At 42.9% G+C, this 144,179-nt stretch overlaps 2 protein-coding genes across 3 annotated transcripts in view; both read right to left on the bottom strand.

Moving 5' to 3' along the window:
• Positions 1-42,971: 42,971 nt before the first annotated feature.
• LOC138981931 (prominin-1-like) lies at positions 42,972-135,158 on the bottom strand. Of its 2 annotated transcripts, none has more exons than XM_070355105.1 (24): positions 134,743-135,158; positions 125,451-125,485; positions 122,018-122,217; positions 121,192-121,312; positions 120,544-120,607; positions 98,090-98,185; positions 97,776-97,909; positions 93,906-93,977; positions 92,753-92,816; positions 91,334-91,410; positions 89,410-89,492; positions 85,018-85,191; positions 80,044-80,176; positions 79,280-79,383; positions 69,972-70,062; positions 69,104-69,241; positions 60,912-60,968; positions 59,286-59,351; positions 55,429-55,476; positions 54,608-54,694; positions 48,988-49,056; positions 48,298-48,390; positions 47,074-47,340; positions 42,972-46,383 (listed from the first exon to the last, which is right to left on the bottom strand). In XM_070355105.1, the coding sequence occupies exons 1-24, from the start codon at positions 135,005-135,007 to the stop codon at positions 46,213-46,215; spliced, it is 2,709 nt and encodes a 902-aa protein (XP_070211206.1). In that variant the 5' UTR covers positions 135,008-135,158; the 3' UTR covers positions 42,972-46,212. The 2 variants fall into 2 exon arrangements, with proteins under 2 accessions (XP_070211206.1, XP_070211207.1); XM_070355106.1 differs by having other exon boundaries at positions 46,287-46,383; positions 47,064-47,340.
• Positions 135,159-139,490: 4,332 nt separating this feature from the next.
• The window catches only part of LOC138981306 (boophilin-H2-like), a 5,437-nt gene continuing 748 nt past the window's right edge, over positions 139,491-144,179 (bottom strand). Inside the window, exons 2-4 of the mRNA XM_070354170.1 lie at positions 143,232-143,392; positions 142,259-142,394; positions 139,491-139,741 (exon numbers count right to left, since the gene is read on the bottom strand). Coding sequence (XP_070210271.1) covers positions 139,575-139,741; positions 142,259-142,394; positions 143,232-143,392 — 464 coding nt within the window. The 3' untranslated portion in view covers positions 139,491-139,574. The remainder of the gene's footprint in view (positions 139,742-142,258; positions 142,395-143,231; positions 143,393-144,179) is intronic.

The raw sequence follows: 144,179 nt of genomic DNA, 5'->3' as shown, positions 1-144,179 counted from the left end.
AGTGGACATAATTTCGTGTGTCTGACTTGAACGGTTTTGAAGTTATCTTTGTTTAAAGTCAAAAATAACGCCAAAACCGGCCATCTGAAAACGGACATCGTGATACCTCGTGTTTTGAATATGCCACAGAAAAATAACAAGAAGCACAAATGAATTGCATTTAGTTTGATTGAATGCCTGAAACATCGCTTTACAGACGAGACCAAACGTCAAATCTAAATCTCGAGAGAAATTTTTTTTTTCGATAACCGAATTTTAAGGTGTCGCACGCAAGATGTGTCGTCATCACGGCATACATTTTTCAATCGCAGATATTTACTAAATTTCTTTTTCAAAAACTCTGGAATTGATGTCGACACGTCAAGCGATAACGGTGTATCAAACTGCTGTCTTTCAAGTAATCCAGCAAAGACTGCAGAACCTTTGAACAGCATTTTTGAAAACGATTTGAAAATTTCGTCATATCTTGCGTGCGACAAAATGTTCGGTAATTAACGGTTATTTTCTTTTAAAAACAAAATTTACATGTACAAAGATCTACTTCATCTACGGAACCACGTGACACATTCTGTGTTCAAAATTTGTGAAGAAATCACGAACCACGAATGCGCTATCAAGTGTTGAAATTATGTCGTCAACATCTTTTCAGATCTTGCGTGCGACACCATCTTGCGTTCAACATAAAATGTCACTACCTTATCGAGTTTAATGGGTAAAACTAACTATTTGTTGTCTTAGTTTAATCTTCTTAATTAAAAGCGTAATAAAACCGAACTTCCAAGATGAATTTTAATTGAGATTAGCGAAAGAGCGGGCACGCAAGTCGACCTTAAAGTAAAAGAATGATAACACGAGCGTTTGTCGTGTTGTCTTGCGTGCAACACATTGTCCAAAAAGGAAAATGTATATTTTTCTCAGACGTTTTTTAAGTTGAAACCTTGAAACTTCACACACATTTGGGGTTTAATCGCCCCCATGCATGGTAAAAGTCTTGTTGACCCTTGTCAGATTTCAAGGTCACGGCTGGGTCACATGTGGTTCAGAAAACGGATGAAACATATTTTTTCAGAGATTTTTGAAGCTAGAACCTTCAAACTTCAAACAACGCTTTTGCTTAATGATTGTTCAACATGGAGAATTAAAGGTTGATCCTTGAGAAATGTGAAGGTCATAGCAGGGTCTCGTGTGGGTAAAAAAAAAACCATAACCTTTTTCTCAGAGTTTTTCAAAGCAAGAACCTTGAAAGTTCACATTTTTGGGCTTAATAGCCTCCATACACGGTTAAAGTCTTGTTGACCTTTGTCGAATCTCAAGGTCACATATGGGCAAATCAAAAACACGAAAATGCATCATTATCTCAGTTGTTTTTAAAGGGAGAGCCTTCAAACATCACACAACTCTCAATGATTCTCCGACTTAAAGAAGTTAAGGTAGATCCTTGTCACATGTCAAGGTCAAAGTGGCGTTATGGTTTGGGTAAAAAAAAAAGGAAATTGTATTGAACTTCAATTTATATAAAACCAAAGTCTGGTTGATCTGTTTTAAGATTTAAGGTCAAATCTGTTATTTAAGGTCAAATCAAATAGAAATTTGTTGATGCTTAAATCTTTGAAACTTCCAACAGGTTTGAGGTTTGACAACTTCTGGACTTTGAAATCTGGTATGGTTGATCCTGGTAATATTAATTGGTCAAAACATCAAGATCAACAATTATAAAATAAGCACTTTCACCAATGTCAAGTGAGCAATAGCAGCAAACGTGAGTCTTATAAAGATTATCACTTTTTGTGTGACCTCAACTTGACCCCTCTGAATGCTCTCAATCATGGAAATTGACCACACTTTGATTATAACCAAACAACATCAAAACTTTGGAATGTGTGAAGTTTCAAAGGTGTTGCTTAAAAGGCGTTCGTGAAAATGACAATTGTATGTGTCTGACTTCAATGCGACCCCGCTGCGACCTTGACGTTTGATTTTATCAACCAGACTTTCATCATGTGTGAATGACTTCAAACACTATAAAACTAGTTGAAGAAATTGACAATTTTTCAAAGTTTAAGCCAGATGGCACTGCTGTGACCTTGAAATTTGACAAACATTAACCAGGCGGTCACCTTTTTTAGAAAATATCCTTAAAGGATCTTTAACCTTACTGTGACCTTGGAATTTGATGAGGTTTAATTTAACTTGCGTAGTGTGCCAAGTTTCAAGGCCCTAGCTTCAAAAACATATGAGAAAACCTCATTGAAAAATGTATATGTTTGACCTCAACGCGACCCTGCTGTGACCTTGACTTTTTCAACCAGACTTTAATCGTGTGTGTGAACATTATACACTAGAACTGTGTATTTTCAAAGCTCGTGCTATAAACGCGCTGAATAAATTGAAAATATTCCACATTTGGACCAGATGTGACCCCGCTGTGACCTTGAACTTTGACAAAGATTAACCAGCAGGTCACTTTTAATGAGGTTTTATAAAAATGCTGAAAGTATGTGAAGTATGTAAAGTCTAACTGATCTAGTATTAAAACATGTAAGACGTGACAACGACAATTTTCCAGTTTGCAAAGGAAATTTAACCTCGCTGTGACCTTGAAATTCAATGTTGTTTAATGTGATGTGCACCATACCTGGAGGTCATTATACTTTGGTTGTGTGCCAAGTTTCAAAGCCCTAGCTTTAAAAACGTGCGAGATAACCTTAATGCTATGACTCAGTGCCGTTTTGAATGATATAACGAACAAAATTATCGTTATTTGTAAAAATCATTTGGGTAAATTTATCTTTTCTTTTCGTAATTGGGTTCCAGCATCTGTTGTCTTAACAAAAATCACAATATCAGTCGTGTTTGTCAACTTTTATTTTTTAGCCCCTTTGTCCGCTTTTCGTGCGCACCTTTTGGCACTTAGTCATATGAATCCTAAGGCTAATACTCACCAATTACTCTGGTGAATCAAAAATACAAACATTCCTACAGCGCTGCGATATTAGTCGAAGTCACACGATTCTTGAGCGTGTTCATAAAGTGTCCCCTTAGACCACCAAAAAGAGTCCTTGTTCTACCGACCCCCCTTTGCAGCAGTGCAGAGTGCAGTCGATGGGGCTTGGGTGGGGGGAAGAAATACGGAGGTTGGGAGTGGGGGTAGAAAGAGGTAAGGGTTAACTGTCATCACGTAGTATAGTGTGAGTGTTTCTGGAGTCTGTTGTTTTGCAGACACGTGTCGGGGGATTTCAAGACGAAGAACTCTTCTACATCTTTGAAAATATACACTTAAATTATACTCTACAAGTTCCAGAGAAAGAACACTACCAACGGCCAATAGTTTTGCCACACTGAAATATAAGGGAGGTAACGCAGTGTGCCCGACTGAAGCGATCTAATAGTGTACGTGACAGTACTAAAAGACGATGTTCAGAAATAACTGTCGGGTTTGAGAGTGAATACTCATGCTTTTAATGAGTCAGACTTTCCCACGTGACATAAGAGGTCAGTTACTAGCGAGGGGTGTGTCTGAAACACGTGGACAAGAAGTACGTGTAGAAAGCTTGCCTCACGAAAAACAGGAGTATTTCCCCCCTCCCTCGACAACAATGCCCCCGCCCCTCCTCCACCCCGTGTCCATCTCCCCCCCTGTCAACTGCCAGCCGGACAATCCCCCCCCCCTTTCCCCCAGAAAAATGCGCCCGCCCCCTCCACCCCGTGTCCATATCCCCACTCCCAGGACAATTGCCCCCTCCTCCCCATTATTGTGTATGTTTTCTGAGTTTTTAAATGGTGGATTTTGGTTTAATTCATTGGGGGAGGGGGAGGGAGGGGGGGGGTGTAATGCAGCATATGTTGGAAAGTTAAATATGTAAATGATTGTTTATCTCAATGGTGCCCGCTGAATTTCACACACACAGCTACCAGACACCGAGCCCCCTGCACCCCCACTTCATGCATCAACCGTGTACTACTACTTAGAGGAAGGGGGGAGTTTTCTTGACACTTGGATGGGGTTTACCACTTTACCAGTATATGATTTTGCCACCATGCGTTGTCTTTATCTTGCCCTTGTCTTCGTTGCCTGTCGCTGTGAGGGTGGATAGGTTGAGCCTGTAGGCCAGAATCACTATCACAGCGCCGATCAGCACCAGGAAGACACACAGAAACTGTATTCCCGTCAGACCCAAGCCTAGAGCACCGCTGCAGACGACAGAAGCATGCATCCACGTGTCATTGTTGTGCGAAATGTAGGCATCAAAAGAGGTTGGCAGACGACAGAAGCATGCATCCACGTGTCAATTTTGTGCGAAATGTAGGCATCGAAAAAGGTTGGCAGATGACAGAAGCATACATCCACGTGTCAATTTTGTGCAATATGTAGGCTAGAAACGGGTTGGCAGACGACAGAAGCATGCATCCACGTGTCAATGTTGTGCGAAATGTATAGGCATCGAAAAAGGTTGGCAGACGACAGAAGCATGCATCCATGTGTCAATGTTGTGGAATATGTAGGCCAGAAACAGGTTGGCAGACGACAGAAGGATGCATCCACGTATCAATGTTACACAAAATGTTGCCATCGAAGAAGGTAGGCAGACGACAGAAGCATGAACCCCCTTTCGATTTTGTGCTATACGTTGGCATCGAAAATGGTTGGTCCCGTTTCTTTCGGGGTCCAAGCATGTCATCGCGATATGGCGGAATTATCGCGATGTAATCGAACGCCATATAGCTGAATTCCCATGTACCTTGCAAGGCACAGTTCTTTACGTCAAAACAAGTTCCACCCACTATCGCAGCTCTGTCCAGTCTTTTGCATGAGAAAACCCCTCCACTTGAACACGTACCAAATGTCGACAGTGTGGCTGCTTTCTCCGAAGAGTTGCGGGATCGTTTAAATGAACGAATTTCTGAAAACCACGGGTGCTAATGCAAAATTTATTTATAAAACATCTAATTCTGCACTGAAAGCAGTCTGACTGTTGCTGGTTGGTCTTATCCCACGTACATACCTGGTCGCATCTGAGACAGGGAACTAAACGTTTCCACGGGAAGGATTGTGCCCTAACTCCATGTATGTGTCAGTCCCAGCACCGATTATGTCTGACAAGACAAGGTGTCTGTGACCAAGCGATCTACTGTATGATTTTTATTCAATATATTTCTGTTTCTTCTTCTTCTGCGTTCCCAGCCATGCTAAAACTGGTCGGCAGGGCAAATTCCACAGTCTGCTGCAGCGACGTTGCCTGCCTTCAGAGCTTCTCGTGGGTCTCCACTGGACTGGGCCGTGTCTTGCGTCTCAGGGCGTATTCAATATATTTAACATTTCAACACTTTAAATCTTACATTTCAAATGACACTTACTATGCCTATTGTGATAGAGAAACGTTTACTATATAATTATATAGGTCTTTTTATGTTAGAATATGCTGACCGTGCTCAGTGGTCTTGTTGTCAGCCTCATTACTACTTTCTAAAAGTTATCAAAGAAAATGAAGTATATTATTGTATAATTTACTTGAGAGAGACCACCCATGTCATAAATAAACCACATCTTCACACATGTGCATTACTGTATATAAAATAAACTGAGGTCTTCGGCATTGGTCGATAAAAGATGAAGCGGAAGGCGATATGCTCCCCCTCGGACCGACAAAAAAGCTGGTCTGCCAACTAGCCACCAAACATCTTATAAGGTTCCCAACTTTTTGTGAACTTCCATCCCGAACTGAAGCCTGATTTAGGTAACTAGAGTTGATTCCTTATTATATAACTACGCAAGAACATGAGATTGTTTTCTTTAAATATATCAGTTTCGCTAGAATAATTCCACATTTCTTTATCTCTATTCCTTTACATATATATATACGAGGGCGATTTAACACTGCGGGCGGCGGTGATATGACACTGCTTATTGGTTGGAAATAATCAGAGCATGACGTCGTTTATCCTCAAAGCGGGGGCGAAATGGGAAGGTCCGATTCGGTATCTCCACCAAGCTATTACGTCTGGCATGTGATTCCCGACTGAATTGCCGCCTCCAAAGTCGCCCCCTCCGGAATCGTCGCATGCCAGTTTTGTATTTGTTTGTTTGTTTGCTTAACGCCCAGCCGACCATGAAGGGCCATATCAGGGCGGTGCTGCTTTGACATTTAACGTGCGCCACACACAAGACAGAAGTCGCAGCACAGGCTTCATGTCTCACTGCCAATCTGGTTTTATTGCTGGTGATTCGACTGTTTATCAACTATTGAGTATATATGATGATTTTTGTGTTGCACTTGATAAAAACATTATGTCACAGGCAATATTTTTTGATGTATCCAAAGCTTTTGATAAAGTCTGGCATCGCGGTCTGCTCCACAAGCTTGAGGCGATAGGTATAAGAGGTCCCTTGCTTGGTTGGTTTGAACATTACTTGAGCGATCGCAGACAAGCAGTAGTATTGAAAGGAACCAAATCAAGTTATGCTACCCCTTCTGCTGGTGTCCCTCAGGGTTCTGTCTTAGGACCTCTTTTATTTCTCATTTATATTAACGATATTGGTGTTGGTCTTGAATCAGTGTTGAAACTCTTTGCAGATGATACGAGTATGTATTTAAGTTTAGATAACGATGATGTACGAGCAGAGATTTTGAATTCTGATTTGGATAAAATTCGCACATGGGCTTCTAAATGGAAAGTCACTTTTAATTGTCAAAAGACAGAATTGTTGGACATTTGTAGGCAACAAAATGTTTTACTTCCACCATTGTATTTCGAAGATGCACACTTAGTTGATGTTGAAAATCACAAGCACCTTGGCGTCATTCTACAAGGTAATTGTAAATGGGATTCCCACATAAAAAGTCTAATTGCTAAATGTAGAAAGTCAATTGCGTGTTTTGGTTTATTCAAGCATCGTTTAAACAGAAAATCACTTGAAGTTATATATAAATCCTTTATGTTACCATTGTTTGATTATGCGGACGTTATCTGGGATAACTGTACACAGTGTTTGGCAGACGAGTTGGAGACATTGCATCTCGATGCAATCCGAATCATTGTAGGTGCAGTACGTGGCACAAGCCACCAAAAACTGTATAACGAATCGGGTTTTGTGCCCCTGAAAGAAAGGCGACGTCGTCATAAACTTTTGCTGTATTATAAAATTGTAAATCGTTTAACCCCAGAATATTTATATTCCAAACTGCCGGTCCTGGTTTCCGATGTAAATCCTTACCACAGACGACGCCCTCTTGAACGTAAGTTTCCATTGTGCAGAAGTGAGTTATATAAATCTTCATTTTTTCCTTCAACGACAGCTTTGTGGAATAATCTTCCAGAAAATATACAACAAACGCAGTCAGTTGGTGAATTTAAAAGGTATTTGACCGATGGAGATGTTGTTGTTCCACCGTATTATTATTTAGGCAACCGCCAGGGACATGTACTTCACAGCAGGTTGAGATTAAACATGAGCGATTTGCAACAAGATTTAGTTAACCGACACCTCTCTGATAATTTAGAATGTACGTGTGGAGCATGCCCGGAAGATTCTGAACATTTCTTGTTACACTGTCCAAAATTTAAAGAACATAGAACCATTTTATTCAATAGTCTGCCAACACACGTTCTAGACTGCAAAACACTCTTGTTTGGAAATACTGATTTAACTATATCTTTGAACACGAAAATATTCTCTGTTGTACAAGACTATGTTATGTTAACTAATCGCTTCGGCTGATATTATATTAACTGTGCAATTGATGTAGCCAGGCATTCTCTCTCTCCCTCTCTCTCTCTCTCCCTCTCTCTCTCTCTCTCTCTCTCTCTCTCTCTCTCTCTCTCTCTCTCTCCCTGTCTCTCTCTTTACCCTATTTGTATAAAATATAATTAAAGATTATCAAGATAAGTGTTGAAGCTATCACTTGTTCGCCATGTTTTGCTATCTGAATGTGTGTTGATTATAATTTCAAGAACGTGTCCATAAGCAGTCTGCTTGTTAACGTTCTTAATGTTGTTATTGTTTGAAACGTGTGTATGAGAATTTGAATAAACACGCTTAAACCAATCGTCGCATGCCAGTTTTATATTTGTTTGTTTGTTTGCTTAACGCCCAGCCGACCATGAAGGGCCATATCAGGGCGGTGCTGCTTTGACATTTAACGTGCGCCACACACAAGACAGAAGTCGCAGCACAGGCTTCATGTCTCACCCAGTCACATTATTCTGACACCGGACCAACCAGTCCTAGCACAAACCCCATAATTTCAGACGCCAGGCGGAGCAGCCACTAGATTGCCAATTTTAAAGTCTTAGGTATGACCCGAACGGGGTTCGAACCCACGACCTCCCGATCACGGGGCGGACGCCTTACCACTAGGCCAACCGTGCCGGTTGCATGCCAGTTGCGTCGCCCCCTCCCGAATCGTCGCATGCCAGTTTCCCCCATGTCAAACCAAGGGTGGCATTTCGCCCTTGCGACTAGTAGGACTTGGTGGAACAACTGTTTCAAAGTCTACATTGCTGTTGGAGAAAACAAACAAACAAACAAACAATCAATCGGGAAACCACCATCGCATTCCTTCTCTGAGGTGTTTTTTCAAAGCCTGCGCCTTTTTAAATGATTGTCACGTATTTATATGTAAAGTTAAACTAGTTCTTACTATTGGTACACACGTAGCCGACTGTACACTCACATAGACGGTGAACATGTAACTTCAACTTACGTATATTGTCGTAACGCATCAACATACTTCTCGGATGAATGCAATGTCTTCTTCTTGTCGTCCAATCCAATGCCTTTTAGTGCCTGGAATCACGTTAATTTTTAGAGTAATAAACCACACCATGCAGTGATGAAGCAAAATACGATGATAACACAAGAAGGGAAGGGGTGGGGGGGCAATTGCTAAAGGGCACAGTCCTTCCCGTGATAAACAATTCTACTCACCAAGTTTGATCCGTACAACTACAAGCTTTTATATCAAAACCATCCCACCATTTTGACACATACCAACAATCAACAGCCACGGTGCTCCTTGTAAAGAGTGGTGTTTTTTTATATTTAGTCAAGTTTTGACTAAATATTTTAACATCGAGGGGGAATCGAAACGAGGGTCGTGGTGTATGTGCGTGTGTCTGTGTGTCTGTGTGTCTGTGTGTCTGTGTAGAGCGATTCAGACTAAACTACTGGACCGATCTTTATGAAATTTGACATGAGAGTTCCTGGGTATGAAATCCCCGAACTATTTTTTTCATTTTTTTGATAAATGTCTTTGATGACGTCATATCCGGCTTTTCGTGAAAGTTGAGGCGGCACTGTCACGCCCTCATTTTTCAACCAAATTGGTTGAAATTTTGGTCAAGTAATCTTCGACGAAGCCCGGACTTCGGTATTGCATTTCAGCTTGGTGGCTTAAAAATTAATTAATGACTTTGGTCATTAAAAATCTGAAAATTGTAAAAAAAAAATAAAATTTATAAAACGATCCAAATTTACGTTTATCTTATTCTCCATCATTTGCTGATTCCAAAAACATATAAATATGTTATATTTGGATTAAAAACAAGCTCTGAAAATTAAATATATAAAAATTATTATCAAAATTAAATTGTCCAAATCAATTTAAAAACACTTTCATCTTATTCCTTGTCGGTTCCTGATTCCAAAAACATATAGATATGATATGTTTGGATTAAAAACACGCTCAGAAAGTTAAAACAAAGAGAGGTACAGAAAAGCGTGCTATCCTTCTTAGCGTAACTACTACCCCGCTCTTCTTGTCAATTTCACTGCCTTTGCCATGAGCGGTGGACTGACGATGCTACGAGTATACGGTCTTGCTGAAAAATGGCATTGCGTTCAGTTTCATTCTGTGAGTTCGACAGCTACTTGACTAAATATTGTATTTTCGCCTTACGCGACTTGCCAGTTTTTACATTTAGTTTAGTCAATGTTACATAGACGGGGAATCGAGACGAGGGTGTGGTGTGTGTGTGTGTGTGTGTGTGTGTGTGTGTGTGTGTGTGTGTGTGTGTGTGTGTGTGTGTGTGCAGAGCGATTCAGAGAAAACTATTAGACCGATCCTCATGAAACTACACATGAAAGTTTCTGGGTATGATATCCTCACACATATTTTTTCATTTTTTCGATAAATGTCTTTGATGACGTCATATCCGTTTTTTGTGAAAGTTGAGGCGGCACTGTCACGCCTTCATTTTTAAGCAAATGAATTGACATTTTGGTCAAGCAATCTTCCATAAAGGCCGGACTTTGGTATTGCATTTCAGCGTAGAGGCTTACAAATTAATGAACCCTTACACTGGTGCAATTCTGTAACACATGTTACATAGCCACTGGTGAATTAACAGAGAAAAAAATACAGAAAAACGCGTTCGGTCATGTAGGTTTTCGCATCCATGGGAGGTAATCGGAACCGACCAAACAGACTGAGCCAGTAGCGCGACATATGTCGTGACAACCAGGTTTGTTTGTTTGCTTAACGCCCAGCCGACCACGAAGGGCCATATCAGGGCGGTGCTGCTTTGACATATACGTGCGCCACACACAAGACAGAAGTCGCAGCACAGGCTTCATGTATCACCCAGTCACATTATTCTGACACCGGACCAACCAGTCCTAGCACTAACCCCATAATGCCAGACGCCAGGCGGAGCAGCCACTAGATTGCCAATTTTAAAGTCTTAGGTATGACCCGGCCGGGGTTCGAACCCACGACCTCCCGATCACGGGGCGGACGCCTTACCACTAGGCCAAACGTGCCGGTCGTGACAACCAGGTGACAGTTTACGTAAAGTAGCGCGACATATGTCGCGACAACCAGCCTAAGGGTTAATGAGTTTGGTCATTAAAAATCAGAAAATTGTAATTAAAATTATTTTTGTATAAAACGATCCAACAATAATTTCATCTTATTCTTCATCATTGTTTAATTACAAAAACATATCAATATGTTGTATTCGGATTAAAACCAAGCTCAGAAAAAGAAAAATATGAAAATGATGATTAAAATCAAATTTCCGAAATCGATTTTAAAACAATGTTATCTTATTTCTTTTCGGTTCCTGATTCCAAAAACATATAGATTGTTATGTTTCGATTACAAAAAAGCTCAGAGAGTTAAAAAGAATAGAGATACAGAAAAGCGTGCAATCCTGCTCAGCACAACCACTACCGCGCTGTACTGGCTTGTCAATTTCACTGCCTTTTCCTCGAGCGGGGGACTGACGATGCTATACGGTCTTGGTGAAACAAATGCAGTGCGTTCAGTCTCATTCTGTGAGTTTGACAGCTTGACTAAATGTAGTAATTTCGCCTTACGCGATTTGTTTAATGAATTCATTCTTGGTGAACATTGGCGGCTTTTTGTGTGAAATTATTTCATCAAAATTAACAAGGATCATTGAGGTTTGGGTCAACAAGACTTGGGACATGTCTGGAGGCCAACAAACCTTAACATCCGAGTACACTTCAACGATATACATGTATATATATTTATTTTTGTCCCTCTCTATCTATGGACAGCCTAACGCTCCTTAATACTAAGAATCTTCTGATTACTCTAATTATAAAATAATATTAGCACGTTCAATTCTATTTAATTCTTTGAAATGTCCAAGTAAAAAGCCCCTAGTTTTTATGCTTTTAAACGTTATGCCTTTTGTTTGATAAGTTCCCACGAGCGCAGTGGCGTGGTGACGGGCGCAGTGGCGTGGTGGTAAGACGTCGGCCTCCTAATCGGGAGGTCGTGAGTTCGAATCCCGGTCGCTGCCGCCCGGGTGGGTTAAGAGTGGAGCAGACCTGCTAGTGACTTAACCCCCTTCCCGGTGTGTACACGCAAGCAAACGACCAAGTGCGCACGGAAAAGATCCTGTAATCCATGTCGGAGTTCGGTGGGTTATGGAAACACGAAAATACCCAGCATGCCTACTCAACGAAAGCGGAGTGAGCTGACTATGCTCTCAGAGCATAGTGTGGGGAACCCAAACGGGCAAACGAGCTCACACGTAACCAGAAAAATTCTGGAACGCTGAAGAAGAAGATAAGTCAAACAGGTACGCCTGATCACAATTCTGACACACTCTAAATAGAAGTGTTCCATTTTTGAACACCCTTTCTGTAACCAGTTTTGAACACAGTGGGACAATGTACAGAGTTCTACCAGCAAAAGTAGCGCATATGGTAAACACTATAGTGTTCAAATGAACACATGGTAACCTACTAGTAGCACATAATTATGGTAAACACAAGTGGTCCTTTCAACACTAGTGGTTATCGGTGTAGGCTACGTTCGCTAGTACCATACAATCATGCACTATGTCTCGATGTGCTCAAAACTGGTTACAGAAAGGGTGTTCAAAAGTGGAACATTTCAGTTTAGAGAGCAGAAGATATCTAACACGTCGCTTGACCTCCCGTCGCTAACATACTGACACTGTCTTTCATCTTCTGGATGGCATCCTTGAATCCGTTCAGGCTTTCCTGGGAGGCGTTAAGATTGCCCTTTATATCTGAAACCAAATAAAAAGAAACAATCTGAGTCCTTGTTTTGTGTTTGTTTATTTGTTTGTTGTTGGTGTTATTGGGTTTGGTAAAGATAAACTTACACGAAATTGTACAGAGCGGACAGAGTGGAACCAACGAAACCTTCAACTGCATGTCCCAGAAGTTTTCAGAGAGAGAGAGAGAGAGAGAGAGAGAGAGAGAGAGAGAGAGAGAGAGAGAGAGAGAGAGAGAGAGAGAGAGAGAGAGAGAGAGAGAGAGAGAGAGAGAGAGAGAGAGAGAGAAAGAGAGAGAGAGAGAGAGAGGACAATAAATGACATGACATTATATTATCGAGGGTAAGAATATCTGTGTTTTTTTTAAAAATCCAGCCCTCGCTCTAGATAGGGTCAATGAGAACAAAAAAATGAAGCGTGATGGCAAACTTCCACTATTTTTAATGCATAATATGTAGGTCATAACGCATGTATGCTAAGCACAATGGAGCATACATAAATTCAGCATAACCTCTCGGCGAATACAATGAATGTCACATTGACAATGACAATTGTTTCAACAGACTGGGTCAGACCGGAGAGGTTCGTTTGATCGACTCCATTCTCTCTCTCACCTTTAACTTTGTCTCGTGCAGAAATGTCAATCTTCCCTGGGATGTCATTCAGCTGCATCATTCCCTGCGTAGTTAGAACAAGTCTTGTCATAACCAATTCAAACGCTCGGTTAATTACCTCACTCGATTCCTTAAAAGGTACGGTTTTTCCCCGTGTAAACGATTCGCTTCACCAGAGATAATATCAGAGCACCCCTCCACTTTGACATATACCAAAAATCGATTAATTAAAAAAACCCACCTCAACTGACAGTAATGTCAAATAGTAATGTCTTAACTGACACTAGTGTCAACCTGCACAATTAATTCATAAAAAATCCCATTCTGCTTGTCAGGATGTTGATTTCAGATAGGTGTCTAAGCGGAGGGTGCGTCTTATCCCATGCAAAAGCCTGCCCGTTACATCTGAGATATTGAGAAGAACTCCGCCACCTCTTACCGCCTCAACAAAGGGGGTATTGGGGTAGGGGTAGCCAACAGACGTCGGGTGAAACTGATGTTGATTCATAATAATAATAATAAATAAATAACTTTTCCATAGCGCGAGTCCAATCAATTGGCTCCAGGCGCTTTAAAAATTCATTCGAAAACAAACTAGCACAAATTAAACGAGCATACAAAGCATACAATTAAACTGAGATAAAACAACAAAAACCAAAGCACTAAGCAAACTGGGCGTACATTGTTACACCCCTTCACTACCACACACACACAATCATAACACTGACAGAAAAACCCCACTGTACATACAGGAAAGAGAGTTCCAAAGCAGAAAGAGTTGTGGAGAGTCTTGAGGAGGCTAAGTAAAGGCTTTACGAAACAGATATGTTTTGAGTTGTGTTTTGAGGGAGGAAAGGCTACTGGAATCACGGATAGAATTGGGAAGTGCGTTCCAGACTGTCGGAATCGGATGCCTAAAGGTTCTTTCACCAAAGGTTTTGGTCCTGGTTTTTGGTATGCGAAGGAGTTTTTCAGAGCAGGATCTGAGGGAACGGGTTGGCTCGTAAATACTGAGGGAATTGGACAGATAGGGGGATTTCTCAAAACAGCGGTACCCTAACACAGCTATAGCTTGTACTTGATTCTGTACTTCACTGGAAGCCAGTGAGGGTAGGTAAGAATGGGAGCGACATGGTCTTTCTTTGACTTCTGCAGAATGAGCCTTGCGGCACAATTCTGAAATCTCTGTAAGCGATCAAGTTCTTCGGTGGGGAGGCCAGCAAGCAATGTTACAGTAGTCAAGTCGACTCAGGATCAGAGAGGAAACAAGTTGGAACAGTGGCTTGGAGTGTCAGGAATGATTTAACAGATGAAATCTTGTGCAACTAAAACAAGGCACATTTACAAACAAAACTAATGTGTTTTTGCATTGTCAGAGCAGAGTCCAGATAGACGCCTTTTTGAGTCAATCAGTTTGAGTTTATTGTCTATCATTCAGTCTTTCACTGACTCAATGCAGTGCACAGTGTTTGTAAGTACTTTTGGAAAATCACTGGGACGGGCGCAGTGGCCTAGTGGATGAGACATCGCTCTCCTTATCGGAAGATCGTGAGTACAAATCCCGGCCACTGACGCCTGGTTCGTTAACTAAGGGTGGAGATTTTTCCGATCTCCCAGGTCAACTAATGTGCAGACCTGTAAGTGCCTTATCCCCCTTCGTGTGTACACGCAAGCACAAGACCACGTGCGCACGGAAACGATCCGGTAATCCATGTTCGGTGGGTTATAGAATCACAAAAATACCCAGCATGCTTCCCCCGAAAGCGGCGTATGGCTGCCTCAAAGGCGGAGTAAAACGGTCATACACGTAAAAACCGACTCGTGCAAAAACATGAATGAACGTGGGAGTTTCAGACCATGAACGAAGAAGAAGAAGAAGAAGAAGAAGAAGAAGAAGATGTATGGTGCAAAATAATGATTGTAATGAAGCAAGGAATCTCTCGTACACTATAGCTTTGCAAGAACAGACACAATTTTTTCTCTCGATTTCCTTGTGTGCATTTCTTATCTCCTTGGCTTTTCTCGTAATCTGTCCACTCCGGGCACCCAAAAAAATTACTCATTTAAAACAGTTCACATCTTGTGTGTGTGCCAGTGTGTGTGCCAGTGTCTGTGCCATTGTGTGTGTGCGTGTGTGTGTGTGTGTGTGTGTGTGTGGGGGGGAGTGTGTTGTATATGAGTGTGTGTGTGTTTAAACTCGCCTCATTAACATTATCCAGGAGATCAAGAGTGTCCAATTTGCTGAAATCATCCTGCGCATCTTGCAAGTCAACCTGCAGTCCATTTGTTAATTATAATGAAGATCACTATACCTGTGTTAAAACATGTATAAGTAAATGGGTTACTCTACATAGCTAGTACACCATTTTGTGACATGCATTCTCAGTCCTTTTAATGATTATAATGTATATTAAATGGAAACTAGAATGTATTCTCTTTACTTTTGTCATTAATACTCCAGTTAGATAATGATACAGACATTCAATGAAAACGAAGCATAGGTCTTTAGAAAAAAAAAAGTTATTATTAAAATGTAGGCTATGTCACATCCTCTGGTTTCCCATGTTACGCGGGTGATGTATTTTGAAATGCTTGTAATGTAATGAAGGTAGATAATCAAAATGTGCAGCGAAGGGCACATTGTAAAACAGTACTGCTTTATGAAATCAATTGCAATGGTTAAAATGTCTCAGTAAAAAAAGTATATATATCACTCGCGTAACATGGTTTCCCTCGGTAACAAGCTCATCATCATCATCACCATCCTCCTCCTCAACATCATGATGAACAACAACTTAACTCACCTCGTGCATTTTCTCAAAGACATCATCTGAATGTGTGTGTGTGTGTGTGTGTGTGTGTGTGTGTGTGTGTGTGTGTGTGTGTGTGTGTGTGTGTGTGTACCCCCGTTTCCACAGGTTTGGTTGCCTAAATCACCATAAGGCAACCATCCACACGTGGATGGCAACCTAAACTCTGGATGACAACCTAATTGTGTGGATGGTCGCTTCATTTAACACCGTTAAATTGACTTTTTTGACGGAAAGAATGTCATAACAATGTTCAAAATGACATTCTTTCCGTCCTCTATAGGCGACGAAATAGGTCAAATTTTGTGCATTTTTTAGTGCAAAATTCTTCGATGCCGGAGCGAGTACTGCACCCAGTGCTGTTGTAGTGCAAGTGCACTAGAAAGGCACTACACCCAGTGCCGCCTCTTAGGTAACCATCCACACTTTAGGTATGTGTGTGTGTGTGTGTGTGCCTATGCGTTTACAAGCGCATATGTCCCCTAATATAGACGGGCCTGTGTCCGTTCATGCGTGGATGACGTAAAATCTGCTTAACCGAGTAACTGGATGATCAAGAAGCTGTGATACTTGCATAACAGACGCTTGTTTTACGCGAGCGCACACGCGCACACACACACACTCACACATGTTCGCATAAAATGCTGTTGACATCTTCCAGAAGACACACGCACGCGCGCTCTCTCTCTTTTTTCTTTCCTGATCCGCATTATTAACTTCCAGATACCAACTAACGCACGAACCCTCCCCCCTCCCCCTCCCCTACCCATCTTTAGAACTTTCAGCTGCCAATGAACCAGAGTCAACCACGAGTTGCCTATGCTCCAGGTTTAGCAATACCTACGACAAATATGTACCACCCACCTGTGGTGAAGGTAGAGAGACAGCAGAGCCACCCGGGAAATTTTGGGTGACGTTGTTAAATGCTTTTATCTGGTCTTTCAGTAACTCCAGGTCTGCAGACACCTCCTGCAACGTCTTGCTGCTCTCTGCGGAGACTGCATGAGCAGGAAAACGAACGGGTTAATGCTTTCAACAAACTTAGGTCGCAAAGAGCGTCGACTCAACACTGACTTCATGTGCAATCTGGAACTGGTTTTACAATAAATGGCCTCATTTTTTTTATGACGGATAGTATATATGAAGTGTAGCACATGAATAGTTGAGTCTACGCTCTTTGCGACCTGAATCTATTGAAAACATTGACCCGTTTGTCGACCCGTCATAAAAAAAGTTATATAACTGGAAAGGCCTTTCATTCCCTTACCATGTTCAACAAACAGATTGATTCTCATTAGGAAGTGTATATACAGTGACACCCACAAACATAGCCACCCCCCCCCCCCCCCCCCACCCCCGAAATCTAATTCACAAAAGCAAGGTTCCCGCATTAATAATAACATCGACCCAAAAAATCAGAACAGCTAAAACGAAACAAATTTTGCATGTCAAAGGAAATGACACTCAAATTTGTGTCCAAAACGGTAGGTTTTGTTCACCCATCTGTCTAACAATGACGTTATGGCATGATAAACGGCGTACGAGTCAGTCTCAAAAGCCATAAAAGGCGTGGTTTGATGACGTTTTAGCGGGTAATGGGAGGGGGGGGGGGGGGGGGGGGGAGGGGGTTCGAAGAACAAAAGAAGTAAGATCATGTAAAGCGTACTTTCTGCAAAACGACGAAGAGCGTTTGCGGCGTCCATGAGTTTGGTTTTCTGTATGATTGCATCCACGAGCGGCGCTCCCACCAGCGTGCCAATGTCTGTCATTCAAATACAACTCAACATCGATACGTGGAAATGGTAACTATTTTCAGCGTGCCCATGCCTGTCATTGAAATACAACTCAACATCGATACATGCAAATGGAAACTATTTTCAGCGTGCCCATGCCTGTCATTGAAATACAACCCAACATCGATACATGGACATTGTAACTATTTTCAGCGTGCTTATGTCTGTCATTCAAATACAAACCAACATCCATACATGGAAATTGTAACTATTTTCAGCGTGCCCATATGACTGTCTTTCAAATACAATCCAACATCGATACATGGAAATTGTAACTATTTTCAGCGTGCCCATATGACTGTCTTTCAAATACAACTCAACATCGATACGTGGAAATGGTAACTATTTTCAGCGTGCCCATGCCTGTCATTGAAATACAACTCAACATCAATACGTGGAAATTGTAACTATTTTCAGCGTGCCCATATGACTGTCTTTCAAATACAACTCAACATCGATACGTGGAAATGGTAACTATTTTCAGCGTGCCCATGCCTGTCATTGAAATACAACTCAACATCGATACGTGGAAATGGTAACTATTTTCAGCGTGCCCATGCCTGTCATTGAAATACAACTCAACATCGATACGTGGAAATTGTAACTATTTTCAGCGTGCCCATATGACTGTCTTTCAAATACAACTCAACATCGATACGTGGAAATGGTAACTATTTTCAGCGTGCCCATGCCTGTCATTGAAATACAACCCAACATCGATACATGGAAATTGTAACTATTTTCAGCGTGCTTATGTCTGTCATTCAAATACAACCCAACATCGATACATGGAAATGGTAACTATTTTCAGCGTGCCCATGACTGTCTTTGAAATACAACCCAACATCGATACATGGACATTGTAACTATTTTCAGCGTGCCCATGCCTGTCATTGAAATACAACCCAACATCGATACATGAAAATTGTAACTATTTTCAGCGTGCTTAATGCCCGTCATTGAAATACAACCCAACATCGATACATGGACATTGTAACTATTTTCAGCGTGCCCATGCCTGTCATTGAAATACAACCCAACATCGATACATGAAAATTGTAACTATTTTTAGCGTGCTTAATGTCTGTCATTCAAATACAAACCAACATCGGTACATGGAAATGGTAACTATTTTCAGCGTGCCCATGACTGTCTTACAAATTTTTATACAACTCAATATCGATACATGGACACTGTAAATATTTCGCATTGTTTCCTCTTCAAGCAGTTTTTGCACGGCACACTCCCTCCAGCAAAACCGGTTCTGCTCATTACCTCAGAGCTTCTATTAGAGTGGATGACATACCCAAAAGTCAACATCCCGACTGCTTTCTTAGTGTGCAGAGGGAACTTTGCTGTTGTTGATGAATTTATTTTTTAAATATATAATAGAACAAAATGGATTGCTTGCTTCAGAAATTCGAATTATACTTAGCTTCCGTGTGCTTAAAGCCGAACTTACGTCTTCAGTAGAACCCCCCTTTAAAGACCTCCACAAATCTGAGAAAATCAGGTCTTAAAAGGGAGGGAGTCTTAAGATGGGGGGTAAATTTACAGAGGTTATGAACAGAAAGTCAGAGAAAACAGGGTATTAAAAGGAGGGGGTCTTAAATGGGGGGGGGGGGGGGGGTCAACTGTAGAAGGCGACACGAGCTAAATTATGCGTTGCCAGGACTAGAAACTCCAGCTATATCTGCCGCGCGCCGAGGTTGGCCTTGAAATAAACATACGGCAAACTGAGAGGGGAGCGAAAGATGCAGAGAGACTTACTGTCTAGATCCCGGTATAATACTGTCTTGGTGAAATCCAGCTGATCAAAGATGTAGAACAACTCCTGGAAAAAAAAAAGCAGGTAAAACAACCTACCTATTACTTTGAATCAAACCCAAGTTTAGTTGTGACCTTGAAGATGAAACAAGGTCAATACATCAAAACAGGTTACGCTGAAGATACGTTAACACTTCAACAAGGCTCAAGGCATTGCAAACATTCAAGCAATCATCCTAGGAGGCAAATTCCCAAAAATCTTAATGTAAAAGTTTTTGTTAACAGCTGGACGATTACCCTGGACACGCACACACACACGCAATCTGGGAATTTTATTTTATTTATTTATGATCTCTATTTTTTTTTAAAATATTTTTGTTTTAAATTGGGGGGGGGGGGGGGGGGGTTGGCCGTGAGTACGATACGACTTAAAGCACAAAAATTATAAATGTTAATACACGTATTTTATATTGTAATACATGTTAAATTACACTACCTCAACCGCGTTGTTCAGAAAAGAGACGAGGTCGTCGAGAGCATTCTCGCCTTCTTCAAGGAATTGTGCGCCAGTAGGGGCCATGTGGCGGGTTACCTGCACGGTCCCTCCCAGTCCTGCCCTGGATACACGATAGACAAATACAAACAACAACAACAACAACAACAACAACAACAACAACAACAACAATTGTAAAAGATTGTCGTAGGGTCCATTTTGGCATACCGCACCCAGCCTTCAGCCCTAGAACGTGATCACGGGAAATGTTGATTACATTTTGGCGGAAGATGCAAACTGACAAACCGCATAAAGTTTCGTTTGGCTGGCAACACGTGTGGTATGTGTAGTCATCTGTGAAATAGTTGTGTAAAGGTTTTAACAGGTTATATCGTATTCCGCATCAAAAAAGACAAATTGCCTCAACAATGCTGTGACCTACACTGCATCTTAAATTGACCAGACATTTTCTCACAGCAGCCAGTACCTAAGATCGAGGTTGTTTGGGCCATGTTAATGGCACACAGCAGACACAACTGTGTATAAATTATCATTGGAAACATCAGAGACTTAGCTAACTAATAATCGCATATATATATATATATATATATATATATTGGTACATGAATATGAACGTTTCCCTTGCAATGAATAAATAGCAGTGGGTGATCAGTATCGTCATCAAAAATCATTTTTACTTATCTGAGTGACTTTTTCAGCAACTTAATTGTTTCGAAAAACTGTTCATAAATGTGGCGTTCTTGTATCCTAACTCTCCTGTGGTTTCATACGTGACATACTTCTGGAGGCATCAACCAGTTTTTCAGGAACCTTCTCAGATTGACTGTGCGAATATTCTTCGTTTCTTTTTATACCAGAACTCGTGACATTTGACCTTGACATTTGACAAGGCTGAGAGACAATCACTTTTATCATGTATGTAGGACACAAACACACACACACACACACGCACAAAGACACACAAACACGCACGCACACACACCCACTCTCACTCTCTCTCTCTCTCACAATTATCAGCTGATTTGAAGTTAAAGAATCTAAACTACCTGCCGCTAGTTAAACAGTTACAGTTTAATAAGACTGTAATGATGTATAAAGTATATCATGGCGAAGTGCCCATCTATATTCAGGACCTATTTCACAGAGTCACCGAAAGGTACGGGTCTATCAATTTTCTACCACCAATACCCAGGATTGATTTGTTCAAAACTAGTCAAGCCTTCTCTGGCGCTATGGTGTGGAACTCCATTCCGTCTGTAATAAGATCATTAACCTCACTAAAGAGCTTTAAACAAGCTCTGCATAACCATTTTATGTCTACCTAGATGGCTATACTAGTCTTAACACGTGCAAGTAGCTGTCAACAATTGGCAAAGCTTTATGAATTACACAAATATGTTCTTTATTATATGTATTATGTGGAATTTATGTTGCGATTTTCCATCATCACTTCATCATCATCATCATCATCATCATCATCATCATTTACACCATATAATCATTATTAGCATTAGTGTAAACGTTGGTATCGTGTGAATTTTACCGTCGATCACTTTACATGTGTAACCTCAATTAACATGTTGCATGTTTCGCTTTCGATTTGTATGTTGCTTACTTTGTCATTTTATTGTTTATGTTTATTTGCTTGTTTGCTTACTTGTCGATTGTTTGCTGATTCGTTCGTTTACTTTGTTTATTTGTCATGTTGCTTTACTTGTTTATCATTTATTAGACATTTGGTAAGGACCGGTTGTAAGAAAAGGCGTCGCCTTAAACCTCTATCCTTGAAAAATAAAGTTCCATCATCATCATCTCTCACACACACACACACACATCGACACACACACACTCACTCACACACGACTAACAAACACGCGCTACATTCTAGAACTGCATCTGCCATGCGCCGATGTTAAATCTCTGTAAATAAACCCCCATTTTAAGAAAAAGAAAAAGACTGCCATGCATACAGGGTGAAGACGAAGAGCATCCCCAAACAGCCGCCGCGGATAGCGACCTTGTTGAAGGTCGGGAGCGGTTTCTCACGACGTTTGCAGCAACAGCACAGACTGCACGGCATGAACAAGGCCATGATCACAAAGACCAGCACCAACACAGCGCCCAGGGTAGTGTTGAACGCCATACCGGGTGATAAGCTGAAAGCCACCTGTGGATTGCAATCAATCAGCCAATCAATCAGCCAAGCAATCAACCAGTCAATCAATCAATCAATCAATCAACCAACCAATCAATCAATCAATCAATCAATCAATCAACGAATAGATAGATAGATCCATCCATCCATCCATCCATCCATCAATCAATCAATCAATAAACGAATGCATCCATCCAACCAACAATCAATCAACGAAACGATCGATCAAACCATCCATCCATCCTTCAATCAAAAGGTCACTTAATCAACCAATAAATCAATTAATCAAGTTCGAAACAATTAGAAATCATCTAGCTCATCTTTCCGTCCATCCATCCATCCCCAATAATCAATCAATCGATCGATCGATCGTTCGACAAGTCAATCAGTTAGTGAGTCAGTCAGTCCAATCAATCAGTCAATAAATCAACTCATTAAGTTTGAAAGCATTCAGAGAATCATGCAACACTTCCATCCATCCATCCATACATGCATGCATCCAGAAGCAAATGTCAAACAACAATTTAATTTCAAAACGATGGGCATCACATTCTTGCAATCAAAAATGACAGAAGAAAAAGACAACAATCAAAAATTAATATCTTTTCTGAAATAATGCAATACACACACACACACACACACACACACACACACACACACACACACACACACACACACACACACACACACACACACACACACACACAGCGCATACGTTGTCACACATAGTGAGAAAGAGAAAATTAACAAGAACAAGTCGTGTGACGCAATATTAAAACATTTAGTCAACCTTTCGGCCAGAAACTAAAAGATGATCACTGAAAACCAGTCAACACATTGACTACATGCATGTGGTAAGGCTTGGTTAGCTGAAAGACGAAGACGACATTTATCGAAAAAGGGGCGAAAAAAGTCGAAGGATATTATCTGGAAGAACTAACATGCTTTTATTAATAGTTATAATTACTCAGAACTCAAAACTTTATTACATAAGGATAAAGGTTTTAGGCTTAGCCTAATCTTCCAACCTGTCCTTGGAACATATACAGAGAATAATTGTAAACGAAAGCAAAGACTGCGCACATACACACACACACATCCACACCCACGTATACACACACACATGCACACACATAAACTCACACACACACACACACACACACACACACACACACACACACACACACACACACACACACACACATGCACACACATATGCACACACACACACACACACACACACACATATACACATACACATGCTCGCGCGCGCGAGCGTGCGCTCGCATATCTACACACCAGCACATGCTATCATTTCATACCTAAAATGAACAGTATCTAATCAAAGTATTAAACTAGTAAAACATCAAAATAATGGTCGAGTATAATTATAAAAAAAACAACACTTAAGAGCATTGCATACATTATCCGAGTACACAATGGAAACTAGACATCAGGGGCAGTTTATAGTGTGCTCAAATATGTGTGCAACTGCCTTTTAAAGGCCTTTAATGATGCGGATCGTTTGATTTCTATTGGCAAATAATTCCACAGAGATGATCCTGAAAACGCTAAGCTGGATTTATAAAGATCTATACGAGGAATTGGAGGAAGTAAATTTTGAGACCCATACCTCTTCGTAACATGTGTAAAATAGGATTGCACATAACTGGGCACATCACCATGAACTACTTTATACATAAAGACAGCCTTATTGTATGCAAGGTGGGTTTTTAGGGGAAGGAAATTAAGGATGTTTAACTTCATTTCTGTAGACATGTGCGATTCATACAGGATAAGTTTTGCAGCACGACGGTACAAAGAATTGAGTTTTAATAAGTGAACATCGCTGCAGCCATCCCACAATGTCGAAGCAAAATTAATATGAGGCATTATATGAGCATGAACGAACATTTTTAATGTTTCAGACTTCGCATAATGTTTGAGTTTTGACAACAAATACAAATTCCTTGATAACACTTTGCAGAGGTTGCTTATGTGTGTTTGCCATTTCATTTCTTCATCAACAGTTACACCAAGTATGCGGTGTTCTTTAACTTGCTGTATTTGAGTTGTACCTAAGGTCAGTTGTAATTTAAGAGGACTTAGCTGATGCTTTTGTCTTGTGGTAATAACAATGCTTTTAGTTTTTTCTGGGTGCAGTATCATGGCATTTGATGTGCACCATTTCGCAACTTCGTCCAAAATGTTCTTCAGGGAAGAATTTACTGATTCCAACGAGGTGTTACTGGTATGGATAGACGAATCGTCTGCAAAAAACTCGCATTTGACTTTATCATCCGATACATGTAAAGGCAAATCATTAACGTAAATACAAAAGAGAATAGGTCCTAATATAGACCCTTGAGGGACGCCATGTCTTACTAGTGCAGTAGACGAATTCTGGCATTGTAGAGTGACATACTGTGTCCGGTCAGCAAGATACGATTTAAAGAAGTCACAGACCGAATCGTTTCTCAAATAATAGTGTAATTTTTTCAGCAATATGGAATGATCGACTAAGTCAAATGCTTTCTTAAAGTCCAAAAACAATGCTCCTGTAACTTCAGACTTGTTCATTGCTGACAGCCAAGCTTCGCAGAGAGACGTAAGAGCTGTGTGGCAAGAATGCTTGGACCGAAAACCGGATTGAAACTGATGGAACAAATTTTGTTCTTCCATGTAAGCAAGAAGATGCTTGTGCACATGCCTTTCTAATGGTTTTGACAAAACAGGCAGTAAAGAAATGGGTCTAAAATTACTTGGGTCTGAGAGATCTTTACATTTGGGAAGGGGTATGACTTTGGCGCTTTTCAATTTAGACGGAAAAAAGTTCTGCTCAATACTAAGGTTATATACAAACGTGAGCGAATCCACAATATACGGTAGAGAAAGCTTTAATAACTTCACGGGTATTTTATCAGGACCCATGGACTTTTTATTCTCCAGGTTTTCAATAAATGTTCTGACCTCATGAACTGCAATCGGAGGAATGATAAACGCTTCATTGTTTATTCTGTTCCGCTGACAGAATTCGTCCAATTTTTCAAAACAGTCATCTCTATCCCGAGAATTTGTTTCTGCCACAGAAGCCTTCAATTTATCCGCTAAAGATATAAAATGATTATTAAATTCTTCCGCAGATAGTTTTGTTAGATTAGCAGTTGACCTTTTCCTAGATTTATCAAGGATTTCATTTACTGCCCGCCAAATTGTTGCAGTATCTTTCTTATCGGAAATTAATTTATCAAAGTAACCAGTTTTGGATTGTCTCACACGGTTTAACACCTCATTCCTCTGCTGTTTATATTCGTCTGTCATCTTATTTTCCTTGAAATAATCTCTCAGAGCCATCGCCTCTATAATATCTGATGTTAACCAAGGCGGAAGTCTGGCATGTTTTACTCTATGCTGACGCAGGGGCACGTGTTTATCTATAATTGTGCTTAAAATGCTATACAATTGATCAAAAGCATCATCTGCAAGACTGAAATCAAAAACGCTCTGAAATGGAGCTTCACTAAGATCACGAAAAAATGCAGACTCATCAAAATGTCTAAAACTTCTGTATTCTATGGTCGTGTGGCCTTTTGGTCCTGATTTAGGCAAGCGCATAGAGACCGAACAAAAAATAGGCATATGATCGCTAATACTGGAATTGGACACATACACATTAGAAACAATCTTCTTATTATCAGTATATATGTGATCAATAAGAGTTGCAGTTGTGTCTGTTATTCTTGTTGGGTTCAGAACCAGTTGATGAAGACCTAATAAAGTTGTTGTTGAATTCCATACTGTTTGAGGCTTATTCAGATTAATATTAAAATCTCCAAGCAATACAATATCTTTATTGCGTGATTTGACTTTATCCATCATCTGAATGAAATATTCTGACCAAATCGACGTTTCGGCAGGGTTACGATATATATAACCTATGAGCAGAGGCGAGGATTTACAGTTTTTTACTTCAATCCAAACGCACTCAATATTGTCGTCCTCTAAATCAGTTCTTCGTGTTGCAAATTCAGAAATTGATTCATGAATATAGACTACTAGAGGAATACCCGGCTTCGCCGGGGAGAATCGCGAGACAGAGACAGACAGCGTGGCGGTTCACCACAATCACCTTTGCCGCCTAAAACGGACTCGTTTCTGTCCACAGCCAAAGCTTTTATCACACAAAAATTGCTATATATGACAGCTAAGACCGTATTTCTTACATTTTAGCAGTTTTGACCCTGAGTTTCTACTGCAAACAAAAAATAATAGCAAAATCTCAAAGTATGTGTGAGTCCCCTAATATGGACCACCTTCAACAAATCGAAGAAAATGAAAGCTAAATGTTATTTTCATTAATTCATTAAGAAGCTTGCTGAAAATAGCCTATAACTAGCCCTCGAGATTTCCCAAAAATATAACAAATAGTGTTTTTTTCGTGGAAGTTGATAATTTCACTTATTTTTACTCTGTTTTTGATCAGCTTCTTTAGTTTCCTGGTGTGCTCCAAATAATGCTCTCATCAACCCGAAACAGATAAATCTAAAGCATCTTTTAATTAGTCTGACTTGCACACTAAGTTGTAGCATGTAATTTTTAACTATGGGGGGCTTTTTACAGTGATTCATGAAGGCCGCTTCACTGATCCATATTAGGAGCCTGGGCGCCTAATATGGACCATTTGTGATTTTTTCTGTATTTAATTTTTGCTGAATGTCTATCAAAGCTATTTTACTCTAATTAGGCCCAACGGTTAACCAAAGAGAGAAGGACTACCAAACACAAAATGAAACTTCTTCGCAAGAAAACAAGCCAGTTATCAGCATGAAACAAAAAGTGGTCCATATTAGGAGCCCTTCCCCTACATGTACACCATCACCTTCGTCTTAATTTCCAGTCTATCTAAAAATAGAATAACATATAAAGCAGAAACAAGATTAGCAAATGCTTACACGACTCTCCTTCCTCATTACCCAGCACAATGGAACCCCCTTTTAAGAAGCGCCCCTCATGACCTCCAATATAAGACGTACTCCAACCATCCTACCCAATAGAAGACTCCCTCCCTTTTAAGACTCCCATCCCCCGATTAGTCCTTCCGTCCTTTCAAGGCCCAGTTCTCTCAGATTTTCTATTTATAAACTCTGAAAGTTTACCGCCATTTTAAGACTCCTTTTTCCACACATGATTTTCTCAGATTTGTGTAGGTCTTATAATGGAAGGGCGCTGGTTCTGTGCGATGCTTAGTTCTCGAGATAGGTGTGACCACATGACGTTATTTGTATTTGCGTCATCGAAGAAGATCTTTCGTATTCCTATCAGTGTTATTGCCCAGTTCTGTGTTCTACGGTCGTTTTGACTGACTTGACAAGTTGAGAAAACCAATGACATTTTATTTTTGCGAAGCAACTGCACATGAAAAGAAAAGAAAGCGTGGAGAAGTATGTTTGGGTGCTGCATGACTTTATGACCAACGATTTTTCCCTTGGAAGAAAATGAAGATGTCTGCTTTTCGTCTGCTTTGAAGGTTAGGAGATTTTACAGCGCACACGGCAAAATGCAAGTCGTATTGGACAAGAATGTTGTTATTCTTCTTTCTTCGAAGAACCGTAGATTTGTTCTTGGCCATATTTTGGAGCTGTGCATTGTTATATTATGAGAAAAACACGTTCAAACACAAATTCGCTAAGAAACGATGATCATTTGCTCCGGAACTGCAACGTCAATTTGCCCAAACAAAAAATTCTGGCTCAATATGCGGGAACAGGCTGGTAGTCATCCTGATTGAACTCAGGTCAAAATGAGTTCGGCTCATTCTCTCCCTGACCGGACGCTGCAGTCCTACGCGAATCTATCAAAACAAAAATACAGATTTATCTCCCATATGGTTATCGCGAGCACTGATCTAATTATTGCAGATTGGCCGACTTCGACAGTGATCTTCGTTCTGTTCTTCACAGTTTTGATAAAGACATCGTTCTAAGGTCAAAACAAGTCGAAATTTTGGGACTGCTGCCGGAAGGAGACCGTAATATATGGTTTCATCACTGTCAACTGGTTACAGAAAAAATCGTCTGCTCCAGTGAACGCCGAAACCAAACGGTTGATTATCACGTGACACTTTTGCCATATTTAGCAGGGCCGGACTACCGGGGGGGGGTTATGGGGGTTGCGCAACCCCCCCCCCCCCCCTTAGCCTAAACATGTACCTTACTTATTTTTTTATTTTTTATTATTGCTTATTTTATGCCGTTTCATGCAAGGAGCGACCATTTTCCTATCTCAGAATATGACTTTAATACCCATCAGCTTCAGGGGGTTTCGCCTGACCCCCACAACGAGGGGGGGGGGGGTTCTAGGGTTTCCGGACCCCCCCCCCCCCAGCCAAAAAATAAAATTATTGAATGAGGTATGCATTTCTTTATTTTACATTGAGTTTCAATTTTTGGGGTATTAATCAGTGACAAAATCTGCTGCCTGAAACTGGTAATGATCATCCTCAGAATGCACCAGATTGCACCATTTTGCATCCTTTTTTTCAAAATTTTTCGGGGGGACATCCCCCTGGGCCACCACTGGCAAACACCCCCCTCCTCTTCGCCTAGTCCGGCCATGTTTAGAGTTGTTTGCACAGTAAATACAGCCGCGAAAAATAGCTCGCTTGAAACTGTCTTACATATATATCAATTCCTTGTAATTTAAAAATTACAAAACACCATGAAAAATCATTATCGACGATCACGAATCTGCTTATATCAATAATACATTACAAAAAGCTCTAAATATGTAAAAAAATCGGTTTCCTTGCCAGACAAGGAAACTCAAGGCATCCTGTCAGGGAGAGAATGAGCCGAACTCATTTTGACCTGAGTTCAGGATGGTTGGTAGTGTCATATTTTTTTGATGGGTTTGAAAGAACTGCTCCTAATTTACATAGCACTCCGGCCCTGTTCTTTTTTTCGTCACACCCAAAACCGTTATTTGTTTTGGCCGACGCAGCATTATTATAAGGAAGATTCCATTGTATATCCCCCCCCCCCCCCAAAAAAAAAAAAAACCCCGCTGTTCCAGCTTCACAAAATAATGTTCAAGAGAACATTCACGTCTGACCAATTGACACAAAATTGATCCTAATATCACCTGTATCAATCCATTCAGTTATCGAACCCTGAGAATATCCCACATATAAACTTGCAGCAACCGACCCCCTTCCCACCACCCTCACTAGCCTCATACTCAACACCCTCTTAATTTGAGAAAAAAAAATCTGTTTTTTTACAAGAACCATAACTTTCTTGTCTAAATCAATTTCAGATTGTTTGTGTACTTAGACACTTGCGTTATCTCATTAATTTTCAGACACTATGACATCTGATCATGACTTGACCGACACTAAGCTGTGACCAAATCAAACAATGACATCATAACTTGATGACGTCAAGACTTGCATTATTGATAGCTCAGTGGAAATTTTCCAGCAAACATTTTTATGACGTAAAAAAGCCAAATTTTGGTCATATCTGTGATTATCAACACCAACAATTGTGCGAAATATTGGAAATTTGTGAACTTTGGAGGCTTTTGCACCCAACATAACAGAAAAAAACTCAAATTTTGGGGAGTAACATTTTTGTTGAGGGAGCAATTTGTTCGTTCCTTGGGAAGTTCTTTTTTCGTACGACAGGTGTACTCGGAGTAAAAATATCGTACGAAATTTTTACTCCGTAATGCAGGGCCGCTCACAAGAAATAAAAGTTTTAGGTATGACGAAAAAAATAACAGGGCCTGAGTACGGTGATAAATACAACTTATTTTACAACCATTTGAATCATACATACATCCACCGTGGCTGCCCGCATAACGAAATCGTTTTTCTCGTGTTTTGAACTTGCCAGTGTTACAGCACAGAGCAGAGTCCGTCCCGCACTTTGCTTTGTGTACATCACGTGGCCACCCAAACACCCGCGCAACGCAACATTTTCAAGAGAAAAACACGTTTATTTGTTTGCTTTGTCTGTATTACACATTTCTATCTACATTTACCACTAAAACACCAAGTCGTATACTTTATTTTGCAAGTGAATCGTATTCTTACAAAACAAGGGTTGACCATAACGGGTAAATACGCCGCCATGTGGTGAAACGGGGGTGGGACATGGATACAGTACAACAGTTGACCCGTGTCCGTCCCGGGCCGGATTCCAAACCGGTCACGCAAAACTGTTTCAAACCATATTCACAGAGAGAGAGAGAGAGAGAGAGAGAGAGAGAGAGAGAGAGAGAGAGAGAGAGAGAGAGAGAGAGAGAGAGAGAGAGAGAGAGAGAGAGAGAGAGAAGAGAAAGAGAGAGAAAGAGAGAGAGAGAGAGAGAGAGAGAGAGAGAGAGAGAGAGAGTAGTCACCGACAGAGAGGGGAAGCTAAGAGAACAGAGACAGACAGACAAGGAACAAGATGAAATTGTTTTTATATCGATTTCGGAAATTTAATTTTAATCATAATTTTTATATTTTTAAAATTTAAGAGCTTGTTTTAATTCGAATATAACATATTTATATGTTTTTGGCCCTGAATCTCTACTATCTTCTAAAACGTTCCTAAGGAAGGGAGATAACTCAAATCAAAGTTATTTTTCAGCAAACTGAGTATGTTGATGGGAATACTAATAGGCTTTCACACTGTCTGATTCTTATAGAATATATAGAGTCGAAGTGAGAAACAAAATGCCAGTAATAACATAACAAGAAGAGCAAACGCTCGATCGAGTCACTTTCGCAGTTCTGAATATTATATGAGGCATCAGATGGACAGGAAGAAATTGCTATTCACAACACAATGAGTCACGTTCACATAAAATTTGAGCCCGGTCACTTTTATAGTTTCCGAGAAAAGCCCAACGTTAAGTTGTGTGTTGCCGAACAGAAAAGGCTAGTTATCTCCCTTGTTTTTCTGATAACGTTCGTAAAAGGCTACAGATGTAAATACTTTGATGTAAAGAATAATCCTACAAAGTTTCAATCACATCCGATGAACTTTGTCAAAGATATAAAATGTCTAATTTTTCCTTTGACGCTGACCTGTGACCTTGAAAAAGGTCAAAGGTCAACGAAACCATCGTTAAAGTGTAGAGGTCATTGGAGGTCACGACTAAACAAAATATGAGCCCGATCGCTTTGATAGTTTCCGAGAAAAGTCCAACGTTAAGGTGGTGTCTACGGACGGCCGGCCGGACGGCCGGCCGGACGGCCGGCCGGACAGACTAACACTGACCGATTACATAGAGTCACTTTTTCTCAAGTGACTCAAAAAACGCTCGCGCTGGACCCGAGTACTCTTCAGACTGGCTCGCTCCCCCAGTATGAAAGTTTTTGTCTTGTGCACGTTTAAGACCAAGTGATTGCTCTGTGTGAATTACAGGCATTCCCTTTGCTATATAAATACATTGCATGCGAGCCGAGGATGTGCGTGGTGACTGGCCTTTCTCTTTTATTTGATCACAGTGAGGGGTGGGGATGTAGCTCAGTCGGTAGCGCGCTGGATTTGTATTCAGTTGGCCGCTGTCAGCGTGAGTTCGTCCCCACGTTCGGCGAGAGATTTATTTCTCAGAGTCAACTTTGTGTGCAGACTCTCCTCGGCGTCCGAACACCCCCGTGTGTAAACGCAAGCACAAGACCAAGTGCGCACGAAAAAGATCCTGTAATCCATGTCAGAGTTCGGTGGGTTATAAAAACACGAACATACCCAGCATGCTTCCTCCGAAAGCGGCGTATGGCTGCCTAAATGGCGGGGTAAAAACGGTCATACACGTAAAATTCCACTCGTGCAAAACACGAGTGTACGTGGGAGTTTCAGCCCACGAACGCAGAAGAAGAAGAAGAAGAAGATCAGCACATTGAAAAATATACTGCCGACCCTCTTCATAACTTAACAATATAAATGTTTGGAATGCCTGTGGTGTGAATGTTGGTTTCTGAAATTAAACTTGAGAAAGACAGAAATGAGTTTTTGGGGACGAAATAACAGGCACAAAACAAGACTGAAAAACACAATTGCCCTTTTATACATACCCTACACACGCATGCGCGCAGAAAATAGATTCAATGCGTTTCGTGTCTTTTCTGGTTGAATGCATTCAACAAAGTATCAACCAACGTTTCTGAATCTAAACTCAAATGCCTACAGTGCTAACTTCGCTCGTTCATAGAATTAGGTCGCGCAGCACGCGAACTGGCACACGCAGCGTATGTGTGCTCAGGCCGGCCCAGTGTGACTCTCGGGGTTAGCTGTGCGCAGTGTAATAATAGACTGGCTGGCTGTTGCTCCGTGTGAATTCCTCCCACCGCCAAGTCGTTTTTGGCTCACGTAAGTGTAGCCTATGCGATGCTAACTTTTGTCTGTCTGTGCGTGCGTGCGTGCGTGCGTATGTATGTATGTGTGTATGTCTGTGGTAGAAACTTTAACATTTGAAGACGTCATATTACATTGACGTCACATTATGACGTACGAGGGTTAGACGTCACGCGATGGAATTACTGAAAGTCTCGGTGATTGTTATTTTGAGCGGGCCGAGACTATTTGGCAGTCGTGTCCATGTAAGTGGGCTACATGCAGACAGACAGATCTAGATCTAGTGTCTCGCTTTCTTGCACAGTTTCACCTATGCTCTTTCTGTGTGTGTGTGTGTGTGTGTGTGTGTGTGTGTGTGTGTGTGTGTGTGTGTGTGTGTACTGTGTGTGTGTACTGTGTGTGTGTATGTGTGACGGAGTGATTGAGTTTGTGTTACTGTTTGTCGATTTCTTACGTGAGCCTTGAAGGCTTCGCCTCTTGTTGTGGTTTATTTCGCATTTAGGTCCCAGGTAACATTATGAAGTTTTAATACGATCAATCGGATCTATTATCAAGTTAGTGTATCAACTTTTGAACGAACTGCGCCCAGTAGTTTCCCAGCAATAAGCTGTTAAGTCGAGACAGACACACAGACACACAATTAAAGTCTGTTGAGCCCAAGTACTAGCGTACTCGGGGATAAGACCAAAACATTATTTGGCAAACGAGTCCGTACCACGGAACCACACACACGAAAAAAAACCACTGCCAACAAAGCATCCAAATATCGGAACACGTAAAATGAAATTGAACAAAAGCAATGGCGGCTGCCAAACCAAAACACTGATCTAAAAATATAGATGAGTGAACTAAAAAGGGGAAAGGGAAATAACCTGCGGGAATTCCCGCACACGTCAGTGGGTTTCGTCCCCTGGTTTCGTCCCCTGGCTCGGTTTGTCCGTTAAAAGCTAATATCTTCCGTTTGACTACCGTTAGGAATGTAATTTTTTGCATACAAAAAACAAAGCCTATTCCTAACAATTTCACAAAATGTGAGCTTAATTGACCCAGAGATACAAGTCTTACCCGACAAACACCGACCGACTGACCGCCCGCCTCAACGCCCGCCCGCCTCAAACAAACAGACAGAGCGAATCCAGTAAGCCCGCCATTATTCTAATGGCGGCTTAATAACGTTATCACGAGAAGAACAAAGGGAAGACACTCTATTATGCAAACATGTTCCGAGCTCAACTGTCCCGCTCGAACCGTGTAGATCTATTTTTGCGGGCACCCCCCGAAGAAATGCAGCCTCATCGGCTTCCACCTGCAATATATTCGTTTTCATTAGGAATGTGACGTCCTGTTCTTCGTCAGGTCACACCTATCTCGAAAACTAAGCGTCGCACAGAACCAGCGCCCCTCCATTAACGTGGAATAAATGTTTTGTGTTAAACCTATTTACTCCGGAGTAATTGCTTCGCGGAATAAATGTTTCGTGTTACACCTATTTACTCCGGAGTAATTGCTTCGTGGAATAAATGTTTCGTGTTCCATACGGACGGACACGGATGAATACTAAGACTCGCCCATTACTCAGGTGAGTCAAAAAGGGTACTTACTAAATACTGCCCCCATGCTAGGGCAACGACCAATTCTGGAAACACACACACACACACACCAAGTAAAGTAGTGCAGAAAACAGCTTTCAATTGAGAGAGAGAGAGAGAGAGAGAGAGAGAGAGAGAGAGAGAGAGAGAGAGAGAGAGAGAGAGAGAGAGAGAGAGAGAGAGAGAGAGAGCACATGCGGTAGGTATCGTTGACTGCACCAATTCTATCATAGTAAAAACTACTAGATATGTCACTGAGCTTCGAGTCTTGCTCCACTTACTTCAGAAAAAAGTATGCAAAAAATCATTGCCAATGTCGAGGACATTTGTAACTTTAGAAACTGATACCAGACAAATGGATGTTCTAACTATCTGTACCTTATAAGTTTAGCTGCTTGTGCGCCACATGATTTTAAACCGTATTCTGTGCGACCAAACGTTTCTGTCGACGACATATCACTTCGCTGGGGTTCGTCCACAGGCGGAAGGTATCGTTCACTGGACCACCACTATCATAGAAAGCCTAGTCTGTGACTGTGGTTCGTCAAAGCGATTCTGAGTCCGAGGAGATTGTAGTCAGATGCGCTTATTGGTTAATAACCGGATACGTAATATCTACATATTTATTAATAGACCAATGAGCGCGAGTATGCATATTCAGTGCGGTAAGTCTTTCCGTCCGACAAACCACCGCAGCGTTTTGCAAACGAATGTTCGTATATATGATGGTTAAAAACAACCTGCGGCGGACGGCAGTTGAAAATTAAAGGTACATAATTATAGTTAAAACAACTTGATTTATTTTACCTTACACAGACTGCAGGAAGAGGCAAACCATCTCGAACAATATATATTTTTTATTCGGAATTGACTCCTAGAACAAACAGGACTCGAAGCTGAGTATCATACCTTGTAGTTTTTAGTATGATAGTGTTGGTGTGTGTGTGAGAGAGAGAGAGAGAGAGAGAGAGAGAGAGAGAGAGAGAGAGAGAGAGACAGACAGACAGACAGACAGAGACAGAGACAGAGATTCAGTTCTACCGAGAGAACTTTTTCGTTTCCACCCAACTGTTGAAGTAAAGTTGCATAGGCTTTTGTGCATCTGTGTCCCACGTCGCCGTTACCATGGATAACGGGATGGTTAACGTGCGTACTTGATCGCCTGCATACGTGTACACGTCCACGACGGGAAAATCTGACCTCATCAGTTACCTACCACGTACGCAGGCGCTGCCAGCGGGATGAAAACCCTGGACCTTCTACTCGGGAAGGCATAGTAAGCACGTCTTCTGAGGTAGGGCTGGACCTATTGTATGAGCGGGATCCGGAGGGGCTGTTTGTTTGTGTGTTTGCTTGTTTATTTGTGTGTTTCTTGTTTTGATTTTGATTTTGTTTGGTTGGTTGACATGCGGCTATAGGTGGGACGTAAGCCCGCCTTATTCATCTCACACAAACTCCATACTGACTATCCCCCTCCCCTCTCAGGTACTGCTAGTCGAACGTGTATTCTACTCGTGAGGTTTAATTCGTAATGCAAAATGGTATTTCAACTTACAAACTTGCTTCATTGCAAAATGCTTTCATCATTCAAGGCACGTAACCACTCGGTGCGTTTTCACTTTCAGCGAATAAATCGTACTTGGGGGTAAATCGATCGAATTTCACCAGCTAATTGTACCTCTTGAAATTGTTGGGAAAACATTAGGTCTGGAATTTGTTTTGAGCGCCGAAGCCTGGCATTTTTCAAGGCACATGATTGTCGTTTTTGAATAGGCCTATTGCTTCACTTACCGTATGGATAGTCAAAGCCAAAAGAAGATCTAGCAATCATTCGAGACATTTTGTAGAAGGGCAATACGCCATCGTCAAGAAGCGGACGTATCTTGGACGCATAATTAGCGGGTTTGCTGAACTTGGCAAAGTAAAGCCTACTGTCCTGGTCAGCCACGTTCCCGAACTTATCCGTGATGTTCGTCAAATTTTTCGGCGATGCACAAATAAACTGCAGCAAAAATATGAGCGAGCACACGCAGACACGCTGCCATAACCAGCTCATGGCTGCAGCTTGAAGGGCGTGAGGTGACTCCCTTATCTACAACTCTTGTGGTCAGCCCATCTTCTGTAAGCCTGCCCGCTTCAGTCCATTTTGAAGGGTAAAATGAAGCTGACTGGCGAAATACAGTTTGCAGATAAACTTTCTGTCTCGAAGAAACTGCGTCACGAAAGCTAAATTAACGTCACATCCGCGAATTGCATTTAAGGTTTGGGACTGAGCGCATGGTGGCCCCCATTATTAGTCTCGGCTTTACTGACGCAGTGGCCCAGTAATATCACGACTCTTTTGCTTGACCTTTCGGAGCTCATGAGGGCTGCCATTTTGTTTTCTTCTCCGACATGTGTTCCGGTTTAACATATATCTGAAACCGGTGTCACGAACTGAAAACTCTGCCTGAACAATCCTTCTCATTGCGGTCAATGCGCATGCGCTAACATGGGGAGATTAATCAGGTCGTGAACAACCTAACCCTAAACCTTACCCTAACCCTTACCCCAATTCTAACCCTAATCCTAACCCTAACCCATGGTTCGTTCGGTCAAAGGGTCGCATTTTTTAAGTCCAAGATTGGCGCATGCGCATTGACCGCAATGAGAGGGATTGTTCAGCAGAGGTTTCAGTTCGTGTCACCGGGATTTGAACACTCAACCTTCCGCACAGGGGGGGTATTCACGACTTTTTTGCTTGACCTTTCGGAGCTCATGGGGGCTGCCATTTTGTTTTCTTCTCCGACATGTGTTCCGGTTTAACATATCTGAAACCGGTTTAAAACACCACTAGGCAGAAACCCCAAAATATTGACGGCCGCCTTTTTCGAAATAACATTTTTTTCACTCTCAGCGGTTGCTTCCTCGGAAAAGTAAAAAGCGTGACTTGAAATCTAGCGAAAGCAACATTCTATCTTTTCGTTCGGACCACAGGAGCTTGTATCCAATCGCCGGTCGATCATTATTTACTCCTTATTCCATACAGTCTACTACTACTATTTACTAATAAGTAGTAGTAGTAAGGGTAAGCATGCAGCAGTAAATAATAAGCATGCAGGAGTAAATAATTATCGTGGTTGGATACAAGCTCCTGTGGTTCGGGCGTTGTTTTTGTGTACAATCTCTGAAAATGTTAACTTTTATTTCGAAAAAGGCGGCCGTCATTATTTTGGGGTTTCCGCGAGGTGTTTTAAACCGGTGTCACGAACTGAAACCTCTGCTGAACAATACACCGATTAACAGTTCCGCGGCCATTTTAGACTCGCACATGCGCACATCTTTTTCTACGAGCACTTTTGCTTCTTCTTCTTCTTCCGGTTTCCTGTTTTTGAGAAAATGCGCATCCGCAGATCGTTTTTTCGAGAGTTTTTTCTTCTTCTTCCTGTTCCGGTTGATTTGAAAAAGCGTAGATTCACTCGGCAGGAAGTGCAATTTTGTAGTTTTCCAGCCCTGAAGTTGCTTTTGAGTGTTCCAAGAAAGAGTGTAAAGGTTCTAAGGATTACATCGGGCACACAAACACGCGATTTTCCTTTTTTTGCCCCTTTGATTTGAACGCGTGCGCAGATCGTTTTTTGCGAGTATGTTTGTACTTCTTCCTCTTCCGCTTTCCTTCTTCGTTCCATGTAAACGCCGAAACTGTTAACTGGTGTATCCTTCTCATTGCGGTCAATGCGCATACGCCAATCTTGGACGTTACTTCCCCCTCGATATCTGTTACTTCCGCTTGAACAGTTTATCTCAAAATGGCGACTACTTATCAGTCAGAACGGTTCCATGACCACATGGCAGCACTGCAGCATTACATGCAGACCGGGAGACATTTGCCGGAGCTATCCAGGAGTTTGTTTGTTTGTTCGTTCATGGGCTGAAACTCCCACGGCTTTTACGTGTATGACCGTTTTTACCCCGCCATTTAGGCAGCCATACCCCGCTTTCGGAGGAAGCATGCTGGGTATTTTCGTGTTTCTATAACCCACCGAACTCTGACATGGATTACAGGATCTTTTTCGTGCGCACTTGGTCTTGTGCTTGCGTGTACACACGGGGGTGTTCGGACACCGAGGAGAGTCTGCACACAAAGTTGACTCTGAGAAATAAATCTCTCGCCGAACGTGGGGACGAACTCACGCTGACAGCGGCCAACTGGATACAAATCCAGCGCGCTACCGACTGAGCTACATCCCCGCCCTATCCAGGAGTAAACAGCGTGTTTGCAGACTGAGCAGAGCTGAGTACGTAGTCATGTGCAGTACTGTGGAACCCCCCCCCCCCCCCTTTCAGACCTCCAAACATATAAGAAAATCAGGTCTTAAAAAGGAGGGAGTCTTAAAATGGGGGTAAACTTACGGAGGTTATATGAACAGAATGTCTGAATAACAATGTCTTTAACGGGATTGAGTCTTAAATTGGGGGGTCTTAAAAAAAGGGGGAGGGGGGGGTTACATTGTATGTGCTGTAACTGCAGTAGTGCTAGTAGACTGAGTTCCAAGGGACCTGTACGTTTTATCTCAATAGAATCTTCGAGACTCAATAGCGTGTCATCGGTTGGATCTAGGTGCCAGCAATATGACTGTTTAAGAGGGTAGGTAGAGGTTGCGGGGGTGGATCGGGTTACTGAGAGTGGGGCCAATCTCATTCAGACACCCAATACGTTTGCGGGGACGTGGTCTAGGGGTAAGGATTGGTATAGATATAACGTCGAATAGTCAGCCTTATTCAAATAAATATACAAACAAATCAATAAAAAAGTAACAGACTACCTAACTCAGGAACAATGGTAAGGGCTCCTATACCTAAAATGGACCACTTTTTGTTTCATGCTTGTTTTCTTGCGATAGAGTTTTATTTTGTGCTTGGTAGTCCTTCTCTCTTTTAGGTTAACCGTCATGCCTGATTAGAGTGAATTAGCTTTGATAGAGATTCAGCAATAATTAAATACAGGCAAAAGTCACAAAATGAATGGTTTATATTTAGAGCGTGGGCGCACAACTTCAAAATAACACGAAACAATCTAAACTTGGCCAAAAAATTATTGCAACAATTTTCGCACGCTCAGAAAAGCGTTAAAACACAATCCATTTTAATTGAACTTTATATGCTGGAAAAGGTAATTATGTCTACTGTACATATCATTTGTTCGATCGGTGGTACTTTGTATAGGCATCCCGTGGCAGCCTGTCAAACAAGGTCACCCCTAAGATCGACCTGACAAAATCCAATGCCCCGTATTTTAAAATTTGCAAAAAATCAAAATGTGCACTTACCAAACACTTCTGAGTACCATTGAAAAGGCCATTCAATTTCCTGTTTAGATCATTTTGTTTCATGCACCTTACGTCTTTAGTATTTGTGTAGCCTTTTGTCAAAGGCAGTAGGTGTCAACCGTTTCAGAGGCCAAAAAAGGCACGTTTTGCGGCCATTTTTGAGGGGGTCCTCCACTGAGAGAGCCATATCTGCTCAAGTTCCCAATGAATTGCTTTGAAAATGTCAGAAGTTCTGACCAATAGGCTGACCAGAATGTGTGTGGATTTTTGTGAACGTGTATATCAAGCGTATCGTATTGCGCAACTTTTCCGAAAGATCTAAACAAATAATCTTATTAATTTAGGGTTTAAGGACAACAAATCGTGACTTTGCATGCTAAGCAAACAATGGTTGAGGCAATTGGTGCCAAAGTTTCAGGCAGATCTGAGTGCTGGTTTACATTTGCTGGAGATGGGTCGAGGATTGAAAAAGGTCGAGGATTGTTTCTTCTTATTTTTCTGTGTGATTTCTGTGCTACTTGCAATGGCGACAGAGGGCAATGTGCCGACTAGAAAAGCGAAAAGGGGTTTGGTATTTTCGACAAGCAAGGAACATAAGAAACACAGATTCGCGGATGGACGGATTGATGAAGATGATAGTGAACTGTGTATACTGAACACTGAGGAAATAAATAAAAACGTGATGAGCAAGGTGACGGAGGCTCTGGGAAAAGTTGACAACCCTACAGTAAATTAGTTGCTTCCAGCACTCGTCACGGCCGTGGCGGTGGCGGTGGCAGAAGCCATGAAGATGACCGCACAAAGCATTATCAACAGCAGAGGAGATTCATCTGCCCGCGAACTTAGACTCAAAAGCATGGTTACGAAACTAACGTACGACAACGACCGGCTTGAGCAGTACAGTCGGCGTGAGACTGTGAGAATTACTGGCGTGAAAGGTGAAGAAGACGAAACCATGGAAGCAGTAGAGGAAAAAGCAAAGAAAATCTTCGTTGACATCGGTGTCACCATCAAAGAGGAGGACATCTCCGTTGCCCACCGGCCAGGCAGACCGACCAACGGTGCACGCCCCATACTCGTCCGCTTTATCTACAGGAGAAAGCGACGCGAGGTGATGATGGCGAAGAAGCAGCTGAAGCAAAAGGAGAACTACAAAGGCGTTTATATAAACGACGATCTGACTCCCCTTCGCGCCAGGCTGCTGGCTTTAGTGAAGAGGACGGAGGGAGTGGAGAGGGCGTGGGTTGTGGAGGGGCGCATCCTCTGCCTCCATAAACGACCCCCAGGACAAGCCTCCGCCTCCCCCCAGCGCCCAGTCGTCATTGAAAACCCAGACGACCTGTTCAGCAAGCTGGGGGTGGAGTGCGTCGACTTCGCAGCGCTGGGCCTTCCATACCTGGCAGACTGGGATGACTACGAGGACTAGGGGTACCCCAGGGTGTCAGCAGTGCTACCAGAACGCCCACGACACAGCCTCTGCCCGCGAGCCACGTCCCTACGCGTGGTGCCAGACGAACAGGTTGGTTACGGAAATAGCGGTAGTGATACATGTAGCAGAAGGAACGAGGTAGAAGATCAAAAGCAGACATTTGACATTTGTGTTTATGATGAAAAGAAAGAAAAGTATGAAAAACAGAACAGTGGTGAACGAAAAGGGGAGGTGGAAAAGGAAAATCAGACTTTGGTGAATACTAAGGATACTAAGGATACACTGATTAAGGAGATGAAAGACGAACATTATTTTCTCAGGTGTCAATCCAGTGAAAGGAAGAAGGTGTGTGACCCACTTAAGGAACCAGTAAATGACAGTCAGAATGATATGGATGTATTTAGTGGCAAACATATTATTATGTGTGGTGCTGAAAGGGAGAGACATAAAACCGCGCCGTGAGCAGAAAGTGTGTCACACAGCCAGCCTGCGAGGTTATGCGCGGCCGCAGTGGGCCAGTCCCACTACGGCGACAGGGACAGGCCCTTCAATCAGGGGTGGGCTTATGATATGCTGGGTGATCTTAGAATAACCCTTTTTAGCGGATGAGCGTATGATACGAAGAGCGGGGCACGAGATGAGTGTCTGCAGAAAAAAATGTAATAACTCCTAAAATACTAATTATCCTGCAACCATATTACAGTTGTCAAAACCCGAAATGTAGCGCTACTTATTCACGTTGCTCTTTTTACAAATAAATGCGTATCTATTGAATAACTATCCAAAACACAAGGCAGGTCGCTGATTTGTGGTCGGGTGCTCTTATGAAATACCCCCCTGTGCGCTTATGATAGCTTGATTTTTCGGATCGGATGCGCTTATGACTGGTTTTTCGCTGCGCTGCCTAGTTTTTTGCTTGATGACCTGAATGATCTTAATTAAATGTTCTCATTTTACAGATCATGGATTATAGATGTTACTATTGTGGAGAAGGGTTCTCCATCTTCAAAGAAATCATAACCCACACAGTTGATAAACATGAAGCACATAAGCTTCGGTATTGTAATGCCTAAAAGATCAATATATATATACAATCGTGGTTTTCAGAATTAAACGAAAAAGAAACTTGTTTGAATTATAGATTGTTTAAAGATACATTTATATTTGAAAATTATTTGAACATTTTACCCAATAACCTAGGCCGAATGTTAAATATACCACATAACGAAAGAATATGTGTTAAATGCCAGTCTGGAGAACTCGGAGATGAATTTCATTAAATATTTCAGTGTCATTTTTTTGAAAATGTGAGGAAAAGGTTGTTACCATTGTATTTTCGTAGAAATCCAAATGCAGTCAAATTTAAACATTTATTTGAATTAACAAAGAAACGAAAGTAATTGCATTTAATATATTTTATTAAGAGTATTTTGAAAGAGTTCTGATTATTTGATCACGTTTTTTGTTTTGTTTTTGTTTTTATAAAAAAAACATATACATTCATGTAAAAATAAAAAAAATGTATGATTACAATTATTTTGTTATGAATTAAGCTTGATTTATTTTCGGTTAATTAGAAGTGTTGTGTCTCATTATTACATATATCTTTTTTGTCGTGTTTATTGCAATTTTTATTTATTTTATTCATGTAACCCTAGTTTTTTTAAAAATAAAATATTGACTTGACTTGACTTGACTTGAAAAAAGGTCGAGGATTAAAATAAAGTCGAGGATTAAAAAGCTGTCGACATAATTTTCTTTTTTATTGCTTGGAGAAAACGCTGCTTTGTGTGCATTTATAAATGTTGTGTTATTTGTTTCCTTGTTCAAAACAGTGTTCGTACAAATAGTGCCTTGAGTGACGGGGGTTTGTTTGTGTTCACGGACCCACGGCTTTGTCGGTAAATGAAGCGTACGGTAGTGTGGTCAACGGTGAACACAGCACGACACTCAACAGATTGTTGTTGGTGAAACATGTCACTGATACGTTACGAGTAAAAGCTTGAGTTTTGTTTCCTTCTTTTTTCTCTCTGCGACAATAATGTTGTTTCATATTCAATATGGCTCACATCCTACCATTCTCACAGGCGTCAAAGACGGAACGCAAAACAAACACAGTAATCAAAACTTGACTAAAAGAACACAAAACACATAAATCGGTAAACAATTCTGTATTCAGTATTTCATACTTAAGACTGATGGCTTTATCGGGATGCCTTTCTGTCACACTGATTGTTGAGAATGCCTTTCTGTCAAACTGATTGTTGTAAATGCCTTTCTGTCAGACTGATTGTAGAGATTGTAGAGAATGCCTTTCTGTCAGGCGGATTTTTCAGAGTGCCTTTCTGTCCGACTGATTGTTGAGAATGCCTTTCTGTCAGACTGATTGTTGAGATTGCCTTTCTGTCAGACTGATTGTTGAGCATGAGAATGCCTATCTGTCAGACTGATTGTTGAGAATGCCTTTCTGTCAGACTGATTGTTGAGAATGCCTTTCTGTCAGACTGATTGTTGAGCATGAGAATGCCTATCTGTCAGACTGATTGTTGAGAATGCCTTTCTGTCAGACTGATTGTAGAGAATGCCTTTCTGTCAGACTGATTGTTGAGAATGCCTTTCTGTCAGACTGATTGTAGAGAATGCCTTTCTGTCAGAATGATTGTTGAGAATGTCTTTCTGTCAGACTGATTGTTGAGAATGCCTTTCTGTCAGACTGATTGTTGAGAATGCCTTTCTGTCAGACTGATTGTTGAGAATGTCTTTCTGTTATACTGATTGTTGAGAATGAGAATGCCTTTCTGTCAGACTGATTGTAGAGAATGCCTTTCTGTCAGACTGATTGTTGAGAATGCCTTTCTGTCAGACTGATTGTAGAGAATGCCTTTCTGTCAGACTGATTGTTGAGAATGAGAATGCCTATCTGTCAGACTGATTGTTGAGAATGAGAATGCCTTTCTGTCAGACTGATTGTTGAGAATGAGAATGCCTATCTGTCAGACTGATTGTTGAGAATGAGAATGCCTATCTGTCAGACTGATTGTTGAGAATGAGAATGCCTTTCTGTCAGACTGATTGTTGAGAATGAGAATGCCTATCTGTCAGACTGATTGTTGAGAATGAGTATGCCTATCTGTCAGACTGATTGTTGAGAATGAGAATGCCTTTCTGTCAGACTGATTGTTGAGAATGCCTTTCTGTCAGACTGATTGTTGAGAATGCCTATCTGTCAGACTGATTGTTGAGAATGCCTATCTGTCAAACTGATTGTTGAGAATGCCTATCTGTCAGACTGATTGTTGAGATTGCCTTTCTGTCCGACTGATTGTTGAGAATGCCTTTCTGTCCGACTGATTGTTGAGAATGCCTATCTGTCCGACTGATTGTTGAGATTGCCTTTCTGTCAGACTGATTGTTGAGCATGAGAATGCCTATCTGTCAGACTGATTGTTGAGAATGCCTATCTGTCAGACTGATTGTTGAGCATGAGAATGCCGATCTGTCAGTCTGATTGTTGAGAATGCCTATCTGTCAGACTGATTGTAGAGAATGCCTATCTGTCAGACTGATTGTTGAGAATGCCTTTCTGTCAGACTGATTGTTGAGAATGCCTTTCTGTCAGACTGATTGTTGAGAATGCCTTTCTGTCAGACTGATTGTTGAGAATGCCTTTCTGTCAGACTGATTGTTGAGAATGCCTTTCTGTCAGACTGATTGTTGAGAATGCCTTTCTGTCAGACTGATTGTTGAGAATGCCTTTCTGTCAGACTGATTGTTGAGAATGTCTTTCTGTTATACTGATTGTTGAGAATGAGAATGCCTTTCTGTCAGACTGATTGTAGAGAATGCCTTTCTGTCAGACTGATTGTTGAGAATGCCTTTCTGTCAGACTGATTGTAGAGAATGCCTTACTGTCAGATTGATTGTTGAGAATGAGAATGCCTATCTGTCAGACTGGTTGTTGAGAATGAAAATGCCTTTCTGTCAGACTGATTGTTGAGAATGAGAATGCCTATCTGTCAGACTGATTGTTGAGAATGAGAATGCCTATCTGTCAGACTGATTGTTGAGAATGAGAATGCCTTTCTGTCAGACTGATTGTTGAGAATGAGAATGCCTATCTGTCAGACTGATTGTTGAGAATGAGTATGCCTATCTGTCAGACTGATTGTTGAGAATGAGAATACCTTTCTGTCAGACTGATTGTTGAGAATGCCTTTCTGTCCGACTGATTGTTGAGAATGCCTATCTGTCAGACTGATTGTTGAGAATGCCTATCTGTCAAACTGATTGTTGAGAATGCCTTTCTGTCCGACTGATTGTTGAGAATGCCTTTCTGTCCGACTGATTGTTGAGAATGCCTATCTGTCCGACTGATTGTTGAGATTGCCTTTTTGTCAGACTGATTGTTGAGCATGAGAATGCCTATCTGTCAGACTGATTGTTGAGAATGCCTATCTGTCAGACTGATTGTTGAGCATGAGAATGCCTATCTGTCAGTCTGATTGTTGAGAATGCCTATCTGTCAGACTGATTGTAGAGAATGCCTATCTGTCAGACTGATTGTTGAGAATGCCTATATGTCAGACTGATTGTTGAGAATGCCTTTCTGTCAGACTGATTGTTGAGAATGCCTATCTGCCAGACTGATTGTTGAGAATGCCTTTCTGTCAGACTGATTGTTGAGAATGCCTTTCTGTCAGACTGATTGTTGAGAATGCCTTTCTGTCAGACTGATTGCAGAGAATGCCTTTCTGTCAGACAGATTGTTGAGATTGCCTTCTTATACTGATTGTTGAGATTAATGTCAGACTGATTGCAGTGTAGGAAGGTCTGTATATAAGATTGACTGTTCTGTGAGAGTGCTTGTCTGTCAGACTGATTGCAACGTAGGAAGGTCTGTCTGTACGATTGATTGTTCTGAGGGAGTTCCAGTCTTTCAGACTGAATGCAATGTAGAATTAATTGTTCTGTGAGAGTGCCTGTCTGTCAGACTGATTAAATTGTAGGAAGGTCTGTATGCTGGATTGATTGTTCTGTGAGAGTGCCAGTCTGTCAGACTGATTGCAATGTAGAATTGATTGTTCTGTGAGAGTGCCTGTCTGTCAGACTGATTGCAATGTAGGAAGGTCTGTCTGTAGGACTGTCTGTCTGCAATTTCTTTGTGAAGATGCCGGTCTGTGGAGATTGTTATGTGGGGATGTTTTTTGTCGTGATTTCTTTGTGAAGATGCCTGTCTGTCGAGATTACTATGTTGGGATTTTTTTTGGTCGCGATTTTTGTGTGAAGACGCCTGTCTGTCAAAATTGAAATATGGGGATTTTTTTTCTCGCGATTTTTGCGTAAAGACGCCCTTTTTCGAGATTGCGAGGATGAATTTTTGTAAAGAGGCTTGCGGGGTTACACGATAGAAGTGGACGCTGACACGATAGAAGTGGACGCTGAACGCCCCACTTTGTGTTCAGCATCCTCACTGTCAACCTCATCCCTGTCTTCCTCCTCTTCGTCCATGTCATTGTCATTTTGCTGCTGCTCCTCCTGTTCGTCCTCCTGTTCGTCATCCTCTTCGCCCTGAAAGCACTTCCCAAGTTAAACAAAGAAAGAAACATAAAAAACATTTTGCAAACTGTTCATTGCTACAGTGAAAACCCCCTTTAAAGACCTCCAAAAATGGAAAAAAATCGGGTCTTTAAAAGGAAGGATTGCACAGTACCCGACTCCTTAACGCGGAAAATGCCCCTATTCCACTTTTAAGGCAACAATGCACTGAGTAAAACTTGGGCATGATAACATAATAACATAACAATCTCTGGGGTTTTTTATATGCAAGATTTGAACCGCTTAAGGCGGTCCTGAATGGAGCCCGAAGACGACTCCGAGAAGTGATTTGACCGAACAATGAGTGCTCAAGCTTCGTAAAAACGTCTGTGAAATAACCTTCCTTGTGAATCCCCCCCCCCCCCCCCCTACCTCACCTCTCTCCTTTAAAAGATGCATTTGTTTCCTTGAGGTCTAAACGCGTAGAGCAATTGTGTGTGTGTGTGTGTGTGTGTGTGTGTGTGTGTGTGTGTGTGTGTGTGTGTGTGTGTGTGTGTGTGTGTGTGTGTGTGTGTGTGTTTCTCCTCGTTGAGAAAATAAAGTGTTCTATGTCTATGTGTGTGTGTGTGTGTGTGTTTGTGTGTGCGTGCATGCGTGTGTGTGTGTGTGTTTTCATTTTGCTTACTGTATTGTGATAAAACGAGCACATTTACTTAGACTCACTACGTCCGGCACCGGAACTGGGGCTACGATGGCAGGGTTGGTCGGCTTTGGGCGTGCGGTCGGCTTTGGGGGTGCAGTCGGCTTTGGGCGTGCGGTCGGCTTTGGGGGTGCAGTCGGCTTTGGGCCTGCGGTCGGCTTTGGGCCTGCGGTCGGTCGGCCTTCGATCCCATAGAAGGGTGCGGGCAGCATTCTGTACATGCCGACAGCCACGCTGGCAGTCGCTAGGAGGAAGAGTTGCGACCAGCCCAGCCCCAGCCATAGCCCGTTCTGATGAAAGGAAGGAACGAACGATCGAACGAACGAACAAACGAACAATATGTATTACTCAAGGATGGAGATTTTAGGCTAACGCCTAGTCTTACAATCTGTCCCTGCTAAAACTAAAACATAAATATGGAGACAATAAAAAAAAGTCCAATCTTAAATCGACAAGGAGAGAGAGAGAGAGAGAGAGAGAGAGAGAGAGAGAGAGAGAGAGAGAGAGAGAGAGAGAGAGAGAGAGAGAGAGAGAGAGAGAGAGAGAGAGAGAAAAGCGCTCATGCGGCTCACTTTCATTGGCTTAGACAGAATGTTATCCAAAATCACTGTCATTATGAGTTTATTGCTGTGGGACAAGAACGCTAACGAAAAATAATTCACACCAGCTGTTTACTCAGTTGAAGTTCACGGTCTGAAATCAACAAGAACAAGAACAAGGACAAATACAAGAACAACTAGAACGACGACAACAACAACAAACAACAACAACAACAACAACAACAACAACAACAACAACAACAACAACAACTGTTTGCAATGGATGCTCAAACCTTATAGTGCACTTGCAAACCAACACACTTTGTTGTTTTGTTTCTTCTGGAACAGGTGTTAATGTGTAGTTGATAGTTTACTTTGTGGTTTGCGTTTCGTTATCTCTGCTTTTTTTTTCTGTTCCCTTTTTTTTCCAAGCAATTTCAAATGGCAGTTTTTTTATTTGTGGAATTCAAGAGAGAAGTGCATGAATTTCTCACAAAGACTTAGGTTTTAATGGCAGGTAGAGACCGAAGGGCAGGGGTGGTGAGCACGAGAAAGTGCCCAACTGAGGGCTTGGAACCAAGCGCTGGGTCAGACTGAAAGAATTTGAGATTTATTCAAAATTTCAATCAGTCCGAACCGACAACGGCTCGGGTCCCATCCAGTGGGGCACAGCGTCGTGTACGCCACCACAGCACGTGAGATACGTACGATGATGTTGGCCAGGTTGCCGCACACTGCGTTTTGCATGATCACCTGGAAGATGGTGTAGAGCGGGCCGCACTTGCCGTAGTCCTCCATCACCTAACGTCAACAACAACAACAACAACGACAGCAAGCACTTCATTATCTGTTGACGGCCGAGTGAAAACAGTTCGTTTTTCCATTTCAGATCTGGCCAGGCTTTAAAATGGGATAAGACCGTGCCCCCACTTGGGCACATACCAACAATCAACATCATGGGTGCTCTCTGTGCCCACTGGTATTTGTTTTAAAAGGCACTGAATTCACCAAAACCTTTTAGCTCACCACAGCAAGCAGTCGGGGCGTTGATTTTTGGTATGTGATCAAGTGGAGGGGTGGTCTTATCCCATGTTAAAGCCTGGTTTACTCAAAGTGCCTTATCCCCCTTTGTGTGTACACACAATCACAAGACCAAGTACGCACGGAAAAGATCCTTTAAGCCATCAAAGAGTTTGGTGAGCTGTAGAAACACGTACATACCAAGCATGCATCCCCCCGAAATCGGCGTAGGGCTGTCGAAATGACGGGGTAAAAACGGTCATTCACACAAAAAATCCACTCGTACTAAAACATGAGTGTATAGATCTATAGGTGGTAGTTTCAGCCCATGAACGCAGAAAAAGAAGAAGAAGAAGAAGCAGACGCAGGGATACTCACACCGCGTTTACTCTCGTTGATAAACGTCTCGGTCATCATGTTCAACCTATCTGCTAGCGTCTTAATTGCCTGGAAACATAAGAAAATGTATTTCAGTTTATCAGTAATGAAACGTATTACAGTTTGTGTAGAAATTATTGAGAATTTTGCCTCTGATTTCAAACATGTGGTATATGTTAATAACACAGACAAGTCATGGCATATTATATATCAATGTTAATTAAGCTTATTAATTGCTCTATCTGAAAAAGTGTTAGATTTGTGAATTATCTCCCTTTGGTCGAACCAGACGAGAGTTATTGCCCTTTTTTTTAAATAAAAGGGTTTTGAAACAAACGTATGTTATTTTACATTTGCAAATGAAGTTATCTTAAAATAAATGTTTGCAATTTCAGCCTACGACGTACATCCTTCTCCCCAGAGAACAATGCCCTTGGAGCCGAGTATGTGAAAACACGCGCGCATGATACAATAGAAGAGGGGTTCGACCAAGATTTTTGACAAAAAAGACCACGGGTGACTGTACTTAGCGCTGCGCTCTGACCAAACCAGGACATTCAGTCGATTGCCAGTGGATCGATAATGTTTAGCAAGTGTGGCAGTATGCGAGATACTAATCTTAATAGGCTGAAATAAAAAGGTCGAAGCGGAAGAAAATTCAACTATTTCGTCAAATGTACTGATAGCGATAACATACAGAATGCCTATTTGCTCGTCCACTGTACTCTTCAGAAGCATTAATTGTGCAATAATATGGATATAAAAGAACGTTCACGGTAGTTTTTCCGTAATGCTGTCAGCATTTACCACCAACTATACTGCTGAGCCTGTCAGTCCATATTTAAGGCCAAATTCAAAATATCGTCCTCCAGCAGGGGTGCCACCAGTAAGAAGCAAATCATATAAACATCCCTGGCAAAATGTAAACATACAATTTTATTTTTAAGTCCTTATTTAGTGGCCTTTCTTATAGTATAAATTGTGTATGAAATTAACCCGGATTCACTGAAGCGCAATATGCCAAAATAGATCGTAACACTAAAATGTCACCACATTTCTCGAGAAAAACCCAGTTAAAAAAAGTTTAAATGTAACAGCATGAACAAAATTACGTTCTTTGCAATGTTCGGCTTCTTCTTTTCAACCAGTGGAACCAAAAAAGCATAATGATTAATAAAAAAATATTACGCGCAGCTGTCTTAACTTAAGTTTTTGGAGCCCCGATGTCTCATGCGGTCATTGTCAAACTGAGAATAGGGGAGACGGTATACAGTTATATTATTTAATTTTGTAAGTAAACACAACAGTCTTCGTTCATTTCATACCAAAAACATCTCTGTGCTGTTAATTTTACAGTTTTTACAAGTAAAATACTAATTCTCAATAATTTGTTTACAACCTGTACCACATCATCTTGGTAGGCAAGAAGCAGCAGCCTGTTAACAGCCTGTATTTTTCTTTAATCATACGTCGTACATGTTTGTGTGTCTGTCTGCTTTGCGTGTACATTGCCTGTATATATCCATCCGTCTATCTGTCTGAAATATGTTCCATTCATATGTAATGTATGATATGTAGACTATTTTCGAACATAACGCTGTCAGAATTTTCAGCGGTCTGGAAGAGTAAGAGCCCCTGTACCTCGAACAATCTTTTCACAACATCCGTAGCATGTTCAACGCTTCCGATCGGCTGATCGGGACGAACAACTAACTTTGTTTTTTTCGGACGGGCGCAATGGCTTGGTGGTAAGACGCCGGCCTCCAAAGCAGAAGGTCGTGGGTTCGAATCCCGGCCGCGCCTGGTCTGGATCTGGATGGTTACCTTGCAGGGCCGATAAGGCATATGCGCAACGGGAGATAGAGAGCACAGGTTTGTTTTTAGACGCGAGGAAGGAGGGCTGACTTGAAGCCCTTTACTCTTTAGCGATGCCACACGCACAGCCGCCTCAGGCAGCTTGTTCCAGTCAATCACAGTCTTGGGGAAGAACGAATTCTTATAGATGACTGCACATGTCCTGGACTGTATGAGTTCAAAACTGTTTGTGTTATTGATTTCTTGTCTTTCAATGATGTTTGTAGAGACACAGTCAGTAAACTGTTTCACTTTTCTAAGGCGTTTACTACGAGAAGCGGTCAGATAGCTATCACTTTGTAGAAGAAGGCGAGTCGAATATCCTTCCTTCGGTCCTGGAGTGATGGAAATCCAAGATCCTGTAACATACGGGTGATGCATCATGGGTCGCGTGAGGTGTAGTTGCGTGTGATGAACCTTGCGGCTTGACGTTGGACGCGCTCAAGGCGGTCGATGTCCTTACTAAGGTAGGGGTCCCATACCGTGCAGCTGTACTCAAGTGTGGAGCGGATGAGAGCGAGAAACGCCGTCTTCCAGCATGAAGCATGGCAGTGCTTTAGGTTTCGCCTCATAAATCCCAACGTCGAACAGTTGACTTGACGGAGTCCGGGAGTTCGTTGATGTGGCATAGGAATAAAATAGGCCCTAACACTGTACCTTGTGGGACTCCAGACGTAACGTGGACTGACTCCGACTTCTCGCCGTCAACCACAACCTGCATGCTTCTGTTCGACAGGAAGTCCCTCAGCCAGCAGTTCAGTGAGCCATCCACACCATATGAGCGCATCTTATGCAGTAGTTTGTTGTGTGGCACCGTGTCAAAGGCTTTACAAACATCCATAACTGCCATGTCGATCTGTTCTCCGATGTCGTGCTGCCGCATAAGATCATGCACTGTGGTTATGAGTTGAGTCTCACATGAATACTAGCCAGATCTGAAACCGTGGTTTAAGGATGTGAGTATCTTGCTTCGTTCAAGGTGGTTGATGATGTGCTTGCAGATGATGTGTACAAGCAGCTTACAAGAAACACAAGTGAGTGACACTGGTCTATAGTTCTCCACTAAATGGCTGTCTCCCTCCTTAAATATTGGTGTAACGTACGCATGGCGCCAATCAGCTGGTAGTTTGCCTCCATCGACTGAGCATTGGAAGATTCGTTGGAGTGTTGGTGCCAACTGCTTGGAGCAAGTCTTCAGAATCACGTTGGCTAACTTGTCGGGTCCTTGTACCTTGGCAATGTTGATGTTGGCGAGAAGCTTCTCGATGCCGTTTGTTGTGATGGTGAGGGTGAGGATGCTAGTAGGGCAGTTCTGGGTGGTGTTTGGCAGTTGTTCTGTGGTGTCAACAGGAGTGAAGACAGACTGAAACTGTTCATCCAGAAGCTGGGCCATCTCCTTCCGACTATTGACAAGTTGTCCCATCTTCTTGAGGGGGGCTACGCCCACTTTATCTTGTCTTCTGGACTTGACATATCTCCAGAAGGGCTCGTTGCTGCTAGTGTCTAATCCTTTCTGGATGACATCATTGATGTATTTAATTTCGGCGATCTTGTATGCCTTTTTACATTCTCTTTGGTATATCTTATATTTCCTCCACTTGCCTGTTTTCTTGACATTCTTAAAGATGCGTGCCTTTCTTCTAGTTCGTTTTCTGAGGTCACGATTGAACCATGGAACCGATTTCCTTGATGTGGATACCTTTGAGAGGAAATGCTTAGATGTTAATGATGTTACGCCTTCTTTGAAGGAGTCCCACAGTTCCTCGATGTCGGTGTCCTGGGGCTTGTTGGTAATATCCTCCGAAAGTTTGTCGGCGTCCTTGAGGATGTCTGGCCAGTTAGCTTTTGAAAAGAGGAAAAACCTACGTGGTATCTGACGTACGTGTTGGGGCAGGATGTCAATGTCGGTTACGGTGGAGATTTTTCCGATCTTCCAGGTCAACTTATGTGCAGACCTGCTAATGCCTTATACCCCTTCGTGTGAACACACAAGCACAAGACCAAGTGCGCACGGAAAATATCCTGTAATCCATGTCAGAGTTCGTTGGGTTATAGAAACACGACAATACCCAGCATGCTTCCTGCGAAAGCGGCGTATGGCTGCCTAAATGGCGGGGTAAACTGTCATAAACGTAAAAATCCACTCGTGGAAAAACACGAGTGTACGTGGGAGTTTCAGCCCACAATTGCAGAAAAAGAAGAAGAAGAAAAGATTCTTTCAAAAATCAGCGTATACGAGTTCATCGGAGTTCAGAATGTGTTGCGGAAAGGATCGCTTGCACATAGTGATCGCTCGGCACAGCTGGTTTTGATCGAGGTCACGTGGGTTAGGCTATAGGCCACGTGAGTTTAGGAAAACACATGTGCTTAGCGAACACTTCCAGTGGTCAGCAAGCCATCGTTGGCGATTCGCGGCTCCGATGATTATATTTTTGAAAACAAGAAGGGCAAAGCCCATACGACTCACATGCTTTACACATTTTTCCTACCAAAATACATGTGACCTTGACCCAAGGTCAAGGTCATCCAAGGTCATGCAACACAAAGCTGTTAATTCAAGACATAGGAAGTACAATGGTGCTTATTGGCTCTTTCTACCATGAGATATGGTCACTTTTAGTGGTTCACTACCTTATTTTGGTCACATTTCATAAGGGTCAAAGTGACCTTGACCTTGATCATATGTGACCAAATGTGTCTCATGATGAAAGCATAACATGTGCCCCACATAATTTTTAAGTTTGAAACAGTTATCTTCCATAGTTCAGGGTCAAGGTCACTTCAAAATATGTATACAATCCAACTTTGAAGAGCTCCTGTGACCTTGACCTTGAAGCAAGGTAAACCAAACTGGTATCAAAAGATGGGGCTTACTTTGCCCTATATATCATATATAGGTGAGGTATTCAATCTCAAAAACTTCAGAGAAAATGGGAAACATGTGAAAAATAGCTGTTTTTTAGGCAACATTTATGGCCCCTGCGACCTTGACCTTGAAGCAAGGTCAAGATGCCATGTATGTTTTTTGGGGCCTTGTCATCATACACCATCTTGCCAAATTTGGTACTGATAGACTGAATAGTGTCCAAGAAATATCCAACGTTAAAGTTTTCCGGACGGACGGACGGACGTCCGGACGGACGGACGGACGGACGGACGGACGACTCGGGTGAGTACATAGACTCACTTTTGCTTCGCATGTGAGTCAAAAAACGGCATCATATTTAGCGCACGTTGCATAAGCATACACAGTATAGTAAGTTGTTCATCCCGATCGCAGGATACAGCCGATCGGAAGCGTGGAACATGCTTCGGATGTTGTAAAAAGATTGTCTGAGGTACAGCGGCTCGTATACTCTTCCAGACCGCTGACAATCATGACAGAGTTGATTCGGGAAATCATTTTTTACAAGCAGTGACTCTCCTGATTGCACAAGTGAGTCAAATCCTCCAAGTATGTGACATTTCGACGATCTGGTCTGGCTTGAAAAAAAACATCTGAGAAAACCTGAGCATACGACAGCAGTGGACACTGCTCATTACTCATAATATCAAGTGAGTGAAAAAAATCATACACGTGTTATTTTTGTCTAACTTTCTATGCCCGAACAGGCACGCGGCTAAGCTCTCTGGCACACGTGCTGGATTAAAGATTGGTCTCACTGGGGTCACGTGACAGTCGCTCAAATGAGGTCACACCCAAAACCGACCCTTAGGCAGTTTCGCAATATTTGTGTATTTTGAACCGTTTGGTTCCAGGACCAACCTTTGCTTTCTCCTCATCACAGGTTGTTTGAATCATGCTCTGTGCAGCTAATGCATATTCTCTGCTGTTGTTTGTTTGGGTCTTGATCTGCACACAAACATTCAGATCATCAGAGAGGCAAACAGATACAAGGACAAATTATAATTTTCTATTTCTTGATCCGAGCATGACCCCGATGTGACCTTGAAATTTAGTTCGGTCAACCACACTTGACTCATATCTGGAGGTCATCACAATCCATCCTAAAAGTGTGTAACGTTTTAAAGCTGTAGCTTGAAGTGTGTTTTTGAAAACGTTCATTTTCCATTAGTTAACCACAACAAGACCCCATTGTGACACCGAGATTTGAAGAGGCTCAGCCAGACTAGGGTTATGCCCGGAGGTTATTAAATCCCAGAAACGTGTCAAAGCTCTAGCTTAAAAAAACATCCGAGAAAACCTCAACTTGAAGGTGCTGCTGCCTTTCCGTTCATACAGACAAACAGTGCTCGTTACAATGACTCATTGAATACTAAGACAACAAGAGGTAGCCTCAAAGGGGGTCAGGAAATCTCCGTTCCCATTGTAGAATAATTCCAAAAGTGTTTTGTGATAACAGAAACTACGCCTTTGTGAGTTCTATTGACTAAAACTAGGCAGATGCATTTGAGTGCAGATCTTTGTAATGAGGCTGTTTGTTGTAAAACCACTCATATGAGTGGAAAGGCCTTTCATTTCTCTACCATACTCAGCAAAGAGAGGTAGTGAAAATCAGTGGGAGAGAGGAGGGGAAAGGGAGAGTGGAAAAGGAAATGATGTGCAGTATAATTTGGTATACTCACGTCTCCCAAACTATCCTGCAGATTCGTAGCATTCTGCTTGATGTTTTCCTGCAAAAGACACGAAAAATAATCACTGATGTTGTGAAGATTTGATCCTAGTCTTGTCTTCGCCCGGGTGTTAGCAGAGCCCCAAGGCATTTGTTCCATTATCAAAGAATGACGAGCAACCGATAAATATAAATTAAATAAGAAAAGCAAATGCTTGCACACGACTCGCCTTCGTTACCCCCGCCACTCCCTGAACGACCTGTGAAGGAAATCACGAATAACACTAACAGGCAAAGTTTGACAGTGATATCCTCCACGCTTTTAGAGCGCTAACCAGAGATAATAGCGTGACATAGCGAAGTGTGGTGCACGTACTGTGAATTCAGCTCACTGACCGAGAGAGTTGATGTTGTGAATCGCAACGAAGATATCGTTACACTTAACCACTGTCCAGGGACAGGGAGGGGTTGTCACAGGAATCGACCGGGAGAAAGGAAGCCCGAGTAAAGCACTTAACAGGTAAATGGAATAAGCATTTGAATATCGCTAATGTTTATCGCATAAGTTGAATCGACTAACACTGTAAACTTTAAACATAGCAGACAGATATCTAAGACAAGATGTCCGCTATTTATGTTGTGCAGTGCGTCGTATAACCGGTCGGAAAGGAAGATAGTGGCCAGATGACAGTATGAAGGATCTGAGAAGCCGCCGGAATATCACGCCTATAGACCCGCATAGCTGAGATTCGACGGGATTTCGAGAAGCTAGTGCAAGGTTATGTTTGTCCGTAGAGTTGGACCATAGAGGTCACAGGGCGATACTATGAGACTGAGTAGACCGAGGTCGCCAGTAGAAGGAATTAGTAGTTAAATACATTTCCTAGTGAACGGCCATAGACGCTGTGTAATTCTGTGTATGAACAGAATTAAAATATGTCTACAAGAACTTAATTACTTAAGAGATAAGGAATATTTAGTAAACAAAGCAGACGGTGATGTAAGTCTGCCGGATTAGGAACTATAACTGTTTTGTTTGACTACACACGAGCCGTGAGTCGATACACGTAAAATAGATATCGTGTGCCTATGAGTTCACGGACTGTTTGTATATTTCTTTACCTAACTGAAGGGTAGAGAGTTTTGATAGTGCAATTGTACGAGCTTGTCATCTCTAGTTGTTTTTGCCTACAAAACTGTGAGTACCGGATTTTTGAGTACCTAACATTTATGTTCATGATTGTGTGTATTTGTGTGTATGATGTCATAGCCATATAATACAGTGGAGAGAACCGACATTTGGAGTTGTGTTTGATTCCTGTATGACAGCATATTAACTCATTTGCATTCATTCACACGACCTTACCCCCGCCCCTCCCTGAACCACCTTACCCCCGCCCCTCCCTGAACCACCTTACACCCGCCCATCCCTGAACCACCTTGCCCCCGCCCATCCCTGAACCACCTTACCCCTGCCCCTCCCTGAACCACCTTACCCCCGCCCATCCCTGAACCACCTTACCCCCGCCCCTCCCCGAACCACCTTACCCCCGCCCCTCCCTGAATCACATTACCCCCGCCCATCCCTGAACAACCTTACCCCCGCCCATCCCTGAACCACCTTACCCCCGCCCCTCCCTGAACGACCTTACCCCCGCCCCTCCCTGAACCACCTTACCCCCGCCCATCCCTGAACGACCTTACCCCCGCCCCTCCCTGAACCACCTTACCCCCGCCCATCCCTGAACCACCTTACCCCCGCCCATCCCTGAACCACCTTACCCCCGCCCATCCCTGAACGACCTTACCCCGCCCATCCCTGAACCACCTTACCCCCGCCCCTCCCTGAACGACCTTACCCCCGCCCCTCCCTGAACGACCTTACCCCCGCCCCTCCCTGAACCACCTTACCCCGCCCCTCCCTGAACCACCTTACCCCCGCCCATCCCTGAACCACCTTACCCCCGCCCATCCCTGAACCACCTTACCCCCGCCAATCCCTGAACCACCTTACCCCCGCCCCTCCCTGAACCACCTTACCCCCGCCCATCCCTGAACCACCTTACCCCCGCCCATCCCTGAACCACCTTACCCACGCCCATCCCTGAACCACCTTACCCCCGCCCCTCCCTGAACCACCTTACCCCCGCCCCTCCCTGAACAACCTTACCCCCGCCCATCCCTGAACCACCTTACCCCCGCCCATCCCTGAACCACCTTACCCCCGCCCATCCCTGAACCACCTTACCCCCGCCCATCCCTGAACCACCTTACCCCCGCCCATCCCTGAACCACCTTACCCCCGCCCATCCCTGAACCACCTTACCCCCGCCCATCCCTGAACCACCTTACCCCCGCCCCTCCCTGAACCACCTTACCCCCGCCCATCCCTGAACGACCTTACCCCCGCCCTTCCCTGAACCACCTTACCCCCGCCCCTCCCTGAACCACCTTACCCCCGCCCCTCCCTGAACCACCTTACCCCCGCCCCTCCCTGAACCACCTTACCCCCGCCCATCCCTGAACCACCTTACCCCCGCCCCTCCCTGAACCACATTACCCCCGCCACTCCCTGAACCACCCTACCCCCGCCCCTCCCTGAACCACCTTACCCCCGCCCCTCCCTGAACCACCTTACCCCCGCCCCTCCCTGAACCACCTTACCCCCTTAGAAGACGCCCTTCCTTTTGGAGGACCCCAACCCCCGATAAGACATAATTTATTTAACGACTCTGTTTTCTAAGATATTCTCTTCATACCCTCTGTAAGTTTACCCCCATTATAAGACCTGATTTTCTCATGGCTTTGTAGGTCTTAAAAGGAGGATTCCACTACCGATGAATCAATCCCCCCCCCCCCCCCCGAAAAAAAAGCTGTTCCTGCTTCATAAAATAATGTTCAAGAGAACTTTATGTTTATGTGACCTGTATCAATCCATTTAATCATTCAACCCTAAGAATATTTCACATATTCAAACTTGCACAACCCCCAACCTCCTTTTTACCACCAGCACTAGCCTAACATACTCAACATCCACCCAATTTTTTTTTTTTAACAAGAATCATACTAATTTTCTTGATTAAATTGAGTTTTGGCTAGCCCAGACAAAATTTGTAATACCCAGACACTTGGGTCACTTCATTTCTTACACTATGACATCATAACATGATGTCTAGCCAAGACTTAAAAAAAAACAGACACTAAGCTGCGACCAAACAATGACATCACTGCCTGATAATCTCAAGACCTATTTTCTTGATAGCTCAGTGGATATTTTGGGGGTGAAAATCTTCCCCAGCAAACAATTTCATGCTGTGACTCTAAAATTTGATGGAAACACACCAAATTTGGGTCATATCTGCTGATTATCAACACCTACAAATTTGTGAAATTTGGAAGCTTTTGCTCCCCAAATAACTGAGAAAATATCAACGTAATTTATTTACGAACATGACCCCAAAATGTGACGGGGGTAAACCAAACTAGGGTCATGTTGACGGATTATCAAACTCTTGATGTGTTCAAAGTTTAAAAGCTTTAGCTCCAAAAACACCTGAAATAACGTCAATTTTAAGTTATTATGAATCGAACATGACCCCCATGTGACCCCAAAACTTGACGAGGGTCAATATACACCCAAACACAAGTCAGTTCTATGACTACCGGATTGCCTCAGACGAGTCAATAAAAGCATTTCCAACACCGAAACAGCTTTTATTGTGTTTATAAGCTTTACTGACCTCAAAGATCTATCTTCTTATATCGCCTTCTTTGCACGTTGCCTAAAGGCGAATTAACTAACATGGTATATATATAAAATCATATGTATTATATACACACGCTAAATAGTTCACTTGTCTTTTCTCTTACCGTAAGCTTATCAATCTCCTGCAAGTTACCGTTGACTTCAGCACTGAAGGTCTGCCTCTGGGGGGCCTGCAAGAAAGCGTAGTTTCTTTGCATCATCAATTGTGTGTGTGTGTGTGTGTGTGTGTGTGTGTGTGTGTGTGGGGGGGGGGGTTAGATAGTTTCTACCCCCAGGCTGTCCTGGCTTTTAATAACCGGTAAATGAACTCTACAGATTGTGACACGTTTTAGGATGCTCTAGGAGTATGGTTTTAGTAGCTGACATTGCATACTGTGATATATAGAGTGGGTTTTAGTATGGTGACACCACTGTGACGCGATGAAGCCAGACTATGTTTTAGCAGCTGGTTATATTACCGGAATACACATCTAGTATGTTTTAGTAGTTTTAGTCGTTCTTTAACCACTGTGATGCGTTGGAAGAGTTTATTTTTATGTGCTGTTTTAGAGGTACATCTTATCAGTATGGAACATGTTCAGTTCTTACAGTAGTTGATAGTGGGGGGGGGGGGGGGGGGATCCTATCTTATTCTGCGTACTTTTATTGTGGTTCCGATAGCTCTTAGAGTTTCATAGTTCTCACCATGTCTGTATAGTGTATGTATTAGTTACTGTGATACCAAATTGTCTTACCCATGTATGTATGATGCTATGCGCCAGAGATGTATGAATGCTATTTATTTTTGTTTTTATCACACAGCAAGCTGCTTTCCTCGTGTATTTTTTATGTTCATTCATGTATTGTACACTTGGCAATAAATTATCTATCTATCTATCTGACAAAGACATACATAGAGAGAGAGAGAGAGAGACAGAGACAGAGACAGAGACAGAGACAGAGAGACAGAGAGACAGAGAGAGAGAGAGAGAGAGAGAGAGAGAGAGAGAGAGAGAGAAAGCGAGAGACCGAGACAGAGACAGACATTGATTGATTGATTGATCTTTAATACATAAGAATAAATGTTTTAGGCGCAACCCTACTTTAATACTTTCAACCTAGCTGTCATTGCACATCTAGATAAAAACACATACACCAATGTGATATTATTTTAAGTCTCATTGTGGTTGTTTGTACAGTAGGCCTATGCAAGCCAAGAAAAAAGGAATGACAAAGAAACGAGCGAGCTAGGTACCCGGCAATGCCGATGTATTGATCTCTGTTGTGTGTGTGCCTGCTTTCGCATTCGGCCTCGTTGATCTCGTATAATCTTCACACTGAATATCCCGCCTCCCTTCCAAAGTACTTATGATCGACCTTTGGTTCTTTACACCCATGTTTCAACAACAAACAAAAAAATTAAAAAGGTATTCTAAGTTAGAAATTTGCTTCATCGGAAAATCCTAAATTCAAAGTCTTCAAATTTTGGGGTAAAATCTATCGAATTTGACCTCGAATTTTCTTCACTTGTAAGATACTGATATTCTTTTCTCCCTCAAATAAGTGTACCTCTTTAAATTCATGGGGAAGCACAATCGGTCTGGGGTAAATATCGAATGCGGAAGCAAAAAGTTGTTTAAGTGTGTTTTGTTATCTTCCCAGGCAAAAAGTGAGATCGGCGCCCGCAACGGGGAGAAGGTGGGGGTTGTTGTGGTGTCATTCAGCGGAGAAGGGTGAAAGAACGTAGGTACCGCTAGTGTGGCGTTTAACTCTGCCATCTTAGCTCTGGCGTTGAGTTCGCTTGATAGCTGCAAGAACAGAGAAACCAACAGAAAATGAGAGACTAGCTTTTCACATGAGCATGCGTGTGTGCGTGTATGTGTGTGTGTGTGTATGTCACAGTGTGTGCGTGCGTGTGTGTGTATGTAACAGTGTGTGCGTGCGTGCATGCGTAAGTACGTGTGTGTGTGTGTGTGTGTTTTGTTTTGCTATCTTGCGTATTTCTTGTTTGTTATGTTTCTTTCTTTATTTGGTGTTTAACGTCGTTTTCAACCACGAAGGTTTTATCGCGACGGGGAAAAAGGGGGGAGATGGGATAGAGCCACTTGTCAATTGTTTCTTGTTCACAAAAGCACGAATCAAAAATTTGCTCCAGGGGCTTGCAACGTAGTACAATGTATTACCTTACTGGGAGAATGCAAGTTTCCGGTACAAAGGACTTAACATTTCTTACATACTGCTTGACTAAAATCTTTACAAAAATTTGTAGAGATTCTTATTAATCTCTCTTTCTACAAGTACTTACCAGTTCCATTTAACTTTGCATACCATGCTAATTATTCAGTAAAAAACTTCATACCATCAAGGTTATACCTCTATGTGGAATAGCCCGGTAAGTGTGCTATCCACTATAGCCCGGGCGTTTCCCGCCAAAAGGGCAGGCGCCTCTATACGCCCATAGCCCGGCGACGTCATAGTGACGTCATAGCGGTAGAACCTGCGCATGCGCCAACAGCAAGCAGATCATAAAACTCAGGTCCCATGACCCCAAAACCAAGGTCTGATTAAGGGGAGGTCGGGAGGGAGTCTTTGTTAAATGGAACTGGTAAGTACTTGTAGAAAGAGAGATTAATAAGAATCTCTACATTCTACTACGTTCTTACCAGTTCCATTTAACTTTGCACGAATACCATCCTGGAAGGTGGGAAATCAGACTGAAGAAACTAAAGAAACTAAAGCCTAATAACCCCCGTGCTAGATCGATAGATATCTTCTTTGGCACAAAAGATAACTATTGTAATCCTTATGACATAACGTAGTACTTAAAAGATACACATTACGTACCTATAAGGAAGTTGCTGCCTGTGCTACCACCACTTTGTCTATCCCAAAGGTGTTGTCGGTCCGAAGGGAAGAGTAGTGTCGGAGGTAGAAACTGGTGAACGTAGATTCGCTTTTCCAGTAGGCAGCGCTCATGATCTGGCTCAAGCTGACTCCCCTGACCAAGGCCAAGGAGGTGCTGATAGCTCTGATCTTGTGAGCGCGCAGTGTGTGTACGATGGGAGTGTCGGTCTTATCGTAACAGAATTTAACACATGATGTTAACCACCGCGCTATCGTTCCCACAGCGATATCTCTGCTATGTAGCCGGTTGAGCGAAATGAAAAGTCTTCGTTTAGTGCCGCGGTAAGGTTCGGTCCTTTTGAGATAAACCTTGAGAGCTCTAACAGGGCACAACAAAAGATCATCATCATCAGAGGATAAAAAGTTATTTAAGGCAGGGATCTTAATAACTGGAGAAAAGGCGTCTGATCTCTGATTTTTCGCTCTGAATTCTGGCAGGAAGCAGATTGAGACTGAGTCGGGAATCCGCCCTCTGCCGAAGGCGATGTCTCCTCCTAAGCCACTGAGTGCGTGAATGCCACTCACCCGTCTGGAGGAGGCCAAAGCCATCAGGAACACTGTCTTCCAAGTTAGCATAGTCAACGAGATGTTTTCCAAGGGTTCGAAGAGAGGGCCTCTGAGTACCCTGAGTACTAGGAAAACATCCCATTGGGGAAAGACGTTAGGCTCCTTGACGGAAATGTTCTTAATTCCGTCTAGTAGGTTCCTGATGAGGGGAGAGTCAGAAAGGTGGATCGGGTACTTCCCAGTGGAAGCTGCGATCGTATTGGTGATAGCAGAACGGTAGCCGGCCAGCGTGCCTGCGCGAAGCTTTCGCGACGCGTGCAGGTAGCCCAGGAAATTGGCTAGTTCGATTGCTGAAGGATGAAGTGGGTCAAACTTCTGCTGTCTGGCAAACCCCGCCCATTCAACCCATCGGTAGTTGTACAGGTTGTCTGTAGTACTCCTCTTGGCTTTGAGTACCAGAGGGATTACAGACTTGCTCAAGCCTTGTGAGTGCAATCCTGACCGCATAACTTCCATGCGGTCAGTTTGAGAATGTCGACTCGCGTGTGTGCGATTCCGGAGCGTGGTTGAACGAGCTGTCCCTCCGACAGAGCTAGAGGAAGAGGGTCCTCGCAGGACAGGTTTTTGAGTTCTGGGAACCACGCGCTGGTTGGCCAGAAGGGCGTGACCAAAATCAGTGTGGGCCTCTCTTGCCTGTACTTGGCCAGTACCTGGTGTAAGAGAGATGTCGGGGGAAAGGCGTAAGCCTGTAACTCCTCCCACGGAATCGCTAGCACGTCGACCTTGAAGGCTTGATCGTCGTGAACCGGGGACACGTACATCGGTAGACGAGTGGTGTACTTTGTCGCGAAGAGGTCGATGAGAGGTTTGAACCATCGACACCATACCTTGTGAAGGGCTTGGTGAACGATTGTCCACTCTGTTGGTAGGACCTGTTTCCCTCGGCTCAACTGATCCGCTATCGCGTTCAGCTTCCCCGGAACGAAGCGAACCGAAATTGTGATCTGACGTTTCCAGCACCATAGGAGTATCTCCTCCGCCTTGAGAGACAGGGAGAGGGAGACCGTGCCCCCCTGCTTCTTGAGGTAGGACAGGCAAGTCTGGTTGTCCCCGTGAATGGTGATGGATTTCCCTGTTAGAGACGGAGCTAGGCACTGGAGTGTGCGAAAGACTGCTTCCATCTCCAACAGATTGATGTGGAGTTTGGACTCCGCTCGTGACCAAGTCCCCGCGAACTCCTGATTGCTCGGGGAGACGTGGGCCCCCCATCCCGCCTTTGACGCATCCGTGAAAAGGGACATCACTGAAGGGGGCGGCTGGATGGGTACTGAGCTGTGGAGCCACGATTGGTTTAGCCACTGCGATAGGGAGATGTGGAACCATTGTCCCAACAGAATAACCTCCCCGTAGAGAGGCGGCTTCCTGGTACGTTTGTGGATCTCTCTCTGCAGGGGCCTCTTGAAGAGGCGTCCCAGGGGAAGCAGATTTGCGAAAGACTCCATCATTCCCAGCAGTTCCAGAAGCTGACGGTGCGTGGCGCTCGGAAGGTTGAGAAGAAAGTCTCTCTTCCGCGTGAACGTTGTAAGGCGTTCGGGCGAGGGAGCCACTGTGAAGAGCACCGTGTCGAAATACATCCCTAGATAGAGAAACTGCTGACTGGGGATCAATTCTGACTTGAGGAAGTTGATTTGGAAACCCAGCCGAACGGTGGTCTGCAGACATTCTGAGTAGGTGGACGCCAGCGTAAGCCAGTCGTCCAGATATGTCCGCAGGCGAGTTCCGTTGACACGAACTAGAGCCGCTAATTCTTTCACCATGCTCGTGAAGATTAGGGGAGCTGTGGACAGCCCGAAGGGGAGGACGTTGAATTCGAACGTCTTGTCCCTCCAGACGAATCTGAGAAACCGCTTCATGTCTTCCGCCATTGAGACATGAAAGTAAGCGTCTCTTAGGTCGAGAGACGTTGCCCAATCGCCGGGGCGAAGGGCCAGTCTGAGTGAAGAGGTGGTTTCCATCTTGAATTTGACCTTCCTTATAAACTCGTTCAGAGCCGAGAGGTCCAGAACAGGGCGGAATCCCCCCGACTTCTTGGGGACTGTGAACAAGTGTGCGTAAAAGCCCGGCCTTGTTAAGTCCGCTGGGCGTATAGCGCCCTTGTCCAAAAGACTGTTGACCTCCTCTGATAGAACTGCCAACTTGGCAGGGTTCTTGGGAGCGCCGAAGTCGATTGGGTAAGAGGAGAGAGGAGGAGGAGAAGAGAATTGGATTCGATACCCCGAACGCACGATCCTGAGTACGTGAACGTTGTCCACTGACCGCAGCCACTCGGATAAGTGGCGGTGCAGGGCGCCAGCGGAAGAGCCCGGTACGTACTGACAGGGGCGAACGGGGCTTACTGAAAAGACTGCTTCTTTGCCGGAGCGGCCTTAGCAGAGGAATGAGAGCTGTTCCCTTGCTTCTTGTTCTTTCCTTTTCCCTTGTATTTCTGCTGGGGAGCAGACTGAGGAGTAACAGAGTGTTGTTGCGAGTTGTAAGACGACTGAGCGTTAACCTGAGCCTTACGCTTCTTCGCTTTGTGCTTAGTTCTTTTGGCGCTGGGCTGACCCCCCTGGAAGCCTTGACGACTGGAGCGCAGGAAGGACTCTGCTTTTGCGTCCTCTATGGTTTTGTCCGCCAGAACCTTCACGAGAGGGGAGTTTCTGAGAACACGGACTTCCTGAGGCTTGAAAATGGAGTTGGCTAGGAAGTGATCCCGATAAAGCGCTTCAGACTGTACCCGGAGGTTGACTGTACGGCTAATCTGGTTGCTCAGTTGATGCCCGAGTAGCGCGAACGTGCTCCCGACCAGAGTAGGATCCATGTTCTGAGAATGAAACTGGAAGGTTCTCGCATCCTTACGAACAGAATGAGCCCCAAGCATGTCAAACAGCAACTTCTGCAGCAACATTGCAGTAGACAAACCTTGCACGACCTGAGAAAGGGAGGTCTGAAGGTCCTGGAACGTCTTTGGGGTGAGGTTGATCCCTGCGACCGGACTGGCCTTACGGGAATCCGGGAGCATGTTCAGGTCCGACGCCGCGGGCCGGCTGCAGGGCATGAAAGGTAAAAGTTCTGGAAGGAGATCTAACGGAGCCTTTACCTCAAAGGGAACGAAGGAACCCGCTTCTCGCGCGTGCTGAAACGTCGGAACTTCGTTTTTGACAGGCGCGTCGGACACCCTTCTGTTGTTGAGTGGTCCGGAGGATCTCAAGATTTTCTCGCTGTCCTCAACAGAGGCGGCTATACTGGGGTGAGGGCTGAACCCAAGTTTGGAGGAATGTTGTTCGAAACTCCCCAAGCCGCTTCTGTCTGCCTGGATCTGTCTCGCCTCATGAGAGAGTGAAGACTTCTCCACAATAAATTGTGTGAAGGGTCTCAAGGCCGCTAAAAGCTGTTGATTTTGACGGGCGAGACCCTCAGACTCCTCTGTCGCGAAACTCGAGGGGTCCTGAGGGGGGCCCCCCCACACTGACCTAAGAAAGGAGTAGCATGGGAGGGCGCGCGCGTGAAGGTGCCCGGAACCGAACGGTGAACGTTCAATTGAAAACCACCACCACCGGCTGGAGTGGTGGACGCGGGCAAAGGGAGTGACGGCGAAGGACGCAGCTTCGCTACCAATATTTCAATGAGGTCGTCCTTGAAACTGTCTAGGATCGGACCTATTGATTGGGTGGTCACCACCTCGTGATCGTTCTGAAACGATCGAGTGTTGTCCTCGAATGACGGGGCGTGTTGTGGGACACGGGTCGTCTGAGAAGGTCGGGGCAGTTGCGGGGCGTGTGCCTGACAAGGCAGTAGCCCGTGGTGAAACCCTGTGCCTGGGTCTCCCGTGTAACTGCGCCTGCTCTCTAAGGGTTCTTCTGAGTCTTCCTCTTCAGAGGAGGACTCTTCCGAAAATTCCGAGGAGCCCGCTCTGCTGAGCTGAGATACAGGGTAGACACCTAAGAACTGGCCCTGAGCGGGGTCATTCCTAGGTGCCTCTGTCTCAAGCGTCGTCTGACCACGGGAACAAATCGGGTCTAGACGCTCCAGTGCTCGCGGAGTTGGGCCGGAATCGGTAGGGATCTGAACACCTGGATTCAATTCCTCTACCAACTTTAGCAGTACCGCTAGCTTCTCCTGAGAGATAGGAGCGGTAGAAACCACCTCCCTCTGAGAGGACAAACTGTGCTGCTCTTCCGTAAACCCCCCCGACGTCGGTTCGATCCTATGCCCGCTGATCCTATAAGAAGAGGCAACCCCCGATCCCGGGCTTGCTCTCCCCTTACAAGATCTGCGCCCGGTTCCTTCCGCCCGGTACCGAAAGAGAATTCGGTACGCAGACCGTGAAGGTCGGGGCTCGGGCCGCCGGGCCCGAGCGACGCATAGAACCCGCTAGTGCATCGACGTGGGTGGTACCGGGCCCCTGGGCACCAAACACTCCCCTCTGGGGGTAGACTGGTTCCAGGGTTGCAACGGACCTTTCGTCATTGCCCGGTCTGGCCAGCCGGGCGTGACTACTAAGTGCTGTGCGTCCACCGCCCCGAGGTGACCGGGCTAGGGTCTCCCCGTGAGCGGACCTAACATCAACCCGGGCGTTGATGCCCGAAGGCAAGTCAACATGGCCGTCGGTTACTCTCCCCGCAAAGGAGGAAGGCAACCGTTCGGCCCCGGGGACGAAAGGGATGCCGCCATTCTCGGTATGAGCCAGACCTGCAGCTGGCCGCTCCAGGTCTGTGCCCCGCGAGAAAGCAGCGTGTTGCCCTGCGTATTGCATGGACGGTGCTTCCTCCATAGTGGGGGAAGCCTCGTCCTGTACACACGCCAGGGAGCAACCACTCACCTCATCATGTTTGCCGCCCGGACAAACTATCAGAGGTGAGGGGCCCGAAACGTTCAATGCTGTCCCTGGGGAGGCTATCGGCAGGAAAGCGAACCCAGGGGGAGGGCCGGTCAGTGCATCTTCGCGCACTCCGATATAATCTCGGAGTGCGGAATCCGCGGTAGACTCGCCCGGTTGAACGGTGGACGGGGCACCGTCATTTCCCGCCCCGAGAGGGTTGGGATCCGACAGGCCATGTGCCCCGTCGCGTGTTCCGGGCCCAGTAAGGTACTTGTTAGCCCTGTTCAGTTCGGCACTAAACATGGACTCAAGAACCTGTCTCTGGGAGAGATCGCCCGGTGCAGGACGAGCGACCTTGGTCCTCTTCCGTGACCGGTCGGTCTTCCCAGAGACCGTGGTTCTATCACCCCCAGACTCCGGAAGGGAGGGGGGAGCAGAACCTTTACGCTTATGCGAGCGCTGCTTGGGCGCATCAGGGTTGTTTCTAGTAAACTTGCCTGTGTGCCCCGAGCGCTGTGCATAGTAGTAATTCGGGCTCCCAGACTGCTCTCGCGAGGACAAGCGCTGAGAAGAGGAAACCCCTTCTAAGCGGCCTGTTGGTCGCTCATCGTGGGAGCTGAATGAATTACCTAAAGTGAAAAAATGTTGATTCACTCAAGAGAATTATATGAGAGAAAATATCTCCTGGGTAACTCTAACAGCCCCGAAAAGGGGAATTAATTTATCTACCGAAACAAAAAGTTAAGGAAGACAATAAAAGAGAAAACAGAAGGAGACACTATTCTAAATGACCTACGAACAATAAGGCAAGTTAGAACTCTCAAGGCTTTCTTACAAATTAGATCTAGATCTAAAAAGAAAACCGGTTAAACAACAAGATGGCTGAAAAGAAGCGTATAGAAAATCTTTATCTTCGCTTTTGAAAAGTAAGAAAATTTCAAACACTTCCCTTCATACGACGACACTGTCCGACCCAACCAAGAAGAGGCTTCAAACTGTTGAGGGCAGCGTCTCAAAAGTCCCACACATCAGTAACTGAACGAAAATCTTTCCTTTATTAGCGAGAGGCCACTGAACACACGTCTGCTGTGCTTGTCAGTAAGAGTTTTATGATCAGCTTGCCGTTGGCGCATGCGCAGGTTCTACCGCTATGACGTCACTATGACGTCGCCGGGCTATGGGCGTATAGAGGCGCCTGCCCTTTTGGCGGGAAACGCCCGGGCTATAGGGGATAGCACACTTACCGGGCTATTCCACATAGAGGTATAACCTTGATGGTATAAAGTTTTTTACTGAATAATTAGCATGGTATGCAAAGTTAAATGGAACTGGTAAGAACGTAGTAGAAGACTATATTCTATACAAGAAACACTTAACAAGGGTAAAAAGAGAAACAGAATCAGTTAGTCGCCTCTTACGACATGCTGGGGAGCATCGGGTAAATTCTTCCCCCTAACCCGCGGGGGGATGTTTGTTATGTCATTCCTACTGATGCAGGTGTCTTGATATCTGGGTCTGTGTGTTTGTCTATCTGTACAAGTATGCCAGTCTGTGGTTATGACTGATTAAGGCATGTACTACGGTATTCGCATACGCCTGAGTTCCCGCACGTGCTAGCGTGTACACACAGGTCCAGCCAACAGTACATGTACGCATTGGCCGTGTACCTACATTTTGGAGCTGTGCAAAGGGAATGTGGTCCTGCAGTGCGTCCATATCTTTGAGGTACTGGTCCACGTCACCGCCCAACAGATCCACATTCCCGACATCAATGTTGACCGCGTTTAGCAGAGCGGTGATATTCAGTTTCTGTGAACGAACAATATATATGCAGATGACCTCTTAATTATTTTAGTTGTACTCTGCGATTTCGCGCAAAACAGGTCAGATCGAGGCTCGGTACCCATGAATTACGCTGGGTTACAAGGGAATACGCAGCGTATTCACCTACTCAGGTAACAGAGTCAAAGAAGCAGGTTAATGGGATAATTGTCGAAACACATTCGTTGCGAGGTATTATCTGCTTTTTGTGTGAGGCATGATGTTCAAAGGCACACTCCTTCTTGTGAAAACCGTTTTGCTAACAAACCTCAGATCTGGCCCGGCTTTTACATTTCTCAATTTGCATTGGTGCGCTCTTTCCCAAAATTAACTCCCTCAGTGACTGCTTGGTGGCTGTGGTGAGTTGGAATTTGCACAGAGAACACCCAGGCTGTTCATGTTTGGTATGCGCCCAAGTGATTGGGTGGTCTGAATTCCATGTACATTTTAAAAGCATGGCCAGATCTGAAATGGCGAGTCGATGAGAAGGAGTGTGCTTCAAAAAAAAGAAAGACGTTATTTCCTGTTTTATTTATTGACCTACTTTTCAAATACTGAGAAACACAACATTCTCACACACATGCACACACACAAACACGGACGGCCTACCGCTGGTCATTCATAAGATTCTCCTGATCACTCAGGGGAGTCAAAAAGGAAGGTTCCTTGGCTTTTTTGCCTTATAACATGACCATGCAGTTACACAAGCAACACTCACGTCTTTAAAGTCAATGAGTTTGGTGAAGTTTACACTCGGGTGATCCGTCATGTCCGTTGCCTTGAACAGCGTCTTGTCGTCGCGACAGTCCCTGTTTCACACACACCAGCACGCACGCACATACACATGCACACGCACACGCACGCATTCACGCACGCACACACACACGCACGCACACACACACACACACACACACACACACACACACACACACACACACACACACACACACACACACACACACACACACACACACACACACACACTGTAAGATGCAAGGTTGAGTCGCGTTACGCCGATATAGGCTACGTATCCAGACAGTTGTTACGCCCGATTTAATATCAAGAAATGTAATTATTTCGAGCACTTTCAGTCAAAGTTTCAGTCGAAATGTGTATGCATACACTGCTAAGTATCTCAGCCACTCAAACTCGACACCACTAGGACTTTGAGCATTGACAAGGGTCAACCAGCTTACACACAGGCCAGGCAAAAACATTTGAGAAAAGTTTCCATATTTTGAACCAAACATGACCCCTCTGTGATCTTGAAAATTGACGACGATCAATCAAACTTGTTTCCGAAAGCGGCGTATGGCTGCCTTAATGGCGGGGTAAAAACGGTCATACACGTACAATTCCACTCGTGTAAAAACACGAGTGTACGTGGGAGTTTCAGCCCACGAACGCAGAAGAAGAAGAAGAAGAAGAAGAAGTTTCATTTCGAAAGTAATCAAACCGTCGAAGTCGAAGTGTATTGTAAACATGTGAAACGAATTGTGGATGGTGCATTCCTTCCGTATCTTACATTACTTGTAATCCCATCACTGGATTTTGTTACATATAGACCCTTGAGTCCAAATATACTGTAACTGCTTGCAGTTTTTCTTTCTGCTCCAACAGTTACCAAATTCCTTTTTACATTTAGTCAAGTTTTGACTAAATGTTTTAACGTAGAGGGGGGAATCGAGACGAGGGTCATGGTGTATGTGTGTGTGTCTGTGTGTGTGTGTGTGTGTAGAGCGGTTCAGACTAAACTACTGGACCGATCTTTATGAAATTTGACATGAGAGTTCCTGGGTATGGTATCCTCACACGTTTTTTTCATTTTTTTGATAAATGTCTTTGATGACGTCATATCCGGCTTTTCGTGAAAGTTGAGGCGGCACTGTCACGCCCTCATTTTTCAACCAAATTGGTTGAAATTTTGGTCAAGTAATCTTCGACGAAGCCCGGACTTCGGTATTGCATTTCAGCTTGGTGGCTTAAAAATTAATTAATGACTTTGGTCATTAAAAATCTGAAAATTGTAAAAAAAATATTTTTTTTATAAAACGATCCAAATTTACGTTCATCTTATTCTCCATCATTTGCTGATTCCAAAAACATATAAATATGTTATATTTCGATTAACAACAAGCTCTGAAAATTAAATATATAAAAATTATTATCAAATTTTTTTTTTCGAAATCAATTTAAAAACACTTTTATCTTATTCCTTGTCGGTTCCTGATTCCAAAAACATATAGATATGATATGTTTGGATTAAAAACACGCTCAGAAAGTTAAAACGAAGAGAGGTACAGAAAAGCGTGCTATCCTTCTCAGCGCAACGAATACCCCGCTCTTCTTGTCAATTTCACTGGCACTGCCTTTGCCACGGGCGGTGGAGTGACGATGCTACGAGTATACGGTCTTGATGCGTTGCGTTGCGTTCAGTTTCATTCTGTGAGTTCGACAGCTACTTGACTAAATATTGTATTTTCGCCTTACGCGACTTGTTACGTTTAACCAAGTTTTGACTAAATGTTTTAACGTAGAGGGGGGAATCGAGACGAGGGTCGTGGTGTATGTGCGTGTGTGTGTGTGTGTGTGTGTGTGTGTGTGTGTGTGTGTGTGTGTGTGTGTGTGTGTGTCTGTGTGTGTGTGTAGAGCGATTCAGACTAAACTACTGGACCGATCTTTATGAAATTTGACATGAGAGTTCCTGGGTATGATATCTTTCATCTTATTCCTTGTCGGTTCCTGATTCCAAAAACATATAGATATATGTTTGGATTAAAAACACGCTCAGAGAGTTAAAACGAAGAGAGGTATAGACAAGTCGCGTAAGGCGAAAATACAACATTTAGTCAAGTAGCTGTCGAACTCACAGAATGAAACTGAACGCAATGCCATTTTTCAGCAAGACCGTATACTCGTAGCATCGTCAGTCCAGCGCTCATGGCAAAGGCAGTGAAATTGACAAGAAGAGCGGGGTAGTAGTTGCGCTAAGAAGGATAGCACGCTTTTCTTTTTACAGAATACAGAATACAGTATTTATTGAGCCAAGTGACATTAAAAAAACATTTTAAGCACAAGGAATTTAGCGTAGTGTTGGTAAAATCACGCACACACACACACCCACACACACACTGACACACACACACACACGCCCACACATTCACTGACATACACACCAACACACACACGCCCACACTACAGCAGTCACGATCACACCATCACACGCAGGGCAGACATGAGGTAAAACAAATGACAATCATCTATTAAAAGAAAAAGTACAAAGAGTGGTCTAAGATGCTGGTGGAAGGGTCTACACAGAATTCTGTACCTCTCTTTGTTTTAACTTTCTGAGCGTGTTTTTAATCCAAACATATCATATCTATATGTTTTTGGAATCAGGAACCGACAAGGAATAAGATGAAAGTGTTTTTAAATTGATTTCGACAATTGAATTTTGATAATAATTTTTATATATTTAATTTTCAGAGCTTGTTTTTAATCCAAATATAACATATTTATATGTTTTTGGAATCAGAAAATGATGGTGAATAAGATGAACGTAAATTTGGATCGTTTTATAAATTTTTATTTTTTTTTAACAATTTTCAGATTTTTAATGACCAAAGTCATTAATTAATTTTTAAGCCACCAAGCTGAAATGCAATACCGAAGTCCGGGCTTCGTCGAAGATTACTTGACCAAAATTTCAACCAATTTGGTTGAAAAATGAGGGCGTGACAGTGCCGCCTCAACTTTCACGAAAAGCCGGATATGACGTCATCAAAGACATTTATCAAAAAAATGAAAAAAACGTTCGGGGATTTCATACCCAGGAACTCTCATGTCAAATTTCATAAAGATCGGTCCAGTAGTTTAGTCTGAATCGCTCTACACACACACACACACACACACACACACACACACACACACATACACCACGACCCTCGTCTCGATTCCCCCTCTATGTTAAAACATTTAGTCAAAACTTGACTAAATGTAACGAAGAGAGGTACAGAAAAGCGTGCTATCCTTCTCAGCGCAACTACTACCCCGCTCTTCTTGTCAATTTCACTGCCTTTGCCATGAGCGGTGGACTGACGATGCTACGAGTATAGGCTACGGTCTTGCTGAAAAATTGCATTGCGTTCAGTTTCATTCTGTGAGTTCGACAGCTACATGACTAAATGTTGTATTTTCGCCTTACGCGACTTGTTTCTTATTGTGTTGAATCATATCAGTTGATACGTGCACATACATCGCTGGAATAGGGTATTTTTGTTAACGAGCAGCAGTTCGGGGTAGAAAATTGTCGTTTTTACATTTAGTCAAGTTTTGACTAAATGTTTTAACGTAGATGGGGGAATCGAGACGAGGGTCGTGGTGTGTGTGCCTGTGTGTGTGTGTGTGTGTTGTGTGTGTGTGTGTCTGTCTGTCTGTCTGTCTGTCTGTGCGTGTGTGTGTGTAGAGTGATTCAGACCAAACTACTGGACCGATCTTTATGAAATTTTACATGTGAGTTCCTGGGTATGATATCCCCAGACGTTTTTTTCATTTTTTTGATAAATGTCTTTGATGACGTCATATCCGGCGTTTCGTGAAAGTTGAGGCGGCACTGTCACGCTCTCATTTTTCAACCCAATTCGTTGAAATTTTGGTCAAGTAATCTTTGACGAAGCCCGGACTTCGGTGGCTTAAAAATTAATTCATCACTTTGGTCATTAAAAATCTGAAAATTGTAAAAATAATACAAAACAAATTATAAAACGATCCAAATTTACGTTCATCTTATTTTCCATCATTTTCTGATTCCAAAAACATATAAATATGTTATATTTGGATTAAAAACAAGCTTTGAAAATTAAAAATATAAAAATTATTATCAAAATTAAATTTTCGAAATCAATTTAAAAACACTTTCATCTTATTCCTTGTCGGTTCCTGATTCCAAAAACATATAGATATGATATGTTTGGATTAAAAACACGCTCAGAAAGTTAAAACGAAGAGAGGTACAGAAAAGCGTGCTATCCTTCTCAGCGCAACTACTACCCCGCTCTTCTTGTCAATTTCACTGCCTTTGCCATGAGCGGTGGACTGACGATGCTACGAGTATACGGTCTTGCTGAAAAATTGCATTGCGTTCAGTTTCATTCTGTGAGTTCGACAGCTACATGACTAAATGTTGTATTTTCGCCTTACGCGACTTGTTAATAAGTATAGACATGATTTCACCTTTCTTGATATTGTGTTCACATGACTTAGCTCTGCTTGATAAGATTGGACAACATTTTGGATGAAACCACTGCTGCTGCAGGAACATTGAATTGGCAAGTCTCTAATACACACCGTATACCCGGCTGCACTGTGAAATCACCTCAGCCAATTTTCGGATGCGCACCTCAGCAAATTTTCTCACCCAGCGCTGTAAGTTACTTCACAAAAACACCCATAATTTCACACACACGACATATCATAACATAAAAATTGTTTGCACTTTCGCCTGAGGGGTAAGTTTATCTGCTGATCGACCCGTTTCATGTTTTCAGTGTGTTTGTGAACGTTGTACTTCAAATATTTACACCTATTGAAGCGTATTCTGAGTAAATTATGACTTTCCGTAGTTACTATAGAAATTCAAGCACCTGACAAGAGATGAACACACTTTTAATGTAATCAGTGGTCATTCCTTGACATCTGGGTCAAATTATATGATTTAAAATATAGCAGGAGCGTCATATTTCTTTAATCTGTGGGGACACTCGAAGATTTTTTGGCTGCACACCTCAGCCGCGCTAGGCGACGCACCTCAGCCATTTTAATGCTAACTCGGCGACACACCTCAGCTTCGATTCGTGTCTATTTTGCCTATAATAGAGGGTTTCTTTTAATTGTTTAACGTCTAGCCGACTACATAGACCCGTCTGAAGGCTTAATAGGCGCCAACCTTCTCCCTGTCCACATTCCAGACTTTCTTTCTAATTCTTCTAAAGCTTGTGAACAAAAATTAACACAGTCTCTACTAACTTATCATAACCGAGACAACGACGGAAACGGAACTGAAACGGATCATTGATGAGCATTGCAGTGCGCGAAGTTCCTGCAAACTACACGCGTTGTTTCTTTTGGGTCTCATCAGTGAATATTGTCTTTAAACAGGTAATTATTTTATTTCTTACTAAACATCGAAACATTTAGTTGGCAAGGATGAATTGATTTTCTTGGCATCAAATGCCACTTTCACTACCTTTCGCGTCTGGGACAAAACGCTGATACTTTCATGCATTATTCCTGGCTTCAAGGTTTCATTCTTATTTTCACCTTTTTTTAAGATGATTTTGGCTAGGAATTACAAAATTTATTTTTGCGTTTTCCGACTTGCACAAGCCGAGTGAATCCGATCCGTCCACAACATGACCCTGGCTTTTTGGGCCGCCCATAAACCGAAGAAACTTGCCATGGAACAGATGGTATCTGGTTTTCCAGAATAGTTTCGTTTCTTCTTGGTATCTCATGAAACTCGTGTTTTGAGTACCAAAAAATCGCACAACATCCAAGAATAGCAGGAAAGAAATGTTACTTAAGGGAAATGTTCCTTCAGATATCAATGTATGTAGTTGCAGCCAAGTGGATAATAAGCCTTGCTCCTTTAATCGTTCAGCAGCTTTTGGTATAACTGCCAACAGTCGATTTATTTCAGAATCAATCTCATCAGGTTTGCTTATCTCAGCGGGTATCAACCCGAAATCTTTTGAAACATACTTTTTCAATCCCGTTTCATCATCAAGCACCAGACGTCGATATTTCAATACGGCACCACTATGCTCCCCTTCAATATGACGCACTGTGTCTGTTAGGTTCCCTGAATTTCTCTAAGAGATAATAAAGTATTCTTATTCTTATTCTTATTCTTAATTACTCCCGACAGTGGTAACACTGGAACTCCATTACCTGAATAGATCACAATTTTTGTCATTATAAAGATAACAAATCAATCAATACGTTATTTATCACAAACTAAAAAACAAGTCGGGGACAACAGAACACCCCCCCCACACACACACACACACACACAACACACACACACACACACAAGCTCGTGTGTATTCTGTCTATTTGATTATATTTTTGGTATGCAGTAATGAAGCTGCATGGTTTGTATCCCAGAGTTATACCTTGATTAAGTTTGTACTGGTTCATGTATATAACCAGATAACTTGTATTATAAGTTGCTCTGATATAACTAAGTAACAGACAAGAAGTCTTTTCGTTGTGATCATATACCGAGAGGCATAAATTCCGCAAACTGATCTTTAAAAAATCACAAAAAATCAACTCAGTGGTGAATGTTTTCAATGTTTGAATATTTTATTTATTGGCCATTTTAGTGTTTAAAAACCTTCGCTTTATTGATTTTTAATAGAACATCATGAAATGACAATTTTTCAAAAAAAGTGACTGAGTCCAAGCGCAATGATTTCGGAAAACGTTCAGTGTTCATCACGTTCAATGCTTTGGCCAGCTCTAAGCATCCCAATCGCTTGCTGTCTCTCTCCTTCATCAAGTCGTGGCATGATTGCGATATCTGATACAGCCAAACAGCCAGTTGCATTTTATAGGGCCACACACTATCTTTTTTACGTTATTGTCTCCCGTTCAGCCCATTGTCTTTATTAGCACAGTGAGCTGTGGCTGGATCAGCAATACTGCAAAGCGCACGCTGACAGCGTGAAACATTTGCTCCGACACTCAAGATGTCAACTACAAATTACAGGTTCAATCTGATTTTCGTTTGAGAGCAAAATCGTTCAATGCACTATTTGCAGAATTTATGCCTTTCAGTATATAACGGTTGTAATTATTCCAGTGGCTAGTGATCAGTGGCTAGTGATGGAGTGTTGCCAGTTGTGTTGCGTTGTGTAAAAATATGCGTTGTGTTGCTTAGGATCATTATTCAAATTTGGAGAGAGAGAGAGAGACGCAGACGCAGATAATTTATTCAATAGGCCATAGCCCCTTATGAAGGATCGGAGTGTGAACAAATGATTAACGTTGCAAATAATTTAACTCATCAGGTGCAAAAAAGGTACAACATAACAATCGCACAACACTACGGATTAAAACATACATTACACGTTATTTAACTAAGAGGTTAAAACATCTCTTAATTTAAAGGCTTTATACAAATACAAGGATACATTTCTAACAACAGTTTCTTGAGGGGAAGCCAGGAGCAAGCTGAGTCTAAAAGTGCTTGGGTTTTTATAATATTTAAATGGGATAAATTTTTCTCTTAATCTGTTTAAGTATGGACAACACAAAACAAAATGGACTTCATCATCTTGCTTTACTTTACAAAGGGGACACATTAACTGATCGGCATCATGCTGTTTATATCGGTTAGCATGCACATTTATTTCTGAAATATGTATTACTCAAGGATGGAGATTTTAGGCTAACGCCTAGTCTTACAATCTGTCCCTGCTAAAACTAAAACATAAATATGGAGACAATAAAAAAAGTCCAATCTTAAATCGACAAGGAGAGAGAGAGAGAGAGAGAGAGAGAGAGAGAGAGAGAGAGAGAGAGAGAGAGAGAGAGAGAGAGAGAGAGAGAGAGAGAGAGAGAGAGAGAGAGAGAGAGAGAGAGAGAGAGAGCACAAAATCGGCATACACAAGCAGAATATGATTTTCCATACACCTAGATGGATACACAATGTGTACACAATGGATTTCAGATTGTTTCTTTGAAACAAATGCTGAGGTGTGCAGCCACGTGTGGCTGAGGTGCGCAGCCGAAGAAAAAAACAGACGGCTGAGGTGTGCAGCCGAAAAATCTTCGAGTGTCCCCACACATTAAGAAAATATGACGCTCCTGCTATATTTTAAATCATATAATTTGACCCAGATGTCAAGAAATTACCACTGATTACATTAAAAGTGTGTACATCTCTTGTCAGGTGCTTGAATTTCTATAGTAACTACGGAAAGTCATAATTTACTCAGAATACGCTTCAATAGGTGTAAATATTTGAAGTACAACGTTCACAAACACACTGAAAACATGAAACGGGTCGATCAGAAGATGAACTTACACCTTAGGCGAAAGTGCAAACAATTTTTATGTTATATGTCGTGTGTGTGAAATTATGGGTGTTTTTGTGGAGTAACTTACAGTGCTGGGTGAGAAAATTTGCTGAGGTGCGCATCCAAAAATTGGCTGAGGTGATTTTAACAGTGCAGCCGGGTATACGGTGTGTAATAGTCATCATCTCTCTGACCCCCCCCCCCCCCCCAAACTCCCCTCTTTCCCGACTTAAATGTCCCCAATACTGTTGTAATTTAAAGTCAAATCCCTTTCCGTCCTCCGTTACCTCCTCTGATTCTTTTGTTGTATTTGTTCCTTTTTTATATTCTTTGTCTTACATTTATAATAAGGGTATAAGCGATTTTCTGACCTTGACACAACATGAAATAATAATTCCTTTTTAGATGTACATATTCATAACCACACTTAGTATAAGCTTAGCTTGTTGTGTGGTAACAAATGTTCATATCGTATCATACATGTCACCCTGTATTTCCGGAATAAATTTTGTTTAAACCAAACCGTCGAAGTGTGTGAAGTTTCTTAAAAACAAGTTTTAGAAAATCGTAATTTTTCATTTCTTGACTCTGTGACCTTCAAATTTGATTTGGGTAATATACATTTCTGTCCTGTTTGAAGTTTATCAAAACCTACTCGTGTGTGAAATTTGGAGGCTTTAACGTTAAAAACAATCTGAGAAAAACTCAACGGTGATTCAAACATATTTGTTCGTGAAAAACAAGAGAGAGAGCAAGAGAGAGAGAGAGAGAGAGAGAGAGAGAGAGAGAGAGAGAGAGAGAGAGAGAGAGAGAGAGAGAGAGAGAGAGAGAGAGAGAGAGAGCAAAAAACTGTGACGCACACACACACACACATCGATCCACACACACACACACACACACACACACACGGGCGGACAGACAGGTCGATGCACTGTAGACATACCTGAAGACACTGCCAATAGTTGCTGAAGATGTGGGAATGGACAAAATCTTTCCCGCTAGCCAAGTGCCGTTGTGCTCCCCCAATATGTTTTTTTCCTCCGTCAGCTGGTCACACAGACAGGCACAGAAACGAACACACAGACACAAACACTTGTAGCAATAGTGGATTGTGCACTGAACAGCATTGTGTGATAACATTTGAATATTGGCACACACACAATACACACAAACACATACACCATTCACACACATACACACACTCACACACACACACACACACACACACACACACACACGCACACGCACGCTTGTAACAGCGGCGAATATAAGGAATTGCTCCATGTCATGCGCATGTATACATCAAAGGGCTACCCATCTGCAGTCAGATTTGACCTAATGTTTTCCCTGAGGCTTGGATCGAGAGTGTGTGTCTAAATGTGAATTAATTTCTTAAAAGCCAACAGTTTTCATCTGCGACATTAATTTCATCAAAAGATGTCAAATTTTCCTACCATAGTAGGTAGCAGTCAGGATGTTGACTTTTGGGATATGTCCAAGAGGACGGACGGTCTTATTCCAATGTAAAAGCCCGGGGAAATCTGAGATAGTGACTTTGAATGCTAACTTCGCCGCGCGGCAGATGTAGCTCTTGTTTCTCGTGCTGGCAACGCTAATTTAAGCTCTGTGGCCTTTGTCTAAAACTATTGGTCTCCTGGAGACGGTTGTTCGGCTTGAACACATAAGGTCAAATCTGAAACGCCTTACCGTGTCAATAATTTTGAAGTCGGGATCCTCAACCATTTGACAGATGAGACCCTCAACGGCAGCACCGATGACGAAGAGTATGAGACTCATCAGCATGAAGATCCAGGCAAAAAGGATGAAGAACAACATGCCACTGCAACAGGAAACCCGCGCAAAAGAGGATGAAGAACAACATGCCACTGCAACAGGAAACCCGCGCAGAATAGGATGAAGAACAACATGCCACTGCAACAGGAAACCCGTGCAAAAGAGGATGAAGAACAACATGCCACTGCAACAGGAAACCCGTGCAAAAGAGGAGGAAGAACATCATACCACTGCAACAGAAAACCCGTGCAAAAGAGGATGAAGAACAACATGCCACTGCAACAGAAAACCCGTGCAAATGAGGATGACGAACAACATGCCACTGCAACAGGAAACCCGTGCAAAAGAGGAGGAAGAACAACATGCCACTGCAACAGGAAACCCGTGCAAATTAGGACGAAGAACACCATGCCACTACAACAGGAAACGCACGTTCCAGCACATGTGAGTTGTACCTTATACAGAAAACAGACACTCAAAACGACAGCCCAGACTAAGAAGAAAGACATTCCTACAGCGCTGCAATATTAGTCAAAGTCACACGATTCTTGAGCGTGTGTTGCACCACACTTTGAAGTAATCCCACACTTTGAAGTAAATTACTTCAAAGTGTGGGGATGTGCCCCACACTTTGAAGTAAACCCATTTTTTTACTTCAAAGTGTGGGGGGATCTTCCCACACTTTGAATTAAACTCAGTTTTTACTTCAAAGTGTGGGGGGATCTTCCCACACTTTGAAGTAACTTACTTCAAAGCGTGGGACTTTTGCATCGCCTGTTTGAGCCTGATGATTTTGTCAAAAAAAATGGCAGTCTTTTGGATGAGTGAACAGAAAAAGTGAGCGAGCCAAGAAACATAATGATGTTTGTTATCAGGCTTTAAGCAATGTCCCATTGTTGAGTGTGACGAAAACTCGTGATGACGATTTTAAAACATGTTGGGTCACGCATGGTCCAATCTTACATGGTCCAATCTTACATGGTCCAACCTTACATGGTCCGACCTTACATGGTCCAATCTTACATGGTCCAATCTTACATGGTCCAATCTTACATGGTCCAACCTTACATGGTCCAATCTTACATGGTCCAATCTTACATGGTCCAACCTTACATGGTCCAATCTTACATGGTCCAATCTTACATGGTCCAACTTTGCATGGTCCAACCTTGCATGGTCCAACCTTACATGGTCCAACCTTACATGGTCCAATCTTACATGGTCCAATATAACATGGTCCAACCTTACATGGTCCAACCTTACATGGTCCAATATTACATGGTCCAACCTTACATGGTCCAATCTTACATGGTCCAATCTTACATGGTCCAACCTTACATGGTCCAACCTTACATGGTCCAATCTTACATGGTCCAACCTTACATGGTCCAGCCTTACATGGTCCAATCTTACATGGTCCAATCTTACATGGTCCAATCTTACATGGTCCAACCTTACATGGTCCAACCTTACATGGTCCAACCTTACATGGTCCAACCTTACATGGTCCAATCTTACATGGTCCAATCTTACATGGTCCAATCTTACATGGTCCAATAATATATATATGGACCATGTAAGATTGGACCATGTAAGGTTGGACCATGTAAGGTTGCACCATGTAAGGTTGGACCATGTAAGGTTGGACCATGTAAGGTTGGACCATGTAAGATTGGACCATGCGTGACCCAACATGTTTTAAAATCGTCACCACGAGTTTTCGTCACACTCAACAATGGGACATTGCTTAAAGCCTGATAACAAACATCACTATGTTTCTTGGCTCGCTCACTTTTTCTGTTCACTCATCCAAAAGACTTTGCCATTTTTTTTGACAAAATCATCAGGCTCAAACAGGCGATGCAAAAGTCCCACGCTTTGAAGTAAGTTACTTCAAAGTGTGGGAAGATCCCCCCACAATTTGAAGTAAAAACTGAGTTTACTTCAAAGTGTGGGAAGATCCCCCCACACTTTGAAGTAAAAAATGGGTTTACTTCAAAGTGTGGGGCACATCCCCACACTTTGAAGTAATTTACTTCAAAGTGTGGGATTACTTCAAAGTGTGGTGCAACAAGCGTGTTCATAAAGTGTCCCCGTACACCACCAAGAAGAGTCCTTGTTCTACCGACTCCCCTTTGTAGCTGCAGAGTGCAGTCGATGGGTTTGGGGTGGGAGGAAGAAATACGGAGGGTAGGAGTGGAGGTAGACATAGACATAGACATATGTAACCGTGTGCCCCCCTTCTCTCAAAACAACCAAAACAAGATGACACATAGTTAAATTAACAGATTCTTTAATTCCAAAAGATGATGTTGGGAATGTGTGGGAAACGGGGGTTTACATTCAACAAAAACTCCTTCAATATATCCTACTCTCTAAAACCAGAACAAACCAAAACAATACTCTAAAACTATACTCTAGAACTACACTCTAAATCCCCACTCTAAAGATATGATCTAAAAAAAACAAGAGACCCGATGAAACTTTAATCTAAACAAACAAAGTAAACAAAAACCAACCTAAAAAACAATTAAAAAACACACCAATCTAAACGAAACCCAATCTAAACGAAACCTAATCTAACGAAACCTAATCTAACGAAACCCAATCTAAACGAAACCTAATCTAACGAAACCCAATCCAAACGAAACCTAATCTAACGAAACCCCGTCGCACATTCCGCCCACTCCGCAAGACAACGCTCACATCTCAGTTAGTTTCTATCTTCGGCTTGTGACAGACACATCACGCAACACCGAACACAGCGCTATAAAAATCAGCCCGACAAAAAAATACGTCCGATGTCCAGAGAATTGTCCAAAAAAGGAAATCACAGGAACAAATCTCGCGTGATCTCGCGTCATTCATCAAAATGAATTCAGCCTGAAGGGGTGTCAAGTACCAACAGACAGAAATTTTACCTATGCAAATAACAGAATCGGCTATTCCGCCAGACCATTTCAACACATAGAAAGAATAGTCTCGGAAACAGTAGTGAATCCACGATAGCATAGGGGTACTGTGATGTCACAATAGTTGAATCCACGATAGCTTAGGGGTACCGTGATGTCAAAAAAAAAAGTCAACCCACGATAGCACAAGGGTACCGTTTGTTCACATGGTCACACATAGAACACTTTATTGTCTCAAGATGAGAAACTCAGGTGTGGTGTATCACAGCATTACAACATAAAACGTAAGAACATAAAATCATAATAATTAAGATTAGGATAATAATATCAAAACACATCTCTCTCTCTCTCTCTCTCTCTCCCTTACTCTGTTGCTCCCTTCATATCACAGTACGTCACAAGCATTCACGCGGGTTCATAGGCGCATGTAGTTAATATATGTTAACAGTTGCTTAAAAGTGAATCTAGATTTAAACAATATCACATCATCTTGGTATATATTTAGGTTATAACATAAGAGAGGATGTACAGTTGTATCAGTGTCATGACATGTATAAGTACTTTCTATGCCAATATTATAATACTGACTGATAGTAATAATAACACACACACACACACACTCTCTCTCTCTCTCTCTCTCTCTCTCTCTCTCTCTCTCTCTCTCTCTCTCTCTCTCTCTCTCTTCTCCTTTCTCTCCTTCTCCCACTCTAAATTACATTTCCTGAACAACATTTCACTGGACCGCAAGACCTAAATAACTACTTATTGCAAATTTCGATTGACTTTGCAACAAAACTGTTCTTGGCTCTAACAGTCCTGAAGTTTGGGAGGGAAGGGTTAGCTGTAAGCACGTAGTGAGTAAATTTTGGAAAAAATTTGAGCTTAAAGTCTTAGATATGGAGAGGTAATCTGTTCAAAATTAGCTTCATATTTCTTGTTTTGGGTTCACAGTGAGGCTCCAAAGTTTACGATTTCTTATTCTTGAAAAAAGTGAGTTTAAATTAAAGGCCTAAAATTGCACTTTTCAAATGTACATAACTACTAAACTAATTCACATACAGAATGCAAATGTACATCACTGTGCTCAGAATAAAAAGATCTACAAGACCATGCAAGTTATAACCTTTACTTCTGGAGTTTGAAAAATCACTTTTGAGTACCTAGTGAGTGTTTCTGGATTCTTGTGACGCTGTTGTTTTGCAATCAGACAAGTGTCGGGGGATTTATAATAATAATAATAATAAGAACATTTATATAGCGCTAAATCAAAAACTTTCGTTAAAAAGGCTTGCTCTAAGCGCTTGACATCTAAACTAAAACGTCATTCACACTCTTTACAATGATGTACAAGAACTTCATGTCACACTCTTTCATTCAGTATAGCACCATTCACACAGTTGTTATTCTGTACAAGACAATAAGTTAGTCTAACATTTAGAATGTTCATAAGATGAAAACAAGAGAAAACCAGACTGATTAAAACAACTGCTTAGTGCTAACAAAGCATGAATCTTAATGATAACGTAATACATGTATACATGGATTTCAAGATGAAGAGCTCTCTTACATCCTTGAAAGTAAACACTTTATACTAAACACTTTATACTCTACTAGTTTCAGAAAAAGAACACTACTAACGCGTTATATTAACGGGCATTGATTTTTCCCTAGAAGTGACACTGAAATATAGCGCAGTGTGCCCGATTGAACCTATTTCATAGTGTATGTAACAGTGCTAAAAAACGATGTTCGGAAATAACTTATAATAAAATTCACACACACACACAGACACCCCCCCCCACACACACACACACACATAAACACACACAAACACACACACACACACACACACACACACACACACACACACACACACACACACACACAAACATCCACACTTCATACATCAACCGTGTACTACTATTAGGGGGCAGGGGGAGTTTTCTTGACACTTGGATGGGGTTTGCCACATTACCAGAATATGATTCTGCTTCCATGCGTTGTCTTTATCATGCCCTTGTCTTCGTTGCCTGTCGCTCTGAGGGTGGATAGGTTGAACCTGTAGGCCAGAATCACTATCAAAGTGCCGAACAGCACCAGGAAGACAGCCAGGAACTGTATTCCCGTCATAGCCAGGCCTCCAAGATTGCTGCAGACGACAGAAGCATGCATCCAACTGTCAATCTTGTGCAATGTGATAGCATCGAAAAAGGTTGGCAGACGACAGAAGCATGCACATCCACATGTCAATGACTCAATGTTATGCAATGTGATGGCATCGAAAAAGGTTGGCAAACGACAGAAGCATGCATCCAATTGTCAATGTTGTGCAATGTGATGGCATCAAAAAAGGTTGGCAGACGACAGAAGCATGCATCCAATTGTCAATGTCATGAAATATTATGGCATCGAAAAAGGATGGCAGACGACAGAAGCATGCATCCAATTGTCAATGTCATGAAATGTGATGGTATCGAAAAAGGTTGGCAGACGACAGAAGCATGCACCCACATGTCAAGGTTGTGCAATGTGATGGCATCGAAAAAGGTTGGTAGACGACAGAAGCATGCATTCACATGTCAAGGTTGTGCAATGTGATGGCATCGAAAAAGGTTGGCAGACGACAGAAGCATGCATTCACATGTCAAGGTTGTGCAATGTGATGGCATCGAAAAAGGTTGGCAGACGACAGAAGCATGCACCCACATGTCAAGGTTGTGCAATGTGATGGCATCGAAAAAGGTTGGCAGACGACAGAAGCATGCACCCACATGTCAAGGTTGTGCAATGTGATGGCATCGAAAAAGGATGGCAGACGACAGAAGCATGCATCCAATTGTCACTGTCATGAAATGTGATGGCATCAAAAAAGGATGGCAGACGACAGAAGCATCCATCCAATTGTCACTGTCATGAAATGTGATGGCATCGAAAAAGGATGGCAGACGACAGAAGCATGCATCCAATTGTCACTGTCATGAAATGGGATGGCATCGAAGAAGGATGGCAGACGACAGAAGCATGCATCCAATTGTCAATGTCATGAAATGTGATGGCATCGAAGAAAGTTGGCAGACGGCAGAAGCATGAACCCCCTTTCGATTTTGTGCAATACGTTGGCATCGAAAATGGTTGGTCCCGTTTCTATCGGGGTCCAATATGGGGGAATTATCGCGATGTATTCGAACGCTATTTAGCTGAATTCCCATGTACCTTGCAACGCACAGTCCTTAAGGTCAAAACAAGTTCCACCCACTATCGCAGCTCTGTCTAGGCTTTTTGCATCAGATAAGAAAACCCCTACACTTGACCACGTACCAAATATCGACAGTGTGGCTGCTTTCTGCGAAGAGTTGGATCTTTTAAATGAACGAATTTCTGAAAAGCCACCGGTGCCAATACAAAAACTGATTTATGAAACATCCAATTCTGCACTGAAAGCAGTCCGACAGTTGCCGGTTGGTCTTATCCCACGTACATGCCTGGTCGCATCTGAGACAGCGAATTAAAGTTTTTACTAAATGTTTCCGTACAAGGAGATGTCAGGCTTTTATAAACACAAAATTTTAAAGGTCTCTGTCAAAACTGATTTTGTGGTAAAAAAAGGAAATCTGTGATTGAAGATTGTGAAACCTGCCCGCAGCGACGTTGCCGGCCCCCAGAGGTTCTCGTGGGTCTCCATTGGACTGGGCCATGTATTGCGTCTCAAGGCGTATTCAATATATTTAACATTTTAACACTTTAAATCTTACATTTCAAATGACACTTGCTATGCCAATTGTGATAGAGAAACGTTTACTATATATAAAAGTCTTTTTATGTTAGAATATGCTGACCGTGTTCAGTGGTCTTGTTGTCAGCCTCATTACTAATTTCTAAAACTTATCAGACAATGAAGTATATTATTGTATTTACGTAAGCTAACTAATTCACATCTTCACACATGGGTATATTACATAAACTGAGGTCTTCGGCTTTGGTCGATAAAAGATGTAGCAGAAGACGATATGCCGCCCCTCGGACATCAAGCCACCAAACATCTTCTTAAAAGGCACAGTAAGCCTCCCGTAAACCATCCCATATACTGTCAGGCTTTTACACGCAGTACAAACACCCTTCCATTTGAACGCTCACCAAACGGGAACATCCTAGGTGCCCTCCGTAAAGAGCGAGCAATTTTCAAATAATTTATTTTTGCGTTGTTTATCTTACCCCTGAGCCATCGTGAACCCGTGTGATCAAGTTTCCCTTTTTCACAATGTAGTCGTCAGTTAGTAATTTGAATGCGACTCGCTGTGAGCTATAGCACGTTATTAAGTACCTCTGACTATGCACGAAACAAACGGCTGTGGTTCACAAGAACTCTAGCCATGGCTTTTGACTGTTGAGAGGAACTGGCGATAGGTATAAACCGTCGTCTGCTACGAGAACCACGACATTGCGTGACCCTGCTTCCGGGCTTTTCTTTTTTCAAACTTTCAAAACTTCGAATTGTACTGATCTTGTCTTAATGAAAAAAGAATTCTTTTATGGTTTAAGAATGTTTGTGTAACAAGCTGTCAATTTATTATTTAGATTTTAAAAGTTAGGTCTAGCGCCAAAACGCACCACGGTCCGATTGTCTCTGAGACAATCCGCAAAATTAATTATTTGAAAATTGCTCGCTCTTTACGTAGGGCAGCTAGGATGTTCCCGTTTGGTGAGCATTCAAATGGAAGGGTATTTGTACTGTGATGGTTTACGGGAGGCTTACTGTGCCTTTAAGTTCCCAACTTTTTGTGAACTTTCATCCCGAACTGAAGCCTGAGTTATGTGACGAAAGTTGATTCCTTATTATAACTACGCAAGGACATGAGGTATTTTTTTTCTCTCAGACTCTGTAATGTTCGTTAGATACCTCAGCTTCGAAAGGATAATTCAACATTTCTTTATCTCCGGGTATAGACTGGGGCGATTTGTCACTTCGGGTGTTGGTGATATGATGCATTCTGATAATCATCGCTCCACTGCTATGTGGGAGGTGTTTTTATAACCTGCCCTGTTATATAGTGCTATATGTTTTATGTAAAATCAATGTCTTGTTTGTATTATTGTCATGTACCACGCCTGAATTTCTCTATGAGATAATAAAATATTCTTATTCTTATTCTATTCTTCTTATTGCCAGTTGTCTCTCTGACCGGACGCTACAGCCCTTCGCGAATCTATCAAAATAAGAATACAGAGTTATCTCCCATATGGTTTTCGCGAGCACTGATCTAAATTTGAGATCAGTGTTCGCGGGACGAAAATGATTGCAGATTGGCCGACTTCGACAGTGATCTCCGTTCTGTTCTTCACAGTTATGATAAAGACATCGTTCTAAGGTCAAAACAAGTCGACATTTTGGGACTGCTGCCGGAAGGAGACCGTAATATATGGTTTCATCACTGTCAACTGGTTACAGAAAAAATTGTCTGCTCCAGTGAGCGCCGAAACCAAACGGTTGATTATCACGTGACACTTTTGCCATATTTAGAGTTGTTTGCACAGTAAATACAGCCGCGATAAATAGCTCGCTTGAAACTGTCTTACATATCAATTCCTTTGTAATTTAAAATTACAAAACACCATGAAAAATCGTTATCGACGATCGCGAATCTGCTTATATCAATAATACATTACAAAAAGCTCTAAATATGTAAAAAAAAAAAAATAAAAAAAAATAATATCGGTTTCCTTGCCAGACAAGGAAACTTAAGGCATCCTGTCAGGGAGAGAATGAGCCGAGCTCATTTTGACCTGAGTTCAGGATGGATATGATGCTGCTTATATCGGTTGGAAATACGCAGAGCATGACGTCGTTCAAATCAAAGCGGGGGCGAAATGGGAAGTTCATTTCTGGTACCTCCCTCAGACTATTAGTATTACGTCTGGCATGTGATTCCCGACTGAATCGCCGCCTCCAAAGTCGCCCCCTCCCAAATCGTCGCGTAAGCCAATTGCCCCCCACCCCCACCACCCCCCCCCCCCCCCCCATGTCAAGCCATGAGTGGCATTTCGCCCTTGCGACAAGTCAGACTTGGTTGAATTTGTTATGTGTTAATGCCTTCGTTACCTCGTCAACCAACCAAGCTCAGCAAAAGCGCAACAGAATTTATAAAATGCGGTCCACTGTTTCAAAGTCTGCGTTGCTGTTGGAGAAAACAAACAAACAAGCAGACGGGAAACTGCCATCGCAATCCTTCTCTGAGGTTGGTTTTGCAAAGCCTGCGCCCTGTTCAATGATTGTCACGTATTTCTATGTAAAGTTAAACTAATTCTTACTATTGGTACACACGTAGCCGACTGTACACTCACATAGATGGTGAACAAAGTTCAAACTTACGTTTTCTCTTGGGCCTGGTCAATATACTCCTTGGATGAATTGAAAATCTTCTTCTTGTCGTCCAATCCAACACCTTTTAGTGCCTGGAATCACGTTAATTTTTAGAGTAATAAATCAACCAGTGATGAAGCAAAATACGATGATAACACAAGAAGGGAAGGGGGGGGGGGAGCAATTGCTAAAGGGCACAGTCCTAAAGATGTCATCACACGAACATTGATATATATGACAACTTAGACCGTATTTGTTACATTGTAGCAGTGTTGACACCGAGTTTCCACTGCAAACAAAAAATAATAGCAAAATATCAGATTATGTGTGTGACCACCTTCAACAAACAAATCGAAGAAAATAAAAGCTAAAGGCTATTTTCAATAATTTATTAAGAAGCTCGCTGAAAATAACCTATAACTAGCCCTCGAGTTTAAAAAAACCCCAAAAAAACAATCTTCTTTTCGTGGTAGTTGATAATTTCACTTGTTTTCACTCCGTTTTTGATAAGCTTCTTTAGTTTCCTGGTGTGCTTCAAATAATGCTCTCCTCAACCTGAAACATAAAATGATAAATCTAAAGCACGTTTTATTAGTCTGACTTGCACACTAAGTTGTATCATGTTATTTTGAAGTATAGGGGGCTTTTAACAGTGATTCTTGAAGGCCTCTTCACTGGTCCATATTGCGCGCCCAGGCCATTTGTGATTTTTTCTGTATTTATTTTTTTCTGAATATCTATCCAAGCTAACTCACTCTAACTAGGCCTAACGGTTAACATGAGAGAGAAGAACTACCAAACACAAAATGAAACTTCTTCGCAAGAAAACAAGCTAGTTATCAGCATGAAACAAAAAGTGGTCCGTATTAGGAGCCCTTCCCCTACCAACGTGCAACAATCAACAGTCACCGAGCTCCTTGAGTGGGATTTAAAAAAAAAATTCATTCTTGATGTACACTGGCGGCTTTTTGTGTGAAATTATTTGATCAAAGTTAACAAGGACCATTGACGTTTGGGTCAACAAGACTTGGGACATGTCTGGAGACCAACAAACCTTAACATCAATATCAATATCAATATCAATATGAGGCTTATATCGCGCGTATTCCGTGGGTACAGTTCTAAGCGCAGGGATTTATTTCTATTTTTTTTTTAATAATTTTTTTTTAATGCAATTTATATATGACCCGCACATATTCAAGGCGCAGGGATTTATTTATGCCGTGTGAGATGGAATTTTTTTACACAATACATCACGCATTCACATCGGCCAGCAGATCGCAGCCATTTCGGCGCATATCCTACTTTTCACGGCCTATTATTCCAAGTCACACGGGTATTTTGATGGACATTTTTATCTATGCCTATACAATTTTGCCAGGAAAGACCCTTTTGTCAATCGTGGGATCTTTAACGTGCACACCCCAATGTAGTGTACACGAAGGGACCTCGGTTTTTCGTCTCATCCGAAAGACTAGCACTTGAACCCACCACCTAGGTTAGGAAAGGGGGGAGAAAATTGCTAACGCCCTGACCCAGGGTCGAACTCGCAACCTTTCGCTTCCGAGCGCAAGTGCGTTACCACTCGGCCACCCAGTCCTTGTACCTCCGAGTACACTTCAACAATATACATGTATATATACTTGTTCTCTCTATCTACAGACAACATAACACTCTTTAATACTAAGAATCTTCTGATTACTCAGGAGAGTCAATAATCATAAATAATAAAAGCACTTTCAAACAGAAGTGGTCCTTTAAAAACTAGTAGTTATCGTTGTGGGCTACGTTCGCTAGTACCGTACAATCATGCACTATGTCTCGATGTGCTCAAAACTGGTTACAGAAAGGGTGTTCAAAAGTGGAACATTTCAGTTTAGAGAGCAGAAGATATCTAACACGTCGCTTGACCTCCCGTCGCTAACATACTGACACTGTCTTTCATCTTCTGGATGGCATCCTTGAATCCGTTCAGGGTCTTCTGGCTGTCGTTAAAATTGCCCTTTATGTCTGAAACCAAATAAAAAGAAACAATCTGACTCCTTGTTGTTGTTTGTGTGTGTTCTCTGTTGGTTTGTTTGTGATTGTTTGAAAGGGGGATATGGTGAGAGTACGTGTGATGGTGGTGGTGGTAGTGACAGCAAGCAATTGAATTTGTTTGTATACGTCTGCTTGCTTCGGGGGGGGGGGGGGGGGGGTTGTATTGGGTTTGGTGAGGATAAACTTACATAATTATATGTAAATGTCACCTGTAGTTCGGTTACAAATGAATAAGAAACATAACAAATTTCAGAACTTGTTTATGCACGATAACATCCAAGAACACACACAAAGTATGTTCAGGAAAGCCTGACAGTAGAGAGAGAGAGAGAGAGAGAGAGAAAGAGAGAGAGAGAGAGAGAGAGAGAGAGAGAGAGAGAGAGAGAGAGAGAGAGAGAGAGAGAGAGTTGACTTGACCCAAACAGAACTAAACTTTATTCAACAAAAATGAAGATTTAATTTTAAGACTGGACCTATTATCACAATATGTCCTTGAAACGAACAGACGCACACAACAAAATCACACAATCACAGGACACTCAGATGAAAATGCAAAAGAAGGCAACATTGAAATAAGGTGTTCTTCAGTACCGGTGACAGAAAGGGGGGAAACTGGTCAAAATTTAAATATGTAGTTTTGTTTTTGAAAAATAGCTTTTCGTAAAGCAGAAATACTGTAGTATCTGATTTACAAAAGAAAACATCACTGGTTCACATGGTTCTTTCATAATCTAATATAAACTGAGCAAACAAATTATTGCACCCATTTTCGTACCCCAACTAAAACATTGCCGTGTCATTTCATTCAAACTGTATATGCCAGTACAGGCCCTTCACTTGGCTACCGGGCACACTTTTCAGATCAAAGATTACTGTTGTAGGTATATCACGTGACCGCCGCCGAAGTCAGGGTACCCCCAAAATCGACCTGACAAAAACGTAATGTACCAATTAAAAAAATCGACAAAAATTCAGAATAGGCTTAACTTGGCAACATTTACAAACGAGGAGAAAGCCAACTCATTTATCTATCCAGAACAGGTTGTTTTGTTTTGCTATCTAGCGTATCTCTTGTGTTATGTCAGCTCTACTGATGCAGGTGTTAAGCGCATAAGCAGTAGAACACAAGAGGTTTTTGCGTCTATTTTAAGGGGTACCAGGACAAAAGGCGCTATATTTCAGCAATGCGAGGCACAATGGAGCATAAATGAGTTCAGCACAACCTCTCGGCGAATGCAATTAATGAGACAATAACAATTGTTTCAACAGACTGGGTCAGACCCAATTTGATCGACTCCATTCTCTCTCTCACCTTCAACTATGTCTCGTGAATAATTGTCAACCTTCTGTGGGATGTCATCCACCTTCATTGTTGCCTGCGTAGTGAGAACAAGTCTTGTCATAACCACTTCAAAAACGCTCGGTTCATTACCTCACTCGATTCCTCAAAGGCACGTAGTGTCCAATAATTAATGTCTAAACCGACAAGAGTGTCAACCTGCAAAATTAAATCATAAAATAAAAATCCCATTCTGCATGTGCAGGCAGCAGTCAGGATGGTTTTGATTTTTTTTTGTATTGTGTCCAAGCGGAGGGGTGGTCTTCTTCTTCTTCAGCGTTCCAGAATTTTCTGGTTACGTGTGAGCTCGTTTACCCATTTGGGTTCCCCACACTATACTCTGATCGAGAGCATAGTCAGCTCACTCCGCTTTCGTTGAGTAGGCATGCTGGGTATTTTCGTGTTTCCATAAACCACCGAACTCCGACATGGATTACAGAATCTTTTCCGTGCGCACTTGGTCTTGTGCTTGTGTGTACACACGAAGGGGGTTAAGACACTAGCAGGTCTGCACATAAGTTGACCTGGGAGATCGGAAAAATCTCCACTCTTAACCCACCAGGCGGCAGCGACCGGGATTCGAACTCACGACCTCCCGATTAGGAGGCCGACGTCTTACCACCACGCCACTGCGCCCGTCGGAGGGGTGGTCTAATCCCATGTAAAAGCCTACCAGGTAGATCTAAGATATTGAGAACTACGCAACCCCCTATCGCATTAACAAATGTGGTCTTGGGGTAGGGTAGCAAAAGCTGAGACGGGTGAAATTGGTGTTGATTCATGTTGCAAAATAATGATTGTAATGAAGTAAGGAATTATTCGGACAATTGTTCACACCTTTTTTCGATTTTTCTTTGTATGCCTTTCTTATATCCTTGGCTTTTCCCGCGATTTGTCACGGCACCGAAAGGATTATTCAAATAAAACAATTCACATCGTGTGTGTGTGTGGTGTGTCACGTGTGTATGTGTGTGTGTGTGTGTGTGTGGTGTGTGTGTGTGTGTGTGTGTGTGTGTGCGTGCGCGTGTTTGTGTGTGTGTGTTGTACAGGAGTGTGTGTGTGTGTGTCTGTACGCATGTGTGCGTGCGTGCGTGCGGTATGGGGGTGTGTACGTGTTTAAACTCGCCTCGTCAACAGCACCTAGGAGATCAAGATTGCCCATCTTGTTGAAATCATTCTGCGCATCTTGCAAGTCAACCTGCAGTCCATTTGTCAATACCAGAAGTACATTATAATTATACCGATCACTAGACCTGTGTTAATACATGTATAAGTAAAGGAGTTACTCTACATAGCTGGACACCATTTTGTGACATGCATTCTCAGTCATTTAAATGATTATAATGTATATTAAATGGCAACTAGAATGTATTCTCTTTACTTTTGTCATTAATACTCCAGTTAGATAATGATACAGACATTCAATGAAAACGACGCATAGACTTTTGTCTTAAAAAAAAGAAGTTATCCCAGCGAAGCTGGAGGTATCCCGTGAACGCTATAAGTACTGTAATCGACTTGAGAAATGTGCATACCGAATAATACATGATAAAGAAGGATTCTTTGTGCCCGGCTACGTGCTACAGTTGGAGATAGAAGTTCACCAAAAATTGGGACCATACTAACAAAAATACGGTGGGTGCAATAGTCGCCCCCATTTTTTCAGCAAACGCCACCCAAGGCCGTTTTGGACGGGTAGAAATTCCGTAGTTTCCAAGTCTATGGATAAAGCTCGCGTAAAAAGAATACGTCACGGTCGAAAGTCTTTGACGTCAATTAATGCATCATGACGTCATGCCTCGATCCTGAAGTCTTTCTCTCTCGCGCAGTGTGTGTGTTTGTGTTCATTTTGTGCACATGTGTTAGTGTTACTGTTTGGGTGTGTGTGTGTGTGTGTGTGTGTGTGTGTGTGTGTGTGTGTGTGTGTGTGTGTGTGTGTGTGTGTGTGTGTGTGTGTGTGTGCGTACGCGTGCATGAGTCTGTACTCGTATGTGCGTGGTGTGTGTGTGTATTTGTGTGTGTGGGTGTGTGTGTGTGTGTGTGTGTGTGTGTGTGTGTGGGTGTGCGCACGCGTGCATGAGTCTGTACTCGTGTGTGTGTAAGTGTGTGTGTGGGCATAAGTGTATGTGTGTGCGTGTATGTGTGTTTGTTTGTAAAAGTGTGTATGTCCGTCTGTCCATATGTGCGTATGGGTGTGTGTTTTGTGTGTATGAAGTTTTTTGTGAGAGAGTGAGTGTGTGTATGTGTGTGTGTGTGACTTGGGGTGTGTGTGTGTGTGTGTGGGTGTGTGTGTGTGTGTGTGTGTGTTTGAGAGAGAGAGAGAGTGTGTGTGTGTGTGTGTGTGTGTGTGTGAATGTGTGTGTGCATGAGTTTGTGTGTATGTTTGTGTATGTATGAGTGTGTATAATTATGTGTTTGTTTGTAAAGGTGTGTGTGTCCGACTATGTGCGTATTTGTTTGTTTGTTTGCTTAACGCCCAGCCGACCACGAAGGGCCATATCAGGCCGGTGCTGCTTTGACATATAACGTGCGCCACACACAAGACAGAAGTCGCAGCACAGGCTTCATGTCTCACCCAGTCGCATTATTCTGACACCGGACCAACCAGTCCTAGCACTAACCCCATAATGCCAGACGCCAGGCGGAGCAGCCACTAGATTGCAAATTCTAAAGTCTTAGGTATGACCCGGCCGGGGTTCGAACCCACGACCTCCCGATCACGGGGCGGACGCCTTACCACTAGGCCAACCGTGCCGGTCTATGTGCGTATAAGTGTGTGTTTTGTGTGTATGAGATTTGTGTGAGTCAATGTGTGTGTGTGTGTTTGGGGGTGTGTGTGTGTGGGTGAGTGTGTGTGTGTGTGCGTGCGTATGTACATGTGTGTGTGTGTGTGTGTGTGTGTGTGGGTGTGTGTGTGTGTGTCTGTTTGTATAAGAGAGAGAGAGAGAGAGAGTGGGTGGGTGTGTGTATGTGCGTGTGCGTGAGTGTATGTGTGTGTGTATGTGTGTTTGTTTGTAAAGGTGTTTATGTCCGTCTGTCTATATGTGCGTATGGGGGTGTGTTTTGTGTGTATGAAGTGTGTGTGAGAGAGTGAGTGAGTGTGTGTGCGTGAGTATGTGTGTACGTGTGTAACTTGGGGGGTGTGTGTGTGTGTGCGTGTGTGTCTGTGGGTGTGTGTAAGAAAGACTGAGAGAGAGGGAGAAAGAGTGTGTGTGTGTGAATGTGTGTGTGCATGAGTTTGTGTGTATGTTTGTGTGTGTATGAGTGTGTATATGTGTTTGTTTGTAAAGGTGTGTGTGTCCGTCTGTCTATGTGCGTATTTGTTTGTTTGTTTGCTTAACGCCCAGCCGACCACGAAGGGCCATAATTATCAGGGCGGTGCTGCTTTGAGATATAACGTGCGCCACACACAAGGCAGAAGTCGCAGCACAGGCTTCATGTCTCACCCAGTCACCTTATTCTGACACCGGACCAACCAGTCCTAGCATGCACTAACCCCATAATGCCAGACGCCAGGCGGAGCAGCCACTAGATTGCCAATTTTAAAGTCTTAGGTATGACCCGGCCTGGGTTCTAACCCACGACCTCCCGATCACGGGGCGAACGCCTTACCACTAGGCCAACCGTGTATGTGCGTATGAGTGTGTGTTTTGTGTGTATGAGATTTGTGTGAGTCAATGTGTGTGTGTGTGTGTGTGTGTGTGTGTGTGTCTGTGGGTGTGTGCATGCGTACATGCGTGCGTATGTACATGTGTGTGTGTGTGTGTGTGTCTGTTTGTATAAGAGAGAAAGAGAGAGAGAAAGAGAGTGAGAGAGAGAGAGAGTGGGTGGGTGGGTGTGTGTTTGTGCGTGTGCGTAAGTGTATGTGTGTGTGTTTGTTTGTAAAGGTGTGTATGTCCGTCTGTCTATATGTGCGTATGGGGGGTGTTTTGTGTGTATGAAGTGTGTGTGAGAGAGTGAGTGAGTGCGTGTGAGTGAGTGTGTATGTGTGTACGTGTGTAACTTGGGGTATGTGTGTGTGTGTGTGTGTGTGTGTGTGTTCGTGTGTGTGTGTGTTTGAGAGAGAGAGAGAGAAAGAGAGAGAGACAGAGACAGAGAGACACAGAGAGAGACAGAGAGAGACAGAGAGAGAGAGAGGTGTCTTTCGCAGGGGTATGCAGTGCCTTGGCGTTGCACATCTACTTGATAATTAAAACTCATGTCACATCCTCTGGTTTCCCATGTTACGCGAGTGATGTATTTTTAAATGATTGTAATACAATGAACGTAGACAATCAAAGTTTGCAAGTATTTCTAATTCTTTTTCTGCAGCAAAGGATATGTTTGAAACAGTACTGCTTTATGAAAACAATTGCTATGGTTAAAAATGTCCCAGTTAAAGAAAACGAAATATCACTCGCGTAACATGGTTTCCCCTGGTAACAAGCTCATCATCCTCGTCATCACCATCATGATGAACAACAACTTAACTCACCTCGTGCATTTTCTCTGAGACATCTTCTGGATCTGGATGTGTGTGTGTGTGTATATATGTTTGTGTGTGTGTGTGTGTGTGTGTGTGTGTGTGTGTGTGTGTGTGTGTGTGCGTGAGTGCGTGTAGGTATGTGTGCATGTGTGCGTGTGTGCGTATATGTCTCCTAGTGTAGACGGGCATGTGTCCGTTCATGCTAGGATGACGTAAAATATCCTTATCCTTAACCTAATAATTATATGATCAAGAAGCTGTGATACTCACATAACAGATGCTTGTTTTTTGCGCGCGCACACGCACACACACACACACACACTCGCATAAAATGTTGTTGTCATCTTCCAGAACTCACTCGCACGCACGGCCTCTCTCTCTCTCTCTTTTACTCTCTCTCCCAATCCGCTTTATTAACTTTCAGTTCAACGAACACACGACCCCCACGACAACTTTCAGCTGCCAACGAACCCGAGCCGGTCAACCACGCTCTAGGCTTAGCAATACCCACGACAAACATGTACCACCCACCTGTGGTGAAGGTAGAGAGACAGCAGAGCCACCCGGCAAATTTCGGGTGACGTTGTTCAATGCTTTTATCTGGTCTTTCAGTAACTCCAGGTCTACAGACATCATCTGCAACGTCTTGTTGCTCTCTGCGGAGACTGCATGAGCATGAAAACGAACGGGTCAATGTTTTCAACAAACTCAGGTCGCGAAGAGCGTCGACTCAACACTGACTTTTATATAGTTCGGGTAAGAAGTAAGATAATTTAAAGCGTACTTTCTGCGTAGCGGGGGGAGGGGTGGATTTCCAGTAAGAAGTAAGATAATTCAAAGCGTACCCTCTGCGAACCGATGAAGATTGTGTGCGGCGTTCATGATTTGGGTTTTTTGTATGACTGCATCCCTGACCGGCGCTCCCACCAGCGTGCCCATGTCTGTAATTCAAATACAACTCAACATCAATACATGGAAATTGTAACTATTTTCAGCGTGGCTATGCCTGTCATTCGAATACAACTCAACATCGATATAGAAATTGTAACTATTGTCAGCGTGCCAATGGCAATGCCCGTCATTCAAATACAAATCAACATCAATATATGGAAATTGTAACTATTTTCAGCGTGGCAATGCCTGTCATTCAAATACAACTCAACATCGATATAGAAATTGTAACTATTGTCAGCGTGCCAATGGCAATGCCAGTAGTAAGGAAGAGGTATAAACCGGACCTCCGCAGGGCCCCCAAAATCCGCAGGGATAGGGTCCATAAGGTTATAGGTTAAGGTGCCTGTGTTTAAGTAGTGATAAAGAGGGATTGCGTTTAAACGGTTTATTGCGTTTTATATTTTGCCATGTGATTTCATGTGCCTGTACAGACAGGGTGCTCGGTACTAATGACCACTCCAGCTGGGGTAATGACAGGATTACTGCTCCCCGGCCTTTTTTTATTGGGTGCTTAACGCAGGTGGATGCTTATCGCGGTTGGAGTAATGACAGTAATTGACCCTCCCTCTGTTTGATTGCCGGCAGCGGGGTTCACACACAAGGTTTTGATAGGTACACCAGATAACATAGGTGTTATTTTGTTTTTGTTATTTATTTTCTTTGTTGTTGCGGTGTTTTTATTTGTTTTTATTTTGTTGTTGATAGACTATGTAAGAGGTAGGGTTATATGTGTGGTGGAAATAAAATATAAGCGCAAACACACACACACACACACACACACACACACACACACACACACACACACACACACACACACACACACACACACACACACATGTGCGCACGTTTACACAAGTACTTCCAAACAAGAAGGTAAAAAGTCAGACGTAAAGAGTAACAAAACAATACATAAAACTGCTCACGGTAGCATTCAAGAATTATACAGACACATAGTTATTAACTTTTTCAATATGATCATTTTATTATAAAAGTGACAGCAGTCTTTTGAATATTAAAAATCAAAAAAATTAACATTTTGCATACACATACATTAAAACAAAAAGCCAAAACATGATTGTCAATTCAAAGGGACGAGGTGGTCCCCGGATTAGTTGTCAACTTCATAACCACTTTTTGGTGTCACAGGAAGAGGATTTACGGTTGTGACAGGACAGTAAACTGGACATGTGGAATACAGGGGTCGCTGCTGAGGGTATTCCTCGCTTTGTGTCGAATCCGTGGCTGTGGTTGATGGTGTTGAGTGGTAGTAGTCTGACGGCGGACACTCTGTGTGATTCTTTAGATGTTTCTCCGCCTCCTTCTCCTCTGCGGGTGACAGAGAAGATACCTGTTGGTGGTAGTCTTCTTTGAGTTTTTTCTGCACTCTAAGCAGTTTCTGAAACTTTTTCAAGTCCAGGGTGACTCCTCTTTGGGTGGGGACAACACGCCCACCTTTGGTGCTGGCGGGAACAGCATAGTGGCGAATATGGATTTTTACAGCCCCTCTCCACGTTTTTACTGAGGTAAAAAGGCTTCCACCTAGCGGGTAGAGTGTAGCCGGCTGTGGTGGCTGCTTCATGGTCCCTGAAGACATGGTCGACTCCGCAAAAATCCTCTGTAGTGGTCTTTTTACATCCGTCCTGTCTTATATACACACTCGCGGCTCATGTACATCTTGTTTATTCTGGTTTCAACGGGTCCACACTGGTTTAGCCTAAGGTCACGTGGGATGCTATGCCGTTTTTCACTCTGTTGCATCACTCACAGAGCAGTTGTTCAGTCACATGAGTGATAACCCTTTTTCGAAACGTTGTCGTTTCTGTTCACTTCCACACAACAACCCGCAAACACCACCAGGAGAGCCCGTCTGGATGTGTCTTGGGTAAGGCTACATTCCAACGACTAAGAATTTTGTCTCGATTTAGGTGTTCCCAGACTTTCTCTGCGACGGCTCTAATGGCGTCAACAGTCCACCGTGTTGGATAGTCTTTTTCTTCTCTCTCTTTTTTTCTTCAAGGCGTTTGCAAACAACGCGTTTTAACTCACTAACAAACATCAAGAACAAACTGTTTCGCATGTGAACTTTAACTTTGAGAATACCAGCCTCCAATTCTTTCAACAGCTGCTCTAAAGAGGGACTGGACGTCTCCATCATGACTTTTTTTGTTTTGTGTACCTCTCTTTTCTTACTAGCACTCTTCTAACCCTCTCTCTACTTTGGTGGGTACGAGATGAAAGTGGTGGAGATGACTCCTCCCCTTCTTCTTATATATGTTACAGTAAATTTTCGAAACTAGGAAATTTGCGAAATCCCTGAAAATTTCAGTAAATTTGTGAATTTCCTGTTTCACTCGGGGATTTCACGAATTTCCTAAAAATTCTAGGAAATTTGCGAATTTCCTGAAATGAGCATGCCATTTTTTCACAAATTTACTGAACAATGAAAAACGTTTCAGTAAATTTGTAAAATTCGTAAAAAAAAATTAAAAAAAAGAGTCCGTTTTCTTTATTTTACATTGTGATTTGGATAGATTTATATTACTGTTAGAAGAAAAAAAAAGTTGATTTGAGCATGATTTGAACCGAACATCTTCAATGTTTGGGTCCGACACACTACCAACCCGCCACGCCAGCCACATGAAAGGAAAGTGAAAATAAGTTATAAGAAGTTTGTGGTGTTGGGATTACGAAAACTCATGTAAAAACAGCTCACACCTGAACTACCAAATCTGACAGACCATAAGCCTTTGCAGTTCAGTTCGCGTTTGGTTCATTTTGCTGATAGGCAGCCCAACAGGATGGCAGGCAATGAAGATGTTGAACTGAAGTTCACCACAGAACTTTTCAGACAACGTGAGGAAAATAAAACATATTGTTTAATCCCAAAGTCGAAATATAACAAGATTGTGGAAGATGTCAAGACTGCAGCCGTGAACAACGCAACCAAAAGTCGACAGGAATATTATAACCTGGCGAAGTGAGTTTATCTTTCTCTGTCGGTCTCTCTGTATGTCTATTGCTCCGTCTCTCTCTCTCTCTCTCTCTCTCTCTCTCTCTCTCTCTCTCTCTCTTTCTCTCTCTCTCTCTCTCGCTCTCTCTCTTTCTCTTTATCTCTCTCTCTCTCTCTCTTTGCTCTGGCTGTCTTTCTGTCTCTATCTGCCTTTATGTGTGTCTGTCTCTCAATCTCTATCTCACTGTCGCTCTTTTGATCTGCCTGCCAGTCTGCTAGCCTGGCTAGCTGGGTGTCTTTCTGTCTGTGTCTGTCTGCCTTTCTGTCTCTCTCTCTATCTCTATATCACTGTCGCTATTTTTATCTGCCTGCCTGTCTGCTAGCTTGGCTGGCTGGGTGGCTTTCTGTCTGTGTCTGTGTCTATCTGTGTCTGTCTGTCACTGTCACTCTGAAAAAACAAAACAGGCTTTCATACGCAATACATATTTTACCAATGCATGGATCGAGTGCCCTACCACACATTTTGTATTTGTGTTTTTAGGTATGACGTTCTCCAGTGTGGTCCTGTTGAAAAGCTCATTAAGAAGAGGAGTTGTGCTGAACAAACCCCTGTCTACTATGTCACCATCGAGGAAACTTTCGACGTCATCAAGCGCGCTCATATCTCGACGGGCCATGGTGGGCGTGATCGAATGATCAAAGAAACACAAAGGAAATATGCAAACATTAGTACCAAATCGCTCGAGCTTTTCAAGTCACTATGCGAGGAATGTCAGAAAAAGATAAAGAGACCCATGACAAAAGGTGTAGTTGTGCGTCCGATCATCAGCAAGGAATTTGCATCACGAGGACAAGTTGATCTTGTTGACATGCAGTCCATGCCAAGCAACGGTTACAAATGGATCATGGTGTATCAAGACCATCTCACTAAGTTCTGCGTCCTCCGGCCTATTAGGAGCAAACGCGCTGTAGAGGTTGCAGCCCAGCTGCTTGACATCTTTCTCGTGATCGGTGCTCCTGCAATTCTCCAAAGCGATAACGGCACTGAGTTCACAGCCAACATCATTTCAGAACTGAAAGATTTTTGGCCAACATTGGTATTAGTTCACGGGAAGCCGCGACATCCACAAAGCCAGGGATCGGTTGAAAGAGCAAATGGTGACATCAAAGACATGCTGGTGGCCTGGCTGGCGGACAACCATACTCAAGACTGGGCAACAGGGATAAAGTTTGTGCAGTTTTATAAAAACTCTTCCCATCATTCGGGAATAAAGCGATCCCCCTACTCAGCACTATTCGGCAGCGAGGCTAGTGTTGGGCTCAAAACATCATCTCTACTCTTTGAAGTCCTGAAGAATTTGGAAACTGAAGAAGATCTCCTGGCACTGGTTTTGCATCAGCCATCCTCTGAATCCAGCGATCCATCTTCTACAGAATCAAACCCTCAGACTCCTTCAGAATCAAACCCTCCAGCTCCTTCGGAATCAAACCCTCAGGCTCATTCAGAATCAAACCCTCCAGCTCCTTCGGAATCAAACTCTCAGGCTCCTTCAGAATCAAACCCTCCAGCTCCTTCGGAATCAAACTCTCAGGCTCCTTCAGAGTCAAACCCTCCAGCTCCTTCGGAATCAAACTCTCAGGCTCCTTCAGAATCAAACCCTCCAGCTCCTTCGGAATCAAACTCTCAGGCTCCTTCAGAATCAAACCCTCCAGCTCCTTCGGAATCAAACTCTCAGGCTCCTTCAAAATCAAACCCTCCACCTCCTTCTCAAACCCGCCAGCTCCTTCTGGATCAAACACAACTCCTTCTGAATCAAGCGATCCAGCTTTCGGTTCGCAATCACTTACTAGTTGCATGGACACACCGGTCATCGCAGATGTTCCAGGACAAATGTTGGATGCTCGCAGTTATCAGATCAAACGGTGTCGAGCAGATGCTTTTTCTGGTCAAATGTCTCAAGCACAGCGAATGGTGAAGAGAAGTCGGGTGGACCTGAAAGCTGGAGAAGTTGGTGATAATGTCGCTGTGCCCGTGCCTCTAGTGGATCGTGGCAGAGGAGATCCAAGAAATATACTTTGTGTGATTTTACACAGGGACGTGGAAACAGACATCTACACGATTGCGGTTAAGGCTGGTATCTTACATGGCGGATATTCTCGAAACCAGTTTGATTTATGTCCGCAGAGATTGCTAACCGAAGAAGATGTCTCTCTTGACAAGGCTGTGTCGTTGCGGTCAGCCGTGATAGAACAGTCAGCATCAGGCGGGCAAGGCTTTGTGAAATGCAGCTGTGCAGGGTCGACAAAATGTAAAACAAATCGATGCAAGTGCTACAAAGCCAAAATACTTTGCAACTCAAGATGTCACAGCAGCCAATCCTGCACCAATAAATAAGACGCACAATGAAGAAATTTTTAAGAGTCTTTTCATTGCCATAATTATGTCTTGGTTTAAACACGGTTTTATTCAATTAAACATGAGACAATAATAAAACGAGAAATAATAGGGCCATGAACTCAAGCGAATGCTTATAAATTATTACGTGCCATATGTCTGTGCTGTACATGCCCGGCTTGTTTTGTTTTTATCTTGTATCATAATGGACTGTTCTACCACGGCTGGCCGCAAATGACAGTATAGGAGAGAGGTGTGAGTGTTACAATGTACCTTTTAATGTACTCGTTCAGATTTTATGTTAACAATTTTATGAAATAATTACAGTTTAAGAGAGAGAGATGAGTGTCATAATGTACCTTTTAATTTTACTCGTTCAGATTTTATGTTAAACATTTTTAGGAAACATGACAGTATAAGAGAGAGAGAGAGAGAGAGAGAGAGAGAGAGAGAGAGAGAGAGAGAGAGAGAGAGAGAGAGAGAGAGAGAGATATGAGTGTATAACTTGCATTAATATAAGGAAATCAGAATCATTAAATGGTTCACAAGCAACCAACAAAGCACTTGTTTCTCTTCAAATGTGTTTCAGTAAATTTGCGAATTTCCTGCCCCTTGAAAACAGGAAATTCGCAAATTTCCTAGAATTTTTAGGAAATTCGTGAAATCCCCGAGTGAAACAGGAAATTCACAAATTTACTGAAATTTTCAGGGATTTCGCAAATTTCCTGGTTTTGAGAATTTACTGTAACATATAGACACATACACACACACACACACACAAGACACACCCAATAAAATGAATAAAACCGTTTACAGACCTAAAAAAAGACGACGCACACGACCTCAGTTTCTTCTCAGCTGTTGGACCAAAAACCATACTCTTCGATCATTACCCCAAAGTCTGTTGGGGGAAAACACACGAAGCGTTCGAAATAAACTGGCGCCGCGGCTTTTCATCAAAACATAGTACAATACATACAAGCCACAGGCTGAACTCGTCAAGTCTTGCAAAAGACGTGGGTTGTATACGTGGGCTGAACTGTGTTTCAGCATAAAGTTTTCAATAGCGGGGTGCACGGGTGGTAAACCAAAACTATCGAAATATTCCGCTTGTCCAAGTCCATCAAACCAGACACACACCCAGTGTTCTCCCGGGCCTGTACTGCGATCTGTATTGATGACAAAAGCACTTGGACGTCGCGGGTTCACCTGTCGTGGGAGTCTGTCTCTAGGAAACACACCTCGAAACACACGTCGGGTATGAATGTCTCTCCCCAACACTCGGCTAATGTCTTTGCTGTTCATAGTGCAAAATCGGTCGGGACCTGGCGAGAGCGATCAATCTCGATCATACTGTCCATTTCACCATACACAATCACCATCACAGGCGCTGGAAGAGCTTCGTTGAACTTCAGCTCCAGACGCAGGGCACCGCTTTTCACCAGTTCAAACTGATCTCCATCCAGAAGACTGGGACTCAGGTCAAAACTGTAGATAGCATACCCCAACTCAAAATCACGCAGTTCCATGTAAGATCCTGCATCTCTGTTGGTGAGACCCGTAGACGTCATGAGACTGAAGAATGACCTCACATACTGGTGTTGTTCAAAGTTCGGTGTCAGGGGTTTGCCGGGAATCTGTTTCCCGTCTAGGTACAGGCTGAGAAAGGACAATCCTTGTGTCTTGAAGTGGTAGGGATTGCGTGAGGCTTGTCCGTTGAAAGCAGCGCTGTCCACCAATCCAATCACCAGGCGGTTGGGTGTCTGACTCAGAAACAAGTTGTCCTGCACAGCACTGTGGTTGCCTGTGGGAATGGAGAAAGTCTTCACCACGACCCTTTTCAAAGGATACTTGGCCGTACCTTTTTCCAGCGCTTTGGCGTGAGCGAGGCTCACTGCGGGGTTCAACTTGACTTTGCGAACAAACAGGGAAGCATGTGTGATGACAGTGCGGAAACCCTGAAAGGGGTCAGGAGACATCAGGTGGAAGATGTTCTTGGAGGGAATGAGTCTGATCTTTACGTCCACTCTGTTCATCATATTATTATTATTATTGTGATCATTTTTATGCGCCTAATCTAGATATAGCCCTAGGCGCTTACATATTAATTTCTGCCGTTTGAAATGGAATTTTTTACAGACAGACAGACAAACAGACATTTTTTACACACAATATATAACGCATTCACATCGGCCAGTAAAGCTCAGTAGCCTATTAGGCGAGCATTCACCTTTCACGGCCTTTATTCCAAGTCAAACGGGTATTTGGTGGACATTTTTATCTATGCCTATACAATTTTGCCAGGAAAGACCCTTTTGTCAATCGTGGGATCTTTAACGTGCACACCCCAATGTAGTGTACACGAAGGGACCTCGGTTTTTCGTCTCATCCGAAAGACTAGCACTTGAACCCACCACCTAGGTTAGGAAAGGGGGGAGAAAATTGCGGCCTGACCCAGGGTCGAACACGCAACCTCTCGCTTCCGAGCGCAAGTGCGTTACCACTCGGCCACCCAGCCCATGGACGAGAAGCCAAGAAAAGTCACCTCACCTCATATAGCGTTCCTGGTGCATGATGTCGGCATGAAGTCGCCCCATCATGTCTGCCTCTCTGCTCCTCGTGGTTTGCTCACGACGTACCTTCAAACCCCAGTTGGCATCCCCGCCTGTTTCATCCAGATGGTTGGAACTATCTCGGTAATACATGGCACTGGTGAGGTGACTTTTCTTGGCTTCTCGTCCATAGTTGAGGGTGGCTTCAAGGTAGGCACGGTAGGGGTAGGTGTTCTCTGAATTGGTCACCAAAGTATCATTGAGACTAATATTCACCTGAGAGAACAGGCTGTGCAACCAGTAGTTGACAGGAGCCACATGGGAGTCAGCATCCAAGTTTGTTCCGTCTGCTTTGGTGATTTTAGCTCGCACATGGAGATACGTGTTGCTTAGATCCAGGTACTCGGATGTGGCACCACTGATGGTAAACTCAATAGGGGCTCCTGGGGCCAGAGTAGCCAGAGGATGATACTCTACAAACATTCCCTCCTGCACAGCTGTCTGTGTTGGGGGTACAGAAAACAAATCCAGTCCAGTATGTACACTTTCACATGACTGAGGGTGGGCAAGTGCCATGATGCTTATCCAAAAATATCAGCTGCTGTCCCCCTCCTTCTCTTCTTCTTCTGCCTCCCAGTCTGACCTTGGTGGCGTGGTGTGGATGATTTTATACGTTTCCTTGCAGGTTCTCCAAGTGGCCCGGCTGTTGTGCCTGTCACTCGACCCACAGCTTGGTGAAACAAGCGCTTCCCTGCATTGGTAGCTCTCTGATGGAGTGACGACTTAACACTACGCCCAGACAGCACATCCTGAGCCACCTGCATGCCCGTCCTAGCCCCCTCTTTCAGCAGAGCTTTTCCACCACTTTTCAAAAGAGGTACTAGGGCTCGACCAATACCCCCTAAGAGATTGCCAATACCATGACCTCTGTAGTTTCTTCCTCCTACAAACACGGGGAGACCGTGACCGACCTGGCTGCAGTAATAATCTTCGTAGAGTTTTCCACTGCCCTGGAAAGGGGTTAGACGAACCATCTTCTACAAATGGTCGGTGCGTCTACGACGAAAATGAAGCGTCACGATCGTGTGCCCACTGTCAAATGAAATCTCTTTGCCCGTGTCCGTCGTTAAAAGCATTTCCACCGTGTTGAACTGAAAGCGACTCAGAGGGATGTAATGAGGTTTTTTAAACATATAATGCACTGTCTCCTTGGTTTTGTCGATGGGAGGAAGAGTTCGCAGTAGAGGAACCATGACGTCTCCCACGGGTCGGGGGCTCACCAGATCACAATAAACAAACATACTTTTAAACTCTTTGTTCAAATCCATGAAGCGTGTTGCATCAAGGTGCGCAGGTCCTCTTATAATCGGTGAAGGTAGCCCGAGGATATCCTGCAAACTACGACTCATGTGGAAGGTAGCACCCTCCTCATAAAGAGTCACACTCGCTTTTTTGGAGGCTTGGTTGTAGTAAAACTTCATTCTTCCTTTTTTATTGGGTTGGTCTCCAATCAACGTTCCCACTAATTTGTTCAGCGCATGGACAAAGTACTTATTGGACTCGTACAGCCCCTCCTGTAAGGCCGCGCGTATGGTTTGACTTTCATCACCCTGGTTATTTTCTGGTTCCCTGTAATGAAAATACACATCTCTTTCGCGTACGTTCAAATAGTTGTTGCTAAACTGAATTTCAGCCAGTCCCACTTCGTACTCTCCATTGAGATCTACAGCCTGAGGAAGCTTGGTAAAAAAATGACTCGCGTTGTTGTCAGGGTAGTGCTGCAAGGAGCTGTTGCTGGGGAGTGTCAGGTAGAACATGATGAATGAAGACGTTGTTACTGTGCCAAGGGTGGATCAATGGAAGGGTTAGGAAGCACGTAGCCGAGACAACTTCCCAGTAGGGCTACCCACAAATTGTCTGCCCCGTGTCCACGCGTCAGATTGAACAGAGACACTCCAATCACCACATAAATAAGGAGCATCTGGCAAAGGAAGACAATCTCGCTCCGAGGGACACGACGTCCAAATACACGCCACAGCTTGGATGTTCTTGGTCGCCAACACTGTCTGGTTCATCCAGAGGCGTAGTAAGCTTCTGAGCTTCCTCCATCAGAACCACTGAAGCTAGTCCGTGTAGTGGGTCAGTGCCGTCTGTGGGATCCAAGAATTGAATGACGGGTCATAGCCGAGCCATTTGACTAAATACTCTTTTTGTTTGCCTTTTCCAGGGCGTTGTTCCAAAACAGCTTCAATGCGGTATATTTCTTTCTCCCCCACTTTCTGCAGTTCCTGCTCATAACAAGTCCCCAACAGTTCTTCTCCGTGATCATCTTTCAGCACATAGGTCACGGGTGTGGTTGTCTTGACTTGACTGATGGTAAAGAGTTCCTCTGTCCAAGAAGGCATATAACCTTTCTTAAAGACTCTTCTCGTCTTGCTGATTCGCACACGGTCTCCTATATTCAGTTTAGGTGGTTTGGAGAGAGTTGGACCACCATACAACCGTTGCCACACTTCCTCCTGATTAGCGATGGCTACGTCAGCGGGAGCTTTCTTAATACTGCGGTGGTAGGAATGATTGTAACCACGCACCAGCTTAGACAAGACTTCCACATACCTCACTGAACTTGTTCTGGGGAAATACCTCCACAGTTTGTCTTTCAAAGTACGGTTGAAGCGCTCCGCCATTGAGGCTTTAATGTCATCATTTTCTGTCACAAAAAAAGTGTACCTTTGTTTTGTCCAAAAAATCCTGGAACACCTTGTTTTTAAATTCGCTACCCTTATCTGTTTGCAGTCTCAGGGGTTGACGACCTCGGGCAAAAATGCTTTTGAAGGCTGTCACCAGAGAGGTCCCTGTTTTGTCCTTCAAAGGCACCACCCACGCGTGTTTGCTCAGCACATCAATACATGTGAGTAGGTAGGTAAACCCGTCATTGTCTTTTCTCAGCGCTCTAACATCAATCAAATCTGCTTGCCACTGGTGATCTATGCCACCCACGATAATACGACGACGAGTAAACTTTCGCCGCACAGGTTTGTGTAGTGTATAGGTGTCTTGAAATGTCAACCACTTTTCAACTTGTTGGCTCACGTAAGTGTAGCCTATGCGATCGTAACTTTGTCTGTCTGTGCGTTTGTGCGTGTGTGTGTGTGTGTGTGTTTGTGCGTGCGTGTGTGTGTATGTCTGTGGTAGAAACTCTAACATTTGAAGACGTCACATTACATTGACGTCACATTATGACGTAAGAGGGTTAGACGTCACGCGAAGGAAGTACTGAAAGTCTCGGTCATTATTATTTTGAGCGCGCCGAGACTAGTTGGCAGTCGTGTCCTGTAAGTAGGCTACATGCAGACAGACAGATCTAGATCTAGTGTCTCGCTTTCTTGCACAGTTTCACCTATGCTCTTTCTGTGTGTGTGTGTGTGTGTGTGTGTGTGTGTGTGTGTGTGTGTGTATGTGTGACGGAGTGATTGAGTTTGTGTTACTGTTTGTCGATTTCTTACGTGAGCCTTGATGGCTTCGCCTCTTGTTTTTGTTCTTGTCTGGTGGTTCTTCTCAAAGACTCCACTCCACCCAAACTTCCAGGGAGTTGACTTCCATAATATCGACGTCGCAGCTTCTCAGCTTCTTTTCCACTGGCATTCTGCTCAAGAATAAGATAGCCACGTCCTCTTCTTGGGTGATGGAGAAGGGAATGATACTCTTTCTGCAGAAGGAGATGCTGAGGAAGGACTCACAATTCTTCTTCTTTTTGTCCTGGTGGGTGGTCTTCCTCTATCACCCCCCTCTTTGTGCATCCACTCCCATCGCCCTGTGTGACCAATGAGTTCACGAAGGATATTAACCGCTTTTAAACCTCTTGCAAACACTTCCCACCCTTGAGGATCAGGCGCAGTTTTACGGTAACGGAGAGCATCATTCACCAGATCAGCCATGTTGGTTCCTTCTACTGTCTGCCCCTGGTACACGAGCTGCCCTTGAGCATTCCACTTGATGTCAGAGCTGTCCTTGGTTATATCCAAAAGCAACTGAGCCTTCTTCTTTAAGGTTTTCGGGACACTCTCCAACACTCGTTTTTCTACCCTAGATAGGCCCTGAGCTTTCTCGGCCTCATTTAGTTCTGTCAAAGGTTGTTTTGTGGGTTGTGATATCTCCACTCTTCCAAGAGGTTTGTTTTTATATTCTTCAACACGCTTAAGAAACCACCACAAGACTTGTTGGTAGGAGTCTGCTTTTTCATGTTTGTCCACATCCTTATCGTCTAAAATACCTCGCATCACTTGATCCATGTCCTTCAAACTTTGTGATGTTGCATCAGGTACTGGAGGTCCACCTGCAGAGTCCCGCAAAGAAGCCAACACACGTGGCTCAATCAAAAGCATCTTTTTGGTATGTTCCATCGCATCAGAGACCCAGGGTCCCGAGCAAGCCAGATGCAATACCTAGCACAGGGTTCAAAAGAGCCTGAAGAAAGCCGCCTTTCTGTAGGATTTGCTTTAGATGTTTGACAGATGTTTGTTTTTTGGCTAAGACCCGTAGGTTCTGTTTGTGTCGAGACAACCGTTTCTTCTGTGCGGGCGTCAGCTGCACATGGCCTTTTAAGATGTTTAGGGAGCACTCGCACAACGCATGGATCAAATCTGGAGAAGCTCCTTTTAATACGGCCTTAATCACGGCAGGCTTAGCCCCACACAACATCCGCAACATGGGTACATTTCTCTTCAGGCGTGCAGACATGGTTATTTTTGAAGGTACACCACGGGGTGGTCTGGCGGGAAAAGTTTTGTCCTCCGACGAAGATGATCGGGTGTCTCTTGTCGCAAGTCAAACAGCAAATAACCGTGAGGCATAGAAGTCGCATCTTTAAATGCCTCTTGGACATACTTTAGCTTCCCAGGGTACATCTGCTTGGCCAGATGGGTGATCTGTGAAGCATCTCGTGGGTTTTTAAACACCACCAGGTAGTGACTGTTCAAACTGATCGTCCTCTGCTCTTTGTTTTTTCCAAACAGGTTCTGTACAATATACATTACACTCAGATTCCGATGATGACTTTCTTTGGTGAATAGTTGAGTGACCTTGTCGTTTGTCTCACTCATCAAATCATCAAGGATGACCAGTCGCCTTTTGACCCCTGTCCACTGTTCCACGTCGGGTATACCCTCCACAAACGTCACATGTCTCATCTCATTGTAACCAGACTGCCACGCCCCATAACACCAAATCAATTCCTCTGGAGGGGGTGTCATCATATCTTGTAAGTGATTCAAATATTGTTTGACAAAATGAGTCTTCCCACTCCCCGTGGGACCGGCAATCACACAGGTAAAAGGATGTTTCCACCTTGGATCCATTTTCACATACTAAACTAAGATCCTATCCTTATCTTTATTTATTAATTCTAAAAAAAAAAACCCATCTACATTAAATTTTATATTCAAAACTAACTAGTTATGTTAGTCTTTTTTTTCTACCATCCAAAACACACACACACAAACACACACACACACACATATATATATAAACACACACTCAAACAAACACACACACCACACACTCATTCACACACACACTTTCTCTGTGCTTCGCGGAGCCCTCTCTCTTTAATAGTGCTAATAACTATCAGAGGTGTCAGGATAAGGCAATAAAAATGGTACCGCTGCGCTTCGCGGAGGCCACTCGCCGGTAAACCTCCAGAGGGGGGTCATTGGGTGCTTACGCCTGAGTATTGCACCACAGAGACGCAAGACCTAAACATGTTAGAACTTGTTGATTGGTCAGCGCTAAAAATAGAAACGCGTAGTTAGAATACGGCGGTGACGCGGTCAAAAGGGGGTATAAATAAGCTTCTTCTGAGGCTAAGTCTTGATCGGCTCCGATCACTTACCCATTGTTCTTACCTTCCGCCACTTCGCCCCTAATCGCAATAACTCGGAGGTCAGAAAAAAGTACAATTACAAACAGGCAAATTGGGACAGCTTCCGTGCGGAGCTCGAGGGTGTCAGGGAGGAAACTGTCCTTACGGATGACATCGAAGCCTCTTACAATAACATACGTCAATGTATACTCACTGCTGCCAATAATCACATTCCGCTTAAATCAGTAAATCCTAACTGTAAGGCCAAAAGGAATGAGTGGTGGAATGCAGACTGTGATGAAGCCTTGGCAAACAAGCGATATCACATTAGGACATATCTCAGGCACTGCTCAGACGCTAACTTCACGAATATGAAGTCAGCTGAAATACAATTTAACCAGATCACCGCTGAGGCTAAACTTCAAAACTGGGAAAACTTTGTCCACAAAGAAACTAAAGATTACAAAGACTGTGGCAAAATCTGGAAGAAAATCCGCAGATTTAAATGTAGATACAGAACTAAAGAAAAGCCACTACTATCGGGTGATAAAATGACCACAACTGACTCTGAAAAGGCAAATTTATTAGCAGATACCTTTGCCAAAAATAGTCAATCAAAATCCCTAGATACTGAACGACTCAATTATAGGTTAGATCAGGAGAAGGGTTTCACATACCCCCCAGATGACAACCAGTTGCCTATAAACTGCATGTTTAAGGCAAAAGAAGTCCAAAACGCCATCTCTTCTGTGAAAGACCAAAAAAAATCCACAGGTTTAGACCCAATATCATATCACATGATAAAACATCTACCACCTAACTTTGTTAAGTTGCTCACTCAGTTTTTAAATCTATGCTGGTTAAAGGATACTATCCCCGCAGCGTGGTCAGACTCACAAGTAGTAGCAGTATTGAAGAGCGGAAAACCGGGCAATCTACCTGGCAGTTACCGCCCCATATCACTAACCCCCCACCTCAGCAAGATCTTTGAGCGTGTGGTGAACCAGAGGCTGGAGTTCCACCTCAATAAACACAATATCATTCCTACATGCCAGGCAGGTTTTAGGCAAGGTCGTTCGTGTGCGGACCACATTGTGCACGTCACTGAAAAAATCAAAAAGACCTTGGCACATAGTAATAATTCTCTTCTTGGAACCTTCTTTGATATTAAATCTGCGTACGACAGCGTCTGGCATGCTCGTCTACTCCTAAAACTCGGCAGAATCGGTGTCTCTGGCCACATGTACCAATTCATCAAAAACTTCAGCAGCAATCGCAAGATGTCTGTCCGAGTGGGCTCTTCGGTGTCCAAAACCCATGCGCTGGACATGGGGGTTCCCCAGGGCAGTATCATCGCGCCAAACTTATTCAGCATCATGCTCTTATGACATTACTTCTGTTAAGGTTGACGGTGCCAGTGTACTTCTGTATGCGGACGACCTCGCCTTAATAGACACTAATAGACCACGCCATAACAGAGTTACCAACACTGTTGACTTATCTTCTTACCAAACTAAAATCGACAACCTCTGTCAATATATGTACACCAACGGCTTCCAACTAGCCTCAAATAAAACAGTCTTTCTTGTTGTCTCCCGTAGACAACTGTACAGGAACTGCAGTATAAAGATAGGTTGTGATATTATCAAACCGAGCTCAGAAGTTAAGTTCCTCGGCGTTATCATCGATACCCGACTTAACTGGACCAGTCATATCGAACATCTGATCAATAAGGCCAACAAGGATCTTTATATCATACGCTACCTGGCGTCCCAATCCTGGGCCAGAGGACGTAAGTGTGTCACAGAGGTAGTGCGGGCATTAATTCGCTCCCGCCTCCTTTACGGGTGCGAAGCTTATTTCGCGACGCGCCCGGCGCTCATGAAAAAACTGGCTATTATAGAGTGCAGGGCACTCAAAATAGCTCTGGGACTCTCCCAACAAGCGAGTAAGAGTCGAGTCTACAGCGAGTGTGGGTGGCTGCCCCTTGTGGATGAGATAAAACTCCGTTCAGCTCAGTATGCTGTCAGAGCCCACGCGGTAGAGAACTCTGCCTGCGAGGTCCTGACTGACTTTTTTCCTCAGCACCAAAATTATGAGGCCAACACCAAACATAGCACTCAACTCTTGGCCAAAACGCTACCCTTATCCGACACAGTAAACCGCATTCTAGCCGATAGCGGGGTGAAGGTCAGTGAGCTGGCCAGGGTCCCCCCGCCCTCCTACCCGCCTTGGCTTGAGGAAACCCCTACTATCATATACGACAGTGAAGATAATACTACCAAAAAAGATAACCCCGTCTACCTAGCTACTGTTACAAAAGAAACCCTAAACTACAAATTCTCGGAGCATTTAAAAGTCTTTACCGACGGATCCAAATTTGCAGACGGCAGCGTTGGCTGCGCCTTTAATTGTGATCCCAGATCTCAAAATCTCAAGGAAATATACTCTTAATAAAGACATCTCCATATTCTCAGCCGAGCTATTTGCCTTGCTCATGGCATGCACTTTTATAAATGACCTCCCAGTCACACCGCGTGCGGTAGTTTTCTGCTCTGACTCGCGCTCTTCATTACAAGCTCTGCATCGAAACACATCAAATCGGGCAGAGCTACAAAGAAAAATCCTCTTTATATGTCACCAGTTAATCTCATCCGGCACATCCGTATCATTTCTCTGGGTCCCCTCTCACGTAGGGTTCCGGGGAAATGAACTGCAGAATCTAGCCCAGCTAACACTAACATCGGCTACTCAGTAACCGAGTTCTACAGTAAAATCCGTAAACTCATTCGAAGTCAGTACGTAACATCTCTGTCCTATCAACCCATTGATATGAACGATCTACACCCCGATCTCCCAACAAACCTCCTCACTATCTTCAGACGCCTCCGTGCCGGCGGCTGCCGCTTCCATATCTTTAACAAGTCCTGCCATTGTGGAGAACCCTATTCATTTCAACACATTTTCGCTCCATGCGCTACAAATAGAATTACCTTTAAAACCTTATATGACCATATGCAGCTCCATGGTCTGAGTCCCCAGGATTATTTGCGCAGTAGCAGTTCTCTAGGCTGGTCACACAGCTTGCTGCTGTGCCGACTGGTCAGGGACTCGGACATGGGGCTGTGGGTATAACTAAGCCCAGATTATCACATCAGCGTGTTTCAGTTTGAGGTCGAGTGGCTCCCGCCATCCCTCCTGATTCTAGCGACTAGCCTCTAGACAACATATCCTCACCCAAGGCCCACTAGTCGCCAAACTGTACATATTGTTTTTATTACCACGGCCTTCGTGGCTTACATTTTAATCCTTGTATTTGTAAAAAGTTTTGAGATTTATTGTTCGTGTTCCTCTTACTTGCTCATCTATTTGGTTTTATTGGTGATCCTGAAAGGTTCCACTTTTTAACTCGATTTGAATTAAAAAAAAAAAAAAATCATTTTACAAACCCGTTATTCAAGATATAGAATACAGACTTATAATTCTTACCAAGAAACATCTTAACTACTTTTCATTTTAACAAATTCCACAGAGCATTATCAACTCAACCCCACCCCCTGCCCTCCTCTCCTTATTTTTTGTTTCTTTCTTTCCTCTTTTTGAAAGCGGACAAACACTCAAGTCCTTAATGGCTCAAAACCGTAGGACTTTTAATATTGATTTTAACTAAGTCTTGAGTGTCTCTTCGACTTTACAAGTGTGAGGGTGAACAAAAAAAACCTATGGCGACCAACAGCAGCAGCAGCATCTTTTTTTCTTTATTTGGTGTTTAACGTCGTTTTCAACCACGAAGGTTATATCGCGACGAGGGAAAGGGGGAGATGGGATAGGGGAAAGGGGGGAGATGGGATAGAGCCACTTGTTAAGTGTTTCTTGTTCACAAAAGCACTAATCAAAAAATTGCTCCAGGGGCTTGCAACGTAGTACAATATATGACCTTACTGGGAGAATGCAAGTTTCCAGTACAAAGGACTAAACATTTCTTACATACTGCTTGACTAAAATCTTTACAAACATTGACTATATTCTATACAAGAACCACTTAACAAGGGTTAAAGGAGAAACAGAATCCGTTAGTCGCCTCATACGACATGCGGGGTGCAGAGAAATAAGGATGTGGAAAAGAAGACTTTTGGTAAGTGAAATAAAGGTGATGGATCCAGTCAGGTAGAAATAAGACAACAAGAAAAGAATTGGAAAACTGCAGGGAATAGTAGGGAGAGTTTTCTTGGAAGGAAATATAGGTGAAAGGACTGGTAAGGCAGAAATAAGACAAAAGAAGAGAAGAAACAGAACCGTTAGTCGCCTCTTACGACATGCTGGGTAGCATGGGGTAAATTTTTTCTAGTCCCAACCAATATGGGACTCCCCCTAACCCGCGGGGGGTATAGCAGCAGCAGTGACTCTGACTCAACTCCACAACCAGCCTCAGCAGTTTTGGTAAGTTGATTTTGTTTTTGTAAAGATAAAAAAAATAAAGGTAGCGTGTTACTTTTTTTCAGACATAGATTTTTAGAAAACTAATTTTTTTATGTAAGATGTTATTTCATATTGGTTTTTTGTAGCTCAGACATAGTTCTTTTTTTTTATTACAGCGTAACCAATGCCCGCACTGTGAACAGGTTTTTACACAGAGCTACAACGTTAACGCTCATGTTAACGAAGTCCATAACAAAGCCAGACCTTTTCTCTGTGCTATGTGCGGCAAGTCGTTTTGCAGAAAACACGACCTTACTCGGCATAAAAACTCAAACAAAAACTGCCAAGATGTTGCGAGTCGGACACCACCACCACCAGTGCCGACAGTCGCTGGGTCCAAAAGAAAAAGCTCGTCTTCACAGGAAGCCCCTTCCCCCAAAAAGGGATTAAACAAACGAAGTCTAGAAAAAGAAAAAATCAAAAAGTTACCTTGTGAAGAAAGACAAATGGACGAAAAGCATTGGAATTCTGTTAAAACTCATAAGCGGCCCGGTAAACTTCAATCAACCTATACCATTCTCGGCAACCCTTGTTCTGATTTCCCTGATTGGGACGAGTCGCTTCTTGATCTGTTCAATGAACAAAACAAGCGCTTCAAAATCAATTTTTCTCACTCTTTTCTTCTCAAAAACAAAGAGTCGGGTGACTTGTCTTTCTTTCATGCCTCAGTCAATAACCACTCTGTCTTACAACGACCGCGCCTGATCAACTCAAAGCAGGACTTTCTTTCTTTTCTCGGTGAAATCAGTGACCATGACATTCTAGAACAAGTTAGACTCGAACGCCCAAACTCTCGGTATTCTGTTCACAGCATCATGTCTTCCAGTTTCTATGTCACGCCTTTGGCTGACTTTCCTATCGGGTGTGCCTGTGGTAGTCTACCTGACTACATCACAAACACACAGTTCTTGCACAAACTCCAAAAAGATGCGAATCATCATTTTCCTTATACTGACGGTTTGTGTCTCTTTCGCTGTCTTGCTTTGCACAAAGGAGCCTCGCGTCATTCTTTGCAAAACCCCACAAAAACCTTGTTCAAACAGTGGGTCGGAAAGAAAACGCTTTTAAAGCGGAAAAAACAGATCCCAACGGTCAGCTAGCTCGGGAATGGTTGGAGTGGGTTATGGATTCAAAACAGATCCATCTCCAACATAAGTTTAACGCAAAAGAGAAGGCCCTTGGTCGAAAAAAGATTAGAGTTGATGGTTGGGATGCCACAAATCAAATTTGCTATCAGTTTCACGGATGTTTGTTCCACGGTCATGACTGTTCTGTGACCGCCGGTAAAACGACTAACCCTGTCACCGGAAAAACACTAGTTGAACTCAGAGAACATACAAGCAACATCACCAAATATTTGCGTGAGGATGTGGGTGTGACTGTCGTCAAAAAATGGGAGTGTGAATGGCACGCAGACAAAAAACAAAACACCTCCATTCAGGCTTTTCTACAAGGTCGTTTTCCGACACTTAAACCCTTCCGGCATCCTTCTACCATCACAGATCAAACTGTCTTAGACGCGGTGCAAAACAAAACTTTGTTCGGGTTGGTACAGTGTGATATTTATGTACCTGATCATCTAAAAGAACATTTCAGTGAAATGCAGCCTATTTTCAAAAATGAGTCTGTCAGCCGAGAACAGATCGGGGATTTTATGAAAGACTACGCTGAAAAACACAAGCTCTTATCCCAACCACGTCGTACACTTGTAGGGAGTTACCACGGTGAACAAATTCTGCTAGCTACACCCCTCTTGTTTTGATACGTGCAGCACGGGTTGCTTGTTAAAAACATCACGCTGATCGTAGAGTATCAACCCAAAACCTGTTTCCGTCAGTTTGGTGACAGCGTTTCAAACGCAAGACGAGCAGGAGACCAAGACCCATCAAAAGCTATCTTCGCTGAAACTTTTAAACTGCTCGGTAACTCAGCCTACGGGAAAACCTTAACTAACGTGGCCAACCATCGTGATATTCATTACGTTTTGTCTGATGAGGCCTCAAAACTGATCAACAATGGTCGTTTTCAAAAACTAACAGAAGTAACAGATTCTGTCACTGAAGTAGAGATGGCTAAAAAAAAAATCAACTGGTCACTCCCCTCTCAGATTGGTTACTTTGTTTACCAGTACGCTAAACTACGCATGTTGGAGTTTCATTTTGATTTTCTAGATAAGTTTGTGTCCAAAGTCGACTACCAGCTTTTGGAAATGAATACAGATTCTCTATACATGGCGCTTAGCACTTCAACGTTAGAAGAGGTGGTTCGTCCTGAACTGCGAGAGCAGTTTTACCAAGTGTATAACCAATGGTTCCCTGCACAAGCCTGTGACCAACACGAGGCAGCCTTCCAAAACACACGTTTAGCTAACGCCCCATGGGACGCGACTCTCTGTCAGGCCTGTACAGCGCCTGTCCACTATGACAAACGAACAACCGGTCTCTTTAAAACCGAATACCAAGGAAATGCGTTTATTGGTTTGTGTTCTAAAACCTACTTTTGTGAGGGAGACAGTGGGAGTAAATTTAGTTCAAAAGGCTCAAACAAAAACCAAAACAAACTGACAAAAGAGTCTTACCAACAGGTGTTTCTAACGCAAGAAAGTGGTGGTGGTACAAACACTGGTTTCAAGACAGACGGAAAGTCTATGTTCACGTATTCCCAAACCAGAAAGTCACTCTCGTTTTTCTACATCAAGCGTGTGATCGCTTCTGATGGGGTTTCAACCCTACCTACACCCGTCTAACGGGTCTCTTTCTTTTTTGACTGTGATACCCCTCTAATGGGTCTCTTTCTTTTTTTGACTGTGATACCGCCGCCTGTGATATGGTTAACATTCCAATGCCAAACAACTTTGTCGTTTTTGTAAATAAATTTGTTAAGCCGTGTTTTGCTTCTGTAAATAATGCTCGTATTGTTTAATCCCACAAAACCCCCAATGTGGCTTTGACATACCTTGTCAAAACGGTCCCAAGCCCGTGAAAACACAGAGGGAGGGTCAATTACTGTCATTACTCCAACCGCGATAAGCATCCACCTGCAATAAGCACCCAATAAAAAAAAAGCAGTAATTGACCCTATGGGGGCAATTACTGCAGGGGAGCAGTAATCCTGTCATTACCCCAGCTGGAGTGGTCATTAGTGCCGAGCACCCTGTCTATACAGGCACATGAAATCACATGGCAAAATATAAAACGCAATAAACCGTTTAAACGCAATCCCTCTTTATCACTACTTAAACACAGGCACCTTAACCTATAACCTTATGGACCCTATCCCTGCGGATCTTGGGGGCCCTGCGGAGGTCCGGTTTATACCTCTTCCCTACTACTAATGCCCGTCATTCAAATACAAATCAACATCAATATATGGAAATTGTAACTATTTTCAGCGTGGCTATGCCTGTCATTCAAATACAACTCAACATCGATACATGGAAATTGTAACTATTTTCAGCGTGCCCATGCATGTCATTCTAATACAACTCAACATCGATATAGAAATTGTAACTATTTTCAGCGTCCCATGCCTGTCATTAAAATACAACTCAACATCGATACATGGAAATTGTAACGAGTTTCAGCGTGCCAATGCCAGTAATTCAAGTACAACCAAACATCGACACATGGAAATTGTAACTAGTTTCAACGTGCCAATGCCTGTCATTCAAACATCGATACATGGAAATTGAAACTAGTTTCAACGTGCCAATGCCAGTCATTCAAGTACAACCAAACATCGATACATGGAAATTGTAACGAGTTTCAGCGTGCCAATGCCAGCCATTGAAGTACAACCAAACATCGATACATGGAAATTGTAACTAGTTTCAACGTGCCAATGCCTGTCATTGAAATACTACCAAACATCAAAAGAAGAAAATTGTAACTTTAACATTTTTTTTAACATTGGAAATAAACAGAAAGTCAGAAAACATGGTACTAAACGGGGAGGGGGGGAGGGGGTCAACTGTAGTAGAAGGCCACAGGGCCAAATTTAGCGTTGCTAGCACAAGAAACAAGTAGGCTACATCTGCCGCGCGCCGAGGTTGGCCTTTAAATAAACATACTTCAAACTGATAGGGGAGAGAGAGATGCAGAGAGACTTACTGTCTAGATCCCGGAATAATACACTCTTGGTGAAATCCAGCTGATCAAAGATGTAGAACACCTCCTGGAGAAAAAAAAAGTTAAGAAAACCTAGCTTTCGTTTTGAATCAAACCCAAGTTTCGTTGTGACCTTGAAGATGAAACAAGGTCAATACATCATAGCAGGTTACGCGGAAGGTATGTTAACCCCACAGCAAGGTTTAAGTCATTGCAAACATTAAAGCAATTGTCCTAGGAGGCAAATTCACACAAAAACTTAACGTAAACGTTTTTGTTAACAGACGGACGATTAGCCGGGCCAAACACACAAACACGCACGTGCGAGCACGCACGCTGGGGATTTTATTTTATTTATGTATGATATCTTTTTTTTTGGGGTGGGGTGGGGGGGGGGGGGTGGGTCCGACAACGTCAAGGAATGGACGCAGCTGAGCGTCCCTGATCTCCTGGCAACAGCCCCCTGATAATACAGCCTGGAGGAGGGTTTCTTCCTCCTCAGCCCTCATGTCTTCCCAACGACTACCACAGTCAGGGGACTGATGATGAGGGGTGGGGGTCGGGGCCGTAAGTCCGATACGACTTAGAGAACAAAAATAATAAATGTTAATACACGTATTTTACATTGTAATAAATGTTAAATTACTCTACCTCAACCGAGTTGTTCAGAAAAGAGACGAGGTCGTCGAGAGCATTCTCGCCTTCTTCAAGGAATTGTGCGCCAGTAGGGCCCACGTGGCGGGTTACCTGCACGGTCGCTCCCAGTCCTGCCCTGGATACATGATAGACAAACACAAACATCACCAACAGTTGTCCGTCGCGATATAACCTTCGTGGTTGAAAACGACGTTAAACACCAAATAAAGAAAGACCAACAGTTGTCTTAAAGTTACTGTGCTTGACACTTCAAGGTGCAACGAACAAATCGTTGCCTCAGCAATGCTGTGATCTGAAGTGCATCTTAAATTGACCAGACATTTTCTTACAGCAGCCAGTACCTAAGATCGAGGTTGTTTGGGCCATGTTAATGGCACACAGCAGACACAAGTGTCAGCGTATTCTATATCATTGGAAACATCAGAGATAGCTAACTAATAATCGCATATATATTGGTACATGTATGAACGTTTCTCTTGCAACGAACAAATGTCAGTTTGTCAATATTGGCATTAAAAATCATGTTACTTATATATAAATACAAAATACATCACTCGCGTAACATTGGAAACCAGAGGATGTGACATGAATTTTAATAATAACTTATTTTTCTAAAGACAAAAGTCTATGCTCTCTCTCACACACACACACACACACACACACACACACACACACACACACACACACACACACACTCACTCGCACAAACTACACACACACACGCTACATTATGGAGCTACATCTGCCACGCGCCGATGTTAGCCTCTGTAAATGTACCTCCGTGTTAAGAAAAATAAATAAAAAAGACTGCCATGCATACAGGGTGAAGACGACGAGGATCCCCACTCCGCCGCCGCGGATAACGACCTTGGTGAAGGACGGGAGCGGTTTCTCACGACGTCGGCAGCAACAGCACATTTTGCAAGGCAATGTTAGGGCCGTTATCACATAGCCCACCACCGTCAGTATGCCTAGAACATTGTTGAACCCTAAGCCTGGTGCTAGGGTGAATAAAGCCGCCTGTAAATTGCAATCAATCATCAGATCAATCACAATCAATCAATCAACGAAAAGATAGATCCATCCATCCATGAATCAATCAATCCATAATCGAATCCATCTATCAATCAATCAATCAATCAACGAATCAAAGTATCCATCAATCCATCGATCAATCAATCAACCAATCCACCCACCTATCGATCAATCAGTCAATCCATCCATCCAACCACCCACCAACCTAATGATCAATCAATCAATCAATCACCCAACCAATAAAACAATCAATCAATTTAAAAACAATCAGGAAATCATCTACTCTTCCTTTCGTCCGTTCATCCATCCATCCCCAATAATCAATCAATCGATCGATCGATCATTCGACCAGTCAATCGATTACTGAGTCAGTCAGTCCAATAAATCTATATATATTATATATACGACTTGTGTCTGTCTGTCTGTGTGTCTGTCTGTGTGTCTGTCTGTGAGTTCGCGATGCACGGCCAAAGTTCTCGATGGATCTGCTTCAAATTTGGTGGGCATATTCAGGTAGACCCGGGACAGGACACAACCTGGTCGATATTTCAACACGTGCTCTCAGCGCGCAGCGCTGAACCGATTTTGGTTCCACCTCAGCTACCCGGGCCCCCATACCGACACACCAAAGCCGCTACACCACATCACAACGCCAAAGTTCTTGGTGGATCTTTTTCAAATTTGGACACCGTATTCAGCTACACCCCGGACACAATATCATCGATGAGATATTTCAACACGTGCTCTCAGCGCGCAGCGCTGAACCGATTTTGGTTTTTGTGTTCATTTCACCATTATAAGTAACTCTTCCTTATCTTCTCCAGGTTTTCAGCGTTTACCTCCCTTCCTTCGTATGGTGCACTATAGTATGAGTGGGGCATCTTCGGATATTCCCGGCGTTCTGTTACTATTTTTAGAAGGTCACCGCAGTGTCCAGAACGTAAATTGGACCCGTAAATTATCCTCACTGTAAAAGTGCAAAGGTCGAATCAATTTATAGCCACGCGAAAAATACACTGTCATCTATCTCTCTATATATACGGCTTCTCTGTGTTTGTTTGTGTGTGTGTGTGTGTGTCTCTCTCTCTCTATGTGGGCAACACCTGTGGATTGTTCAGTTCTGTTTGTGATGTGGTCTGGCGGCTTTTGTGTATTTGTATGTACTGGCCTTCCTTTGAGAAGCCATAACAGATCAAAAGGGCTGAGAGATAAGCTCTAAATTGCTCAATCCTGTTTGAGTGGAGTTCGCCTCCAAAGGTGATTAACACGGTTACATTCGTCGACAAGGATGGGACTCGATATGGTCAGGAATGGCATTATGGCCACTGAATCATTTTCGTGCTGTTCCCATTCCACGAATCTGGGAGGGACCTAAGCTTGGCGGGTCCATTGTTCGGACCCGGCAAAGCCGGCGTACGGCTCTAAGTATTTCATCCCGGCGAAGCCGGCTACCCGGCGAAGCGGGTATTCCTCTAGTAAGTCAATAAATCAACTAATCAAATTAGAAAGCATTCAGAGAATCATGCAACACTTCCATCCATCTACCAAATTATCAAACAAAAATTAAATGACAAAACCATCGGCTTCAAATACTTGCAATCAAAAATGACCGACGGCAAAGACAACAACCAGAGCTGAGAAGATAAACTGGTTTGTGAGAACAATTTTAGCTATTTGTGAACATCAGTAACTAGGACACCTTTTTCTTCAAAATAATTATATTTTCTGAAATAATGAAATATAGCTATGACACACGCCTGCACGCACGGAAACCCGCGCACACACACACAAACACACCCACACACACAGCGCTTAAGACGTCGACACCCTTCGAGAGAACGAGAACAATAACAAGAACAAGTCGCGTGAAGCGATATCAAAACATTTAGTCAATCTGTCGGCCTGAAACAAAAAGATGAACACTGAAAGCAAGTCATGACCTAGACTACATGTGTGACTTGTCACCCTCGACGTTTTTACTCTCGACCAAATGTCCTCGACCTTTTGGTCAATCAATGTGCTCAAGGTATAGGGCCGACACAGTGCGGCCTTAACCTTTGCAAACAGGCGGATATTATTATTATTATTATTATGAACATTTGTGCGCCTAATCTAAATATAGCCCTAGGCGCTTACAAAATATAAAATACATAGTGAACATTATACGAAACACAAATCGACAAGGACTCATACACTCGCAGACAGGCGCACAGCGAGAACGCGACGCACTCACTCATACCAACTACAGGCACATGCATTCTAGACGGAAAAACAGTCGTAAATAAATAAATAAAGTATTGGATACATAAAGTTAGTTGAGAGAAGAAGAATAGAGCTGGAAAGGGAAGAAGAAGGAGAAAGAAAGAGACAGATCAAGGACCAGCAGGAGAGGGTGATGTGTGGTCATTAACGGACTAGTGAGGGAAGAGGTGTGTTTTGAGTGAGGTTTTGAATGATTGCATAGATGTGGAGTGCCTGAGTGAATGCGGGAGTTGGTTCCAGATGGATGGGGCCTGGTAGGAGAAGGTGCGCTGGCCATATGTTTTGGTGCGTGCTGATGGTATCCTAAAAAGGCGGGTGTCTGCGGAGGATCTTAGGGAGCGAGAGGGGGAGTAGACATCAAGAAGGTCAGAAAGATAGCTAGGGGACGATAGATCAAAGTTTCTGAAGCAGAGTGTGGAGATCTTGAACTGAATCCTCTGTTGAACAGGCAGCCAGTGTAGGGTTTGAAGAAGAGGGGTGATGTGGTCATGCTTGGAAGAACGAAAGATGAGGCGGGCGGCATGATTCTGAACACGCTGAAGCTTTTATTCGATGATGTAGTTGGGAGAGCCAGATAGAATGGAATTGCAATAATCGAGTCGGGATAGGACAAAGGCGCAGAGCAGAGTTTTAGTGGCATCCTCAGTGAGGAGATGACGGATGGAGGAGATGCGGCGGATATGACGTCATCAAAGACATCTGAGAATATTATCTGGAAGAACTCGCATGCAAAGCTACATAATTATCTGTCCGGAAGTTTTCTCTGAATTGCTTTGCATGCACGCACACACACACACAGTACATACACACGTACGCGCGCACACACATACAAACACATACAAACACACTCACACACACACACACACACACACACACACACACACACACACACACACACACACACACACTAAATGTAAAATAGAAGAACGATATACAGCACAAAAAAGGGTACTTACGACATAATCCTGTTTTACTAGAGCCATGGCCATGTCTGGAACCACACACACACGCACACACACACACACACACACACACACACACACACACACACACACACACACAGCAAAATAGTGCAGAAAATTAAAAATGCAACAGCTTTCATTTGAGTGGGAGAGAGACAGACAGACAGACAGACAGACAGAGAGAGGGAGAGAGAGAGAAAGAAAGAGCGACAGACAGACAGACAGACAGACAGACAGACAGACAGACAGAGACACTGACAGAGACACTGACAGAGAGAAAGATTCAGTTTTAACGAGAGGTCTTTTTTGGTATGTCCATTTCCACCCAATTGTTGAGCTCAAGTTTGGGGAGTGCTAGGCTTACATGCTGGATACTTTTATATGTATCTGTGTCCCACGGAGCCGTAACCATGGATAACGGGATGTTTAACGTGCGCACCTGATCGCCTGCATGCGTCTACACACGACGGAAAAAATCCGACCTCATCCTTTACCTACCACGTATGCAGGCGCTGCCAGCGGGATGAAAACCCGGGACCTCCTACTTGGGAAGGCAAGGCAGAGTAAGCTCGTCTACTGAGGTAGGGCTGGACCTAATGTATGTGCAGGAGGGGCGTCCAAAAGGAGGCAGGGGTACATGTGTAGAGGGTTTGGGAACTGATGTTTTGCTCTTTCTTGATGTGTTACTGACTCCCTCTGGACTTTCACTCACGGACACAACAGACAACATTGTGACAACAGCAGATTACTGGCATGGCAAACTTTATTCCTGTGTCTCTCGATCTTCCCTCTTCGCCAACCCGACCGAAGCCGGTGGCTACAAGCCACAATACCACGTTGACTACATCAGTATGGTCACTGTACTGATAATGATATGTATGGGTTAGATTGATTGATAATTGTTTGATAACAGTACTGATGGTACACAAAATAACGGATATGCAGTGCGTCCCGGGACCCGCTCTATTAAGTGTAAGTGCGTTGTGGGCCCCCTCCATGAAATTCCAGTACGTGTTTTCGGTTTCTATTGAGTATAAGACGCAGGGACGCACGGTTTGGGGAGCTCTTCCCCTGTACATGTGTGACAGGGCGACCAGTCACCAATTATAGAGTACAGTTTTTGTCATTGTCCAGTGAGTCTAATGTTTGTAGTTCATGTTGCCGTTCACTTTATGTTTTGTGTAATGCCATTATCTGTTCTAAGTTAAATCTTGAGATGCACATGTCCAGTCACCGGTAGATCCTAAGCGCGCTTAGCCGTCTGTGTCCATGTTCTGACTAGTCTTTGATCCTTTGAACTTATAAGCCGCTCTCCTAGGAAGAGACGGGTAGCCGCTAGCCTGCAGGTGTTGTTACGTCATATGGCGGCCTGTCTGTCTCTGTATGCCTCGCGGCTAGCGGCATGTAGCAGTGGTTTTCAAGTAGGTGTTAATTCCTTTGAATTTGATCCGGGTAGATGATAGACGATGCCAGCTGGGTTCGAATGTTTTAGTCTTTACAGTTTACGCCCTCCTCCCCCTTTCCTCTTGTCTTTAGTTTAACCAATGAAACACGGAACCTGCTTAGAGTGTCGTGGTTACGCAGGGCCGGATCTGGGGGGGGGGGGGGGGGTTCCTGGGTTCCGGACCCCCCCCCCCCTGGCCATCCGATGTACCTCTCAGAGAGAAAAAAAGTGGACTTTTTAAGCTCTTCGCCCAACTCCCTTAGTTTATTTGGTCTTCTAAAACTATTTCAAATTATGAACAACATTAAGTCGACAACGGCCTGCCCTCCCCGTTATAAGTCCATCACCATTACATAGGCCACAAGTCAAGTCACACGCTACACTATCACTGGTATCAAAAATATCAGAGAACCGATTGCAACAAGATATCATCTGCGCTATCGGGGAACCAATGTTTCGGAAAGGGACTGTACTGCACACTGTGAGATCATTGAGTGCTCGCCCCTATACCTTTCCCACTTCCGCGTGTTTTGTTACTGTTGAAAATGTGTAATTTTGATTCCCAGTTGCAAGGAAAGACCAAAAAATGACCTCACAAATGCAACATTTTCTCGGCTTCTGGGAGTCTTTGCCTTATGGCATTCCGTTTGTCAAATAATTATTTGGATACTTTTTCATGTTTTTTTCACCAGTTTTAGCTAAATAATCATTATTTAGAAGCTCATGTGCTAAATAAGTAATTGTTTATAAAGAATGTAAAACAATTCTAAATATTTTTTTGTTTACGTAAACCATTCATTCTTTACCTAAACAATTCATTGTTTACGTAAATAATTCATTGTTTACGTAAATAATGATTCATTTAGCAACATTGCTGATTGTTTACAAACAATGTAAAATACGTCTAAATAATATACGTAAACAATATATTATTTAGACTTATATTACATTGTTTATAAACAATCAGCAATGTTGCTAAGTAAATCATTATTTACGTAAACAATGAATTATTTACGTAAACAATGAATTGTTTAGCCAACACATTTTCCATTATTTAGGGGTTTCTAGGATTCAAACAAATTTACAAACATTTTCTGATAAATAATGTTTGGAGATACCTTGTATTGTATTATTTATAGTATATACACAAAGAAAAACAATGAAGCTTAGAAGTCAATTCTTGATTCCCCTAAGTAATGAAAACTGCTTTCCCTAAACAATGAATTGTTTAGCCAACACATTTTCCATTAGTTAGGGGTTTCTAGGATTCAAACAAATTTACGAACATTTTCTGACAAATAATGTTTGGAGATACCTTGTATTGAATTATTTATAGTATATACACAAAGAAAAAAAATGAAGCTTAGAAGTCAATTCTTGATTCCCCTAAATAATGAAAACTGCTTTCCCTAAACAATGAATTGTTTAGCCAACACATTTTCCATTATTTAGGGGTTTCTAGGATTCAAACAAATTTACGAACATTTTCTGACAAATAATGTTTGGAGATACCTTGTATTGAATTATAGTATAAATACACAAAGAAAAAAAATGAAGCTTAGAAGTCAATTCTTGATTCCCCTAAATAATGAAAACTGCTTTCCCTAAACAGGTCTGAAAATGATTAATGTCAAAGATGTACAAACATCATTTCTAATTTCATGGATTATGAGGCTGCTGGACGGAAGTAACGCAAAGTGGCAACAGATTCCATTAGCATCCTTTTTAAATCTGGGCGAACGCTTATGCTGTCTGCGCTCAAATGTGAGTGCAGAAAATTTTAAAGGACTAGGTGCCATAAAGCAATATTTCTGGAAACAAGCTTTTATCACCTGGCTAAACAATAAACACAAGATCAAAGAAATAAGCAGTAATGAACAGCAGATAAGTGTACGCAATCAAACCTTATGGAATAATACAAATATAAGGTACAGGAAGCAAACGCTGACATGAATGACTGGATAAAGGCTAAAATATGCGTTGTTAAAGATGTTTTTAACGATAACGACATGTGCTCTTTTGAGGAAATATGTGAACGAACTGGATATAAACAGTCTCGCCTATTTGAATATAATGCGATACAGACTGCCATTAAAGCTCTATTATTGGGTCCTTCCACAAAGCTGTGTACCAACTCAAGTGTGACATGCATCGTGAAAATCGAAATTGTCGGAATAGGTTGTTTTTAAGGTTTATGTAAAAGATATAGACATATGACACGGTGCCATGTTAAACAACAGATAAAGTTATGGGTTTTTAGATACGTCGGGTGGTCGGAAAGTTGTGTAACATCACACATGTTTAACGTATAACATGGAATCCAAAAACACAAAACAGATTAAAAAAAGCCATAGGATATAGTAACAAGTTTTATTTGCTTCACATTCAGAGCTTATTCCGAACAAAATGCAGTCAGGAAAAACAAATTGAACTAGTTATAGGTAACAAAAACGTATTTTTTGGTTGTGTCAACCAACAAACATCGTCTGTGTGAAGTAACAAACAAATACATTCGTGTGAGTCAATAAATAACATTGAGTCAACATGTAGCAACAAGATGTACACTGTTGCGGTTTCTCCTCTTGAGCAGGATGACGGAGCAGCCGACAAATCGCAAATTTTCGCGCCGCGTCGCACTTGACGTCAGCATGTGCTGTGACGATTCGATTGGTCCGTGACTTGGCGTCATCAACCGGCTTGTGAATGACTGTGTTATGAATGGAATTCTTTTGGTTTTGGTGACGTCGTCATTGATGCGACTCGAAATTCGGTTAGATTTAGGTGCGTTGTTTTTAACACAAGGCAGATCAAGACACTAAACGATTTTGATTATTAATGATTTGCTGTGTCTTCGAGATACGTCGGACACACAGTGTTCCTCTCTTAAACACGTTGGTATTGTATTGTGTTATATCTGAATCATGGAATAACTCAGAAACAGAACAATACACAAACTATCCACCCAACAGACACAATTATTTTTACCTCAAAAACTTTATTTTTCTGCTAATTCGCTTCATTTTTGCGACCATATTTTTGTGATCATGCTTCGAAAAAGTCAATGTAATGTATGGGTTTTCACAGCGTATATGCCCAAAACAATGAACTGCTAATTTCAAAGCTACATGGCAAAGATTATAAACAACATGGGCAACTGTTTAGAGCTAGTTGACCAATTGCGCCTTCTTGTTATATTTGATCGATAATTCAATCCGTTCTTAGTGGTCCTGTCAGAGACATTATTCATCCTATACCATAAATCTAAGTGTGATTGGCAAGAACAATCGCACACTTTCTAACAAAGAATGCTCTTTAAGGAGTTGGGGAGGGTAAATGCTGTAAGGTAGTGAAATTAATTTGATATCCGATGCTAAATTTGGCTGCTTGGTTCGCCCAGTCAAGTCTTTCTGGATATATAAGCTAAGTATCACCAGGCAGTTTGAAGGAACTGCTCTTTTTTGTATCCCCACTAACAAGGAAATCAGCTTCACAAACGCAGAATTTCTTTCTCTATATTTCGCAACAGCATTTAATCTGATTTTCTTCGATTTATCGTTTTTCGAAAGAAAATATAGTCGAGTTTGTTCCAATTTTGATGAAAATTCAACGGTTTTTTACCTAAACTCTTACAACTTGAACAGGACTAGACTATAAAGAATAGCCTAAGACTTGACAAAGACACTCCGAGCACGTCTATCACAAAATAAAACATTGAAATGTCGAACTTTAAAAAAAAAATTACATTAAGAGCGAAGAGTCGCAAAATAGGTTGCCTACGTAACATTCGTCCCTCGTTGGAAACGACTCATAAAACGCTCCACGTCTGCTGCGTTCCAAAAATGAATGGATTTTTTTTTATGGAAAAACCTTTCAGCGATGTTGAAGAACATTACATGCGAAAGAAACACCAAGTTTGATGCGTTGATAAGTGACAAATATCATTTTTAACGATTCAGCTTAACCAGAACAAATAGAAACGAAGCTTAGTGGCGACACGCGAAAGGCAAAATCACATTCAAATCGGATCAAATTGACACGGCGCACATTTTAACACGTTCACTACACATCAGTTGTGCCTGATAATACACACAGTCGCATATTCGTGCGTGCAGAAGTTATAGACATGTTCACGTAGTTCACGGTTGGTTTTGGAAACCAAATGTTACGTAGGCAACCGTTATTTCTTAACGATCCAAATGCACACTGTAAACATATGTAGAGGAAAACAGCTAAGTGCATATGTAACACTAGCACAAAAGACAAGGAAGATGTATATCGGGGGGTTCATGGTCGCATTTTATTGGCAGCCACACGGATACTTAAAAAGCAATGTCACACAAAAAACGCCATTTTGACGTCATTTTCTGTGTTTGCTTTCATATAAAACACTGACCAACATAGCGATCTTCTTGATTTTATTATCGTTATCTCTTTGGTCAATTTGCAGTCTGTTGATATCCTTATATCATTCGAGAAGCAAGAAAAACATTCTGAAATCTTACTCTAAAGTCATAACCCTCTTGTGGTACACAGCTTTGTGGAAGGACCCTATTGCGTGATACGGGTCAGGCCCGTTCTGATCATATGCCATTTATACAATTATCTCCACGCCAAATTCGCCTAAAGATGTTAAACTATGAGATAAAGGAGCCAAGCTCAGCTGGATTTTGGTCAAACAAATTAAATATTACATTAGAAGATAAACACTGGAAATTAGCTAACGAATGCTCGACAGAAACCCGTCTTCGTCTATTGCATTGGAAAATTTTACACAATATATATCCCACCAATATTTTGCTACATAAGATGGGAATTCGTCAAACAAATCTTTGTCAGTATTGTAACGAAACCGACTTCATCGAGCACTTTTTTTGGCAGTGTAGAGCAGTGCAACCCATATGGCAGGAATGTCAAGGGTACATATTTAAATGTACAGGCAAAAATATAAAGTTAAGCTGCGAAGAGGCTCTTTTTGGGTATTTCACACGTGATATCCCCAGAGAGAAAACCTTCATAATTAATCACCTTATATTGATATCGAAAATGTGCATAAGCCAGTTTAAGTACGGAAATCCAAAAACTAACATGAAGATCTTATTTCAGAACCAAGCTCGAGTTCGAAATTTCTAGTAAAATTGAACTGTGTATAAGAATATAGATAACTAGTAGTATTGTGCTGTTAATGTAAAGTTATTTATATATGCGCTGTATGATGCTGTGCTGAAAACTAGTACTGTAATTGGTAATTTGTAAATTCTCGCCTTTGTCTATCGAGCGTTGGATTAATTAACCTGTTATGTATTGTCCCGCTGAAAATGTATTATATAACAGAATTATGGGAACAACAACAACAACACACACACACACACACACACACACACACACACACACACACACACACACACACACACACACACACACACACACACACACACACACACACACGCACATACACGCAGACATTAGTTAAATTGTTGTTGAATTAAAAAGTAATCTAATGGAAATGTAACCTGTAATGTAAAAGAAAACAAAATTAAAATTTCATTAAAAAAAAAAGACCAATGAAGAAGGATATGCTCACCGCCCGAAAAGAAAAAAAAAAGAAAAAAAAAAGAAAAAAAAAAAGACGAAAGAGGCAAATAAGATGTGTTGAAGCAGCCTTGCATGCAACTGAGGTCAAAAAAAAAAAATAAAAAAAAAAGAAAAATAAAAAACAGTAACAAAACACGCGGAAGTGGGAAAGGTATAGGGGCGAGCACTCAATGATCTGAGTCTCACAGTGTGCAGTACAGTCCCTTTCCGAAACATTGGTTCCCCGATAGCGCAGATGATATCTTGTTGCAATCGGTTCTCTGATACTATTGATACTAGTGATAGTGTAGCGTGTGACTTGACTTGTGGCCTTCTTCTTCTTCTTCTTCTGCGTTCGACGGTTGACTTGTGGCCTATGATGATGGACTTATAACGGGGAGGGCAGGCCGTTGTCGACTTAATGTTGTTCATAATTTGAAATAGTTTTAGAAGACCAAATAAACTAAGGGAGTTGGGGGAAGAGCTTAAAAAGTCCACTTTGTTTTTCTCTCTAAGAGGTACATCGGATGGCCAGGGGGGGGGGGGGGGTCCGGAACCCAGGAACCCCCCCCCCCCCCCCCAGATCCGGCCCTGCGTAACCACGACACTCTAAGCAGGTTCCGTGTTTCATTGGTTAAACTAAAGACAAGAGGAAAGGGGGAGGAGGGCGTAAACTGTAAAGACTAAAACATTCGAACCCAGCTGGCATCGTCTATCATCTACCCGGATCAAATTCAAAGGAATTAACACCTACTTGAAAACCACTGCTACATGCCGCTAGCCGCGAGGCATACAGAGACAGACAGGCCGCCATATGACGTAACAACACCTGCAGGCTAGCGGCTACCCGTCTCTTCCTAGGAGAGCGGCTTATAAGTTCAAAGGATCAAAGACTAGTCAGAACATGGACACAGACGGCTAAGCGCGCTTAGGATCTACCGGTGACTGGACATGTGCATCTCAAGATTTAACTTAGAACAGATAATGGCATTACACAAAACATAAAGTGAACGGCAACATGAACTACAAACATTAGACTCACTGGACAATGACAAAAACTGTACTCTATAATTGGTGACTGGTCGCCCTGTCACACATGTACAGGGGAAGAGCTCCCCAAACCGTGCGTCCCTGCGTCTTATACTCAATAGAAACCGAAAACACGTACTGGAATTTCATGGAGGGGGCCCACAACGCACTTACACTTAATAGAGCGGGTCCCGGGACGCACTGCATATCCGTTATTTTGTGTACCATCAGTACTGTTATCAAACAATTATCAATCAATCTAACCCATACATATCATTATCAGTACAGTGACCATACTGATTTTGTAAAGGGCTCAGAACATTAACTTATTTCAAGTATTTGTCTTCGGACCCACTACATTTTCACTGAGGGGGTCCATGGACCTCCTTTTAAAAAAAATTAAAGTTGGGGGTCCAGGGGCCCTCTAGGTTGAACATCCGTTTTGAGCCCTGAGGGGCCTGCCCGGGACCCCTCCACCCCCCCCCCCCCCCCTCTGGTGCACGCTATTGACATTTTGCATTTTGAAAGGGTATTTTGGATCTCTCTTTCGATCCTTGAGAAAAAAAAGATACATTTGCCGGATTAGGGGCGGCGGTGGCTTCCGGAACTCAGGAACTCCTTAATTGACAATGATTTCCCAATTCCTGCACACACCCCCTCCCCTCCCTTAAAAAAGAGACCGCACGGTTACAGTGTCGACAACACTCCACAACTTGGACTGACTGTTCTTTTTTAATTTATTTTTTGTTTGTTTGCTTGTGTTTCTTGTTTTGATTTTGATTTTGTTTAGTTGGTTGACATGCGGCTATAGGTAGGACGTAAGCCCGCCTTATTTATCTCACACAAACTCCATACTGACTATCCCCCTCCCCTCTCAGGCACTGCTGGTCGAAATGTCGAACGTGTATTCTACTCGTGGGGTTTAATTCGTAATGCAAAATGGTATTTCAACTTACAAACTTGTTTCTTTGCAAAATATTTTTCTCATTCAAGGCACGTAGGCTACTCGGTGCGTTTTCAGCGAATAAATCGAACTTGGGGGTTAATCGATCGAATTTCACCACGAATTTGCTTCAATAGCAAGAAACTGATATGCCTTTCTTATTCCCTCCAGATAATTGTACCTCTTGAAATTGGTGGGAAAACATTAAGTCTGGAATTTGTTTTGAGCGCCGAAGCCTGGCATTTTTCAAGGCACATGATAAAATGATGATTGTCGTTTTTGAATATTGCTTCACTTACCGTATGGATAGGCAAAGCCAAAAGAAGATCTAGCAATCAATCTAGACATTTTGTAGAAGGGCAGTAGGCCATCGTCAAGAAGCGGACGTATCTTGGACGCATAATTAGCGGGTTTGCTGAACTTGGCGAAGTAAAGCCTACTGTCCTGGTCAGCCACGTTCCCGAACTTATCCGTGATCTTCGTCAAATTTTTCGGCGATGTACAAATAAACTGCAGCAAAAATATGAGCGAGCACACGCACACACGCTGCCATAACCAGCTCATGGCTGCAGCTTGAAGGGTGTGAGGTGACTCCCTTATCTACAACTCTTGTGGTCAGCCCATCTTCTGTAAGCGTTAAGCCTGCCCGCTTCAGTCCATTTTGAAAGGAAATGAAGCTGACTGGCAAAAGACCCGTTCGCAGATTCTCTCTTGAAGAAACTGCGTCACAAAAGCAAAATTAGCGTCACATCGCGAATTGCATTAAGGTTTGGGACTCAAGTTAGCGCATGGTACGTGGCCCGCCATTATTAGACTCGGCTTTACCAGGGCAGTGGCAGTGGATAAGACGCCGACGTCTTTATACCGAAAACCCGCAGCTACGGCGAAGTACTGAAGAGCTTACATCGCTTCGCAAGTTTTGACATGCGAAGCTATGCCGTAGCTGTGACGAAGTTGTTCTTTTTGAAAGAAGAGTGGTTTTTGATTCAAGATGGACGTAGAATTCATACTCGAAAGAGCAGAGTGCATTCAGGTTCCCTTGGACTTCGCGAAGCTCTGCTGAAAGTAGTTCAATTTATTGAGACGAATTCTCGTTCCGGAAGCTTCGCGAATTTTAGGACAGGTGCGGAAGGTTGAGTGTTCAAATCCTGGCCGCGCCTGGTGGGTTAAAGGTGGAGGTTTTTTCGATCTCCCAGGTCAACTTATGTGCAGACCTGCTTGTGCCTTATTCTCCTTCGTGTCACAGTGTACACGCAAGCACAGGACCAAGTGTGCACGGAAAAGATCCTGTCAGAGTTAGGTGTGTGTTATAGAAACCTGTAAACACTGTCCTCAGAAATCGGGGTTTATGGCTGCCTAAATGGCTGGTTCAAAACGGCCATACACGTAAAACCTCACTCGTAAAAAAACAAAACACGAGCGTACGTGGGAGTTTCAGCCCTTGAACGCAGAAGTAGGAGACGAAGTCTGGGCTTTGCACAAATTTGTTCTTTTCGAGAAAAAAAAATTACGAAAAATGTCCTCTCAGTCTCGTCTTTTTTCTCTGCTGAAAGTGATTGTGTAGTGCTATTTGAGACAAGAAAAATAGGCATAATATTATGCGGAAAAATACCGCTTTTTATCACGAACTAGACTCCATGAGTGGAATACGGGGTCCAACTATCGACAAGCAGTACTTTAGAGGAGGGATGGGGGATAGTCAGTATGGAGTTTATGTGAGCCAAAAATACCGACGAACTTTCAGTCGAACTTATTCCATAACTGATTCGCATTAAGCACCGTTCCTAATGAGCACTAACGAGAAACGATATCGATTAAACAAACCGGGCGGGGATGTAGCTCAGTCGGTAGCGCGCTGGATTTGTATCCAGTTGGCCGCTGTCAGCGTGAGTTCGTCCCCACGTTCGGCGAGAGATTTATTTCTCAGAGTCAACTTTGTGTGCTCTCCTCGGTGTCCGAACACCTCCGTGTGTACACGCAAGCACAAGACCAAGTGCGCACGAAAAAGATCCTGTAATCCATGTCAGAGTTCGGTGGGTTATAGAAATACGAAAATACCCAGCATGCTTCCTCCGAAAACGGCGTATGGCTGCCTAAATGGCGGGGTAAAAAACGGTCATACACGTAAAATTCCACTCGTGCAAAAAACACGAGTGTACGTGGGAGTTTTAGCCCACGAACGAAGAAGAAGAAGATTAAACAAACCAAGACGTCCTTTCTTGAACCGCCCTTCTAAAATGACATCTCTGGCGTCAGAAGTGAAGTAAAGCCCGAGAGTGTACAGATAAATATTGCGAGTCCCGTCACTGATTGTTCTTTTTCATCATTTCAGCCAATCAGTGAAAAAGACCTTAGATCCATTATTCTGAAGTCCAAACCAACAACTTGTCCACTTGATGCCATACCCACACCATTGCTTTTTGAGAATCTTGATGTGTTGTTACCAACTCTTACTCAAATTGTCAATGATAGCCTGTTATCTGGTGTTTTTCCATCATTGTTCAAAACTGCACTTGTCAAACCACTTCTCAAAAAACCAAGTCTTGATGTCAATATTTTGAAAAATTATCGTCCTGTATCTAATTTATCATTCTTGTCCAAAGTTTTTGAAAAGGTAGTTTTGAAGCAGCTGTTGTCATATTTGAACACCCATGATTTGATCTCGCACTCTCAGTCCGCTTATCGCCCTTCTCACTGTACTGAAACAGCCCTACTTAAAGTAATCAGTGACATTCTGTCTGCTCTGGATGGTGGTGATGTGTCAGTGCTTACCCTACTTGACCTTTCTGCAGCGTTCGACACGATTGACCATGTCACGCTTCTCCATAGACTTCAGACTCTGTACGGCATCTCCGGTCCACCGCTGGCATGGCTTGAGTCCTATCTCATTGGCAGGACTCAGGCTGTGCTTGTCGATGGCCTGATGTCTGCTCCAGCCCCACTTTCTTTCGGCGTCCCTCAAGGTTCAGTACTTGGTCCCATCCTTTTCATCATGTACACTAAGCCCCTCTCCATACTGATTCAAAACCATTCTGTTTTAAATCAGTCTTTTGCTGATGACACCCGGCTGTATAAACCCAGTCCCCCAGCAGAGACACATTCCGCCATCCAGACCATTCAGACATGCATCACTGATGTTAAATCTTGGATGGTTGATAACAAACTTAAGCTGAATGATGATAAGACTGAAGTCTTACTGTGCAAACAGAAGAACACTACATTTCCCTCTCCCCAACCTGTTTCTGTTCAAATAGGCAACACCGACATTCTTTTCTCACCATCAGCTAGAAACCTTGGATTCACCCTTTCATCTGACATGACCCTTAACAAACATATATCTTTAGTCTGTAGAGCAGCTTATTTTGCTGAGCTTCGTAAGATCAGCACCATTCGCCACACACTCTCCTCTCAAACAACTAACACTCTCAAGTCTTGTCTGTGCCTTTGTTCTTTCTAAACTTGACTACTGCAACTCTCTTCTCTCTGGCTGTCCTCTGTACCTCCTGCATAAACTACAAAAAGTCCAAAACTCGGCAGCATGCCTCATTCTCAAAGCACGAAAACGAGATCACGCAACACCACTTCTTCACACATTGCACTGGTTACCTATTCAAGCCCGCATTGACTACAAACTGTCCACCCTCTGCTTTAACTTCTTTTCTGGCTCGTCTCCTGCTTACTTCTCTGAACTCCTCACCGTCTATTCTCCAGCAAGACAACTCCGTGCCTCTTCTTCCACACACCAAAACCAAAACATACGGACAACGCACTTTTACTTTCTGCGCACCCACACAATGGAATTCTCTCCCCTTTCACATCCGCCACTCTCAGTCACCCCAAGCATTCAAACGAGCACTTAAAACGCACCTCTTCAGGAAATACAACCCCTGATTTTGTTTTCTCAGTCCATCAGTAGGCTACATGTAGTGTTATTTGTTGTTTTAGTGATTTTTCACCACCTATTTTATTCATGTTTTTATTACTTAGTTAGTGGAAGAATCTTTTGTAATGTATGTTTGAAGGTGTATGCTTTTAATTAAGCGTTGTTGACTATGAATGTAGATGTAAATGCTTGTATAACTGTGTTTTAATTTTAGTGTTATTTGTTGTTTTAGTGATTTTTCACTACCTATTTTATTCATGTTTTTATTATTTAGTTAGTGGAAGAATCTTGTGTAATGTATCTTTGATGGTGTATGCTTTTAATTAAGCGTTTACATGTTGACTATGAATGTAGATGTAAATGCTTGTATAACTGTGTTTTAATTTTAAATGTGTCAAGCGCAAAGAGCATAATTATAAAGTTATGATGTTGCGCTATATAAATGCTCATTTATTATTATTATTATTATTACTAGGTATGCATGTCTCCTGAGGAAATGACAGTCTTTTGAGAATAACGTTTGTCTCGGTGACTGTAATATCAGTAGTGGAAAATTATTCGTAAGGTCGCCGCCAGACTGTGCAAGTATCGGTATCATATGTCTTTAACAATGCCTGTCCGGTTGTGAACACGTACAGAACATGAAACACTGGTGTTTTTTTTTAAACTCTACAATGTTAAGAAATACGTGATCAAATACTGTTATCTGCAAGCTTCAGTCAAAAGCGTTTGTGTCCCATATGTGTTTTTTTCATCGACATCTCTTGTGGGGTAACTGGATAGATCTGAACAGAGTAATGGGAACGGGTTGGTCAGCATTTGCCATCCCCGTGAGCAAAAACACACAAAAAATGGTTGAGGAGATTACTTTTGGGTTCAATATCTAACTTCGATTACCCTTCTCTGAAGTTATGAGAATTGTAATCTGCCGCGAGTTTCTCGGGGATGGAATTCTTTGATGGTTACGTGAACCTTGTGGACCTTGCCTCTTGGTTAAATAATAGTGTTACACATTGAGGAACTAACATACATACCCACACACACACACACACACGTACGCACGCACGCAAGCACACACACACACACACACACACACACACACACACACACACACATCCACACACACACACGCACTCAAACATAAAGGAAAAGAAATAGGTAAAATCTCTTAGCAACATCCGAAGTATTTATCAAGTGACATGCATAGCGTCAAGTCACAAGAAATGGAAATCATACAAACAATAAAGTTCACATATTGACGCAGGCTTTCGTGCACTCAGCCTCGGACAGAAAGTTGTTAGCGTTTCCTCCGCATCCTCCATAGATGAAGCTTTCACATGTTCGTGTGCCTGTGTTGTAGAACCATCGTGGAAAGTACGCATCGCATGGCCCGCCTATTAGCAACAGACGGCAGTCTGAAAATTACACAACAAGCGCCAGAAACAATCAAAGCATTGAAATTACATTGTGTTGCACCAAAGACAAAGCATTTTCTGTGTGTGTGTGTGTGTGTGTGTGTGTGTGTGTGTGTGTGTGTGTGTGTGTGTTTGTGTGTGTGTGTGTGTGAGTGCGTCTGTGTGCGTGTGTGCGTGCGTGCGGCGCGCGCGTGTGAGTGTGTGTGTGCCGTGTGTGTGTGTGTGTGCGTGCTTGCGTGCGTGCGTACGTGTGTGTGCACAGTTTTTTGTTCTCTCTCTCTCTCTCTCTCTCAGTCTCTCTCTCTCTCTCTCTCTCTCTCTCTCTCTCTCTCTCTCTCTCTCTCTCTCTCTCTCTCTCTCTCTCTCTCTCTCTCTCTCTCTCTCTCAGCTTTGTTGCGTCAGTGCAATCTACTCTATAATTCTTAACTCATGTCAAATGAACTTAGATTTTTCATTTAAGCAATGTATTGTATGTAAATTGATGATATGTTCTTACTTTCATTTTATTATAATCATGTAGCAGTAGTTTTCTTTACTTGCTTATATTCTTTAGCAATGTTAGACAGGGCCGGACTAGGCGAAGAGGAGGGGGGGGTGGGGGTTGTCAGTGGTGGCCCAGGGGGATGTTCCCCCTGGCGGCAGGGGCGGATCAGTTCATTTTATGACTGGTTTTTTTCAAAAGTATATTGTGAAGATATGGGTGTGAAGGCGCGAAGCGCCGAGCCGACGGCGCGAAGCGCCTAGCTTGCTAGGGGGGTCAGGGGCATGCCCACCCGGAAAATTTTGAAAAAAAGGATGCAAAATGGTGCAATCTGGTGCATTCTGAGGATGATCATTACCAGTTTCAGGCAGCAGATTTTGTCACTGGTTAATACCCCAAAAATTGAAACTCAATGTAAAATAAAGAAATGCATACCTCATTCAATATTTTTATTTTTTGGCTGGGGGGGGAAACCCTAGAACCCACCCCCCACCCCCTCGTAGTGGGGGTCAGGGGGCGAAGCCCCCTGAAGCTGACGGGTAGGTCATATTCTGAGATAGGAAAATGGTCGCTCCTTGCATGAAACGGCATAAAATAAGCAATAATAAAAACAAAATTAAATAAGTAAGGTACATGTTTAGGCTAGGGGGGGGTTGCGCAACCCCCATAACCCCCCGGTAGTCCGGCCCTGTTAGACTAGTCCCTCTTTAGGGCGAGGGCCAGATGTAAAAAATCAGATCACTACTTACTCTACCCTCGTTAAATAAAGAATTGTTCTTGTTCTTGTTCTTCTCTCTCTCTCTATCTCTCTCTCTCTCTCTCTCTCTCTCTCTCTCTCTCTCTCTCTCTCTCTCTCTCTCTCTCTCTCTCTCTCTCTCTCTCTCTCTCTCACTCTCTGTCTGTCGGTTTCTCTCCCCTCAGTATGTAATACTCGAATAATTTTAATCTCTTTGGTTGAATTTAATAAATTCACAAAACTTTCCGCCACTTTATTTTACTAGAGTTTAACTTTTGTGGTATACGTAATTGAATGGTTTAGTAAAACACGAATGTGAATTACAAGTATAGCAATACTGAGCAGGTAAAGAAGAACGCAGATTGCAGACATAGTATTACATTACCAGTCAGGGAGTTCCTGGAAAGAACGCGGATTGCAGACATAATGTCACTTTACCTGTCAGGGAGTCACTGGAAAGAACGCGGATTGCAGACATAATATATCAATGTTACTTGACCTGTCGAGGAGTCACTGGAAAGAACTCGGATTGAACTTAATGTTACTTTACCTGTCAAGGAGTCACTGGAAAGAACGCGGATTGCAGACATAATGTTACTTTACCTGTCAGGGAGTCACTGCAAAGAACGCGGATTGCAGACATAATGTTACTTGACCTGTCGAGGAGTCACTGGAAAGAACTCGGATTGAACTTAATGTTACTTTACCTGTCAAGGAGTCACTGGAAAGAACGCGGATTGCAGACATAGGCTAATGTTACTTGACCTGTCGAGGAGTCACTGGAAAGAACTCGGATTGAACTTTATGTTACTTTACCTGTCAAGGAGTCACTAGAAAGAACGCGGATTGAAGACATAGTGTTACTTTACCTGTCGAGGAGTCACTGGAAAGAACACGGATTGAAGACATAGTGTTACTTTACCTGTCGAGGAGTCACTGGAAAGAACACGGATTGAAGACATAATGTTACCTTTACCTGTCAAGGAGTCACTGGAAAGAACACGGATTGAAGACATAATGTTACCTTTACCTGTCAAGGAGTCACTGGAAAGAACGCGGATTGAAGACATAATGTTACCTTTACCTGTCAAGGAGTCACTGGAAAGAACACGGATTGAAGACATAATGTTACCTTTACCTGTCAAGGAGTCACTGGAAAGAACACGGATTGAAGACATAATGTTACCTTTACCTGTCAAGGAGTCACTGGAAAGAACGCGGATTGAAGACATAATGTTACCTTTACCTGTCAAGGAGTCACTGGAAAGAACGCGGATTGAAGACATAATGTTACCTTTACCTGTCAAGGAGTCACTGGAAAGAACGTGTCCGCAAAAAAGACACACGACAAGAAGTAGGAATGTGGCCGTCACTCCATTCATGTCTGCCCCGAGATAGATACGAAAGAAGCACCAAACTGACAAGAATATTCTTGTTTAAAATACAAAAGGAAACAGACTGTTTAAAGTGCGATTCAGGAGTGGCGGCCAAAATACCCTTATCTTCTAAAAAGTTTCGTGACATTGGCATAAGGCTCGAATACTGTAGACTTACAGACACAACGACCAGTACGGAGCTGTGTGTGTGTGTGTGTGTGTGTGTGTGTGTGGTGTGTGTGTGTGTGTGTCAGTGTGTGTGTGTGTTTGTGTCAACGGTGTGTGTCAGTGTGTGTGTGTGTGTGTGTGTGTGTGTGTGTGTGTGTGTGTATGCACTGACACTGGCTGTCTGCTTTCATCGGTTTGTCTCTCTGTCGATCGGTCTCTGTCTTGTTGCCCAATATTCAAACTGATGTTATGACACAATGCTGTTCAGTGCACAATTTACTATTGCTACAAGTGTGTGTACGTCTGTGTACGTCTATGTGTGTGTGTGTGAGAGCGGAGAGAAGGTGAGCGCGCGCGAGTGTGTGTGTGTGTGTGTGTGTGTGTGTGTGTGTGTGTGTGTGTGTGTGTGTGTGTGTGTGTGTGTGTGTGTGTGAGTGCGCGTATGTGTGTGTCAGTACGTGCACGGTGTGCATGTGCAACAAATGACCCCGGTACAGTAGTCACCACATGTTGTAACTGTCTGCTTTCCACCACCATCACCCTCTCCACCTCCACCACCACCAACAAGAATAACAACAACAACGACAACAACAACAACAACAACAACAACAACAACAACAACAACAACAACAACAACAACAACAACAAGAAAGCAAATGCAGCAACCGATGCCCTCCATTTAATTTCTTGCACACATAAAAGAGAGACACTATGCTATCGAGTTCAAGAATGGCCGCAAGCTGTCATGCACTCCGCCTCGGACAGAAAGTTGTTGGCGTTTCCTCCGCAACCCCCGTAGATGAAGCCTTCGCATTTTTGTGTGCCTGCGTTGTAGAACCAGCGTGGAAAGTACGCCTCACATGGCCCCGTTACTGCTGACAGATTGCAGTCTGAAAAAATAGACCACCGTCATAAGTAATGAGACAAGTTACTTTCAAAATAAATGAAATACAGTGGAACCCCTCTTGTAAGACTCCCACATTTTAGGCTTTCCCCTTTTGAAGACCTTGATTTTTCAGATGTTCCGAACTGTTCCCAACCTGTAGATTTACCTCCATTTGAATCAATCAATCAATCAATATGATGAGGCTTATATCGCGCGTATTCCGTGGGTACAGTTCTAAGCGCAGGGATTTTATTTTTTATTTTTAATTTAAAAAAAAAAATTTAATGCAATTTATATCGCGCACATATTCAAGGCGCAGGGATTTATTTATGCCGTGTGCGATGGAATTTTTTTTTACACAATACATCACGCATTTACATCGGCCAGCAGATCGCAGCCATTTCGGCGCATATCCTACTTTTCACGGCCTATTATTCCAAGTCACATGGGTATTTTGGTGGACATTTTTATCTATGCCTATACAATTTTGCCAGGAAAGACCCTTTTGTCAATCGTGGGATCTTTAACGTGCACACCCCAATGTAGTGTACACCCTCCTTTCTAAGACCCGATTTTCCCACATTTGTAGGGGTCTAAAAGGGAGGTTGCACTGTATGTGACAATATGTATATGCTTTTTGAACTCCCCAAAACCGTTGAAAAGCAATATTGGTAAGATTATGTTTAAAATCATAATGCTAGACTGTATATGCTACATTTACACGAATTTACATTGGAGGTGCAACATATGAGCCGGCGTCACTTAAATACAAGTACGTACACCTGTTGCTT

The sequence above is a fragment of the Littorina saxatilis genome, linkage group LG12 (genome assembly GCF_037325665.1).
Source record: "Littorina saxatilis isolate snail1 linkage group LG12, US_GU_Lsax_2.0, whole genome shotgun sequence".
NCBI classification, from domain to species: domain Eukaryota; kingdom Metazoa; phylum Mollusca; class Gastropoda; order Littorinimorpha; family Littorinidae; genus Littorina; species Littorina saxatilis.
The sequence above is the reverse complement of the archived record's forward strand: the minus strand, read 5'-3'. Positions and strand labels throughout refer to the sequence as shown.

Excerpts from the sequence above, each read along its gene's own strand:
- LOC138981931 (XM_070355105.1), bottom strand. The coding sequence starts at position 135,007 with ATGAGCTGGTTATGGCAGCGTGTGTGCGTGTGCTCGCTCATATTTTTG. Across the intron at positions 93,978-97,775 it reads TCTCTCTACCTTCACCACAG|GTTGACTTGCAAGATGCGCA; the intron begins GTGGGTGGTACA and ends AATGGACTGCAG. Across the intron at positions 92,817-93,905 it reads TCCTAGGTGCTGTTGACGAG|GCAACAATGAAGGTGGATGA; the intron begins GCGAGTTTAAAC and ends CTCACTACGCAG.